Here is a 144179-nt window from a genome sequence, read left to right as displayed (position 1 = left end):
GGCAGGATTTGGGGGTTGATGGGAAGGTCCTATACCTTGATTGTGGCTGTGGTGTTGAGGGCGTATCAGCTTAATATTTGCCAATTAATCCTCAGTAAAGTTTTTTTAAATGTCCGGAATTCAGACAAGTAGGCCCAGCTGGGCTTAACAGCCTGCTTCAAGCTGTCAGAATCCTCTTTGCCTTCCCACAAGGAAGGTGACCGGACCCAGTGTGAGATGTGCATGATATCTAAGGCCAGGTAGGCAGCAAGACTGGGCGGCCCTGAGACACAGTGGGGCTGGAGAGCCCATCCCAAACTCTCAGAGTCCCAATTGTTACAGCAGCAGGTGACTCCTTTTCTCCAGGTCCTTGGGCACCTCGAACTGGGTGAGATTTCCTCATGTACTCCTTTCCAACTCAGCTGCGGCAGGTCACTCTCACCTTGGCCAGAGTCAGGTGTGGCACCAGTGACGTCACACCCCTCTGACCTCCCACAGGGCAGTGTCGGAGCACAGCCTTCCCTGGGCCGCACTCCCTGTAGTCCTTGCTTGGGTGACTTTCTTTAGTTTATCTCCAGTGAGCCCTGAGTAAACAGAGGCGAGCCGTCTGTGGAAACAAGAATTCCAACTCCCCAACCTGGCAATTGCTGCTGGAGCACACCCCCAACAGATGCTCTAGGGGGCGCCACTCCAGTTGCAGTGTCTGAACTTGGCTGGGGAAGCGTGGCCCTCAGCAGGTGTTATTCAAAAATAATAATCCAGGGGCTGTGGCTGTGGCTCAGTGGTACAGCGCTGGCCTGGCAAGTGTGAGGCACAGGGTTCCAGCCTCAGCACCACATAAAAATAAAACAAAGGTATTGTGTCCACCTACAACTAAAATTATATAAAAAAATAATAATCCACGTTCATGGGATGGTGACTAGGTATCTGGCACTAGTGAGCACTATTTACATGGTCTTCACATACCTACTCTTATGGCTAGAATATTATTTTCCTTATGTCACAGATGAGGATTGAGGTTTAGAAAATGCAAGTCACCTGTCCAGCGTCACATCCCTGGAGCACTAGCGAGTTAGGATGCAGTGATCAAGGCAGGGGCCAGAGCTCAGACCCTGGGCTGTGGCTGAAGCTCAGTGTGAAGTCTGGGTTCCATTCCCAGCACCACCTGCCGCTGAAACAAATGTCTTATTCTGACCAGCAAATACACATGAGCTTGGTAAACAAACACCAGGAAGACTATGAGAAGTGTGTTTTGATAAGCTTCCTCGTCCTGTAAGCTGTATTTGCCTTTGTGCTTTCCACCTGCGGAAACAGTACAATTTAGGGCTTTAGGAGGAAAAAGTAAATTCTCAGGAGAGCAACAGAGTTGCTTCCCTTGTTTGCTCTTCAATGAGAGGACTCTATGGGACTGAGAGGTGCGGGGCTAAGTCAAGGGCTGGCTGCCAGTTCTTCCAGTGCCTGAAGCTCTGCATCAGGAACGGAGAGGCTGCGAGGTGGGCGTCTTCCCTAAGGATTGAAACGCAGCCCTTTCCACCTTGGATGGCTCTGAGGACTTAAGGAAGGCCATGAGGAGGGCAGCCTTGACTTGCAAGTGGAAGAAGGGGAAGGGAAGGCAGGGAATTTGTTAAAGTAAGGGTTCTCATCGCTGCTCTCCCAGGGCAGCTGCATGCATGTGTGTGTGTGTGTGTGTGTGTGTGTGTGTGAGAGAGAGAGAGAGAGAGAGAGAGAGAGAGAGAAGGAGGAAAAGAAAGAGAAAGAGGAGCAAGAGAGGGAGGCAGAGAGAGAGAGAGAGAGAGGAGGAGGAGGAGGAAAAGACAGAAAGAGAGAGGAGGACAAGAGAGAGAGAAAGAGAGGAGGAAAAGATAGAGGAGGGAGAGGGAGAGAGACAGACAGACAGACAGACTCAGCTAGATTTGGGGAGCCAGAGGACAGCAGTTCTAGGGATCTGCTTCCATGAAAGTGGTATGAGGAGCTTCCCAGGCCCCTGGGAGAACTTCCAGAAGCCGTAAAGCCACAGGTGTGTAGGTTTGGGGGCTGGAGGGTGGGCAGGGGCGGGGAGAAGCTGGGGCTATTGGAGCCCGAGGCCACACTTGTAGTTACACAAAGCCTTCCATGGCCTGAAGGGGAGTGAGACCCCAACGCCTGAGAGGGGAAGTGTGGTCCTTTTGAACGTGCAGTAGACCAACAGAGATCTGGGTTCATCAGGGGTGAGGATCACAGGTAGCAGCTAGAGGAAGCCGTGGATCACCTCCAAAGCCAAGATGGGATTGTGCACATCCTGGCTCTCAACCAGACCACGGTAGAGACTGGCCCAGGACTTTGCGGAGCTCTGTGTGGACCCAGCAGACACTGTGAGGACCACGTGGATAAACTACACACACCCCATAACTCAGACACCATTTTGAAAAGCAGCAGACAGGAGATGAGATGGGAAAGATGAGATGGTCCCTTGAGGGACCAGCAGTCCTCTGAAGGAATTGTTTCAATGACTGGATTAGAATTAATTACAAAAACTGAGCTGTTTCTCCCTATAGTAGGACAAATTGTGTTCCCCACCCAAATCTGTATATTGAAATCATAACCCTTGGCACTTCAGAATGTGACTGTATTTAGAGATAGTCTTTCAAAGAAGTGATTAAGTTAAAATCAAATCTTTAGGGTGGGGCTTAATCCATTCTTAGAAAAAGAGGAAATTACCCTCACAGAACTAGGAAAGTACCTACACAGACACGGCCAGGTGAGGACACTGGCAGGGAGCTATCAGCAAGCCAAGGAGAGGGACCTCAGGACAAACCAAGCCTCTGCAGCACCATGAGAAATAAACGCGTGTAGTTTAAGTCACTCATTCTGTGCTTTTTGTTACAGGACTGGGGCCTTCTGGGAAGCTGAGGCAGTGCTAACACTCTTTTTCCAACCCCAGTTCTTTCCCCAAACACCAAAGGCTGAATGTTTTCTCTGATAATCTAATGCTGGTCCGCAGTGGTGCGGGGTAGGGAAGAATGAAGGAACTTTGGGTTGTGCCGAGGGGAGTGAGGGGAGGGGTGGAGCTGTGGGGAAGCCCCAGTACAGTGAGACGGACATTATTACCCTATAAACATGTGTGATGTCACTACTGGTGTGACTTTGCTCCAGGCACAGCCAGAGGAAAGAGAAGCTGTGCTCCATTTGTGTACAATGTGTCAAAATGCAGTCCACTGTCATGTATAACTAATTAGAACAAATTTTTTTAAAAAGAAAAAAAATGTAAATAAAAAAAAAACAATACTGCTTCTGTTTTAAATTTCTAGTTGCTTATTGCTAGTATATAAAAATGCAATTGATGGATGAAAAAAAAAAATCCCAAGTCTTGTGAACAAAGTCAGAGTCAGAAGGATTTCAGACATGTCACTCAGAGTAACAGGAAGGAGTTTATTGAAGGAATGGGGGGAAGGGAAACAGGACACATTGGAGGGACAGAGTGGGACCTCTCAGAAAGGAGAGGGACAGTGCGCCTCTCCTGCATTCCAGTTTTATTGGGGACCCCAGAGAAGTCTCCCAGAGTTCCACCCAGGTCCACCTCTTGACTATTGACTGACAGCCGGATGACATCACTTGCAATCCCCGCCGCCATGACAACTGTAGGTTACTATGGCCCATGCTGACTGGTTCTAATTGGATTCTTAACCATAAATTCCTACAGGAATTTATGACTAGGAGGAGTTATCCTTATTTCTCTCAATTTCAGGATCTGGTCTGTGAAACAGGTTATAAATTTCTCCCCCTTGAGGGTAACTTGGATTCCTCTTATCAATATTATTTGGGGCCTGCATTTCTTTTGCAGGTAACAGGTATTTTGCTGAGGAATGTGACATATTCCTGAGGCCAGGCAGGGCCAAGAAAGCCTGTGGGGGTCAATGGGCACCGTGGGCCTATTTTACAGAATTGTTCCCTTGACCTCTTTTCTCTCCACTCCCATCTGTCTGTCCCCCACCACTTTGTTGTAGAAGCCAGTGCAGAGTAGATACTCCTCCACCCATTCCTGAAATTGAACCCAAGGGCAGGGCTGGAGGAAAAGCAAATCACTTAATAGAAAAATAAAGAAGCTATATACTTCCTTGTACTTGTTCAAATCATTAGAAAGCAATTTTTTTAAAAAACTTTAAAAACAGAACAATTTACCTACGAATAATGGACTCTCACTTGTTATTGGAGAAGAAGAAAAGAAATTTACTTAACTAAACCTCCATAAATTAAAAAGTAAAATCACTCAAACTGTACTCAACATTTTTTCTATCTTTTCTTTTTCTTTCTTTTTTTTTTTTTTTTTTTGGTATTGGGGATTTGACACAAGAGTGCTTTACCACTGAGCTATATCCTTGGCCCTTTTGATTTTTTATTTTGAGACAGGACCTTGCTAAGTTGCTGAGGCTGCTCTCCAGTTTGCAATCCTCCTGCCTTAGCCTCCCTAGGCATGTGTTACTGCTCCCAGCTGTACTTAATGTTTCAAATCAAATGATTTTTTTTTTTAGATGTGCACCACCTAATCTTTTTAGAAACTAAATTAGCACAGTTTATTGCAAATTAGGAAGTATACCATATTTTAATTCAGAGTCAGTCTTGGAGAATTCTAACTTTCTCCTATCTCCCATGAGGTAAAAAGGGAAGGTCATATTTTTCTACTAAAAAATGTCACCTGAAATTAGAAATATTTCCCTTTAATTGAGTTTTATATTTGAACGTTTGTTGTTCCTTTGTTCTCTGGTCCACAGTTCTATTTTATATGTTAAAATTAAAAACAGAGATGCAGAACTTCCTCATGAATATTTCTGAAGAGGGACATTATTTCAAGGGAAGTGGGGCAAATGCAGCCGGTCCTGGTTCGGGCTGCCCTTTGTCTTTGTTCGGGCCCAGGCTTTTCCCCTCCATTGTAAGTAGGACAGTCGGGGCCTTAGCCCGTCGCCTCATTCAGGCTGAATGGTAGGGAACAAAACCCTGCCTCTGACTGGGGACACGGAGCCTGGACACTGTGTGCTACCGACTGTGTGCAGTGCCATTTGGCATCCGTGGGCATTTTTGCCGAGTCTTGAAGAGTTGTAGCTGATTAAACACAATTTACTAATGCTCATGACTTCCTTTTGGAATCAATTAACTCCTCACAGGCCCATTCCGACAAGCTTCAGGATCAAGGCCAAGTCATCCTGACGTCGAAAAGAAGAGTTTGGAAGCCTTGGCTCCCCCCCCCCCACACACACACACACACAGAGCCACCTGCCCCCTCCCACCACAGACCTAATGGCAGGGATGCAGGGCCTTGGCTTTGACAGACTGAGGACTTTCCGTCACAGTCACTCCTCCTTTTCCCTGACTGTGGCTGACTGTCTTAGAGCAGGGATCTGTGGATGTGGCACAGGGATCCCTGGAGACAGGCAAACACAGAAAAGGCAGGAGAAGCATTTTCCCAGAGCACATCACATCAATGAAGATGGCGTGAGGGTGTCTGAAGGATCCACAGGCGGTGGAGCTTTGTAAATTCGGAAGGAAAGCAGGTCATCTGCGGCCCAGATAGGCAGCTATGTTCCTCTTCTGTTAAAATCCATTGCTCTTCCAAAAAGATTCCCTGCTAAGTGCTTAAGAATTCCAAATGTAAACCCATGATAAAAATTGCTGTGTCGCTTTTTGGAAAGCTTCCTTTTTATATTTCCAAAATTAATGTCATCTTCTCCTTGACCTCCTCCTCCTCCTCCTTCTTCAGTAAAATGCTCCCTATGGACATAGTCAAAATTCAAGAGGTCTTAACAAATGCTGACAAATGGTATTTTTTGGTAAAGTTCAGAAATACTTCCCTTAAAGCATAAAGAAAAGTACAGATATAGTCTTTAAAAATCCCATGCTCATCCTCTGTTCTCTCCTAAAGAGTTACTATTAGCAGTTTCTTGTGTGTATTTCCAGAATCTTCTATATATAAGTGCATGCTGACATGTTATTTTGATCCTGGTAAAAACCAAACCGGATCTTCCAGCGGGCAAAAGACCACGCTGTTGTCTGCTGGGTGAGAGGGGAGGTCGTCCTGGGTCTCCTAGGGGACCCTGAGGCTCCCTCCCAGTCTGTTCCATCCACGTAGAATTCCCTATGGAAGGATTGTCCTGCTTTTTATCCATCTGTCAGAACACCTACGCTGTCTCTGCTTAGGTTAACACAATAAAATAAAATCTCATTCAGCGTATTTCCTACTCTAAGTTGCGGGGCCCTAAAGAGTTGATGATTTTTCCAGCAGCATCTCTATGGAGTTCATCTTTGGTCTACAAATTGACAGTCACTTGGTGTTTTTGACGGTCTGGGCTGATGTAAGGAAATACCATAGCCTGGATGACTTGAACGACAGATTTATTTTCTCATGGCCCTGGGGTCTGGCAAGTCCAAAATGAAGGGTTAGTTTCTGGTGAATCCCCTCCTTCTGGCTCAGGGGTGCCACCTTTTTATTGGCTTTGGCTCATGAGGACAGGGAGAGAGCTTTCTGGTGTCTCTTCTTAATAAGGACACTGTTCTATCAGCTTGAGACCAACCTTTACGATCTCACTTAACTTTAATTACTTCTTAAAGGGTCTGTCTCCAAATATAATAAAATTGAGGGTTGGGGGCTTCAACAGGAATTTATGTGTGAGTGAGGGGAGGGGGGCACAATTCAGTCCATAACAGAAAACAATATTGATAACTATTTTAATAAAATAATAATAATGGCTACTCTTTATTCAAGTGCTTCCTGTGTTAGGTAATGCACAGCATGCTTTATGTGTATTATTTGTGGTTATCAAAATAACTCCGAGAGGTGGACATTATTCCCCTCAGGGTAATAGTCAGAAAACTCAATAAGAGGTACAGGTGAGCGTTGACAGTCAGAAAGATCCCTGGCTATAAAACAACCAGGGAGGACGCTTGTTTCAGGGCATGTCGAGGATGAGTTCCAAATAATCCCCTGGCCCAGGCAAAGAAGGGGCGGTTTGGAAAGTTAAGTGAGCTGCATGGGCTCACTCAGCTGGCTAGGGATGGAGGAGGGACCGGAAGCCATGTCTCTCTGACTTGGCATCTTTTTGCCACCTTGCCAGGGGCTATCGGCTGGGGTCTCCATATCTCTCTGCCTCAATGAGCCTCAGTTACAGAGTGTGTCCTGAAGGAGGCTGGCTCTGTATCAAGATCAGTTTGGCTGGGGAACCTCTGAGCTGACCCAGACCCAGCTGGCAGGAAATCTTTGCTGTGCACACTGGCTCGCGTCTGACACTCTTCCAGGGCTTCTGTATCTGGGTCTTGGCATTTGGGTCTCTGGGGTCCTTTGTCTTCTTGCATAAATTTGACTTCCACTGTCCATCTAGATCAGGGTGTGTGCTGATGCCTGCTCACTGTAGAGACTGCACCTCTTCCTTTGTTCCCTTATGGGATCCTCCTTGGGGCTCAGACTGCAGCCTGATTTTCCATTACAATGTACCCAAACACCATGTCCAAGGCTTCCCAAGTGCTCCCTTCCCAGGTCCCAGCCTTTCTCTAGCTGCTTATCCCTCAGCTGCTGAAGCTTTCCTTCATAGGCCTTTGTTCTTCTGCCCAGGAAACTCTAAGCCCTTCCTTCCTTCCTTCCTTCCTTCCTTCCTTCCTTCCTTCCTTCCTTCCTTCCTTCCTTCCTTCCTTCCTTTTCTTTCCTTTTTTCTTTATTTTTTGGCTCTCATATTCCTCCTTTACTTCTTTTTCTCTTCCCTCTGATGTAGAGCTGTGTTAGGTCACACCCAAAGAAGCAACTTTCACTTCACAGTTAGGGCTTCGGCTCACCCCGTCTCCTGTGCTGTGGGGAGTGGGGTGTGTCTGTGGGCCATCGGTGCACTTCTCCCTCCATCAGCCCAGTGATACCTACAAAACAACCCTCAATTAGGCTGAGTTTGAGGCAGCTTCATTAGAGATTAAAAGGATCTCATCCCAAACTCCACCACACTTTCCTTCAATGTCACCTTGTCCAGGGGGAAAGGAAATACTGTGTTATCAGTAAAACCACTATCCCTTTCAGACTTTACCTGGATGCATCCTCCATTGCTTCAACAAAGGTCCATTGTACACAGTACTCTTTGGTCCAATATCCTGCGGCGCACATTATTACTGGAACAAATATTTGTAGTGCAAGCAGAACTTTGTTCTGAGTGTAAACCCAAAGTATGCTTAGAGCTCCGACAAATGAAAACACATTTTTTTAGCTTCTCTTTGTTTGAAACACACTATATTGTGTGTGTGTGTGAGTGTGTGTACACATAAGTGTGTTTTCTGGGTTATGTACGCTGGGTAAGCTTCAGGCATTTCTTGACAAGTGCTTGTAATGGGAATTTGCAGAAATGCTTGTAATGAGAGTTTGCCTCTAGACAATGACTCTAGAGAGCCTTCCCCTTCTTGAGACATATCCTTCCATGCCTCCGAAGGTCTCAGTATAAAGGCAAGGTCCTGGCTACTTTTCTTTTGCAACATAAATGAAATGACAGTGAAGACATGAGTCCCACCTTATTGGAAAACTGCCTATGTGTTTCTTGAGACCATAGACAATCTTAAAACAGGAAGGCATGATGCTCACCAGCTAATACATCCACAGAGAGGCATGCTTTACATTCTCATGCCTGAAAGTTGCTCTGGGGAAGGACTCATTTCCCACCTTTACCCCACAGTAGTTGACTCTCCAAGATCAAGGCACATCTTGAAGTCAGTATAGACCCTGAACTGGAAGCCTGAGGAATGGCTTCAGGTCGCCCAAGAGCTGACATTCATTCTTTTATTCACCTAACAAATATTTACAGAGTGCCACATCTGCACTAGTACTGTGCAGGGAGCGTGTCCAGGAGTAGAGGAATAGTTGGGCCCTGGCCTTAGGAGGTGTTCCTGGGCTCCTGGGCGGCGGTGTGGCCCTGGGCATGGACAGGCAGTGGTGCGCATCAGCTGAGCTAGAAGAACAATGAAATCCAGTCGCCCGGCCCCAAAGAGCTTCCCCTGGTGGATCCAGAAGAATCTAGCTTTTAAAAATCTGTTGTTCAAGTGTTGAAGACCTGGACCATTTTCTGGTCAGAGAAAATTTTTTTCTACACAATGAAGATTAAAACCAGGAGCCCCTATCCCTGACATTAAAGGGAAGACTGCCTAGGGTTCATGGTTTAGAGATTATTTTTAAGAAGGTTTAATCTTGTTAGGATGGATTTTTGTGACTGTTGCCAGGTCTGGGAATCCTTGGCAAATAAACGCAGATGACATTTGCTCAAAGTAATGCTACCTCAGATAAATGTAAAGGGTCACCATCGTTCCCCCCAAACTCCTCTTCCCCGCAATGATCTTTCCTGCAGCTCATCTTCTTTGGCTCTGGGAGGCATAGACTCCCCATTCTGAAGAGGGTACCATCTGCCTCTGCACAGAATTGTTCTAATGTTGCTTTTGAAAGGAATTATTTGGAAGTTCTAAAAGTTCTTGTCCCTCCCACCTTTAGCCCTAGTCATTCATTGATCAATTCTCGGCCTCATACTTTATCACTGCCATTTATTTGCTTTAAAGTAATTATAATTCTTAAAGACAGAGGGTTTAACCTCAGCAAGAGGATGATTAATGACTTACTTTATAACTACAGTGGCTAAAACAAGTAAGCTTCCTTTTTTTCTGAAGTGGCACATAGAAACATACAAAATTCCTCCTTTTCTTTTTCGGTATCCTGATTTTCTGGACAATGTTTAAAGAGTAGAGTGGATTAGTATTTTTCTGGGTCCCACAAACGTCTTAGCCTATTCATCACAGACAACATTTAAATGCCTGTTGGTTGGTCTAAGCAATGACGCGGTAGTGTTGACAGATGACTCTGTGTGGCCTCCAACCTCTATCTGCACCTCCTGGTCATGGGGAGCTTTGAGATAAACAGCAACACTGAAGGTGTAGGTGAGCCCCAGGTGCAGTTCACAGGACCAGAGACGCCCTTACGTTGACAGGTTAGCTCCTTTCAGAACCCAATGACTACTCGATGAGCAAATACTTGGTAGGTAGCCCCTTGGTTCCATAGTGGGAATATTTTACAGCTGGGGTCCAGTCCAAATCCCAATCCTAGGAGCCTACCTGTGAGATGGGATTTGGGTGTTGGGCTGGGTGGACCCATGGCCTAATGACAACTACTGAAATTCATTTTAGGTTCAAGAACTTACAAAAAGCTTTCATGTTCAGGTGTAGCCAATATCTTAAAGGGACCCATTTTACCAAGTTCCATAAATGACAACTGTCCATAGAGCTTTGAGTCTAGTTCTCTCTTGAAATTGTTGGCAAATTGCTGTCAATAGAAAAATTATTTTCTGCCACATACTTCAAGATTTTCCATTTTCAAATTCAGATAATCTTACCGCCATGTCTTAAAGTGTGTAAGAACAAATTCATTAAAATGTTACTTTGTTTTATCATCCAATATTGCAAGTCCTATCACTATTTGGAAATCATATCACTATATGAATGATTCAATTCTTAACAGAAGGACATTTCTTGTAGGTCTCATAGGTTGTTACTTGCATACAATTTTGTGATTAGTTTTTTGAAGGCTTTCACTGTATTAACCAAGAGCCCTTAGTTCTCGTAAATATTTTCTTCTTAAGCTGTAAAAATTTCTTTTAGAGTCTCCTTTTCTAGAACCCTGGGAAGTTAATATTAGAATAAGTGCCTTAACCAAGATGAAATAATAGAAGTTACAGTTATTTTAAAAGTTATCTTTGAATTAACTCTATTTTCTTTTACCTAATAGGACAATGAGGTATTTCCAAAACAATGTTAATTGTTTGGAATACAAGTACTAAGGTTGTAATATACAGTAGGAAAATTAAGAAGCCTTGTTGCATTTTGAAAATATTAAAAAAAAATACTCCCAAGGAAATCACTCAAAAAAAGTTTTTTGTTTGCTCTTATTTTGAGAATTGGCTACCTGCCAGTTGTCTTAGTTGTATATTAGAACGCAAGTGAATTGATTTATTGAAACCACTCTTTAGAAATAGTGATAAGAAATCAAACATGCAGTATGCCAAGTGTAGCTATGTAATTTATTTCGTGCATGACTGGCCATTTTAAGGGAGAGAAATAGGAAGATAACTTTTGTATAAGTCCAGACCTATCAGAAACCCTGACTTCTTTTCCTAGCCTGTCTCTGTCTTACTGGATGTCTGTATCAGGTCTAAATCTATCAGTCGACCTCTCCTACCAACACACTTCTGCCCAGCTATGCCCATGTCCAGAGTTTCCATTCAGACCATGCTGACGCTGATCTGACGTGCCATTGCCAACCTGAAAGCAAGCTTTTCTCAGCAGTCTTAAAGTTTGCAGCAGTAGTCACACTTGCAATCATTACCAAGGATGGAAAAGGAGTCAATCCTGCACACACTCCTGGAAACATTTTTCTAAAGCATGGCTCAGAACTGCAAATTACTCCTAGAGATCATGTTGGAAGTTGTAAATATCTGCTGGTTGTGGCTACTGAGCTGTGGCCCAAGAGGAATGAGTTGCTTTGACATTTGAAGTTAGTGTTTGTGAAGACAGAGAATCCAACACAACATCCAGGAGACACGAATCTCCAGGACATAGAAAAAGGGCGCTGTGTTAACTGAGGTGGCTGCCCCTTGCTGGCATGTCCAGAGCAACGCCATGCCTCCCACCAGCTATTACACAGCTATCTGTCTCCATGGTGAAACTGGATTAAATTGGTTGAAAATCAGATTGTATTAATATTTTGAAATCTGTGAATTACAATTTTCTTTTGAGGGTGACAGGAAGCAGAATTTCTGCTTCTTCATCTCAGATGATTCTGCTCCTTGCCCTCATTTTCCTGGACATTCAGCTCCAGCCCTGTTTTGTATCTGATTTAGAGACAGGGTCTCACTGAGTTGCTTAGTGCCTTGCTTTTGCTGAGGCTGGCTTTGAACCTGTGATCCTCTTCCTCAGCCTCCTGAGCCACTGGGATTATAGGCATGCACCACCGCACCTGGCTGAGAATCCTGTTTTCTTTTGCCTTTTCCAGAAGACATGTTGCCAAACTTGTGGATTTTGCTAATCTGTTGTTAAAAAAAAAAAAAAAGCAAGACATCTCCATGAGTGTGAGTTTCATTGCGTGTTCCTTATTATGGTTGAGATTGATATCAATATTTACCGAAGACTCTTATGAGTTCCTTCTATGAACTGCATCATCATGGCTTTGTCAGATTGGTGGTTAGAGTCTGTCAACTATGATAATTTGATTTTCCATAGTATTTGACTTTTGCATCTTTTATATTTTCCATTGTTGCACTAACAAAATAAAGGTACAATACAGTAAAGGTACAATGAAGTTATCTTTTTTTAAGCATAAATAATTATCTCCATAACACACATTTCAAAAGGAATGTAATTTGTTGATTCCTAATTGAATAAGGACTTATCTTGCATTAGTGATGACTCCTTTGGTTTGCAACATAACTGTCCTTATCATGAAAGTGCAATTCACATGAAATGAAAACAAAACACCTATTTATAACCAGTTGAACTATTTCATTATATGTTAGATGCCTGCCACCAGTTTCATTTGGAATTTCTAAAAAAAAAAAAGAAAAGGCTATTGAATATCCTGGAAAAAAAAAAATAAGGCTAACAAAACCCCTGCTCCACTAGATATTCTCTCTCTTTCATTAGACTTTTTATCAAGTGAGTTTGTTCTTTTGAAACTAAGATTTCTACATGGGTTCTGATTGATTTAAGCTTACTGTACTGTAATTTTGAGACTTGTTCACAAGCCAAAGTGTGTGTGCCTCCCTTAGCAGCAAGCTGTGAGAGAGGTAAACACTTTTCCTCTCAAAGAACACTATTAAGCATTGAGATGGAATTTGCATATCTGCCTCAGATAATCTGGGGTGTCAAAGCAGGACAGCACAAACTCTCCTTGAGTGGGTCAGCCCACATCTCCTGAGAGAAACAATGATGAAGATAGGGCTGGCAGCCAGACCCTTAGAGCTCTGACTCAGACACTCCCTGTGCAAACCAGAAGCAAACCTACCCTGACTGACAGGCTCTCCTGATGCTTCCTGGGGCCTGGCAGGAGACAGGGGCACTCTGGAGAACAGGCATCAGGGCTTGGACCAGTGGTCAATTGCTATGGGGTCGGGAGTGAGAGGGCAGAAGAGCTCTTTCTTTAGAGTGTCAGAGTGTTGGCTAGCAAAAAAAAAAAAAAAAAAAATCTAAGACAGTTCCCCAGCATCCCTAGCAGGAAGGAACGTAAACTATTGGTGGGACTCTCTAGCATAAGCTAAATTTTCTGAGAGGCCCCATCTTTACTGTTAGTCAACAACAATGACACCAACAATAATACAGTAGATTCTAGTTATTCATGACAGTTATGTGCACGAGGTTGTCATAAACACTGACTTAGGAAATACTGAACTGTTGCTTTGAGGGGTAAAACATGGCTAGGTTCCTGCAGGCCTCTGGGCACACATTTTCCACTGATCAATACATAACCTTGTTTTGTGTGTGAACTCACAGCCAACAGCACTGCAAGTCACATCTGAATAAAGTATATCTAACACATGATTTTCTCTGCATGGACATCACCTCCTGCTTGTGCTCAGGAACAGTAATGGCACTTCTGTGCTATACTGGGATGGGGGTGGGGGGCATTTTGAACAGTGAAATCACCCATAAAAGCAAAAAGATGCAAACCAAACAAAAACAAAAAACTGCCCTCAGAAGAGAAGCTTGTCTCCAGTATAAGAGTTGAGAGAAGCCAGCTCATTTATCCTCAGTCAGGAATGTGCACCACAGGGAAGGAGGTGTGCTTGAATTTCTTTACTGCTATGTGCAGATCCAGGAAAGCCCAAGAAAGCACGGGGAATATGTAATGATTTAGGGACTGCAATACGTTTTTGCTAGCAGACAAAATTGCAGGTATAAAATATGCAAATGATGAGGAGCTACTGAATTGTAATTGAGAAGAAGAAAGTTTCTCCACACCTTTGAGCATCCTGCACTGGTAGCAGAAGCAGGGGAGCAGGTATGGTGCCCATAGAGAAGAGCCACTAGGAATGTCCCTTGGCGGCCACCATGATATGAATTTGGTGTGGCCTCTGGACATGTTATTGAATTTCATCAGTTTCCTCATTAGTAATACTGACATAATAATTCCTGATCCACCCACTTCAAGGGGCTATTTTGAAGTTAAAATGTAGAAAACCTGAGAGACTAAATAAATTAGAGAATTAAGTTTTTTTTTTTTTTTTTAATCAAAGAATCAATGGTCATTTCTATATGGGTATATGATAGAAGTAATTTTTATTTTCTCCTTTGTATCTCTGAATTTTGTTTGCAATGATCTCTATTTAATATATATATATATATATATATATATATATATATATATATATATATATAAATGTTTACAGTCAGAAAAAAAATTTTAAAGGCAAAATTCATGTGCCATCTCTTTGGGGAAAAAAAAAAAAAAAAAACTAAAATGTTAAAGATTCAAGGTATCACTTTCCTGAGATAGATCCACACAAGCAGAGGGTTAGGTTAGTAAACTGAAGTGAAATTCCAACCTGCTCTGTCATGTGTGGAAAGACAAGTCCCACCTGGTTTGCTTAGTTAATCTTGTTGTCAGAGCCTTGGGCTGGGGACTTTATCCACTGAGAAGCCGCTCTGCTCTGAGCAGCCTCTGTCTGCCTGCAGCTGCCAGCACCGCCCTAACTTCATTTGTACTGGAAGAAAAACAAAGGGGAGGAGGACCGTCCCTCCCCCTTCCTAACAGCAGCCAGTGGTAACAGAGCATTAAGTCGGGCGGCCGGAGGGTGGGATCTAGGCTGTGTATGCTGCAGCTTTTCACAGGGCGGAGCCCCCAGTGTTCTGCCTTGGTTCAGTAATGCAGTTTATACACTGAAGCTCACGTGGGTTTCTTGGTTCCAGGAACTAAACTGACCCAGTGTTTAGAAGGGCATGTCCCCTGGGCCCCTTTGAACAAAACGCAGGTTTATCTGATTCGAAAGGGCACTGCCTTCCATAAACAGTCTTCACTAGCCCTCAAATTTCTCCTTCATTTCAATTGGACATGCGATTCCTTTTCATTTTCTAATCTAAACTGTCCTGTGGTGTGACTCAGGGCAGCTCAACAGCTGTGATGTTTTATGGTAGAGATGGTTGGTTCTCCACGCTGGGTAATGTGATCCTAAAATAGATCAGAGTGAAGCCTAAAGCCCTTCAAGCTCTTCTCCCTGGCTCACATAAAACATAAACCTGGTTCATGTGTTTTAATAGTGTTAAACAATTAGGTCCCTTGCAAAAGTCAACAAAAAGCATCACTTGTGTAATGATTTTACATCATTTTTAGATATTTCAGAGAAAAAGCCTTGTAGAGTTAATAAGGAATGACCTGCATGGTTATTATTTAATAAGAAGAAATACAAAGTAATTAATGCTTACTGGCGTTAATGTGTTTTAACATTAATTCTGTTTACCCAACTAATTTATTGTGTAAATTGGATTTCAAACATTAGCTAAATATGTTCTACCCAGATTTTCACTGAAAAGACTGCAGCTTCACAGTGATGTATCAAAAGCAAGCAATATAGCAAATTTCAGGATTTTCCATTCAGTATGGCTCTGAACTTAAAACTGATCATGAAAATAAAGTCTATTTTGCTGGGCACAGTGGTGCATGCACATAATCCCTGCAACAGGCGAGGATGAGGCAGGAGGATCACAAGTTCCAGGCCAGTCCCAGCAATTTAGCAAGACCCTGTCTCAAAATAAAAAATAAAAAGGCCTGGGGATGTAGCTCAGTGGCAAAGCACCCCTGGGCTCAACCAAAATAAAATAAATAAACTCCATTAAAAAGGAGATGATAGGCAGATCTTGGGGAATTTCAGTCCAGATAGAATTTTTTAACTCCTGACATATTAGAGTAAGTTAGACAAGACATGCTCTTAGAACTATACAAATGGTTAAGATTTTGGTTGAGCTCTTTGTAATTTTGTATCATGGCTTAACTATGAGAATATTACTTTACATAATTCTCTTTTGGAAAAAAAAACACATTTTGTGCTCTATTAGAGAATCACTAAAAGTATTTACATGAGTTGGTCATGATTCAAAAGTTGGACATTTAGTGATGACATTTTTTAATAATACTCTTGGAAGGAAACTGAGTCAGGAACATGGCCAAATTGATGATGATCCCTGGCAGGAACCAGTCCATTTTGACCTCTACATGAAGTCATAAGCAAAGCCCTACTTGAAACTAGGTAGTACAATCAGGGTACATTTTAAGCGCCTAAGAAGAACCTTGAAGTTGGTTGGACTCTCAGCTTCTGGGATTCCATGGATAAGGGAGAAAAAAGGAGAGATAAATAAATGAAATAAACCACGGGCCATGGAACAAAGACTTGGTTTTGTGGAACGTTCAAATAAATATACAGGCAAAGCGTCTTTGCTGACATGTATGAACCATGCTTTTCCTTGAACACATTAGACATAAACAGACGTCAAAGAAGAAAAAAAGGAAGTAGAATCTTGGGTTGGCCCCGCTCAGAGGGAGCACCCTCCCGGCCAAATCACCTCACTGTCTCTTTCCATTTTCCAGTTACAGACCCTACAGGGAGCCCAGGTTATGGCCCAGCTGAGGTTCTGTCCTCCAGGCCTCACTCCTCTTGCAGGAAAACACTAAAGGACCAGGAATGTCGGGAACACCTCTGTAACTGGGAGAAGAGAAGTTATTCTTCCTGTGGCTCAACCCAAAGCACCTGAAATACATTTATTTTTTCTTTTTTGGTGGCAGGGATTGAACCCAGGAGTGCTTAACCCCTGAGCCACATCCCCAGCCCTTTTTATTATTTATTTTGAGACAGAGTCTCACTAAATTATTTAGGGACTCGCTAAGTTGCTGAGGCTGGCCTTGAACTTGCAATCCTCCTGCATCAGCCTCCTGGGTTGTTGGGATTATAGGTTTGAGCCACCACACCTGGCCCCACGTTTTTTTTTTTTTTTTTCATAAACCTCAGGCTGCCTCTTCGTTTCCCCCTCTTACTCCTAAGTGTCTATCATTAGTTACAAAGATCCTGTGCCCAATTAAAAATGAAATGGGCAGGTGTAGTGTGTATACTTGTAATCCCAGCCATTTGGGAAACTGAGGCAGTAGGATGGTAAGTTCAAGTCCAGCCTCAGCGATTTAGTGAGACCCTGTCTCAAAGTAAAAAATAAAAAGTGCTATGGTACATATCAAAATGGAATATTACTCAGCCACAAATAAGAATGAAATATGTCATTTGCTGGTAAATGGATGAAACTGGAGACTATCATTCTAAGTGAAATAAGCCAATCCCCCAAAGGTAAAAGCTGAATGTTCTTTCTGATAAGTGGATCTGACTCACAATGCAGCAGGCTGTGTGTGAGTGGGAGGGTGGGGTTTCACCAGGTTGGACAGAGTGAAGTTGGGGGAAGGAAGAGGGCATGGGAATGGGAAAGGCAGTAGAAGGAACTGGACCTAACTTCCCTGTGCTCATGTGGGAACATGCAACCAATGTAACTCCACACCGTGTACAACCACAAAAATGGGGAGTTACACTCCATGTGTGTATGATATGTCAAAATACATTCTACTGTCATGTATAGCTTAAAAGAACAAAAAAAAAAAAAAAGAAAGAAAGAAATTTAATTGAGTATAAAAAAAATAAAAAGTAAAAAGTGTCGGGACTATAGCTCAATGTGACGGTGACCCAGGGCTCAATCCCTAGTACAAAACAAAACAACCAAAACCAAAACAAAATCAGAAATTGACCTGAAGAAATAAACACACTAGGATACACCCAGACAATCAAGTATTATTTAATTCCAAAAAGAAAGGAGCTGTCCAGTCGTGGAGGAAACTTCAATGCATGCTACTAAGTGGAAGAAGAGAAGCTGAAGAGGTTATATATGCACATGATTTCACATACGTGACGTTCTGTAGAAAGCAAAACTATGCAGACGGTGCAAAGCTCAGAGCTTCCAGGGTCTAGAGGAAGGGAGAGATGAATCTGCAGAGCACAGAGGGTTTTCAGGGTTCTGAGATTCTATAGTCGTGGATACATCTGTCTAACTCACCAGGAGTGAACTCTAATGTAAACCATGGACTTTGGGTGACAGTGAATTAAAGTAAATGTACTTCTATGGTGAGGGTTTTAGACAGTGGAGGGGGATGTGGAGGAGGGTGTCAGTGGGCACATGGAGAATCTGTACCTGCCTTTCAATTTTACTATGGACCTAAAACTACTCTGAAAAGTAAAATCTTTTTTAAAAGGAATAAGAAGAGAAATTTAAAAAATGAAATAAACTTGAGGATATAATATAAGGAAAAGTTAGAGACAGCACCTGTAAAATCCATACTAAAGAAGAATAAATTAGCTTTTAAAATCTATCCTAATAAACCTGCAGTATTATCAAAACTAAAGTTTTTAGGGTATGTAAATATCAATATAATAAATTACTGCAAGACTTGAATGTCCCAAATATTAATTTGCAGAAGAACATATGCCTATAAGAATGAAAGAAAAATTTAGGAGTCTTGGATTTTTGTCTCTAATTTGTTGTATGACATTGGGCATATGCCACGATACTTTCATTGCAGCTTGTCAGTCCATAATAAGGATAATAAAATTCCCCACGGAAGTGACTTCAAAGAGTGTTCTCATGATTAATGAGTTGATGATGCTAACATATCCGAGATGAAAGGCAGTGTTTAAAAACAGAATATCATTGTTCTCATAATTACCGTTATTACTCATACACAAGGGAAAGACTCGAGGGCTGGCCACATGTCATGTACCAGTCTGTTTTGCATTGCTATAAGGAAACAACTGAGGCAGCCTAACTTTATAAAGAAAAGAGGTTTCATTTAGCTCACAGTTTTGGAAGCTGAAAGTCTGAAGAACCTGGTAGAGGCTCTGGCAAGGGTTTCCTATGGTTATGTCACTTCATGGTAGATGGCAATGGTGGAAGGAAGAGATCACATCAAGAAATTAGGAAACTGAAGAGAAACTGAGGAGCTACAGACCATTCTGAAGACATGTCCTCAATGGACATACAGGCCAGTACTCCCTGGGACCAAGCTTCCAATGCATGGGCTTTGGGGGACAAATATCTTTCAAATCATAGTAGTTGGTCATAGCTAAAGACCACCCCCCCCCAAAATGAGCACATTTATGAATTGTGATTTCACTGGTGTTTTAGTGAGATATACATCCAAACTTGAGTCATTGGTACACTGAAATGTTTTCAGAAACTCATTTTCTCATGGGAGATACAGAATGTTCCAGAAGCCAATATAGTACTGTGACTGATTGAAGACTCTGACTATGCTAACTTTTGATCATTAATCTCATAGTGCTGAGCTCCCATTCATTGCTATGGAGAATGCAAAGATTCAATTGAGTGGATCTCAATTTCTATGTCTGTAAATTCCAGGTGCCGGATCAGATGATCTCTGAGCTTTTTATGAACTCTGAGGGTTTACAATTGTATCACTTCAGAATCCTTGAAAGCCAATTTGCAGTTGATGAAAAACAGAAGAAATCCAGAGGCAACGACCATCATCAGTTGGAGAAGGTTGGTTACAGAACTGTCAAGGATGGTGGACAGGTTTAAGGCAAGGACTCCCATCAGGGGTTGGCTGTGGTTCTTGTTCTGGTACTGTATGCCGGCAGGTGTCCTCATCTAAACTGGACCTCAAACAGAGCTCACTGACCTGGAGCGGATTCCACTGAAGTGGCTGTGCACAGGGAATGCTCCATCCTCCTCAGATACGACCAAGCTCTGGGAGGATCTCCGCAGCACCAAGTCACTCACTCTGGTCCCATGTGACATTCATTAAGCACCCACTGTGCCTGGCATAGTGCCTACCAGCTGTACATGTTCTTGCCCAAGAGATGGTGCTTTTGTTTTTGAAAGAAAAGTTTGGATTTATTAATTCAGATGATTGTCCTCAGCGTTAGTAGCTGCAGTGGGGGAAGCAGTGGTGGAAATTTTTTTTCTAGGTTGACCCAAACCCAACCTTCCCCTCCCGTGATTTTTGGAATTTCATATTGTGTTCTCTGATAGCAGAAGGGGTGCCCCATCTCCCTGAACCTTCAGATCCCCTCTTCCCTGCCTCCCGCTAGCCACTACTCGGGACACAAGCTCGGCTGCACTGGCTGGTGGCTCCCACCAGGGATTTGTGACTCTCTAGTAATGAGGCAGAGATGAATTGGCAGCCAGGGGAGGTGGGCAGCAGCGCTGTTCTTTCCAGATTGTTGTGTTCGACTTCATGGCCCCCTGGAGCTGCCCAGGTTTCTGGACTGTTTTCAAGTCTGATTCTCAGCTATGAGCCCCTGCTCTCCTCCAATAAATTCCCTATTCACATTAAAAGGAAGAAAGAAAAAAAATATCCTGTTGGGTCTTCTACCATCTTCTACCATCTCTTTAACATCATTTTTTCTCCCTTTAAAGTTTTAAAAAATTTTGACTTATTGAAAACTTTCTAATTGACCCACAATATTTGTACATATTTACAGGGTATAGTATGGTAATTCAGTAAATGTATATAAAGTATAGTAATTAGGTAATTAGCTTTTCCATCTTCTCAAATATGTATCATTTCTATGTATTGGGAGCATCAATATTGGTTCCTTATTACAAATCTTCACCCATGAAATATGTCCACCCCCAATGGGTGACATGTGAGTATGATTGTGAGTATGAATGTTACATGTGAGTATGATTGTTACTTTTGCAATATCATTAATTTCCTTAGGTTTTTAAAACGATTTTGTGATCCTATAGGAGAGTATTTTATTCTCAGGGGATGCATGTTAAAGTATTCAGGTTAAATGTCACCAAACCTGACACTGAGTTTCAAGTCATTTAGCTAAAGCCCCACACTGTACCCCTGTGTCTGTATATTTAGGTGTGTGTATGTATGCGCATAGGGGCACATATGCCTCTGTGTATCCAGACCTCCACCCACCTCTCTGGCAAGCTGCCATGGCGTTAGTTAACATTGATGACTGCAGGTGGAGCATATATGAATATTCACTGCACTGTTCTTTCACTATTTCTATAAATTTCAAAATAAAAAGTTGTTGGTGGTGGGGGGATAAAATACAGTGTATCATGAAATGAGAAAAGTGTTTTTTGAGAAAATGCTGTATAACCTAAGTTTCCCCAGATCTCAGCAACTAGAGAATGGCAGCATGTTGCCTGTTATATCCCACAACACCTAGCCTGGAATTGGTGTTTACTGAGTAAATAAATGAGTGGACATTTCAAACATCTCTTTAGCCCATTTGGTCCCACTCAACACCAACTCTCTGCAAAGTCCCCCCCCCCCACACACACCCCCAGCTATTCTGAATGGCTTTAACATGGACTCATACCAGAGTCTGGGCCTCAGACCACAGGTTTGATCATGGGCAAATTCCCAAGCTCTCCCAATGGTGCAGCTACTCCTCACACATCTTTCTATTCCGTTACACTGTGTATACAGCTCCTTGAATCCATTGTTTCTCATGGGCTGCTGCCTTGGGACTGCTCCCAACATGGAGTTTTATTTTCCTCTGGTTAATAATCCATTGTGCTGACCCTGAGAGATGTCTATGAGTAGTTCTTCAACTTTTCTGGTTCTTCGAGGATTGTCATGTATTGTCTATATTAATTTATTGTTGATATGGGTCAGTCTTAAATTTTGCCTCAGTTCTTAAAGTCCAAATTATGGCATCAAGTGTAAATTTCCTGACCCCATCCTTTAATTTATCTCTGAGGTCGAATAATAACCTTTCATCCGTTAAATCACTCCCTTTTCCAAAGTGGGGAAGTAGTTTTTCCATTATCAGTCCTCTTCATTTGTCAAAGCAATTTAAGTTTTTTGCTGAGAAAAAGTAAAAGGGAGAGGTATCAAATATGCGGAATTATACTCCTCTTGTAAAATTACTTGTATTATTAATGACTAAGCTGGGTCATTACTAATTCCTTATAATATCTCCCCAGTTTTTACTAGGTAATTATATTGCCAAGTGAAGTAGTAAATTTCAAATTTAATACATTGGCTTTATCTATATAATTGGGCTTCATGATCCATATCATATCAGGGCAGGTACTTTACCACACTTGCCTTCTGTCCTCTAGTAGCAAGACACACAGACAAATGTCAATTAAAAAGGGTCAAAAGCCTCTCCCCAAGTGATTTTCTTTCCTTGGAATGGGGCTTGTTTCCTTAATCTCTATTTCTGCAAAATCTCTTTGCTTATTAGGTTAGTTGTACCAATCACAATCCCTCCCCTATTCAAGTGCAAATGTGAAAAAAAGCCTTGTAGGTTGGTTATTGAAGAAAAGACTGAGCCTCTACTCAAATGCTGACTTAGAATCAGACAAAAACTATATATTAATATGTATCACGAGACGTTTCCCTTCAATGGATCAATGAGAGTAATTGTCAATTGAGTGCTTCCCACAGCTCGGTGCAGAACTTGCTCCATCACAAAGCCAGTCAAAAGCGGGTTTCAATAGGCCTAATGTCAAGAGATAGGAGGAAACAAGGAGCCTGGAGAGACGTCAAGGAAGCTCTGCAGAGCCAACATGGGAGTCGTTACAGGGTGCACTTAGGAGCACTTGACGTCATTTGTTCTGGCATTTTAGACAAAGTGGGTCCTGCTTTTTTCTGCAGCCTTATGTAATACTTTTTCAGGTTGAATGAGGTTCTTAACCTCATTCCCTTCTAGCTAAGGTTGTGACTCATTTTATCTATGTAAGTACCTTGCTCCCCACCCCCATCAGTGGAGAAAAGGGGAGGAAGGGAGACCAAGGGTCCTCAGGAGGAGCTTGAAGAACAAGATGAAAGGATGGCGAAGAAACACAGGCTTCTTTCTGCACACTTTATTTTCTGGAACCCAATCTCCCTCTGCTGGGAATATGTCTCCAACCTATCTTAGCATAAAAGTCACCTCCTCCAGGCAGCCTGCGTGGATCATTTCATCTAAATTTATTCTTAACTTGCTGTTCTTATCCTTTCAACAGCCACGTGGCTTATTTCTGACTGGACCTTAATTGTGGTCATAAAGACATTGTCTTTGTTTTGCTCACAAGTGGTACAGCCAAGAAATCACACAATTTCTGGTGCAGGGCTGTGTGTGTGTGTGTGTGTGTGTGAGAGAGAGAGAGAGAAAAACATTGGCTGGATCAATAAAGCACATCTCTTCCCTGTCATCTAAACAGAAGTTCTAATTGGGTCTGTGGGACTTGAGTCTTAGTTGTTGAGGAAATGGAAGCTGCCTTTTCGCTAGCAAAATCCTTCCCTTTTTAAATCTTGCCTCTACTTTGGTTGTCTTTTTACTCATTCTCAAGTTTGGCTCAAAAAGCTCTAAGTATGACTTCAGTATTTTGCTAAAGGATTTGTATCATTTTATTATCTCTCTAGATATCTTCCTTAGCCAATATTATTATTTTCTGTAAGAAATATTAAGAACTCAGTTATAAAGCCCCTTGGATAATTGGTTATAACTTTTGTAAATTGGATCTGAAATATCATTGATGTTAAGTAAGCTCAGTTATATTACTGTCGCCTCAGGAAGTCATCTCTATGAATTCAAATTTGTGACTTAATCCTATTAAGAAAAATGGCATTTTGACTACTACCAGTAATCAGAAAAAAATATCTTAAATTATAACAGAAAAGCCCAAATAGCATTCAAAATAGAATTTGTAACCTGGGTCAACTAATGTGATCACGAAAGACAACCAACATTTTTACAAAATATTTAAAATGGAGAGAAAATAATAGCTGTTTGAAGTAACTTTACCTGAGTTATTAAATGTAATTATTTAATAAGTATCTTTAAAATTTAATAAATTACTCCTTCTAGGAAATATTACCAATATAACAACATAAAGAATAACAGATTTATAAGATCAATTGGAGAACTGATTAAAACTATCAAATAAACTACATTCTGAATTAATAATTACACTGACATATAAATAATTTACATTGTTTCTTTATTAATACATTACATTAATGATCTTTGATTTGTCCTTTTGACATAGTTTTTCCTCATTGTGATTAAACCATGTTTTTTTAAAAATTCATATATCATCTTATACTGCAGGGATAAATTTCTGGAAGTTTTACTCAAGGAGAATTCCTAAGTAAGTATATAAGAGAAGTTAAATAAGTTAATCAAAAGAAGTAAAATGTGAGCTGTTTTTATTTTTAAAGCTTATTTTACCTGAAAAAATTTCAAAATTCTGATCTTTAAAGTATTGAAATATTAAGGAGAAATATTAAGATTTAAGTAATAAAATAAAGAAAGAATATTTCAGGCCTTTTTCAGAATTAAAAAGAAACAGATTTAAGATACATTAAATTGGACCATGTATATGTAGTTAAAGGTTATCTGTGTCCCACTGTAGTTTGGCCAAGAATATAGAAGGGACAGGGTATTGAAGTGCACATACCCATTTAGACATTTGTAGGTCTAGCATAATGGCAGTTGTAGAATACCCAGCATCTACTGAGATCCTGAGATGATGTTATTTTAAATAATATGACTTGCTCTATCATGTTCATCATTTAAATAAGGTCATACCTCCCTAGAATATCAAGTTAATCCCTGGAGCCCTACTTACTTAGATGTACAGGAGATCTGCTTCCTCTCTTAAATGCCTCTCCCAAGAACACCAAGGGGTCACACCCATTTAGAAGCAGGCCAGAGAATCTGATTCGCCTCCCTGACGGATCTCACATTTTCTTAGGCTGCTGCCTTTGTGAATGCCCCTGGTTTTCGCCCTGCTCAGCCACAGTTCCCCAAAGTACAGCTCCTTGTCAGAGTGTCTTACACTCCTCTAGAATCAGCTCTCAATAATCTAGACCCCAATACTGGGCCTGGGAGGATCTATCTGCCCTTTTTCCCCTTGGCTAGATTCCTTGTGCAGATCATTTCAGTTCCATAAAGAGAATCAAAACCCCCAAAGAATAGGAAATGTGAGTCTCTACGTTTTCCCAGAAGCTCTCAGTCCCTTGGACAAAGTTGCCCACAGTATCCCCAAAACCCACCACTCCAGCATACCCCTGATTATGGGGAAGAGCATGCTTTGGTAAACCCAAAACAAAACAATACAACAACCAAAAATAAAAATAAAAAAGAAGAAGCACTTCTTTCCTAAGCCAAGGAAACATGCTTCACGTTTATTTACTGCGGCCATCTGGGCTGAGATGTGTCCAACATTATTTAAGTGACAATCTCTCTAGGTGAATTTAAATTCAGCACTAAGTGGTAAAATAATATTAAAAGTACAATAGAACTCAAACCCCTTTTATTTCCCAATCCTTTCTTGCATTAACCTTATTTCCTTCCAGTGGTGTGGGTAAATTATCCATATTTCTGGATGAAGAGACTTTTAAAAATTATTTTTATTTATTGATACATCATAATTATACACAATAGTGGGATTCATTATGCCATCATATGAACTCATATGCATATAACAATTTGCTCAATCTCATTCCCCAGTTCCTTCCCTCCTCCCTCCCCCATTTTCTGGTTCTACTCTATTGATTTCCCTTCTATTACTGCTTTTGTTATTTTAACTAGTGAAAAAAAATATATATTTTTTCCATGTACAAATATATCACAATGAATATACATATATATATATATATATATATATATATATATATATATATATACCAGTAATTTTCTAAGGGCTATTTATTAAGTAATGAACCATTGAAATTCAAAAATTTCTGTAAGATTTTACAGAAAACCACTCAATGTAGAATCTCAGTCTTTGGTTAACTAAATCTATTCCAAACAAAATCTAAAAAATGTTTTAGAAGTTCATTTTCAAGGTCATAACCTCACATTTATGGTTTTCTCAGACACTGACTTTATTTGGATTTCCAAATAAAGTGTGTGTGTGTGTGTGTGTGTATATATATATATATATATACATATATATATATATTCATATATATATATATTCATATATATATACATATATATATATTCATATAATATATATATATATATTCATTGTGATATATTTGTACATAGATATAGCATAACTTGGTAGATTCCATTCCCCAGTACTTCTCCCATGCCTTCCCCTCCTACCTCCCTTTTGATTTTGACCTTTTCATTCTTTTCCTCTACTCATGAGATGCCCGTTTTCCCCCCACCGCCTCTCTAGCTTCTGCATGTGAGAGAAAACATCCAGCCTTTCACTTTCTCAGCCTGGCTTATTTCACTTAGCATGATGTTCTCCAGCTCCATCCATCTACATGCAAATGACATAATTTTATTCTGGGTGAAGAAACATTTTAACACCTCTCCATTGCACATTGACAAAGAATGTAGCTACCCACAGTGCATAATAGCTAATGGCTCTTAATTTTCTATTTCTTATAATTTAATATCCTGTACAATTTTGAAATTCTTATTTAACTTCAAAGACCTTTTTCTTGGAAGAAAATTATGAATCCGATCTCTGTTATCTAACTAAAATGCATAAGGAAATAATATGAATTTGTTGCAGATGGGTCACAATTGATTATGTCCTCATAATCAAACTTGGCAAACCTTAGCAGTCTTACCGTGATCAGATACAGACTTAATATCTGAATCAAGTAAAAATCAAACAAACCAAAGAACCTCTTTAGTTTTCTTTCCACCAACTTTTGAATACAATGTTTTTAGATTTTGCATCTTCATGGTAGGGTTTTTAGATATATTGTCTTGGAAAAATGTATCTGGTTTTTATTCTTCTCTTAATATTCATGTTTATATTCTTTAATCTTCAGAGCTGGAAGTTATTTTCTTCTGTATTTTTTAACTTAAAATCTCATTTATGAGAACAAAGACTTTATGGTTACTTATGAAGTCTCCTTTTGGATTCCAAGAATTATACACTGTTGTTTGAAATGTACATGTTTTTTATTTCTTAGTCAAGTCTAATGTCTTTAGATTTTGATGTAATATAAATATCACATGAGTTGTTCTGAATATTTTATATACAGTTTCCAGTGATTTTCTAAGGGCTATTTATTAAGTAATAAACCACTGAAATTCAAAATTTCTGCAAGACTTTACAGAAAACAGCTCAATGTAGAATCTCCGTCATTGGTTAACTAAATCTATTCCAAACAAAGTCTTTAAAAATGTTTCAGAAGTTCATATTCAAGGTCATAACCTCACATCTATGGTTTTCTCAGACACTGATTTCATTTGGATTTTATTTCCAAGTCAGCAAATTGGCAACAATCCATCAGGCACAAAGGAAAGAAGATTAATTGTATTAATTAAGACTTTTTGCAAGTGACAGAAAAATACCCCTAATTTAGACAATGAAGGGGATTTGCTGGCTTACATAAATACTCAAGATATATAGCCTTCAGACGAAGTTGAAGCTCACAATTCAACCAATCTCACTAAGAATGGATATCATCTTCTAGTTCTTCTGGCTTCTCACCACCTTCCAACTCTCTCCAGCAGCTCCAAGTGATAAAATGGCGGCAGCATTCTGAGACCTCATACTTGTGGCATAACTAGCTTCTTCACAAGCCTTGGGATCAATCATCTCTTTGACCACATTGTGTAACTTGCCCATCCCTGAACTATCTCAGTGATTGAGGAAAGGGAACATGTGAATTATCTTAAGTCAACCACCTCCACCCCCTTTTCAGAAATGTGGTTGTTTCCTTGGGCTGGGATGAAATCCCTGCTGTACCCTGATAGCAGGAGATGGAATAATGGATGTAAGCAGGGCCCACTGCCTCCTTACTTGGAGACTTGGGGGTGTAGAAAATGGCCCATTTAATTTCAGATCTGCCACCTTCAGAGTAGCCTGTTGTCTCTACTCATTTCCACAGAGCAAGCCAATATTTTTACTCCTTTGTTGATGTGATTCATTTGGCTATCATTTATATTATTTCATTTATTGATTTCTTCATCCCACACATATATTTATGTGCCTGATATTATGGTTTTCTTCCCATCTTTTAGGACTGAGTGAGTGTGGTAAGCCCAGGAAGAACCAATATGCCCAGAGGTGATGGGAGCAGACAGGGAAATCTTTGAGCAATTTTTCTTGCTAATGGGCAGGACTGCCAAGACTTTTTTTTTTTTTTTTTAAATATAGACATATAACTAATTCCACCCACTCTTACCTGGAAATGCCTGATGATTATCAAGGTCATTAATTAGTCATTCAAAGATAATCCTTGAGAAGCTGTTATTTTCCAATCGGCTATTTTTAATGGTACTTTAAAATTCTTTTCATAGATAACAAAGGTAATCTCTGCCATGTATTGAATGCCTCTTAGGCATTAAGTTATTCATTTGACTTACATTATGTTATTAATTCCTTACAACAAATCTCCAAGGTAGAAATTATAATTTTACCAGTGATAAAATGAATGCATATAAAAGCCAAGGAAATTTCTCCAGGTCGAATGTAACAAATCCAGGCTATAAACATTAATCTGTCCAATGCCATAGTCAGTGCACATTTCCTGGGCTTCTCTCCCCCTTAGGTACACAGCACCTTGTTGCTAATTTTCAAGTTTTATTATCATTATTAGGTAATACTTAAACTCGCCTATTTTATCACTGTTTATTCAATTCAATCTAGTAAATAATTCTGAAACTAATATGTAGATTTGAAATGGGTCTAAAAGGCCATGTAAACAGAATTGCATTTTACTGGGAAACTAGTGGAGAACTTAGGTTTTCTATCTCTCAACCTGGTATTCTTTTCTGGATCCTGCAGAAGAAGTAGACATAGACCCTTTCTGAACTTATGGGCTAGCTGGGTCTTACTGCTAGCATTCTAGCTGTTCAGGTCTTAAAGGAGACAACATTACTCTTGGTTATCCAGGCAAATTGTGCCAAGGTAGTGGAATGTCCTCAAACCTGCAGGGGGAACTCAGTGTGCACCATAACTGCCATTCCTTTCCTTTTCACAGCTGTTGGGAGAAATCTTCTTCACCTTGTCCCATTTGGTCCACACGTCTGCCTTAGAATTATCTGATTGGTGGATGGTGAGGATCCCACACCTAATGGTTCCTGCTCATTTGGGTACAATTTATCTATTTAAAAGCTGCAAGGTTGCAACTATCAGAGAGGCATTCTCTTTCCTCTCAGCCAGAGCAAAGAAGTGACCTGGGTAAGCACATCTGCTTAGGTCCCCTGTCCCACAGTCCAGACTGCAATGTGGGCTCACAATGTTAGCCATCCTAGCCCTGCAGGTCACAGGTGGATACACGTGTTCTCCAAGCTGCTGCCACTTTTACCTCCATCTGTCAATTTCCTGTGTCTTGTAGTTCAATTGCATCAGAATTCTGCAGTAGAAGAAAGAGGTATTATTTATTCCTCTTTAAAATACCCCAATATAAAGCATCTACTTTATTTAAAATCCAGCAAATGTTATGGTTTATTACTAAGCCAAAGGAATTAAAAATAGAACTTCTCTTTTAATATTTTAATTTTTATCAAGAACATTCACCAAGATGCACCTTTTAGAAACGTGTGACTGCTTTTCCCAGGATCTCTGGTAGTTTATGGCCATGACAGAAACTTCTGTGGCTGATATCACACCTCTCCACCCCCTCTGATTTTCAGCTATCTCTGAGATGAGCTCAAACCCACCTCAAGCAGATGCCTGTGTTGTTCCATTTTCATGCCGAGATCACTCCCACAGGCTGCAGGAGGCTGCTTATCCAACCTTCAACCACAGCTTGGAACTGAGGGGAGCTCACGTCTACAGGGACAGCCCTTTGGCAGTGAGGGAGAGGAGCCAGTGGGAAGTGCTCCAGGCACCTGTCCTTAGGGCGGAAGGTCCTGGGAGACATTCTAGACATTTCTCAAGAGAACTCAGTGAACCAAACCCTTTGCCCACACAAGTGATGAATAATACACCTTTCTATTATTTTTTTCCTCCTTTTCTGTCTCTTTCTTCTCTCTTAGGTCCATCTCCAGGGACCTCCTCCCAATTAAACTACCTGCACTCAAATTCTGGCTCTGCTTTTGAAGAGATTCAAACTAAACCTTATAAATAAGCACATCTGTTCAGGTGCCCTGTCCCAAAGTCCCACAGTTGAGACTGCAACTGGGAATCTGTCTGCATGGTTCATCCTCCCATCCTAACTTTTCCCAGGACACAAGACCCATATCAGTCCTCATCTCTCACCCACAGCAGGTTACCTGTCATCACTCTGGTCAGGTGTACTGTTGCTACTTAAGGGTAAAAAAGCAAGACTGAATCTCCACGGGAACCATGTCCCTTAAATTCTGACCCTTTCTCCCAACCTTGGATTTGTCCAGCTTTATTCTAAATTTATCTTGTTTGCTACAATCAAGTGACTAGTTCAAGTGCCAAACAACCCTCTTCAACAGAGTGAGAAAATGTCAAGGTCTTAGTGGAGCTAAATAATAGGTACAGTTTCAAGTTCCTCTGTCGGCTTATCCCAATTTTAAATCATTAAACTTAATATTTTCTGACACTTATTGCTATCTTTTCCCTATTTTAGACAATAAACTTTTTCTCATGCACCCCAACTCTTTTTTGTTTTGTTTTGTTTTGCCTTTCCTGTTCATTTGATGGTTTGGGTTGTTGCTCTGATGTACCCTTTGGGAATCTTTAGGACACCCTGAAATTCTGGGTGAAATAATCATTTTGCAAACCCCTTCCTATTCAGGCTTTCTTGTACTGTCACCTTAGCCACTGTCTGGAATTCTGCTCCATTTTTGCCCTCTTAGTTGGCTCTTTCTTTGGAAGTCTTCACATCTGGGATCCTATTCCAGGTTGTGTTCCCTGAAAGTCTCCTGAGATTATCATTCAGTGTGTTTTTAAGGAGTACTCTTGAGATCTAAATGTGGGGTGGGGTGAGAGAACAGAAGCACAACTGCACAGAGGAGGAAGATGGACTGTTGTCAGGTACAACAGGGAATCATCCCAGAAGAGCCCCAAAGCTGGATGGGTCCTCAGAGTTGTCCTGCTGGAGCAAAAACTCAGCCTTGATGAACTCCTCGAAGACCACTGTTGGCTGGTATGGGAGACAGGGTGACCTTGGCATAGCAGCTTGACTCAGTCTAGGAATTCCTAAAGAGGGCTGACATCTGAGAGCTGAGGGCTGCCATCATTCTCAGCAACTGAGGACATAAATCCTTGACCCCTGAAGGAGGGGGCAGACTCTGGGAAGACTGTCATCCACGGATCCCTTAACCCTTCCAGTCCTTAGTCTTCCACTCTTCATCCTCTAAGTCCTTGCCTTCAGCTCTGTCTAGAGATCGTCACAGTAAAAATCAAAGACCTAGCAGCATCTTAAAAAGCAAACAGAAAAAAATAATAGAAAGCATTAAAAGATAGTCCTATTTTCTTACAAAAAAATTGAGGCATTAAATCATTTTTTGGTAAGTGAATGTCTATGTTTGAAAATATATTTCTGAAGCCTAAATCCTTCTTTTCCAGATACACTATAAACTTTGTGAATTTATGGGAAGTGGAAACTTTAAAAAAAAATAAACCTTGAAGCAATTCAAAAATAAAGAGGACCTTCCTTTTGAACCAATGCTAAAAGTTAAGCAGGCCCACAGGCATTGTGAGCAAAACTTCTTAAGATTTCTTCAGAATTTGGAAAGATTGGAATAACAGATGTCTTAGAGTATGTGGCAGGATTTTAAAGTAGCTGAGGGAATACTGAGCAGGCTTCCAGTTGGAAACTTATAAATTCTTCTTTCTGAACTTAAAGTACATTCTGAGGTCTTTCTGGCTGTTTTTATGAAGTTTTGAGAAGATGGGAGTGCAAGCCCACTTGAAAGTACAAACAACTCAATGTTAAGTCACTGTTACAGGCTGAGTGTCTTCCCCCACCTCATTCCTCCTCCAAAAAGAAGACATAATAGAGGCCTAACCTTCTGTACCTCAAAATGTGACCTTATTTGAAGATAAGGTCTTTATGAAGTTAATCAAGTTCAAAAGAGGTTATTGACGCGAGTCCTAATCCAATACTACTGCAGTCCTTTAAAAGGGGAAATTCGGACACAGAGACAGGTATAGAGGGGAAATGATGTGAGGACCTGGGGAGAACCCCAGCTACAAAGTCAAGAAACACCCCAGACTAGAGTGAGGAGAGAGAACACGAAACATCTTCCCCTCTGTTCTTCTAAAGGAATCAACACTGCTGTCACCTTGGTTTTGCATTTGTGACTTCCAGGCGGAGACCATCAGTTTCTGTTGTTTGAGCCACCTGGTTGGTGGCACTTTGTTATGGACACCCCTTCCCCTAAATGAACATAACCATTCTGACAGCCCCTTCTCTGCTCAGCCTCACACAACATCCTCCACGAAGATGGCTCAGAAGTTGAATGGACTTGATCACGGTTCCTTCACTTTCTTGGGTTACTAAATTTCTTTTGCATGTTTTCTCATGTATAGGAATGTTAATGGAACCAATTAAAGAGACCTTTCAAATATGAAAGGAGGTGAGGTAGATAAGATGCTTCCTCTCTGTGTGCTATACATCCAAGAGTGTCCTCATACAAAGCTGAGTGACCGTCCTCCTAATGAATGCTTATCGATTAGTGGTAGATCCTTGTAATTTTTACACCTCTTAGAGACTTGAGCTCAGATCACTTCTGTCCACTAGTGCCCGTTATTGGTGTCATTTCTTCTTATCAACTCTCAGTGATGGAGGTCATTAAGTCTCTTGAAACCAAACAATTAATTATCTTTGTGTATTGAGAAAGTCGTAAACCAGAAAGACAACCTTGGAGCAAGTAATCAGACTTTCTTGTCATTGTGAGTTTTTGCAAGCCCTTCTTGACACGCCATTGAGGACATTGTATATTAATTAGCAAAGTGGGAAAGCCCCAATGAATCACCCAGCCAGGGAACAGCTTCCAGCCTCTTCTGAGTAAGAAATATATACAGGGATTTATTGTTTTAAATCAATTTTTTCAACTAGTTAATCAACCTTGGCTTGTGGCACAGAGACTTTGAAATAACACCAATACATTACAGAGTGAAAATACAGAGATACTTTGAACTATTGGTTTGATTTGATTACCTAAATTATCTTTTGCACTGATAGAGATAATATAAAGCCAACTAAACTATCATGAGATACCTCTTTACACCTACTTAGATAGCTATAATTTAAAAATTGGAAAACTTTTAGTGAGGATTTTAGTGAGTATTAGTGAGGATTTGAAGAAACTGGAACACTGTACATTGCTAGTGAAAACAAAAGCAATACATTGATATGAATTATAGTTTTGTGGTTTCTCAAAAAAAAAAACCTTTACATAAAATTCCACATGACCTGGCAATTTTATTCCTTGATCTAATATATACCCCAAATAATTGAAAGCAGAGACTAAAGCAGATACCTGTTGTTAATCAGGTATCCATGGCTGTGAACAAAATATCTGAGATAAACAACTTAAAAAGAGGAAGAGTTTAGCTTGTTCATGGTTTCGGAAGTTTTGGTCCATGGTTTTTTTGGCCCATCACTTTGGGTCATGGAGCACATGGTGAAGCTAAGCTCTTCAACTCACGGTGTCCAGGGAACTCAGAGAGAGAGAGAGAGAGAGAGATGAAGGGACCCAGATCCCAAAATACCCTTCAGGGTGCTTTAGTCAGCTTTTTCACTGCTGAGACGAGAGGGCCCAACCAGAACAACTATAGAAGAGGAAAAGTTTGTTTGGGGGCTCGAAGTTTTAGAGGTCTCAATCCACAGACAAGAGGTTCCATTCCTTGGGTCTCGAGGTGAGGCAGAACATCATGGCGGAAGAGTGTAGCGGAGGGAGGCTACACATGAAGATCAGAAGTTGAAAGAGAGACTCCACTTGCCAGATACAAATATATACTCCAAAGTCATGCCCTCAAAGTCCCACCTCCTCCAGGTACAAACCACCTGCCTTCAGTTACTACTCAATAAATCCCATCAGGTGATTAATTCACTGACTGGGTTAAGTCTCTCATAACCCAATCATTTCTTCTCTAAACTTTCTTACATTGTCTCACATGTAAGCTTTTGGGGGATGTATCACATCCAAACCATAACACAGGGGAAAGCCACCAGGGACCTAACTTCTTTCCCCTAGACCCCACCTCTGAGTTTCCTCCACCTCCTAATAGCATCATTAACTGGAGGCCAAACCTTCAACACATGAGCTTTCTTGGGGTAGTCAAGATCCAAACCATAGCCCTTTTCATTGCAGCAGCATTCACACTAACCAAACATAAAAACAACCTAAGTGCCCATCAATAGATGAATGGATAAGCTAAATGTAATCTATCCACACAATGGAATATTATTCATCCATAGAAAGGAATGAAATACTGACACATACAACTACATTTGTGGACCTTAAAAATGATAAGTGAAATAGTCCAGATACAGAAAGGACAAACGAGCAGGCTTTCATCATTATGAATCATCCAGAATAGGTGAATTCAAAGAGACAAAGTGTACCTTAGATGTTACAGTGGCCCGGGGTGAGGGTGAATGGGAATTACTTCCCCAATGGGTATAGAGTCTCTTTTGTGGTGGTAGAAAAATTTTGCACAATATTGCATATAAATAATGCCAATGAACTGTCTACTTAAAAATGTAAATCTCATATATATATTTTATTATTAAATAAAAAAATAAGTCAATTAGATAATCATTCTATTCTTTTCATGCAAAACCAGAAGCTCTACCATGTTGATGATCTCATTTCATCTTCACATAGTGTTGTAAGAATTATTGCCTCTATTTGACAGGGAAAACTGAGGCTCCGAGGAGGGCTCATGGCCAAGTGGCCATTGACTGACAGAGTTGGGTTTGCATTCAAGTTCATCTCTCCCTTGGGCTATGGGGTCCATACATGATTTTCTCTGTCTGTGGTCTATCAGGATAATCAAACATGTGGTGTGTGTGTATGTGTGGGTGTGGGTGTGTGTATCCACCCACTGGTCTTTACTTTCTTAGTAAGGTCCGGGGGGCGGGGGGGGGGGGAGCGGTGGCTGGGAGATCTGGACTTCATACAGAGTATTTCCTGGTTCAGAAGGAAACGGAGTTTTCTCAAGAAGTCCAGTTGATTCTTTATCAAGACAAGGTTTGCCCTGGAATGTGTCATGCATCTTATGGCCTCAGTTGTGTGGAAGGCAGCCAAGCATGCAGAGAGAGTGAAAAGCATCTGCTAACAACACATAGGATGGCAGAAAAACTACCCACATGGGCCGTACTGTAGGGGCTGCAGTCTTTCTGAAGCCTTTTCTTATCCCCAGGCCCTGTCTGTAACTTTAGGAGACAGAAGCCCGAGCAGGGAGGGGAATGAGACTGTTTTTCAAAACAAAACTACAAATAATTATAAAGAAGAGCCTCTGCCATGCTTGGTGAGGTGGACACCTTCATGGCCCCCTTTCAAGTCCACTCCTTCATTTTCATCTTCCTTCTGACTGCTTTTTATTCACTGGACTCAAATACTGGTGACACCCAGGGAGCTGTCTGTCCCACTTGTCATACAACCTCCTGAGACTGCGACCATTCACAGATGGGCTTCAGCAACTCATTCCCTGTTGACATCTACATCTCTAGCCCTGAACCTGACCTTTATATTCATTACATATCTCCAACTGGATGCCACCCCAACCACATCCACCCTCGTCTTCTGAAACCTCAGTTTGAATGGCAGCATCAACCAACCAGTCACCAGGGAACTATCCGAGCCTCCGCCACTTTCTCATCTGTTCTCTTTTCCTTCACTCCCCTTACTTTTCCTGTCCTGCCAATCCTCCTGTATGTTGCTAATCCAGTTTTTTCTCTTCCACTCTTAACTGTGCTTTGTTTAATTCTTCCTTTCAAAACCTGCCTGATCTGCTTCAATAGACCACATCGGTCACCAGTCCTGTGCAATCTGTTTTTCAAGGAGTGATTAAACCAACCAACAAACAAACAAAAAACCCACATTGGGTCGTATTTTTCTTTGTTTCAGATTTAAAAGCATTCAGTAGTGAATGTTTGTTTATAAGCTTAGTTCCCAACATCCAGTCTTGATTGACTGACAAGTTCATTCCTGTTCTTTCCTACACGTTCTCTAGCCGCTTTCTACACATCACCTGAGCTGCAGTTATTCTGGCCTACTAGTAATCTCAAAAATGTGCCATTGCCCATCTTGCCTATGTGCCTATATTGTTGTCTGCACCTAGAATGTCCACCCACTCCTTTGTTTTCCACCTGTCTGCCCAACTCCTACATGTCCTTAGCAACTTTGCCCAAATATCATCTTCTCTTAGAAGCATGTTTTGACCACCCAGAACTGATTTGGAGGCTTCTTCTTTGTAGCCCACCCCCCTTTTTAAAAATTAATTAATTAATTTTAATTAGGCATATATGACAGCAGAATGCATTTTGATTCATTGTACATAATTGCAGCACAACTTTGAATTTCTCTGGTTGTACACGATGTAGCATCACACCATATGTGCAGTCATACATGTACCTAGGATAATGATGTCCATCTCATTCCACCATCTTTCCTGCCCCGATGCACCCTCCCTCCCCTCCCTTCCCTTTGCCAAATCAAAGTTCCTCCATTTTTCCCATAGCTCCCCCATCCACACTATGGATCAGCATCCACTTTTTAGAGAGAAACTTTGGCTTTTGGTTTTTTGAGATTGGCTTACTCCATTTAACATGATATTCTCCATTTCCATCCATTTACCTGCAAATGCCATAATTTTATTCTCTTTTAATGCTGAGTAATATTTCATTGTGCATATATACCACAGTTTAGCCCCTTTTACCATCCTGTAGGAGCTCAACCCTATCCCTTATTGCACTGTCTTAATATTAATTTTATTACATAATACTCTCACTAGGCTAATTATTATAGGTGAGAACCAAGTCAAATGCCATGTTTGGTAAATAGAAGTGGATAAAAGATGTTGATTGAATGATATCTGCCTAGAAAAGTATTCCTTTTCAGTCTAAATCATAAAGGGTTAATAGACAACCCCTTCTAACAATGACATTAAGGCTCTGAGCTCCTGAGACTCCAAGACTGCACTAACTAATTATCATTTTTGACTCCATATGGAAGAAGACTTGACAATGAAACCCATGTAAAAGAGGTAGGAGCTGAGAGGCAGGAGAACGCATCCCTGTTACCCAACTTCCTATGATGCTAAGACTATTTTGTCTTTTCTTTTTTCAGTTCTTTTTAGTTATACCTGACAGTAGAACATATTTTGAGATATTAAACACATATGGAGTTTAACTTCCCATTCCCGTGGTTGTACATGATGTGTAGTTAACACAGGTCTTGTATTCATATATGAACATAGGAAAGTAATGTCCGATTCAGTCTATACTGCCTTTCCTATTCCTATTCCCCCTCCCCCCCTTCTTTTCTCTTCATTTCCCTTTGGCATATTTTGTCTTGATTTTCCAGTTACCTAATAAAATAAATTCTGTTTCACTTCTATTTGAGTCTTTATCACTTGCAAATGAATACAGTAAATGCAGAAATCAGAGTAGCCGACAAATCTAGAATGGAAATCTAAATACAGAGGTCTTATGGTCATATGATGACCATGTGTTTTCGTCTTTCAAAGAATTTCACCCAATGACTCTCCTGGGGCTATGGTCACTGACACTGGGAGCCTACAGCATAGGAAAGAGTTCCTTGGAGTCATGGGTGAGTCTCAAACTCCCATGAATATGGCCCACTTCATGGAACATTCCTACCGCCCATTCCAGCTGCATTTTTCAAAATTTATTTTATATTTGTTTTTAATTACAAAAGCAAAACATGAATATATTCTTCATGTAGAAATTGAAATATTATAGAGAAAGCAGGAAAATGTCCAGACTTTTCCTTGACCCTTCCTTTTCAGAGGTCACCTTGTACTTAGCTAATATTCCTTAAAACTTTGTAACTCTAGGATGGGGATAGAGCTCAGTGATAGACCATTTACCTAGTATGTGAGAGGTCCTGGATTCAATCTTCAGTACTGAAAAACAAACAAACAACAACAACAAATAAACTTTATAACTCTTTATAGGTACCCAAGTTTGTTTCAAATGGTTATCTAGGGGATGGTGACTGTGATCATGAAGTTTCTGCCTATATCTACACTAAGAGTGGAGTTGCATTTAAAGTCCCAGTAAACACCTCCCCTTTAACTCTACCATCCAAATCAGAGATAGCTCCTACCCATCTTTTAAACCTGTTCTAGGTATTTAGGAATCCTCTTTAAGAGGGCTTCCTGGGAAAGGAAATGAGATAAACCAGATTTTTTTTGTGTGTGTGTTTTCCCCCTATTCATTTAAAACATTACATAAGTAATACAAGAATATGGAGTTTAACGCAATAGATTTTTAAAATACAGAAATACATGGAACAAAAGGTGAAAAATCTGCTCTCGTTTCACAATCTCACCATTTGTTCCTCTTCTCGTGCATTGTGTATTTTTCTAGTTCTTCTTCTATGCATTTCAATTTTTCATATGTAATGGAGTAATGTGCTTTAGTAACTTTTCCATGTCAGTGTTATAAGATTAAAGATTAAGTTATGAAAAACTGAGAGTATGCCTTTAGGTAATGAGATACAGGATGTGCAAGTTTTGAAGGGTGGAGAAGCGCCAAGAAAGTGTCCTCCACAAGTTCGAATAGGGAGAGCTGGGCTGGGTGGGGTATTGAAGAGTTGTATGGGTGTAGCTGAGCTTTTAATTTTTCTAGTCCGGCTCCTTGAATCCCCAGGTTAGACTCATTTTTTTTTTCTATTCCTAATTGCTATTTAAATTTGATGTTTTTAAAAATTACCATGTTTAATTGTTTAATGTTTATTAAGGTAGATATCGTTTTTCCTTCCCATGTGCTAATTTTATACCTTGAGATAGATGGCTGTTGAGGAATGATCCTTGCTTTGAGTTCTCCTGTTTATGTGGCCGAAATTTCCTCTTTCTTATCCTTTTCTCCCCCATCTTTTTTTTTCTTCCTGTTCCTCCACTTTCTTTCTTCTAGTAGGTAATATTTGGAGAAAGGAGCAGAAAAATTATTTTTCCCTCAATTTCATTTAATGCAGGCTCAATCTTATGATTACTTACCTAACACACCATTTTACCCTGAGACTTAGAGAGTGTTGAATACACTCCCAAAATAGTGAAACGTGTTGGCTTTGGTGTAATACAAGATATGGCTTCAGGATGACAATAGTACCTTGTTCTCTGGAAATCAAGGTAGTGCCACAGAAAAAAATCATAAGCTCCAGGTAATCAGGCAGGCCTGGGTAAATGTGCAGGTTCTACTACCCACTAATTTCAGGATCTTAAGAAGGTACCTAAACAGGGAAATGCTTTATGGGGTAGTTATCAGATTTTATTTTTAAAAAATATACATATATAACATTGATACCATAGATAAGTGCTATTTTTTTCATCTGAACACTTTGATTTTTGATTTTAAGAATAGTTGACAGTCAATGGAAATTTCATACTTTCGCCAACTCAAGCAAGACAGAAAGGGAGAGAGTGATTCAATGAGAAGCTCTGTCTAAAAGAAAACACTGTTTTATGCATCTCTTTTGCTTTATTCCCTTGGAAACCTGAGCTTATCTGACCTAGAGCTGGAAGAAAAAGACGCCCTAGAAATGTGATTCCACTCACACAGATGAGAAGATAGAATGCATGCCAAGCATGTTCAAAAGCTAACAGAGTAGCTAACGCCGTTTGCTTAGTGAAGATATAACAATAATTTTGCAAAGTAGCAAACTACTTTCTTAAGCCTCCTAAATTTCATTTTTAAAATCCTCTTTTCATTTTCCTGTTTCTATATCTGGAAGCTTGGTCTGTGAATGATCCAAAACTAGCTGAAACAAATACACATATATAAGAATGTATTGACTCTTTTTACTGGAAAAACAGGAGTGGATGCCATTCTGAAGTACTACTGGATTTGGAGATCATTACCCCCATGTCTTCCTGGGCTCTCTATGTGTGTGTTAGCCAGTGGCTTCTGAGAGATCATCTATATGGATCCAGTAAACTTCAGGCTTACATGGTTCCAAACCTATCTATTTTCTTAAGATGAGATATCAAGTGCCAGGGAGGGACTCTGATTGGTTCTCCCTGGGTCATGTGACCATTATTTGAGCAAATATTGGTGGCCAGGGGGGAAGAGACATTCCGACTGAAAGGTTGCATCCAGTACTGAATTCTGTGGTCATTGTGAACAGATTTGGTGACCTGCAGTTCTTCCAGAAACACACAGGATGGGGAGGGGACATTCCACAAAGGGAAGAGATGACTTTGAATAAAGACAGGAAGGAAGATTTGCCGGACAGAGAACACAACAGATGTAAATGCTAGAGATGATCTTCTACAAATGATCTTCTAGCTTTAACAGAGTGCATAAAATAAATTAGAGTTTTGAAATTTTATCTGTCAGGTTCTTCATTCCCTGTGAGAGTGTATTTGTCTCATCATTATTTCTGGAAAACATATCCTAAAGTATTGAGGGAAATGATTATTTTTCAGAGCTGCTTCAATAGTGGTAACAGGAAACGATATACTGGGGTGTCTCATCAAAACTAACAAATTCTCACTCATTGTCCATTCGATGGTTTTCTTCTTTCTGTACTTGCTAAAAGTAGCTGATGGAAAAGTGGATAGATGAGAATTTGTGATTTTATAGTTAAAACCAGTATGTGGTGAATTACTGTTTTCTTTAGATAATACCACTAGTGTAAAATGAGTCTGGGAGGCAGATTCTAACCTCATGGTTATCACTGGCTTCACTCAGTTGAGTGGGGTGAGGTGATGGGTGGGAGGTGGAGAATGTTATCCTTGAGAAGGATTAGGCTACTTGCGGAGAAACCTGTTTTCTTTTTCTTTTTTTTTTTTAAGATGACATACTTTTTTCTTCTTCTTCTTCTTTTCCAACTTAGCTCAAATTCTCAGAATTTGGTAGAAGCCCCTGCTTTCTGGATGAAACAATCAGGATAAACTTTAGGTCTGGCTTTTTATTGCTCTCCCCGCTAGCCTCTCCTCCTTCTCTGGGAAGCTCCCTCATGCTTCTTTCTATTCAGTGTGACAAGGTACTAGAAATCAGAGATCCTCTATTTGTTTTGGGACAGTTGTTCTCTTCTCTCTGGGGCTGCTTTCTGTGTAAGCAGCAAGCACTTCTACATTAGGTGGTAGAGGGATCCCACAGTAAGGCTAAACTTTAATGTGCACACAAATCACCTTGTTAAAAATCTGCAGATTCCCATTCATCAGATCTAGGCAGGTGCCTGGGAGTCTCTGTTTCTAACAAATTCCCCTTTGGGGTCACTGCTGCTGTTCCATAGAACATTTTAAGTAACAACGCAGTAAAATCATAGGTAGGTGTTCCCACATTTTATTTAAAGCTGTTTTGTACCTCAATGAGGTAAGTTAAATCCTGTTTACCCTTTTAGTTAGTGCTTTGAATTCTTGTCATTTGTGCAGGTTTGAGCACTATGCTCTTAATGCATGATGATATAAAGACTACTTGAGTGTTGTGGATTAAAGACCACAGAGAAGATATATAAAACAGATTCAATATAAACAAACAAAATGTTTTTCTATTTGTGCATAGATCCTAGAGATGTTCACAAGATCATTAGAGTATAACTCTAATAGGTTAGAGTTTATTTAGTATAAATGGGAATAAAATTACCAGCCATAGTCCTGTAACAATGTTTACAAGTGGTTTACTTTTTAAAAAATTTGATATTATGCTATAGTCTTACTTCATTAAAAATTTCTAGACTAAAAACTGTCTTTATAATGATAAGAAAAATGCAAATTTTGAAGTTTTTCAATAATCAAGGTCTGAAGGAAAAAAAAAACTAAAAGGAAAAACTGAAATGACTTCTCTGTTTTGTCTTTGCTGTGCTGGTTAAATGCCTTAAATATTCTTCTCTTCAAATGTATTAATTCAACAAATGCTTAGCAAATGTAGTAGAAGACAAGAAATAATTAAAATTAGAGCAGAAATCAATGAAATTGAAACAAAAAAACCATTGAAAAAACTAAAAGTTGGTTCTTTGAAAAAATAAATAAGATCGACAGGCCCTTAGCCATGCTAACGAAGAGAAGAAGAGAGAGAACTCAAATTGCTAACATACGGAATGAAAAAGGCAATATCACAACAGACACTACAGAAATACAGAAGATAATTAGAAAGTATTTTGAAACCCTATATTCCAATAAAATAGAAGATAATGAAGATATCGATAAATTTCTTAAGTCATACGATCTGCCCAGATTGAGTCAGGAAGACACACACAATTTAAACAGACCAATAACAAAGGAAGAAATAGAAGAAGCCATCAAAAGACTACCATCCAAAAAAAGCCCTGGACCGGATGGGTATACAGCAGAGTTCTACAAAACCTTCAAAGAAGAATTAATACCAATACTTTTCAAGCTATTTCAAGAAATAGAAAAAGAAGGAGTTCTTCCAAATTCATTCTATGAGGCCAACATCACCCTGATCCCAAAACCAGACAAAGACACTTCAAAGAAAGAAAACTACAGACCAATATCTCTAATGAACTTGGATGCAAAAATTCTCAATAAAATCCTGGCGAATCGAATACAAAAGCATATCAAAAAAATTGTGCATCATGATCAAGTAGGATTCATCCCTGGGATGCAAGGCTGGTTCAATATATGGAAATCAATAAATGTAATCCACCACATCAATAGACTTAAAGACAAGAACCATATGATCATCTCGATAGATGCAGAAAAAGCATTCGACAAAGTACAGCATCCCTTTATGTTCAAAACACTAGAAAAACTAGGGATAACAGGAACTTACCTCAACATGGTAAAAGCTATATATGCTAAACCTCAGGCTAGCATCATCCTAAATGGAGAAAAACTGAAGGCATTCCCTCTAAAATCTGGAACAAGACAGGGATGCCCTCTATCACCACTTCTATTCAATTTAGTTCTTGAAATACTAGCCAGAGCAATTAGACAGACAAAAGAAATTAAAGGCATAAAAATAGGAAAAGAAGAACTTAAATTATTGCTATTTGCGGATGACATGATAATATATTTAACGGACCCAAAAGGGTCTACAAAGAAACTGCTAGAGTTAATAAATGAATTCAGCAAAGTGGCAGGATATAAAATCAACACGCATAAATCAAAGGCATTCCTGTATATCAGCAACAAAACTTCTGAAATGGAAATGAGGAAAACCACTCTATTCACAATATCCTCAAAGAAAATAAGATACTTGGGAATCAACCTAACAAAAGAGGTGAAAGATTTATACAATGAAAACTACAGAACCCTAAAGAGAGAGATAGAAGAAGATCTTAGAAGATGGAAAAATGTACCCTGTTCATGGATAGGCAGAACTAACATCATCAAAATGGCAATATTACCCAAAGTTCTCTACAGGTTTAATGCGATGCCAATCAAAATCCCAAAGGCATTTCTTGTAGAAATAGATAAAGCAATCATGAAATTCATATGGAAAAACAAAAGACCCAGAATAGCAAAAGCAATTCTAAGCAGGAAATGTGAATCTGGAGGTATAGCGATACCAGACTTCAAACTATACTACAAAGCAATAGTAACAAAAACAGCATGGTACTGGTACCAAAACAGGCAGGTGGACTAATGGTACAGAATAGAGGACACAGAAACCAATCCACAAAAGTACAACTTTCTTATATTTGATAAAGGGGCTAAAAGCATGCAATGGAGGAAGGATAGCATCTTCAACAAATGGTGCTAGGAAAATTGGAAATCCATATGAAACAAAATGAAACTGAATCCCCTTTCTCTCGCCATGCACAAAAGTTAACTCAAAATGGATCAAGGAGCTAGATATCAAATCAGAGACACTGCGTCTGATAGAAGAAAAAGTTGGCTACGATCTACATACTGTGGGGTCGGGCTCCAAATTCCTTAATAGGACGCCCATAGCCCAAGAGTTAATAACAAGAATAAACAAATGGGACTTACTTAAACTAAAAAGTTTTTTCTCAGCAAGAGAAACAAAAAGAGAGGTAAATAGAGAGCCTACATCCTGGGAACAAATTTTTACCCCTCACACTTCAGATAGAGCCCTAATATCCAGAGTATACAAAGAACTCAAAAAATTAAACAATAAGATAACAAATAACCCAATCAACAAATGGGCCAAGGACCTGAACAGACACTTCACAGAGGAGGACATACAATCAATCAACAAGTACATGAAAAAATGCTCACCATCTCTAGCAGTCAGAGAAATGCAAATCAAAACCACCCTAAGATACCATCTCACTCCAGTAAGATTGGCAGCCATTATGAAGTCAAACAACAATAAGTGTTGGCGAGGATGTGGGGAAAAGGGTACACTTGTACACTGCTGGTGGGACTGCAAATTGGTAAGGCCAATTTGGAAAGCAGTATGGAGATTTCTGGGAAAACTTGGAATGGATCCACCATTTGACCCAGCTATCGCCCTTCTCGGACTATTCCCTGAGGATCTTAAAAGAGCGTACTACAGTGATACTGCCACATCAATGATCATAGCGGCACAATTCACAATAGCTAGACTGTGGAACCAACCTAGATGCCCTTCAATAGATGAATGGATAAAAAAAATGTGGCATCTATACACAATGGAGTATTACACAGCACTAAAAAATGACAAAATCATAAAATTTGCAGGGAAATGGATGGCATTAGAACAGATTATGCTAAGCGAAGCTAGCCAATCCTTGAAAAACAAATGCCAAATGTCTTCTTTGATATAAAGAGAGCAACTAAGAACAGAACAGGGAGGAAGAGCATGAGGAAAAGATTAACACTAAACAGAGACAAGTGGGGGGAGAGAAAGGGAGAGAGAAGGGAAAGCATATGGAAATGGTAGGAGACCCTCAATGTTACACAAAATTACATATAAGAGGTTGTGAGGGGGAAGGGGGGGAAACAAGGGAAAGAATTGAACAACAGCAGATGAGGTAGAGAGGGAAGATGGGAGGGGAGGGGAGGGGGGATAGTAGGGGATAGGAAAGGTAACAGAATACAACAGTCACTAATATGCCATTATGTAAAAATGTGAGTGTGTAACTGATGTGATTCTGCAATTTGTATTTGGGGTAAAAATGGGAGTTCATAACCCAATTGAGTCAAATGTATGAAAGATGATATATCATGAGCTTTGTAATGTTTTGAACAACCAATAAAAAAAAAACGAAAAAAAAAATGCTTTTTGCAGGCTTGTTACAGGTCAGGCACTGTGCTAGGCACTGACATACAGCAGTGAGTGATGTGATTAATCATTTTCATGTACCTTACAGTCTAGAGCTATGCTAAGCAATGCAGTAGCCACTAGCCAATGTGGCTACTGAGCACTTGAAAGGTGACTATGTTACAAGTACAACATAAACACCAGGTTCAAAAGAATATCTCCCCAAAGTATCTCAGTAATGATTTTTTAAATATTGATTTATAAGTTGAAATAACTATTTTAAATGTGTTGGGTGATGACAAATATATTACTGGATTTAATTTCATTTGTTCCCTCTTTTCTTTTTTAATGTGGCTATCAGAATATTTTAGATGACATATTTGATTCCTATTATATTTCCAACGAATGGTGCTGGTCTAGAGCAGTTGATCAGTGAAGCTGACTTTTCTGTATCTAGGATTAATCTGAAAACCTTGTTAAAATGTAGATCTGGCCCAAGTGGGCCTGAAGTAGGCCTGGGATCCTGCATTTTTTTACAAGCTCCCAGCTGATGCTAACACTGCTGTCCCTTAGAGCATACTTTGAGTACCAAAGACTAGAAGACTTATGACAGGGTCAATTAAATGTGGATTGAAATAAATGATTAAGAAAAATATATAGGAATAAATTTTATTGCAAAAAGAGTGATAAACAAATGTCATAGAAGAAGCAAATAAAAACAGTTTGATGTACGGCAGATTTCCATGAGCTGCCAATACCAACATTGGTATACATACTTTTAAACACAGGCATGAATGTACAGTACTCATAGTTGAATTCAACCCACGTTCTGACTTGGAGCGGACAGTATACGTACCAGCACACTGGGGAGACCCTGAGGACAGAGACATGAAGCTCCTGCAGCTCATCACAGAATTGAGAAAGAAATACAAGTGGCAAAATCCAGCACAAGAAGCTCTGAGCTCATGGTGGTGCCATCTGATGTATTGCTCCCTTTAACTTCTCCGCTAATTATTGCACTCTGAGTTCCCCGTGGAATTCCTCACCTCCTCAACCATATTCCCTCAGTGTTTTGGGGGTGTGGACTGATGGATTCCATCCAAAGATTGAAAGTGAAGTGCATGAGTCAGGCCTGGATGGACAGCATGATGTTCTGGACACAGACTGAACAAGGAGAGACATACAACCCCATAAGAGAAATTTAGTCTTCTGAAAGAGAATCTGGATTTCTAATGGGATAAGAGTCTGGAGGGGCCTCTTGCCCTCTTGCTGCAAAGGAACCTCAGGATGGAGCAAACACCTGTACCAAGGCACTTAAGGCACTGATCAATACCAACAATGTTCTCATAACTTTTGAGCCCCTTATCAAGCTGGCCCTGAAGGTAGATATACTCCTGGGCCCTTTAATTTTGTAAGCCAACAAATTCCATTTGCTTCAGCAAATTTAATTTGTATTTCTACTCCTTATAAACTAAAGAAGCCTAACTGATAAATAGCACAAAACACAGAGTATGGGACAAGTCATTTTGCATAGGAGTTTCATAGTTGCACTTGACATTTAAGTTCAGAGCCTTAAATGACAATGCAAGATCTAAAGGACCTTTTGATGATAGGAACTTTTCCTTGTGACATGTCTGGATTCTGAAAATTGGGCAGCAGTTCTAAAAATGCCAGGTCTAGTCCACACTATATAAGAATGTGCTCCTAGTTTCTAAGAGAAGCCCTTTAAAGTCAGAGGAATATATTTTTTTCTGCTATAAAAATCAGGCAGTTCTTCATTAGGGCTTAAATGTCACATATGAGTTGTCTTTCCTAACCTCTCTATCTAAAATTGTCTCAATGCCTCCCTTTCCTCATTTTTAAATGCCTGAAGAGCATTGTAATTATATTTATTTTTCATTATCTTATTTACCATTTTACTTATTTATTATTATGATCTTAGAATATAAACTTAAGGGTCAGAAAGTTTTCAGTCTCTATAGGTGCTGTATCTGTATGGTCCAGCCCAGTACTTGCCATCTGGAGGTACTTACATATTTGTTGAATTAATGTTCAAGTAGCTAAGAGTATTGAATCCAGGCTTGGTTTCCAAATATTTTGTAATGATACAGAGAAATTCTATTGGATCCATAGAAAAGAAATAAGAAGGATGAAGGGTTGCGGAGCAAGTTCATCAAACAACTCTGAAAGGGAGAAATTCTGGAAAAGAGAATCCTCAGAGATTACTTTATTTCACAACTAAATTAAGTTAGTCAGCTTTTCTTCACTGTTAACAAAATACCCGACAAAAACAGCTTAGAGGATGAAATATTTATTTTGGCTCATGGTTTCAGAGGATTCGGTCCTTGTCAACTTAGCACAAGGCAGCCAGGAAGGTGTGTGTATGTCGTGGTGGTGGGGGGATAGAACACAAGATCAAGAACACAAGCACTGGGGGCGGGGAGATAAACCCTTGTGAGCATGCCCCCAGTGACCTATTTCCTCCAACTAGGTCCCTCCTCCGAGTGGTTCATCTAGCTATCAGTGAATTAATCCATCAAATGGACACATGGCTTAATCCACTAATGAGGTCAGAGCCCTTGTGATCCAATCATTGCCTAAATCTTGATGGGACCATACTTTGAACACACGAGCCTTGGGCACATTCCAGATCCAAACCATCACATATATAAATGCTCTTTATTTAAGAAAGAAAGACAGAAAGAAAGAAAGAAAGAAAGAAAGAAAGAAAGAAAGAAAGAAAGAAAGAAAGAAAGGTAGGTTGGTTCTCTGTCGTCACAAACTTCTAAATCAAAGGAAGAAACAAACGAATACTTTTATAGGTCCTTAGTAAATACTTGTCTATCATCAGGCTAAGGGAAGTATTTCAGTGCTCAAATGCTGTTTCTTCCTTCAGCCACCCCATCTTTATCAGGAAAACAGAGAATTTTGGTTGCTTATTTAATAAATATTCTGTTCTTCATGGTGAGGGGCAGAAACTTGATTTTCTTTAAGATGGCAATATCTGCTTCTAAGAAATTCTGTGCTCCAGCTTCCATAGCACATGACGACATTCTGGTCAATGAGATGTGAGGCGTAGTACTGTGTGTGTGGAGAAAAAGTCCTTAAAGGAATTACTGGAAATCGCCTCCTTTTTCCAGTCTCCTCTTCTTCCTTCTGATCCCGGAATGCAGATATAATGGCTGATAATTCAGTAGTTATTTTATGACTTTGGAAGTCACACACTGAGAGTGATAAAACAGAAGGAGACATCTTGGGTTCCTGATGATTTCAGGGAGTTGCCATAATGATCCTGGGGTACCAAATTTGAGACTCTTCCTGTGAAATAAAAACCCTTGTATCTTTTCAGTCACTAGTATTTTATATTCTTAGTTACATGTAGCCAAACTTAATTGTGCTACATCTAGGATTCCTCTTTTTATAAAAATATTTTTTTAGTTGTAGATGGACAAAATACTTTTATTTATTTATTTATTTTATGTGGTGCTGAGGATCGACCCCAGATGCCTCACACTTGCCAGGCAAGTGCTCTACCACTGAGCTGCAACCCCAGCCCCAGGGTTCATCTTTTGTAGTCAGATATATCAAGTCCATATTACAGAAGATTTTTTTAAATAATAGGAAAAACCACAAGTACTTTGGAGAATTTAATATAACTTCCTGAATTCAGGGCTCTTTATGTATATAAGAGGGAAAGAGACTCAAAGGAATTGATAAATTACAGAGAAGATTTAGTAAAGATAACATAAAAGATTGTATATGCAGAGGCTCATATATTTGTTTATAGACCTGAAGTAACTTTTTAGACATTTAAGAATGTGTAGCTAATAAATGTTGGCTGCTTTAACGGAGAATTATCATTAATCAAAATGAACCAGGAATAAAAAAGTGTGTATTGTTTCTTTAAACAGCTAGTTAATTTTAGGCTATTTTAATGGAATTCTGGCATATAAGGGATTGAAATAGAGGCTTTCAATATATTTCACAATTTCCAGGTCCTGTTAAAATTTAGGGATTGTTTTGTTTTCTGAATGAAGAAGAGGGGAAAAAGAGCAATAAAAATGAGTAAAGGGGTAGAAATTAGGTCATTTGGGAAAGGGCGTTAAAACATAGTTTTATGTGCAAAGAAAAAGTAAGAGAGGACTCAAAAGTATTTCACATACTTCAAGAGTCAGCTGGGGCTATAGCTCAGTGGTAAGAGCACTTGTCTAGCGTGTGTGGGGTACTGGGTTCCATCCTCAGCACCACATAAAGACTAACAAATAAGGGCTGGGGATGTGGCTCAAGCGGTAGCGCGCTTGCCTGGCATGCGTGTGGCCCGGGTTCGATCCTCAGCACCACATACAAACAAAGATGTTGTGTCCGCCAATTACTAAAAAGTAAATAAGTAAATATTAAAATTCTCTCTCTCTCTCCCTCTCTCTTTAAAAAAAAGACTAACAAATAAAATGGAGGCATCCTGTCTATTAGAACTACAAAAAAAGAAAAAAAGAAGAAGAAGAGTTATTGAAAGGAAGGAACTACTTCTTCCTTTCCTTTTTTTTTTTTGTTACCAGGAATTGAACCTAGCTGCTTAGCCACTGAGCCACATCCCCAGCCTTTTTTTAAAAAAAATTATTTGTTTTAATTAGTTATACCTGATGGCAGAATGCATTTTGATTCATTTGATTCATTGTACACAAAGGAAGCACAGCTTTTCATTTCTCTGGTTGTATACCATGCGGAGTAGCACTATTCGTGCAATCATACATGTGCTTATGTAATGACGCCCGTCTCATTCCATTATCTTTTTTTCCCCCATGCCTCCTCCCTTCTCTACCCTCCCCTTTGCCAAAAGTTCCTCCATTATTCCCATGCCCCTCCCCACACCATTATGGATCAGCATTCACCAATCAGAGAAAGCATTCAGACTTTGTTTCTTTGGGATTGACTTTATTCGCTTAGCATGATATTCTCCAGCTCCATCCATTTACCGGCAAAGGCCATAATTTCATTCTTCTTTAAAGCTGAGTAATACTTCATTGTGTATATGTACCACAGTTTTTTTTTTTTTTTATCCATTCATCTATTGAAGGGCATCTAGGTTGTTTCCACAGTTTAGCTATTGTGAATTGAGCTGCTATAAACATTGATGTGGATGTGTCACTGTAGTATGCTTTTAAGTCCTTTGGGTATAAACTGAGGAATGGGATAGCTGGGTCAAATGGTGGTGCCATTCCAGGTTTTCTGCGAAGTCTCCATACTGCTTTCCAGAGTGGTTGCATTACTTTGCAGTCCCACCAGCAATGTATAAGTATACATTTTCCCCCACATCCTTGTCCACACTTATTACTGCCTTTTTTATATTTTATTTAGAACAAGGTCTCACTCAGTTGTTTAGGGCCTTACTAAACTGCTGAGGCTGGCTTTGAACTTGAAATCTTCCTGCCTCAGCCTCCTGAGCTGCTGGGATTACAGGCATACCCCACTGCACCTGATTGGAAAGGAACTTGTTATTAATAGTGTTTGTGGTATTTGTGAAATTCTACCTTGGGATTTTCCCATCATCAGTGTCTAAAGAAGGCATTTGTCTTTACTGGGGCAGATATACAACTTGGGTACGAGTTTGCTGAGCAAACCAGGGCTCACAGAGTGTCTACTTTGTACAATAGAATCCTGCATAATATTGTGTTGGGTTTATGGCAGAGGTGCAACAACAGGCATGTGACTATGAAATCCATTAGTCCAACATATTGCATAACTGATAAATACCGCCTGATGGGACACTTAAAATGACTCATAAAAGTCCAGCTAAGGAACCATCTTGGGGATGATGCTCTGTTGGGGTGCAGCCTTGTCCTTTAAAACATGGCTTATACTTAGAGGTCAAATGATACTGTGTCCTAGTAGCTAGACTGCTCTCCTGCAGTCCTAGTAGATATTCTTAAAAGCTTCTATGAAATTGGATTTATCAGGATTATTTAATCTTCCAGCTATTGGTTTGGGGGACTGGGATAAATGAGTTTTGAAAAACTTCAGTTCCCCATTAAACAACTTGTAACTTGTAAGAGGAAGCCACCCTTCCCTTCTGGCTTGGGATGGTTATAGAACAATAGTGCTTGGAGCCGTTGCAGTTATCTTAGGAAAGGTAAAGAGACTGAAGGAGCTGGGATCTAAAAGACAATGTGGAGCCTTTGAAGCAACCCTGGCACTGCCTGCTGAACATTTTGTTAAGTTGGGTAACAGATGGTTTTATTTTTTAAGCCACTATTAGACATGGGTGATTTCAGGTGAAAATACAGGCCACATTTATTCCTTCCCTTGGCTTCCTCTGCTGATAGTACTGACCTTCCATTAGAGACACCAAAAAATGCGGCCATTTCCCAGCCTCCCTTGCAGCTAGGACATGGCTGTGTGATCTCTGGTATTTGCAGAAAGGTCTGCTGTGAAAGAGTTTAACAAAAAATGGAGTTGGGTGAACATACCTCTATTCTTTGGCTAGATGCAGCTGTGTCTTTATGTGACACTTGAAACTGTGGCTGACCCAGAGGACTATGAGGGGTTGATTTACAGATGAAGCTGATAGACTGAGTGAAAGATGGAAAAAGCTAGTTCATTGATGACAGAGTCCCTGGACTGATTTTGGACTTGCCCTAACTCTTGAGTTTTCTTTCTGTAAACTAATAAATGTCATTTTAAAGTTTTTTTTTTTGGGGGGGAGGGGTAGACTATTTTGTTTCTTGAAGCCAGAAGCTTCTTATCTCACAGAATATCATCTGCCACCGTAAACCCTCTTCCAACAAACTCACTGGAAGTGAAAGACCAAAATAATTTCTGTTGAAAATTTAAAGATTAGCTGGCCCTGGTATTATATTAAAAAGGGAAATTCAGGGTTTTTTTTTTTTCCCACACAGTATTTTATAATGTAAAAACAGATCATTAGGTATTCTGGCAAATTACAAAGACATCTTCCCTCAATGTCCCTGTTGTTGGGAGAATAAACAAAACGTTAAAAGGGACTGCCTTGTTCCTATAGATGTTTCATTCAGTTGGTCATTAGTTTCTAAATTAAACTTTTATAAGAAGAAGGAAAATGTGGCAAATTCTGTAACTCTCAAAAGCTCTCCATAAAAATATACTGAGAACCTTCCCAGAAAAAAAAGCAACCGTATATGTGGGTTCTTTTAATGGAAAAAATAAAAACAACCTAGAGAGTAGTGATATTACATTTCTGTTTATTCTGTTAAACAGAAGACAATAATTTAGCATTTTTTTAAAATTTATTTTTCGTTGTAGATGGACACAATACTTTTATTTTACTTATTCAAAGCCAGTACCTCACATGAGTCAGACAAGCACTCTATCCCCAAGAATTTAGCATTTGAATTCCAAGTAATATTTTCTTTTAATATAATTCTATGCTTATAATATATAATGTATATGGAAAGAGATAATCAAGAAACAGTGCTGAAATTTTACTCATCTGCTTTGTGGTCATTGATGGGAAAAAAAGGTCTACTGTTATTTTTTATCCAGTAGAAGTTAGAAGGTTTTTCCAGAGGCTTCTCATGGCTCTGGAACTGCCCCTTCTAAGATATGCAACCCTCTGCACAGCAGAAATTTTGAGTTCCACTTATTGTCTTTGTCTCTATGGATATTATTTCCACAGATTAAGGAGAAATCGGACTGCCATATTTTCTAGTAGGAAAACAGGTTGCCTGAGTCAGGTGTTCTTCCCTTGAGGTAGCTGAACTGGCTCTGGGCCCAAGGTGAGGGAGCTCTCTGCCTGGTGCATCATTGCTCCACCTTGTGCAAGTTCTGGCAGCTTCCCTTATGAGATTCTCTTGGGAAGTGAGCCCCTGCTTAAAAAATTAGGTGAAAGGCTGGCTCAGGAACGCAACCTTTCACCTAATTTTTAAAAAAAGTTCACAGACTGGCTAAATAATAAGTCTGTTAAGGATGAGGAAAAAAAAACACCCACTTCTACTGTTACTAGTTTAATGAAAGTTTTCTTTCTTATATAGTACACTGTAGTTTTCGTTCTACTCATTAGTGTTTGGTGTGTGTGTGTGTGTGTGTGTGTGTGTATGTGTGTTTTGTTTTGCTTTCTTCTGGGGCGGTGGCAGTCTACCTGCCCTGGAGTACCCTTTTTTTTTTCCTTTTTGTAGCGTTTCAAACTAGAAGCAATGGCAAACTCTGAAAATATAGAAACTACACTTTTAGATTCCCAGTAATTTGGAGTAAACTTTAACCTTCGAAAGCAGATAGCAAACTTGCATAGTGAGTGAATTTAGGAAAAAACGGGTTATATACTGGGTTAAATGAAGTCTACAAAAGAGAAATAATAATCGGCATGTTTGGAGATTTAGAGTCTCCTCCCGCTCCAGGCATTTCCAAAAGTAGTTTTATTTTGCAAGATTTAACAGAAATTTGTGTACAGGGTAACTAACCTAGTTCAACGAAGAAAAAAAAAGAATATGCATAATTATTTCATGATCTAAATTCCGATTTACACATGATAGCAATAAAAGCGCGTTTGTAGTTCTTTATGGGGGGGGGGAGGGTGGTCTTTTCTCCTGAGGGACAGCCCTCGCGCAGACCCTCGGAGACCAGCTACTTCTCCCACATCGCGTCCGCCCGTCCCGCTCACGTCCCCGCACGGCGGCGGCCAGGTCTCTCAGAACCGACCCCTTCCCCGCCCCACGCCGGCTGCGGCCAGGTCTGGACGCCGGCGGCGGCTCCGCAGAATGACCCATAGTAACCCCGCCCCGCCCCGGGCAGCCAGCGCCGCGCTCCCCGGCCGGCCTGCGATAGGCCCAGTCCCGCACGCGCCACCGCCCGCGGGCCAATGGGCGGCGGCCTCTCTGCATATGCAACGAGCGCCAGCCCGGGGTGCGCGTCCCGGGGTTCGGCTCAACAGACGCTGCTCAGCCGGCGCCGGGGAGCGACGTCGCTGTTGTCGCCGCGGCTGGGGCTGGGACGAGGAGGCGGCGGACGGGACGCAGACGGTCGTTTCCTCGCAGTGCGGCCGCGCCGGCCGCGCCGGGGTCCCCTGGAGGCGGCGCGGGGCGTGAATGCTCCGGGGCTCAGCCAGGCCTGCGTGGGCCCGAGGCCGGAGGAACCGCGGCCCCGGCGTCTCGGTGAGTGCGGCGCCCGTTGTGGGAGCGGGGGCCGGTTGGCGGCGCGGCCTCCGCGTGCGGTCGGGTGGGCCCGAGGGGCTCCCGGGTGCGGGGGACGCAACAGGCCTGGGCCCGGGTCTCCGCGCCACCGCGGAGTTGGCTCTGCGGCTGTGCGCGCAGGCGGTCGTTGGTGCTGGGGACAAGCAGCGGTCAGGCCGGGAGGCGTCCGTGCCAGGGTCTGGGGAGCGGGCAGCGGGGGCCTCTGCCGGAGAACCCACGTGAGCGGGGAGCCGCATCCCCGGAGGAAGGATGCACAGGTCCCTCCCGGCGCTGCGGGGACGGGGGCGGGGTCGCCCACTCTAATAAGCTGGTGCAGTGTCCGTGGGAGGCAACCCATCCCAGCGGTTTCGGAAAACCCAGGCTGGAGGGACGGGAGTGTTCTTTGCTGCAGGGAGTGGGAAGAATTTGAGCGTGTGAGGAGGGTCGACCTTGGCTGTTTGTTGTGGACACCCTTCCTAGGTGGTAGGACTGGAATTGAGACCGAGGTTTGGGGTTGCTCCTTGTCGGTGTAGTTTTCCTGAGTGCATTTTCGTTACATACTAGTATGTCATGGGATGCGTAAGTAACACTGAGAGATAGCCTATCGCCAACAGTCCTAGGGGGGTAGGTTTTATTAGGTCCGTTTCACAGATGAAGAACCCGAGGCACAAATTGAACTGGTTTGCCCAGACTATCTAGTTCTAGATGTGCTCCAAGCTATTGTTGATAGGGCCCCTCCAAAACAGAAAGAGTAGAACAACGTCTTGAAAATTATATGGGAGCTAAAGAGGGAATAGGCTTTGTGCAAGCGATTATAGCTGAATAAAATGACAGCTGACATTTATTGAATGCCATGTACTGTTCTAAGAGCTTTATGCACAGTATCTTTACACTGTTAACAACCTTCTAGGGTGGTTTCCCATTTTACGGCGGGAGAAACTGCAGCGTGGACACATTAACTTGCCCCAGATCTGAGCTAGTAAGAGGAGAAGCTGGGGTTCAGATGGTCTTGTCTAAATCCAGAGCCCTTACATCCACCACTATAATGTGCTGCCTCTCCTTGGTGGCTGGCCGAATAGTTTCCTGGGTGGATTTTTTGGTCTGGGTGGCCAGGAGAGCTGTAGTTTGGTGACACCATTTCTTGTGATCATTGGAACCTATTTTGTGGTCCCAACTTGGCTCCAAGAGTTAAGGGGTGCGCTCCAGAGAGTGTGTTAGAAAGTTATCACAGGGCTGGGGATATAGCTCAGTTGGTAGAGTGCTTTCCTTGCAAGCGCAAAGCCCTGGGTTCAATCCCTGGCATCACAAAAAGAAAGAAAAAAAGAAAAAGTTTCCACAGGAAAGAGGTGTTGAGACATGGGAGTCCACAGCACAGACTTTATTCTTGTGTTTTCTGGCATTCTGGCATCTTCCTATGCAGTTCTCATAGGTTGGTAAGAGTAAGGTCACTATGGTCACTATAGTATTCATTTCCCCTTTAGGCGTTTTCTGATTTCTGCCAAAAGGGTTGATTCTGTGGGATGACAGTGTTATTAGGGGATAGGACAAGAATGGCCTATTGAACTTAAGGGTCAAGATGACAAGTCATATGGTATTTTGGGGGCTCAGTTATTGGGGTAGTAAGTTATTTGGACTGAGTAACTTCAAGTTCAAATGTTCTGTGAGTCTAAAAATGTCTCCTTGAAAGGAGAAATGAAGGACAGACCAATTATGAGGGGAAAATCAGCCTCTCTTTTCTTTGCAGGGGGCCGGTGTTGAGGGGGATCGGATATTCAGGCTTCAAGGTCTATTTCATTGTGTTTCCCTGCTGTCTGGTTCCAGTTAAATGACTTAATTCTTTTGGGGGAGTTGGTGTGGGTGTGGGTGGGCACTAGGGATTGAACCCAGGTGTGCTTAATCACTTATCCACACATCCCCAGCCTTCTTTATTTTTAGACAGGGTCTCACTAAGTTGCTTAGGGCCTCACTGAGTTGCTGAGGCTGACCTTGAACTTGTGATCCTCCTGCCTCAGCCTCCTGAGTTCCTGGGATTACAAGTGGGTGCCACCATGTCTGGCACTAATTCATTTTTTCATTCAATTAATTAGTTTACTAGAACTTTCTAACTTCTGTTTCATGTCAGGAACCTTGCTAGGTGCTTGGGGATACAGCAGTAAACAGGATTAATGTGACCTGTGCCCTTAGGCAAAAAACAGACTCCAAGCAAATGATTGTACAGATAAATGAATAATTACAAGTTATGGTACATGTAGTGAAGGAAAGGTATTGAGGGAATGAAGATTATAATCAAGATTGTGATTTAGATAGAAATCTAGGTAACTTTTTTGAACTGATATGGTGAGATTTTACTAGATGACAGTCTTGTATTCTGAGATTGTAGTTGAACATACGTAACACAAGAGTTTGAGAACTTTGGAGCAGTGCTTATTCATTTCAGCATCTATTATCTATAATGCTATTCCAGCTCACCTTTCAAGAGAAGTAAAGGGAGATAGGAAACTTTTTCAAAAGTTGTTCGATCCTCAGCACCACATAAATAGATAACTTAAATCTTTAATATTCGTGAAATGCTTACATTTTTTTTTCCTTGAGGAACAGTTGGAAAGCAAAAATCTTTTGTGTGCGATTTGGATTTGAAGATGGGATTTAGATTTTTTCCCCCAGGAAGCTGGGCCAAAGATGATAGGCTTTTCTAATTTTGGATAAGCAGTATCATAATTATCAAAAGTATCTATTGTAGTTTATCCTTTATAGAGTGACTTAACTTTAAATTCTCAGCTCTCAGGAGGCAAATGATGGCATGGATTGGGGAATAGATAAACTATTAAATACATAAATAGTTCAGTTGAACATGTATGAAGCCCATGTAGATAATTCATTACAATGCTTTTACTAAAATCAAGCTGCATGCAAAGTACTTAACTTGGTTGTACCGTGTGGAATAAATACAAAAATGACAGTCCCTTGCCTTCAAGATTTCAATTTAATTAATACCTTTAATACTAATACTCAAATTTAACCTTCCTGCTTTCCAATGTACTACTGGATGTTGGTTCATTGGAGCCTTTAAAAGAGCCCTGATAACAGAAATATTGAGAAAGTGGAGATTTTATGGTAAAATTGTCACAACATGGTGATAAACAGTGTATAAGATGTGAGTTATTGAATGATTACTAGATGTTGAATTCACCAACTGTAGGTCACTATGTGTGCTGGCCAGTGATGGGGCTAGAACTAGGTTTTGGATATGGGGAGAGCATGACTGTAGTTTTGGAAATGACCACTTGGAGCTGCCCTCTATTGAGGTACTGGTTTAGGGTGCAGAAGTAAGGTTTTTGAGCACTAGTGGTAGCTAGTGAGATTGCCTATAGAGAGGCCAAAGGAGGAGGCCTAGGCTGGTGCTGGGTAGAGAAGGCTGAGTTTGTAAAGGAGAACGGTGGCCAGGAAAGTGAGAGGACAGCCAGGAGCAGATGTTCCTGCATGGGAAGATATTTATTTCTGTGGAATGCTCCTGTGAGAGCAGAATTGAGAACCATCATTGGTTTAGCACCATGGAAGTCATTGGTGACCTACACAGGAAATGCTGATCTGGTGGCAGGAGATGAGGGAAATGGAGACAGCAAGTGTATAGGAAATTTGTTTAAATGTTGATGGGAATGCTTGCTTGACAGGGAGAGGTTGAATATAGCGGAGAAAGGGTCACTCATTCCTGTATAGTTCCTAAGAGGATGGGAGGGCATGAAATTCAGAGCACTAGCCAGACCTGTGACTTAGCTGGGAAAAGGGGCGAGGGGCATGTCTTCTATAATAATGGAAAACAAACCTGTACTTCATCACAGAGTTCTAAACACGTTCCTTTAATTTGCCAAGAACTATTTTATTCCTAAAAATCAAGCCAATTTTTGCTGATTCATGACCTAGTCTTTGAGAAATCCACACCACAGAAACATTGTGTGAAATTGGTTTAGTAAGTGGTTTAGTCTTGACTTCATTTACCTTATTAAGTTACATACTTTAATCTGACTTTTGATTATAGTTTATGCCTTTTATGAAGGAGAAATGTTAAATTCTGTGATTTCTTTCCTATGTGCTTATTTTTGTTAAGAAAAAGTCTTCAGATTTGTTCTGTTTTCTGAGATTTTAAGTGCTACCTTTTTAATTAAAGTTTTAGCATCTCTTATTACTGAACTATGTTCTCTTATATACTGTTTAAAACATAAGGAATTCTGTTTTAAATTATGTTTTAATTATTAAAACATAAGGAATAACAAACAGAATTTTTCCATTTTGAAGGAAACAGTGGACTCATTTGATCCGCCATTTATTTAGAATTGAAGCTACTCAAGTAACTAGCCTGTTTTAGATATGTCACTTCCAAATATAGGTATCTACTTATTTGTGAAGGCGTTTGTTGTCATGGTATGCAGGGACATTGATTCATTTATTGTCTGTTTATTTAATGTGTACCCTGCAAGGTACCAGGAACTTGGAAATGATGAACAGTTAGTTTCTGCTCTCAGAGAGCTCATGACAGGAAAGAAGTGCGTGAACAAACATCGAAGCGTGGTGTGATGGAAGAAGGCATATGAGTAGATCCGTTACAGTATGATTAATTAGTGCAGCAGTGGAAGAAAAACATGCAGAGTGGGCACAGAGCAGTGGGGCTGAGCCAGGTTTTCCAAGATGAAATGAGTTTTGCCAGGTGAACAAGGGAGCCAGGAAATAGAATGCTTTACCTTGAATTTGGAGCAGGTGGTTGTGTGTGTATGCATACACAGATATATTCACATCGAAGAATGATTGAATAATATTGCTAAGAAAATTTAAAAAAATTTCTTACTGTTTTAACATTGCTTGCTCAAGAGGTGCAAAGCTGCTCAGTTTTCCCTGCCCTATCATGGTCAACTCTTTATTCTATCCTCTATTTCATGTAAAAAGTATTGGTCTTAATTATATTCTTCTGATACAAAACCTGGTTTTTCTTTTTTAAATGGGTGGAATAAAGATAATAGCTAACACATTTACAATATACTGTGGCCAGGTACTTTTTAAATTTTCTTTTCTCTTATGAGATAGACTCTTTTATCATTCTTATTTTACATTTGAGGAAACTGAGGTAACAGAGGATCAAAAGTGACTTGCCTCAATTGGTGGGTTTTATCCCCTGCAGTTTCATTCCAAAGCCCATGTTCTTAATCGAGGTTCTCTACCTCTTCTCGAGGGCCACCCTTTTTCTTGAAGTTCATTCACATTAACTTCTAAAGGCATGATTATATCTGGAAAGGAAATGTGAAGACATTTAAGGGCAATGTTATATCTATTTTAAGTTGCACAATTATTGTTCCCAATAAAGCCCTATTTTTTTTTTAACAGTAGGGAAAACATAAGGAATAACAAACAGAATTTTACTAGAAATTTCTTCTTGTACTTGAACATACATACTTTCAGATACATTCTCTTTTAACGTTCCTTCAAAGCAATCATTATCATTGCCCGTCCCTCCCTCCCTTCCTTCCTTCCTTCCTTCCTTCCTTCCTTTCCGGGGCCTTGTGCATTGCATGACAAGTACTCTACCACTGAATTACATCCTCAACCCTATCATCGCCCTGTTAGCTTTCTTTCTTGGATCAGAAATATAATGGAATTTGGGATGCCATATCTGCCAATTTCATTTTTTTAGAGGTACTTTATGTTTGAAAAATACTTCACAACATTTAATCCAGTTAAAGAAACTGACTCCCATCCCCTGAATCTTCCAGCTAGCCACTACTCTGAATTTGATGTTTATTATTTTTATGTATTTTCCCACAGTTTTACTACACATTAGTATCCTCAAAGCGTATTATATTGTTTTGTACATTTTTAAACTTTGTGTTGATGGTGCTTTATGTATTCTTGGGAGCATATGGTTTTCTCCCACTCAGTGTCACTTATCAGTGTGGTTTCACCAGTTGAATTTCTGAGTGTGGGTACATGTTGATTTACTTCATTCATTTTTACTGGAACATGGTATATTACATTTAGGGCAATGCCACATTTATTTCCCCTTTACTTTGTTGGTAGACTTTTAGGTTATTTCCATTATTTTGTTATTACAATATTAATTACAATAAGTCTTCTTGAACAAGAGTATTTTTCTAAACCCATTTTTGACATCTTGGTTACCTTGCACTCTTTTTTCTTTGTTCTTTATATTTTAATCTTAGCCCTCCTCAAATCCTTATATTTCTTGACTTAAGATGCCTTTGTCTATTGTACTTAAAATATAAACTATAATGGACACTTTGCCTGTAAGGCTCTTTTTAGTATACTTTATTTTAATTAATCTAGTTTTACTTTGTTTCTTTTTTGTTCTTAGTATTTTGCAGATATGTAAATATTATTTTACTTCTAATTTCATAAACGACAGCTTCTTTTGGGCTATGTTTCTTTGTTCAGTCCTGAACTTTAGTGCTTGTTTCCTTTAAGAATTTTCCTCTAAAATATAGTGCCTTCTTCCATTACAATTTGGTGGGTGGGAACATGGACTTGGAGTTAAGTTGCTTGGATGTGAATCCTGGCTTTATTAAATAGATATGTGAACTTGGGTAACTCATTTAATTTCTCTATGCTGCAATTTCTTGATCTATCAAATAGAGTTAATAGAATCTACCTATAGGTCACAATATTTTAAATGAGATTGGTGTCTGTAATATAGTTAGTATTCAATAATATGAACTATTTTTATTCGTTTCATTTTTAGAGGATGCATTATTTTCAAGTTTACTCTTTATTATTGCCTTCTCTTTTGAAACAGCATTATCATCTTCACATATATAAGTATACCTCAAGGAGATGTCTCATTATAACTCTTGTTAGTGGAGATTGGGAAGAGATGTTGATGAAATTGAGAGAGATTAGCTAGGTTTTCTTATATTTTCACATCAATCTTTTAGGATTCATTTTGTGCTTAAATTCTTTTGGATATATATATACACACACACACATATATATACATATACATACACATACACACACAGGATATTGAAAGTATGTCAATATCATGTACTTCTCATTCAGATAACTGATAAGAGTCTACTTTTATTAGTTATAAATACCTTGAAATATGAATCTGATAATAATTCAGGTGACATTTCTAAGTATATTATTCTTTATCAACTGTGTTGCTGTGTTGAGAAGGAAGCATTGAAATGTGTGTGTGTGAAACTTGATATGTAAGTTTGAGTTTAACCTTTCTCAGCCTTCCATTTCAGTTTCTGTAACAGAAATATTATAATTCTGATTGTACCGGGTCATGAGGATTGAGGGAGGTAGTAGATAGTAGTTCAGGGTACACAACTGACTACTTGTGAGTTGCTTCTTTCATCTCTCTGCCTCCCTCTTTCGTTTCTAACTTCTCTTTTAACTTCCCTTGTTCCTGTTTTCTCTGTTCTGTTTTATTCCTTCTCCTTCCCTTCACTGTGCTTTTGAGTAAACAGTAACAAGGCATTCTTAATCCAGCAAGTTAGTGAATCTGTTATATAAATACAAGTATACATCATTAAAAGGGGACTAGGAATATTAATTCCTAAGGTCAAGAGTTTTCAGGCTATATGGAGGTAACTGGTTAGATGTGGTAATGGTTAAACAAGCAGTATGAAGGACAGAGAGGTCATGTTTGTCTAGAATAGCCGTGGAAGGATCAGCTAAGCACAAAGTTAGGTTAGATTTGTACATAGACTTGGGTTTGAGAAAGATGCTCACAGTGGGTGTTCAGGGGAAGTAGAGATGGGAAGAGGAGCATTGATAAGCAACTGATGCCTAGGAGGACTGAGGATAAATCACATCCCATGGGGAAACAAGGAACAGAGATGCAAGGAACAAAAACAATTAAGACCTTGCATAAACTCATTAATTTATTGATTCAACTCAGAAAGTAATTGTTGAATGAATTAAAGGTTATTGGAATAGGAACGGAGATGAGCAGCTAGCAAATGAACAGAACAGGAAGAACATGGGACCTGGTCCCAGTGGTTTGTTATTCTGCTGTTAGGATTGTCAGTGTGGCATTATTCAAGATGTTTAGTCTAAATAGACCTCAGTTTCCTTTTCTGTAATCCTTTCTTACTTTTAAAAAATATATGCTATTCCACCATTGTTCTTTTTCTTTTCATTTCCCTCTGCCCTCTCTTACTTGGCTCAGGATTTGTGTGTTACTACGCCTTAATTCTTTTAAGTGTTACCTATTAGCATTGTTCTTATTTTTTTTGTTTTGTTTACTACATGTAATTCATTGGGGTATTTGCCTGGTCTCTTCCTGTTTAGACATCTCAATAAATAAGATTCTCAGCATCCATAGAGAAGTTCAGGATGGAGTTAGGGCCTTTGGAGGTTTGGCACAAGAGATTGTCTAATCAATTATATGTTAAGAAATTAGTAGAATTTGGTTGTACACAGAAGGTGCTAGTGTACACTAGAGATAGAGTGATAAATAAGAAAAATACTGCCCTTCTTTGGCACGTAGAGTGAGAACATGAACATTAAGTAGTTCCATAAGCAGCTTTTTAATTATAAATGCAATAGGTACTGTGAAGGTAGAATTGAGGGTGCTGATAGTAAAGAATCAACCTAGGCCATGTTTGGACACTTCTCGGAGGAAGTGGCATTGAACAAATCTGGTGAAGGGGATGTGCTATGGAGGTAGGGATGAGTGGGCAACTTGTGAGACAGAGGCTTGAAGCATTGGGGAGTGATGTGGAGACTTGGCATTGGGAAGAATCCACAAGAAGGCCAGAGGACAGGAGTTTTCGTGTCAGTTGTTTGAGATGAAATTGGGCACAAGGTAAATAGGAACACAGAATGTGTAAGACAGGAGTGAAAACAAAGCTCTCTGTTAAAGGCCTTTTATTGAGAGTAGAGTGTGTAGGTATATTCAGGAACTTGGAGGCTCTGTGGTGCCAACTAAGAGTAGCTATACCAAGTCAGTGTGTTGTTTTGGTTCTCATTTACTACAGAAAGTTTAATTTTTATTATTATATAGTAATAACTTTTTTCTTCTTGTGGTTTGAATTGTATGATTTGTAATGTTAGAATTTACCAAAATAATCTTTAGCACTATTAAACATCTATAAACTTGCAACAATATATCTAATTGTAATTTATTGCTTTGGTTTTGGTATTACTCACATAGTAAGTTGTTAGTAAAATTTTCCAGCTGGATTATGTAATACTTTATAATATTTTGTAGTGTTGTATGTTTTGAGCACATATTTTAAATAAATGTTTATTTGCCAGATTCTGTTCATTTCTTGTGTAAAACAGGATTTTAGTACTGTTTCTATATAAATTTGTAGAAATTATAATGCATTTATATATATGCTTAAAGTTTTTCTTCATCACAAAATGACTACATGAAAAAGATTAGAAAACATAAAAACATAAAGGAGAAGATAAAAATCACCAGTAATTTTACTTTCCAGATATAGCCACTGCTGAAATTTTGGTGCTTTAGTCTTGATGTATATTTGTGTGTGTTAATAACAAAAGTGGAGTTGTATTTAATTTTTAATTAACTTTCTTCATTTATCAGGAGCAATTTCCATGTTATTAAATATTCTTTGAAAATATTTTTCATGGCTACATAATAATATAGTGTTATATATGTATCATGACGTATTTGACCATTTCCCAGTTATTGGATATTTGCTTAATTCCTTTATTTCCCTTATTATAAATAACCATAATGGAAATCTTCAGGAAACTTTTTTCCTCACTAAAGATTCCCAGAAGTGAAATTGTTGGGTCAAAATGTATGAAAAAATTTAAGGCTCTTAATAAAAATTATAAAACTGCTTTCCACAGTTGCTGTACTTATTTTTGTGCCCTCTAGTGGCTAGTAAGAGTGTTTTCACATAGTACCTGTATGTATTGAAAATGAGGAGAAATATTTTTTCATATTAAGAATATTTTGTGAAATTAAAAACTTTTTTCTTAGCAGCCCAAATATTTATTTTGGTTGAACCAGTCTTAATGTAGGTCTGATTTAAATAATTGCCCTACTTAAATTTTTTTTTTTTTAAATTCATTAGCTCTGTGCATCCTTCCCTGCTAAGAATTTGGAGAACAGAAAATTTCAAGATTTAAAATTCTATTTAAAGATATAAAAGTAAAAATTTGCCGCAGTCTGGCTGGGCACAAAATCACGAGCCACTCAAGTAGGAACAAACTTTATTTTTGAAACTGCTGCCAATGCCCCGTACGCTCCTGGGAAGATTGCCGACTGACCCAGGCAGCGTTCTCCCGGACCCCCACGGGAAGTCCCTCCTCCGGAATTCCCTCCTACTGCACTTCCCCAACCAATGGGAACTCTCCAGGAGTCCCATAGCAGGCCGAGGTGGACAGCAGGAGTCCAATATCCATATGAATGCAGATCTTAACATAATCATATCATCTCAATGGCTTGCTGGCATCACCTTTCAACCAAAAATGCCATGTATCATATTACTTGGCTGTGGCTCTTAGCATCTCCCCCCTTCTGTTTAATTAAGCAACAAGCAATGTGGCTAGGGACCGTGCCTGTTAGGTTGTCCAGTTCAACATATGGTTCTTACCCGTCATCGGATGAACTGACCTCTAGGCGTCAGCCTCCTGTCTTTGGTTGATACCACTGCAATTCGATCATACCCGTCACTGACTACCGGTCCAGCATATAGCCATACTTGTGGATAGGCCTATGCACTAGTGGGGGGGGGGGGTGAGGTTCTTTGCCTCACCTCTGTTGGCCCCCAAATTTGGCCTTGGTGCCGGTGGGTGGGGTGAGGTTCTTTGCCTCACCTCTGTTGGCCCCCAAAATTAGACCATCACTAGTAGAAGGGAGGAGGATACAGAAATGCCACGACACCAAGCCAATTGACGCTCCTTAGGAAAAATTGCATCACTGATGACACATCAGCAAAGATACGCCAGCACTACCATAATTCACTGCATCAACAGATAGATCACAATGCATACAAGTAATACATAGTCCAGGCAAGTTCTGCAAGCAGTTCAAAGCAGAGGAATCTATCAATATGTCCATTTCCTCCCAAAGTAAATCGACTCCTTGATTGAGCATTACTTGTTGAGTTATTATTCATTGATGCATCAGTTTATACAGTTTGTTGTGATAACTATCGAAGAAGCTGTAGTTTGGTTTCATCTTTGTCTTCACTGGCACTGGGATGAAGATAGGAATTCTGACAATGATGCTAAAAAAAATTATGTAACATTCCAACAGGTATTAAGAAAACAATTTTCTGAACAATTTACATTATCCTGAATAGAATTATTAAATATAATGAAAAGGAAAGGTGAAAGTAAACAAACAGGTCTGTTAACCTGCTTATTTGTATACATATTAAGACAATCCTCAACAGCTGTTTACCCAATTTAAATTAAACCATTAAAATCAAGTGAATAATAAAAAAAAAAATTTGGATCCATTTGTTCATGAGCGCTCCTCATATATGATATATGGACATACGTACATACAGACATACAACACAAAACAGAAGTGTGCACACATAACATACAACACATAAGACAATAGTAAAGGCCTTGTAGCTTTACATAGGTGAAATCTCCATTGCAATGTTTAAAAACTCCACAGTCAAAAAATAAAACTGATCAGAAAAACATTAACCTAGGTCTGTATAAGCTCAAAAATAAAATAGAACTTTATGATGTGGGAAAAAGCGATAATAAAATAGATATTGAAAAAAGCATCCTGGTTAATCACTGTCGCAGATGTAAGAATAGCCAAGCTGGAGCTCTGGATATCAGCTGTTATGGATTTGAGTCAAATCATCATCTTTTTTGGTCTGTAGAAATTGTTTTGGTTAGTCTCTCTGGAATCCAAATCGGCTGCTGTTCTCCCTGTGGAAACACAAACAGAGCCCCGACTCCAGACAATCACTGGGTCAGGACCTTTCCATTTTCCTGTTAGAATATCCTTCCAAAGTACCTTAGGCTTATGTACATTTTTTGGATACAAATGTCTTTCCGCAGCACTAAGCCCTGATGAATCCAAATTTAAAAAGTTTAGAGTAAAAAGGGTTATTTTAAGTTTATCTTTGGGGGATATATACCCCTTTCCAATTCCCTCCTTTTGTTTTAATAAGTACATTTTAATAGTTTGATGAGCTCTTTTGACTATGCCTTGTCCCTATGGATTGTATGGAATTCCTGTTATGTGAGTAATGCCAAATGATGAGCAAAATTGTTTAAAAGAGGTAGAAGTATAACCAGGACCATTATCTGTTTTTAACTGTTTTGAAACGCCCACAGTGGCAAAATTTTGTAAGCAATGAGCTATAACATCTTTAGTTTTTTCTCCGGCATGAAGGGAGCCCATCAAAAATCCGGAAGAAGTATCAACTGTAACATGCAAATATTTTAATTTTCCAAATTCTGGCAAGTGTGTGACGTCCATCTGCCAAATATGGTTAGGTATCAATCCTCTAGGATTGACTCCAAGATTAACTTGTGGTAAAAATGTCACACAATTTTGACATTGTTTTATTATATGTCTGGCTTGTTCTTTAGTTATTTTAAAACGCTTTTGTAAAGTATTAGCATTGACATGGAACCTTTTATGAAAATTTATAGCTTCTTCTATTGTGGAGAAAATATGTATGTCATGTGTAGATTTATCTGCTAATTCATTGCCCAAACTAAGGGCTCCAGGCAATCCTGTATGTGCCCTGATATGTCCTATAAAGAATGGATCTTTTCTGTCCTAGATTAGACTTTGTATAGTGGAAAACAAAGAGAAAACAGTAGAGGAAGGGGAAATCCTACCAGCATCTTCAAGGGATACTATAGCATTAACCACATACTGACTATCAGAAAATAAATTAAATACAGTATCTTTAAACATCACAAAAGCTTGTAATACTGCATTAAGCTCTACCTTTTGAGCTGATTGTTTGGGTACTAAAAATGTAAAAGTTTGATAAGGGGTAACTACTGCTGCTGTACCATTATTTGACCCATCAGTGAATATATTTGGAGCATTCATGATAGGGGTTTTTTTTGTAATTTTTGGAAAAACTGCAGGATGCGAAGACCAAAAAGACAACAAAGGATTAGATGGTAAGTGATTATCAAATGAAACATTAGATTTACACATGATTATTGCCCAAGTATTTAACTCATTAGCTAACTCATCAATTTGATCCATAGTATATGGAGTAATAATTTTATTGGGAGAAATCCCAAACACTCCCTTTGCTGCTTTTATTCCTTTGAGTATTAATTGTCCTACAGCTTCAGGATACCTAGTAAGAATAGCGTTAGGAGAATAAGATAAATGTATCCACAATAATGGACCTTCTTGCCAAAGTACTCCTGTAGGAATATTTTTTGTTGGTAGTACAATAAATAATAAAGGCAAACTTATATCAATTCTATCTAAATGCATATTTTCCATATATATTTCAATGATTTTTAATGCCTTTCTTGCTTCAGGCGTTAACATGCGGGGCGAATTTGTATCTGATGGACCTTTTAGGATATCAAATAAAGGTCCTAACTCTCCTGTTGGTATGCCTAGATAAGGCCTTATCCAATTTATGTCTCCCAATAACTTTTGAAAGTCGTTAAGTGATTTGAGTTGATCTACTCGTATTTGAATTTTTGGTGGACGGACCATGGTAGAGGATAATAGAACTCCTAAATAATTAATTGGAAGATTTAATTGTACTTTATCTATTGCTATCTCTAGATTATAATTTTTTAATAAATTTGTAAGTGTGGCATAACATTCTAGCAATGTGTTTTTATCTTTATGTGCCAATAATACATCATCCATATAGTGAAATGTTTGTAGTTTAGGATTTTGATTTCTAAGTGGCTGGATTGCTTTGTTAACATAAATTTGACACATAGTTGGACTATTAGCCATCCCTTGAGGGAGTACTTTCCATTCATATCTCTGATCAGGACCTTCATGATTTAGTGCAGGGATAGTAAATGCAAAACGTGGACAATCCTCAGGATGAATTGGAATTGAAAAAAAACAATCTTTAATATCTATAGCTAAAACATACCAGGTTTTTGGCAAAGCAGAAAATTGGGGAATCCCTGATTGAGCAGGTCCCATAATAACCATCTCATTATTAATGGCTCTTAAATCTTGCAATAATCTCCATTTACCAGATTTCTTTTTAATGACAAAAATGGGAGTATTATGGGGAGATACGGAAGGTTGTATATGTCCCTCCGCTAATTGTTGTTTGACCAGGTCATGGGCTACTTGTATCTTTTCTTTAGTCAGGGGCCACTGAGGAACCCACACTGGTCTTTCTGATTTCCAAGTAATTTTGATTGTCTCAGTGGCCCTTTCTGAAAACCCAATCCATGTCTATTTATTCCTTGATCTATTTGAATTGGTGCTGCTATACCTTGTTCTTGTTCTCTTAATCTTTTTTCTTTCCTAAAGCCTTGTCTAGCCCTAGTAGTGGGCGTGTTAGGATTGATGTTATTTGTTAATGTCAAACCTAATTGATCTAGGACATCTCGTCCTCATAAATTTATAGGAAGATGATCCAATACATATGGCTGTATAGTTCATTCACATCCTTCAGGATCCTTCCAATCTAATACCATTGCACTTCTATGGGGATTAGTTGCCACTCCTAGGCCTCGAAGTGTTTGAGTGGCTTGTTGTAATGGCCAATGTTTTGGCCATTCTTGACGAGATATGATGCTAAGGTCAGCTCCTGTGTCCAGTAGCCCATTAAATTCATGTTCTTGAATATTTAGTTTTAGCATTGGGCAAGAATCTAAATTTAAAGACAGCATAGCCCAATCCACACCTGTGGAGCCTAATCCCCTGGAACCTCTTTCTACAGTACAACTGGAAAATTTATCATGCAGGCTGGGTATTATTAATAACTGTACTATTCTATCTCCTTGTGAAATTACTGATATACCTCTTGGAGAACTAGCTATAATTTTTATTTCACCTTCATAATTGGGATCAATTACCCCAGGACTTATCATAAGTCCTTTTAGTGTAGAAGAACTGCGTCCCAATAATAAGCCTACTGTTCCTTGGGGAAGAGGTCCTTTTACTCCTGTGGGAATTATTTGAACTCCCATCTCTGGAGTTAGTACTGCTCTGGCGGAGGCGCAGATGTCCAACCCTGTGCTCCCTCTAGTTTGTCTGATGAAGGATTTAATGGATAATGTGTCCTGGGCACTACCCTGATGGTGTTGCTGGGTTCCTCCATTGCTCCGTATATTTGTGGTTGTGGGCCCCAGAGCATTGGGCCCCCCAGTCCGTTTTTTGGCAATGGAGCCTGATGCCTTTCTCCACAATATCGTGGGTAAACACTTGGTCCTTGTCCGTTTTTTGATAACGGAATACCCTCTATGGTGGTTTGAGAACGGCATTCATTAGCCCAATGTCTCCCTCTACGGCATCGTGGGCAAATACCCAGTATTTTATTCCTTTGATACCTAGCTTTGTTAAATCCTCCTCCTATGGGGCAACTCCTTTTAAAATGTCCTGTTTGTTCACAATTGTAGCATGTTTTTGGCCTAGCATCTAAAGCCTGTTGTACTGCTGCCAAGACTTGCCCTTGTTCATTAATGTCTCTACATAATTTAATATATGTGTTTAAATCTTCATGTCTCCATGGTCTAATGACCTCTCTGCAGCAACAATTTGCTTGGTCATAAGCCAGTTGTTTTATAAATGGCATTGCTTGTTCTGTATCCCCCAAAATTCTGGAAGCTGTTTGAATAAGCCTATCTACAAATTCAGCGTAAGGTTCATTAGTTCCTTGTATTACCTTAGATAATTGTCCTTGTAAATCTCCATGCCCCTGTAAAGTTTTCCATGCCCTAACCACATCTGTAGCAATTTGTGCGTATACGCCAGGATCATATTCAATTTGTTGCCGTTGACCCTCATAAGGTCCTTTTCCTAACAACATATCTAGATTTCTTTGAGGGTAACCGGCTGCTGCATTTCGTCTAGCTGTCTCCATGCAAAATTCCTCATTGGCAACCTTCCATAACAAATATTGTCCTCCATTTAGCACAGATCGACACATGTTAGCCCAATCTGCTGGCGTCATGTCCAAGTTGGTAATGGATTCGACCATGCTCACAGTGAAGGGTGCTTGCAGACCATAGGTTGTTCCAGCCTCCTTTAATTGCTTCACTGTTTTGAAATCTAAAGCACGGTGAATTCGTTGCCCTCCTGCCTGCTCAAGTACAGGGCATGCTAATCTTTGGGGTCCTGCCTCAGGATTCCGTCCATCAACCACGGGAGTTGAGGGCCACTCAGCTGTAGATGGAGCTGTTGGTTGAATTACGCCCTCTGGTGATAGAACGGAGTTAGTAGCAGCCTCCTGTTGTAGCTCCCCCCCATGGTTGTTTGTCCTTCAAGCTTTCTTCCTTTAAATTTTCCTCTGTCTGACTAGCTCGAGAGACCTTCTCTTTTGCTTGACCTAACATGTTTTCTACCATAGTCTGGACCTCTAACAATTTACTTAACAGTCTTTCGGTTTGTTTTTTACTAATTTCTAATCTACTATAAAGGTAACGCAACCCAATAAGATAACATAAAACAAAACCGAAATAGAATGAAACAAAAACGGAACAAAAAATCATTGTATCAATTTTCTCTTTCTCAGGGCCGAACATCTTCAAACCTTGAGCTAACCGTTTTTCCCAGTTTGCCTGAGAAAGTTCTAAGGATAGGCAGCTTGAAACAAAAACAAAATAAATCAAAACAAGAATACATTGTTTTTTGAAATGGTCACCCATTCTCTCGCCTTCCCCAAGGGGCGAGCAATTTTACTCACCTCCAAGCTTCAGGCGTCCCCCGCACGGGCCACCAATTGCCGCAGTCTGGCTGGGCACAAAATCACAAGCCACTCAAGCAGGAACAAACTTTATTTTTGAAACTGCCGCCAATGCCCCGTACGCTCCCGGGAAATATGCCGACCAACACACGCGGTGTTCTCCCGGACCCCAACAGGAATTCCCTCCTCCGGAATTCCCTCCTGTTCATTTTGCCTCATAAAAGTTTCTACAGTTGGTACTGTTTATCCTCTGCTGCCTTAAATTCTGCACCTCTTCATTCTGTGTGTGCTTGAAATCCCTTCTGGTTTATTTTCTATGTAGACCCGAGCAGTCAATCTAAAAAAACCCATTTGTTCAAATGCCTTACTTAAAAACCTAGCTCATTCTGTCTTCAGCATTTTCTAACCCCTCCCAGGTTTTCTGTGTTCCAGCCATTTCGGGCTGCTTGTGGTTCCTCATTGTGTTCATTCGTGCTTCTGTTTGTTGGGCTGGCATGATGGAGGAATCAGCATAGAGGAGTGATTCAGCTCATCTCTTGGTCCAAGGAGGACTTCATGGAGGTTTAAACTGAATCTTGAAGGATGAGTTTACTTTGGCAGTCCTCTTAGCTTCTTTTGTTTCTCTCCAGTTCCATATCCCAATTTCAATTTCAAGGTGAAGACACACACAAGGTGAAGCCAAGAATGTGCCCACACATTCATATTTTTGATATAAGCGTCACTCTAGATAACTGTGGATGTCCATATTTGCCGTGATGCTGGGGTGGATGTGGAAGCCAGCTGCTTTGCAACTTATAATCAGTTTTACTCACTGATCTAAAACGCCACAATTGTTAGTTAAAAAATTGCATGAATATGTTTGGTTTTCAAATTCTGTACCAGAATAATAGTGTTTGTTTTGATATCTAGTAGGACAAATATGCATTAAGTATTCTTTTTTTCTCAAATTTTAATAGATAATCTTAATTTTTCTTCCATATATTAATATATTAGTATTAATATATTAAGATATATTAAGAAACCATACAAAACAAAAAGTTAGAAAAATCTCACTAGGATTTTGATTGGGATTACATTTGGATAACAGGTTAATTTTGGCAGAAATATATTTTTCCTTTCCACTCAGAAATAAGCCTGTCTTTATGTTAAGGATATTTAGTGCCTATCACAGTAGCATTTTTCATGTGTACGTGTGTGTGTCTTGTGTGTCTGTGTGTGTGTAACCTTTCCAAGGTCTCGTGCATGCTGGGGAAGCAGACTGTCACTGAGCTACATCCCCTGTCCTGGTATGGGTGTTTTATAACATGAAATGTTTTAAGGTTGTTTTTGTTGTTGTGATGAAGATCTTGTTTCTTTTCATTTGCTAACTGGCTGTTAATACTATATAGAGAAAAACACAACTATTATTATTATGTCCAGATGCCTTAGTGAATTCTGCCTCTGGTGGGATAGTATTCAGATGATTGTTTTGGATTTTGCCTGACAGCCACTTATCCATGCTGAGTGATGTTGTTTGTTTTTCCTTTTCTAGCATTTATACTTCTCTCTCTCTTTTTTTTTAACTTGTCATTGTATTGGCTAGACCACAGTACTGTCTAAAAGAATGTAGTGAAAGCCAAGTATATATATAAGCCATATATATATAATTTTAAGTTTCTAGTTGATACATGATAGTGAAAGGAAACAGGTAAATTTAATTTTATTTAATGCAGTAAATCCATAATATTTCAGTTTAACTAGTACAAAACTTACTAATGATCAATTTTATATTCTTTTTTAAAAACTTAGTCTTTGGAACCTCTGTGTATTTTACACTTTGAGTATACTTCAGTTTGGACAAGCCTCATCCCAAGTGCTCAGTAGTGCTGTGGTTAGTTGTTAATTCATTGGTTAACACGTATTAGAGTCTTCTTAATAATATACAGTAGTTATGTTCATAGTGGGCTTCCTTGTCTTAGTTTTACTTTAATGGAAATAGCTTTTGTTCATTTCTGATAAATACTCTTTTTTTTGGATAGTTTTCTTTTGTTAAGAAGTATCTTTTAAACTCAAAAAACTTAACATCAAAATATCCAAATAACCCAATCAGTAAATTGGCTAAGGATCTGAACATACACTTCACAGAAGAAGAAATACAATCAACAACAAATATATGAATAAACGTTCAATATCTCTGCAGTCAGAATGGCAATCATCAAGAATACAAGCAACAATAAATGTTGGAGAGGATGTGAGGAAAAGGGTTCACTCATACATTGCTGGTGGGGCGGCAAACTGATGCAACCACTCTGGAAAGCAGTGTGAAGATTCCTCAGAAAATTTGGAATGGCACCACCATTTGACCCAGTTATCCCACTCCTGAATTTCTACCCAAAGGACTTAAAATCAGCATACTATAGTGGTATAGTTACATCAGTGTTTATAGCAGCTCAATTCACAATAGCTAAACTATGGAACCAACCTAGATGTCCTTCAGCAGATGAGTGAATTAAAATACACACACACACACACACACACACACACACAATGGAATATTACTCAACCTTAGAGAAGAATAAAATTATGTCATTTGCCAGTAAATGGGAAGAGCTGGAGACTATCGTGCTAAGCGAAATAAGACAATTCCAAAGAACCAAAGGCCGAATGTTTTCTCTGATGTGTGGATGCTAATTCACAATAAGATCAGGGTAGGGAAGAACAGGTACTTTAGATTAGACAAAGGGGAGTGAAGGAGGGGAGGGGGTTTGGGGGTGGATAGGACAGTTTTGAATGAATGAGACATTATTATCCTATGTGCATATATGATTACATGACTGGTGTAATTCTACATCATGTACAACCAGAAGAATGAGAAGTTTATGTATGATATGTCAAAATGCATTCTATGTCATGTATAACTAATTAGAACAAATTTAAAAAAATTGAAAAAGTATCTATTAAAGTTAATGATTTATATTACTTCTCTTAAATACTTCTAAAAAACATACACTGACATGATCACAGGGGATGTATGGGTGTTTTATAACATGAAATGTTTTAAGGTTGTTTTGTTGTTGTGACTAAGATCTTGTTTCTTTTTATTTGCTAACTGGCTGTTAACACTATATAGGGAAAAACATAAAAAGTTTTCTGATACTTATGTTGACTTTTTAATTTCAGCTGCTATTATTAACTTCTAAGAGCTTTTTCTTATTTTTATCCTTTCTTTTATTTTTTAATTTTATTCCTTCTTTTCCCTCCCATTTAGCCTGTTAATATAGAGAATGATAATTGTGGAGTCCTAGTTGTGAAGCAACTTTATACTTGTAAAGAAACCATGTTTGAATGTGATGTATCTTTTTTGGGGGAGGGCACTGGGGATTGAATTCAGGGGCACTTGACCTCTGAGCCAAATTCTCAGCTCTATTTTATATTTTATTTAGAGACAGGGTCTCACTGAGTTGCTTAGCAGAGGGTGGCTTTGAAATGGAGATCCACCTGCAGTGGTGTAGTATTCTTTTAACTCTGCTAGACTAGATCTGCTGGTGTTTGGAGATTTTTTCCCTAGAGTGGTTGTCCTGTGTGGTTATGTTTAGTTTTGGAATTAGCATCATATGTATGCTTGTAAAATAGATAATAAAACTTGAGATCAATTCTTGCTTAAAAACTGTCTGAGAACTTTTAACAAAGGTATATATATATTCACATGGTTGAGGGACTTTGGGTCCCTACATGTCTGGAGAATTTCTTTATTCTACTTGTAATTGATGGGCAGTTTATTTGGGAGTGGAATTCGAGGTTAAAATTAATATCCCTCAAACCTTTTAAGGCAAATTGTTCATAGCCACCTGGCTTCAGGGTACTCAGCTGTTTGCTGCAGTGTGATTCTCATTCTTTTATGGAAAGCTCCACAATGTATCCTGATTTGTTGGAAGCACCCTCAAATTATACTTTCTAATAACACCTGCTTTTACTCTGAGAAGTATCCTTGTTGTTGATCACTTACCAGCACACCTTATTTGTTAGATGATCTGCTTTTTGTGTCTTTTTGGAAGCCTCTAGGGTATTCTTACACCTTGTGCTCTGAGAATTCAGCAGGCTGTATCAAGAGGTCAAGTTTTTCCATCATTCATCTGCTCTCCTCTTTAAGTTTGAAGACTACTGTCTGTCAGCTCCGAAGTATTTTATTGTAGACTGCTTCAGTGATTTCTGCCTCCTCTTTCTCCTCCTCATTATCTTCCTCCTCCTCCTCCTCCTCCTCCTCTCCTCTCCTCTCCTACTTTTCCTTTCTAGAACTCCTTGTAGTGGCACTTGGATCTCTTAGATACATTTGACACCTTATTTTTAAATAGAAGTCAAATTCTTTGGTTAGTCTTCTCTCTTTGCTTTTTTCTTCCTTTCTGGGAAATATTCTTAATCTCATTTTCTGATACTTATGTTGACTTTTTAATTTCAGCTGCTATTATTAATTTCCAAGAGCTTTTCTTATTTTTATTCCTTCTACGTAGCATCCCAGTCTTGTTTTGTAGACATATATGAGAGTCTCTTTCCCATTGAATATCAATTACATATACATATTTAAAATTTCCCCCACTTTCTACATTATATATTTCCATTGAGGTTCCTCTTCCCCTCTGTTTCTCTTTCTTTTAAAGCAGTGGTTTTTCTCATCTATCTGGTGATCCAGAAGTTTTATCTTCTGTCTAGATTTTTAGTTTTAATGGCTACTCTGTTTCTTTTCCCACCAATCGTCAATTCTGCCACCAGATTTAACATTGTGAAACATAGATCTGATTTTGTCATTCTATGCATGAAAATGATACCTCTTCAGAAACCTGGTTGATGTCTCAGCCACTTTGCATGACATTCATTTGCAGTGGCAGCCCTGTGTTTGCTTCCTAGGGCTGCTGCAACACATCACCACAGTGCTGGTGACTTAAAAGAGCAGAAATTTATCCTCTTATAGTGATGTAGGCCAGAAGTCTGAATCAGTATTATGGGCCAAATCAAGGTGCCAGCAGAGGTTCTGACCCTCTGAAGCTCTGTGCAGGAATCTGTCCCTTATATTTTCCAGCTTCTGTTGGCAGTTGGCATTCAGTCTAGTCTCTTAGGCCAGAGTTGTCAAATCTTTCTGTTTCACATCATCTGTGTATGTGTGTGTCTCATATCCCTCTGTTGCTCTCTTACAAGGGTACTTGTGATTGTTTTAGGGTTCACTGGATAATCCAGGATCATGTTCCTGTCACATAATCCTTAATTTAATCCCATCTGCAATGATCCTTTAAATAAGGTAACATTCGCAGGTTCCAGATATTACAGCCTGGTACCTCTGAGGTTGTTTGTTTAGCTTTCTGTCAGTACTTTTGAGTTTTCTTTAATTTCTCTCTCTCTCTCTCTTTAATTTTTTTTATTATTTACTGATGGACCTTTATTTATTTATTTGTTTATATGTGGTGCTGAGACTCGAACCCAGTGCCTCACATGCTAGGCAAGTGCTCTACCACTGAGCCACAACCCCAGTCCCTCTAGTTTCTCTTTTGTTTGTATGCCTCTGTGCTTTTGCAAATGTCATTATTTATTGTTCTGTTTTTAGACAAAAATGTATGTATTCAGTTTATAATGACTTCTTTGACTTTCTTCCTCCTAGACAGAGGACTGCATTTGCCTGTCAGATTTTGTACTATAGTCTTTGTACTTCTTCTAACAGTATTTGTTACCTTAAAGCATTTTGCCTTGTCAGGCTTTACAAAAAGTCTAGGAACTTTTTGAAGACTAATTAAACACTAGGGACTGTCCATTGGACCCTTTAATTAACACAACAAAGTAGGCCAAAGTAAGTATACACACCTGCCATACTTTCTCCAGGGCAAATTACTTACTTAAGAGGCATTTGCTAGGTCATAGGAATTTACATTTTCAGCCTTTGCTAGATGCTGCCAAATTGCCCTCCAAACCAGCTACACTTCCCCCTAAGTACTAAGCTCTATTCTGTTCCCTATATCCTTTTCAATTCCTGTATTTTTTTTCATTAAAAGAAAATTAATGGGGAGAATGATAATGTTTTACTTTACATTTCCGTGATAGTGAGGTTGACCATTGTTTTTTCAGTATGTGAAATTCTGTTAATGTAGTCTGCTTTCTTTTATCTACAGAAATTGTACAAGTATGGATATGAATGATGTTGCCGTTCTCACTTATATATGGGGAAACTGGCAGAAGATATTAGCAAGGACATTTATAAGATGTTTTCCTCCCAGATGGATATTTGAACATGTCTAGCGTTATAGCTAATAGGAAACAGAGCAGGGATTTTGAACTCAGTTATATCTGGCTTTAAGGCCTATTTCTTCTTTCCTCTCTATATTAGGCTGCCTTACAGAACATGAGAAAATTAATATTGCAGTGGTATGCTGAAGTTTGATCCAAAAGATTTAACTTTTAGCTCTACTTTCTAGCTCTGTGACTTCGGGTTGGTGTTAAAATATTTTTAAAAATGACCATCAATGACAGTCAATTTGCTTTATAGTTGATTGAGAAAAAACATTGGGATAATGTAAAAATGTATTTTATGAACAGTATGCTGCTATGAATAATTTTAGTAATTATTATTATTTTTAAAAATTTTGTTTTGTTTTTGGTGATTCTGGAGATTGAGTCCAGCGCCTTGTGCATGCAAGGCAAGCACTCTACCAGCTGAGTTATATATCCACAGCGCCCCCCCCCCCCCCAGTAATTATTATTCTTTATTATCGTCATTTTAATGAGTAAATAAATTTGATCTTTTCTTGTTTTTTTTTTTTTTTTTAATTTTGGAAGTCCTTTGTTTTTAACGGACTTTATTTTTTTTTAAAGCAGGTTTAGGGTCACAACCAAATCTCTGTACCTTCTTCTCAGTTTTAAGAGAAATTTGCTGCAGGACACATACAGCTGCCTTCATTATCACCATCCCACACCAGTGGTACATTTGTTACAGTTGAACATGCATTTGCACATTACCTTCACTGGATGTCTGTTATTTACATCAACATTCACTATTGGTGTTGTATATTCTCTGAGTTTTGACAAATGTATGATGATATGTGTCTGCCATTACATACCATTCAGAGTATTTTCACCTCTCTAAAATCCTTTGTGCTCTACATGTTCATCTCTCCTTACCTCCAAGCTTCTGGTGTCTACTGATCCTTTTTACTGTCACCATATGTTTGCCTTTTCCTTAATGTTATATAGTTGACATTATATAGGAGGTAGTCCTTAGATTGTTTTCTTTCAATTAGTAATATATATTTACATTTCTTCCCTTTTCGTGGATCGCTATATAGGTTTCCTTTCTTTTTAGCATTGAATCATATTCCATTGTTTGAATGTACCACAATTTATTTATCCATCCATCTAATGAAGGCTTTGTTGGTTGCTTCCAAGTTTGTGATTATGAATAAAGCTGTTATAAACATTCATGTGCAGTTTTATTTTTTGGTACTGGGGACTTAAGCCAGGGGTGCTTTGGTAACCAAGCTACATTACCATACCTTTTTATTTTTTATTTTGAGACAGGGAGGGTCTTGCTGAGTTGCGCCGAGGTTGGCCTGAAGCTTGTGTGATCCTCTGTAGCTGGGATAACAGGTGTGTGTAATTATACTTGGCTCATGTGCATGTTTTTTTTGTGAACGTGTTTTCACCTCTTTTTGGTAAATAGCAAGAAGTATGATTGCTACATCATATGTTAAGAGTATATTAGTTTTGTAAGACACTTCTCTCTCTCTTCCATAGTGGTTATACTATTTTTCATTCTCATGTGCAATGAATGAGAATTCCTGTTGCTCCTCGTTTAAATTTTTTTTTTTTAATTGTAGATGGACACAATATCTTTATTTTAGTTTTCTATGGTGCTGAGGATTGAACCTTGGACCTCATGTGTGTGGGGCAAGTGCTCTACTACTGAGCTACAACCCCAGCCCTTGCTCCTCATTTTTGCTGGCATTAGGTATTGTCAGTATATTGGATTTTGGCTATGCTAGTAGATATGCAGTAAATATACTACACTTTTGTTGTTGTTGTTTGAGAAAGATTACATGATAAAATATTATTTGCTATTATGATAGAAGGTATTTCTAGAAAAACTCTCCAAAAATTTTCCTATGAGTTTTAGAAGTAAAATATCTTTGGGGAAAGGTTCATATTTTTAACTAAACTGTGATTAGTTAAAATGCTTATTGTCTTCATGTGTTTGTTTTGACAGGTAGTGACCCAAAGGCCCTTATCTTGAAGGCACTAGTACCTCCTACCATTGTCAACTGGTAAAATATTTAATTTTTTATTATGAAATATTGCTTTAAGCATAAAATATATTAAGTTAAAATAAGTTATGGCTAAATTGATGAAAACGCTTTCCATTTTGTGTTGTAGAATTAGGAACATTATGAGACAGTAGTTTCATACTTATTTTAACTCCATACAAACCCATTGAGCATTAAAGCATGTTGTTTAGCACCGTTGTGTACCTTCCTTTCCTCAGTTTGGATTTCATTAAGTGTTTGTACAAAAGATATGAACTAAGTAACCTCTTTATTTTATTAAGTTTATCGCTAATTATACTAATGTTAACCATTTCAACCTCTGATAGTCACTTTAAATTTGTACTAGTGTTATTATAAATTTCTAACTGGACATTTTAACAGAAATGGTAGTTTCAAGGTTAGAAAACAGCAATGGGCTTTTTGTTAACCTTTAGAAGGTTCTACATGATAATTACAGTAGTCTTGGGCATGCCAAAATATTTCAAAGTTTTCGTTATTATGGTTTCTGAAATAGATTCGTGAGATTGGGGGCAATAGTTTAAGGATCAAGTGACCTGAAAGTTTTTAGCATTCTGTGATATGAAAATAAAATTAGATAGTTTCCCTTGTTCTTTTGCTAGGGCCTACCCCTTAACAGTATGGAGTGTGTCCTTTCAGACCTTTTGTGTGCATAACTAATTTTACCATCTTTTGACGAAGCTGGGTGTTGGATAAAAGAATATACTTTGCCCGTTGATGTCCTTCACTTTAGACATTCTTTGCTGTGTCTCTTTGAGGGATATATGTTGCAAAACTATTAGTGCTTTGAAGTTACTAAGCGAACATATTGGAACAATACAGTAGTCCTCAACCCCCTCAACAAATTTCTTTTAGTGGTCAGTAGGTTACCAAACTTTGATCCTAGCTAAGAATACATAATTAGAGTTTAGATTTACAATCAAATTGAAATTACCAAGGTAACTTATGACATTAAAAAATAGGTAGTAAATAGTAAGGCATTTATAGAAATGATTATAATTAGTATTGCCTAGCTTGTGGTGGATGGAGAAGTGGGTTTGGGAGATTTAGTACATTTATATGTGCTCAATGTAGGACACTTAGGACACTTGAGGGTCTTCCTGTAAAAGTAGGATGACATAACTGGGGGTAGGGAATGGTACATGGGGAAACAGTGGTATCATATGGTGACAAGAGTAACTTTGTCCCTATCATAATTTTGCCTAGGTTTGACCAGGTAACCAAAAGTGGAAAGGAAGCTCAGAGTCATATTTCATAAGTTATTTATGTGATGAATTAAAGGGGATGTCATGAACTACTTGGGGAACTCAGTGTCTTGAATTCTGGAACTAGAACTCAAACCTTTCACAATTAGGAACTGCCTATGTTCGGAAGTCCCATGAATTAAGAAATGATGTCAGCACTGAAACTGATTTATATCTGTACATGTCCTATGTGAGATTGTCAGATTTAAAACTCCTTAAACACCCTAGGAAAGCAGATTTTTAAATACAGAATTTTATATTCATTTCATGTTTTTAATAGTCTATCTAAAAATGACTTTAGAATTTCAAAGATATCATTAAGAAATAGAATTGTATATGAATAAATTTATAGACCTTCATCACAGCTATTGTAAAATGTGTTAAGTCTATGTATGGATTCTCAGCAAGTTTATTACTCTCAGTTTTTTCCCTTGATGCTCAGTTCTGTTGATAATAAAAATCATCCTGTCATGATTATAGTAATAATTCATATTTAAATATTTTGTACAGTAGACGTTTTTAATGACCTTCAGCTTTTAATAACTTATTTTGCTATTCAATGTTCTGTGTTCACTTGGCATCAGAAAGTGTTACCTATGTGTATAGCCCTGCATTAGAGAAATTGTTCAGAAACTTTTTATTTGTATGTGAAAGTGATGAGAAGTTAAAGGAATGGGTATGACAGCAAGTAGGGTTTAACTGGAAAAGGTTTCTTAGAATTGGGCCAAACATTCCACATAGGAATTTAACTGGGATTGCTTTCTCTTGTATCTTTTTTAAAAATGTAATCTGGATTTTGAATACTTAAAACTTCAGAGGCCAGAAAATGGTACACCAGAGAATGGAAAAGAGGAGAGAGAAGACAATTATTTATCTTAGTAGCTTTTGTTTTGAAACATGTTGTTTAGGAAAAGCTTTATTAGTGTTAAAACAATAGAAAATTTATGAGAAAAGAAAGCACAGTTAAGAATTAAAAAGGGAAAACATATGGGCTGGGGCTATAGCTCAGTTGGTAGAGTGCTCTCCTGGCATGTGCAAGGGCCCTGGGTTCAATCCCCAGCACCACCACCATAAAAAGGGGAAAAACATAAATGTTAGAGTCTGTAAACAAGTCAGGATGGCGCCTGGCATTTTGCCAGAGGGAGTGGTTTGAGAAGTAACGCCAGCGAGCCATTAAGTGTGGAGATTTCTTATTGGTTGACTGCTGTATCTAGTTTATGCTAATTAAGATAAGCTGTGTGGAATGTATAAATACCTCTGTTGTCCTACAATAAACGGCTCCTACTCCTGCTGTATCAATCTACACAAGTTGCTCATCACCCCCCGGTTATTTTGCTGCAGCCGGACTGCGGCAGATGGTGGCCCGTTACGGGGAGCCCCGGGACACTTGGGGGTAAGTGACGAAAAAAAAAGCTGCCTGTCCCTAGATAGGACGGGAGCAAATCTGCTCGTCCCTAGGCAGATAGGGCGAGAGGAAAAATGGCCATTTTGAGAAAATGGAGAAGATTGATACAGTATGTTTGTGTCTTGTTTTGTCTTGAAATGTTGTATTGTCTTTGTGATGAAAATATGGAAGGGGTGTTAAGTAAATTGATAAGGGAAAGAGGCACCTCAGTGAAACCAAAAATAGTTAGGGCATGTGTTGATGAAAGCCCAGGAACTCTAGTCAGAAAGAAAAAGAAAGTTCAGAAGAAGAAGGATTATCAGGAAAAAAGTTGCAGCAAAATAACCGGGCGGTGACGAGCAACTTGTGTAGATTGATACAGCAGGAGTGGGAGCCGTTTATTGTAGGACAACAGAGGTATTTATACATTCCACACAGCTTATCTTAATTAGCATAAACTAGATACAGCAGTCAACCAATAAGAAATCTCCACACTTAATGGCTCGCTGGCGTTACTTTTCAAACCACTCCCTCTGGCAAAATGCCAGGCGCCATCCTGACTTGTTTATAGACTGTAACATTTGCCAGGAGCCATCCTGACTTGTTTACAGACTCTAACATAAAAGTAGATAACATTGTATGAATAAAGTAATAAGACTTAGGATGGGTTGGGGTTGTGACCCTAGGTTTGATCTTAGTACCATCTAAAAATAAATAAGGGTAATAAAGGTATTGTGTCCAACTACAACTAAAAAATAATAAAAAAAAAGTAATAAGACTTAGGAAAAGCTTTATTAGAGGTAAAACAATTGAAGATTTATGAGAAGATAGAGCACTGTTAAGCATTAAAAAGGAAAAAACAAAATAGTAAGACTTGACCAAAGGAAATAGTTGCATGTTTGAACTTTTTTCTTAACTATTTAACCTTTAAGTAGTACGTATAAAAGTGAAATTATGTTAGTCGTGATGCAGGTAATTCATTCCATAGTTAAGCTATATTTCTCCAACATTTTTATAAATTCCAGTTATGCTATATGTTATTTGCCTTTTATTCAGTTTGTTTTTTAGCTGATTTGCCCAAAATAAAGGTAAAATGGCTTTTTGGGCAGGAGGGGAATGAAGGAAAAGATAAGGAAACATTTAAGAAATCTTAGCTAACCAAATTAAAAGGAGTAGGATTCTGATAGACATAGATTATCAACCAGCCAGATTGATGTCATGTAATTTTAATAGTTTATGTTCTCCGTAAGTATGTCTACAGCTTATTCTCAATAACCATTTTACTAAGGATGATTGGAATAAATAAAGAATAGTACCAACAGGGTGAATAGTCCTATTCTATATTTTCTTAATATAGTTAAGGTATTCATTTTTTTCTAGCTGGCATATACAAAATCGTGCTACTGAATAGGGCACTAGAGTCTAGTTTCTCTACTCCACCATTTGGATAATGCAATGATTGCTTGATGTCCGGGTTTTTAGCTCCCCCCCCCCCCCCCCCCCACCACACACACACACATTCCCTCCTGACCTGTGGGAGAGATTGGGAGAGCATGCCCGGACCAGGAAAGGAAAAGGCCAACTGACCGCCCACACCCAGCACTCCCCGGCTGGAGGACAATCAGACATGTCAGGGAGACCAGTCAAAGCAGGATCTCGTTTATTGAGAAAACACACACAGCTAATATATTATACAGGATAAATCAGGATAAAGGTCAGCAGGGTGGGGAGAGTTCACGTGTACACCCATCCTACAGGCAGTAATGGGTGACAGGAGCTGTCCACAAGATTGGAAGGGTTCTGAGCCTATCCTAGAGGTCCTCAGATTTTTCGTCACAACCCAGGCAACGCCTTCTGGCTGATTGCTAGGTGCTATCTCAGCCACTTGTGGCCCCAGGACCGGGATGTGGGTAGCAAGTTAGGTTTCCTCTTTTCTGATGCAACATGCCCCACATGTTACATCATGCCCTACAGCTTTACATGTCTTGTCATCCCTCCCCACTCCCCTTCAATGTGTCAAATTTGAACAAAATTCTAATATAAAAAGTTATACTTCTGAATGGAGAAACCTTCATGTCACTTCTTTTTAGATATAATAGGTGAATACGGCTTGGGAAAGTAAGTAGAAAGGAAAACAGGAGTAGGCTTTCCTGTAGGTGAGCAAGTTGAAGCAAAATGATTCAGAACCCAGAACTGATTGGAGGATAAGTGTTTGGGTGCTGGGACTGGAGGTGGTTAGCAGCACACTTCATGGCAACTGAGATGGCTGAGTGGACTATAGAGCACTTTTGAAGTACAGAGTCACTTCTGCTGTATCTTGTTAGGGAAGTTTGTTAAGGAACATCTCTTTTAAATATATGATGGTTGTGTGAGTTGAATTGGTTAAACAGTTTTGAGTGTTATCCAAAAGTATTCTTTACCTTTGGGACTAGAGTGGGATCCAGAAAGTGGAATTCAGTAGTTCTGTGTTATAAAATCCAAATGTTTAAATTTTAGCACAAAGTACCCAAAACAGGAAAATATTCTTAGCATGTGATGACATCTTAAACAAAAATGAATTTTGTAATCAACTCACTGAAGCTCATGGAGCGAGATCCCCAAAACTGACTAGCTAGCCAGAGATGCCAAGTGGAATACTACCAATTTCAATATAAGATGTGTTAAGTATCATTCTTACTTTTGCTTGTTATTATTTTATGTTTTATAAGGGACTTAATGGATAGACATGATTTAATCCTCTTCCAACCAACCTTAAAACCTTAAATGTAGTAGCCTAGGTACACTTTTTAAGTTGAATTGACTTCAGTGTTTATTTAATCCAGACAAAAGAATAGTGGTATATACATGGTTGTATGATCAACAGCATTTAAAGTACTATCAACACTTTTGTTAAGTTTTGTACTCTCTCTATTAGAGGACTTTCACCTACTTGTTACTAATAGGAGTTTTGAGGGGCATTGTCATCGTGCTGGTTTTATAGTTGGTCCTAAAGCATGAGGGTGTGAAGGGACTTGCCCCATGTCACATAATTATTAAATTAAAAGCTGGCATCAAACCCAGAGCGTATTGCCATAGTTCTAAAAGGAATGAGTCCATTTTAAACATTGTATGTAATCAAACTAGAGTTGCAAGTAATAGCACTGCCAGTGAATCCTATAGAGTATGTAAATACAACAGGTACTGTCTGCTTTGAAACTCTGAATGACACCAACTGAACTTTGTATCTGTACCTTCTATATTGATAACTAGTTTTTAAAATCCCTTTGCATCTACTGCATTTCACATCTTATTCATACTTTAGTTTTGTGTATTGGGTAAGTTATGATGACCAGCATATCCTGGCTTGCCTTCGACTTCCTTGGTTTTTAGTATTGAAAGTTCTGTGTTTTGGGAAACCCTGCTGCTCTGGCAAATCAGGGTAGTTGCTCATCTTAATTAATTTTAACATATGGTGGATTGGAAATTGGCGTAGAGTTGCCGTATAAAATACAAGACAAGTTAAATGTTAGTTCACATTTGATAAACATGGCAACCATAAGTAGGAATGAAGGGACATTCCTGTGTGTAAAAAGTTCACTTAACTGCTTTTGTTTGTGGACCTTGGGCTTCACACATTTATTTGCTTGAGGGAACACCCTCTGGTAGGTTCCTTTTCTAGGATACTCGGCTCTTGGGCTTTTAGCTGTGTGGACAGAGAAGTCAGGATGAATGTATAAAATTAGATTTTACCCAGTTCAGTAAAACTGGTGCGTCTTCAGTGGTACGTGGGGGTTGTAGTTTGAAACAAACAGTTCTCCTTTACTTGACTGTAAACTTAACCCAGGCCTGAGCCCATCCGTTCTTTGTTGGATCACTCCTTCAAACCAGCAGTTCTTGTGGCTTGGCATATTATCTTTAGACTGCATGTTAGAAAAGCATTTGTTGTTGTTAAGATAGTCCATTCATGTGATTCAAAAATGAAAAGGAATTAAAATCTTTCTTCTTTCTTGTACCTATTCACTAACTCATCATGGAGATAATCTGGTTTGATTGGAGAAGGTAAGAAGTCTTGAAAAGGATCTTAGACTTTTTTTTTTTTTTTTTTTAATGGGCAATGTGAAAATAAATCCAATGGAACTCTTTCCCAACCCTCTCACCCTCACCTTCCAAAAAGGGAAATATTTAGGTCACTTATATCTTCATTATTTGGTGGCTATCAATAATTGATTTTGGGGAGCTTTAGACATCAGTAGAATATATTATTAAAATTGATCTGTGATAGTTGAATCTTAAATCCCATCACTATTAATGGCAAGCAAATTAAGATTTATTGTCCTGATCAAGGTACTGGTGGCAGAGCTAAGATGTGTGTGATATTTTTGCATGTATGTATCCATGCATGTGTTCTGTCTGGTTGGGTTTTTCTTTCTTGTGGTGGTGCTGGGTACACCAGAGTGCTATGGTTTTGATCTTAAATGTTTCCTCAAAGGCCCATGTGCTAAAGTTTGTTCCCTGCTCATGGCTCTTTTGGGAGGTGAGACCTACAGGGAGATTTGAAGTCAGTGGGGGCCTTCCTTCAAAGGGAATTTTGAGACCCTAGACTTCTTCCTCCTTCCATCTGACTTTGAAGTGAGTGGACCTTCTTCTCTGCCATATGCTCCCACCATTTTGGACTGTGCCACCACAGGCCCAGAGCAATGGGGCTAGTCAGTTATAGACCTAACCTTCAAAACAGTGATCCAAAAGAAACTTTTCCTCTTCATAAACTGATTTATCTCAGGTGTTTCTAATAGTAATGGAAAACAGGCCAATATAGGGTATACAGTCAGTGAATGTTTTAAATCCATTCTCCTAAATCAAATATATGTTTTTACCATGCTTTTAGACTTTAGGGATAGATAAGTGAATATTTTCATTAGAACTATGGTGCTACTCTAAAGAAACTTTCCAGATAGCAAATAAGAGTTGTTGGTTGCATTTATAGGGACCCAGAAGACCCTTTTGCTATAGAATGAATTTAATGACTTTTATTTCTATCCTGTGGATACTGCAAATGTCTTCAATTCTGAGGGTGACTCCTCTTTCTTTGCTCAGTTCACCAACTTTGTAGAGAATAATTTCACAGATCTACCAAGTTTGGATTGAGGTATTGTGCTGCATCTTTCAAGCTTACAATGATCTTGAAATGTCTCCCTTTAGCTGCAAACAGATCTTAGTAAGTAGAACCATTTGATATACATATAAATGTGATCCCTAGTCACCATTTTTCTGTTACTAAAACATGCCATCTCTGTTTTCAGATAAGAAATTACAGCAAATTTTTTTCTTTTAAAAAATGAGCAGGTGGTGGGACTGTGATACTATTAATACCCTTTAGTAACCGTTTAGCATAAAACTTTACTTAACATCATTTTTATACACTCTGAAAATGTATCATTTGAGAGCAATTTTGTGGGTGGGCGTTAATCTTCCTTATTTTATGTATAGTTGTTTCCATAATCCAAAGATTTGTCCTCACTTTTCTGTCAATGACACAAAATCCTTCTGCTCCTTCATTTTTTCGAAGGCTTTTGTATTCTTCATTCCTTCCAAGACTCTTGTATCTCAAATAATAGAGGTCACACAGAGAAAGATCTTCCTTACTATTTGATTATTAAGATTTTAGACAATTACTAATTAAAGTGATACAAGATGTAAACTCTTGACATAATGCAGCTGATCATTTACATAGGACATTTTAAAAACACATTTGAAGTGTTTGAACCTAGCTATCTATTATCACACAGTTTCACATTTTAAGAATTGGTGTTTGCTCATCTATCATTTTATAAATAATAATAGGTCATTTTCTTTTAATGCTGTTAAACTTGACTCTTGTTATTTTAATGAGCAAGTCTGAGAATAGTAAAGAAGGGAGTTATTATATTTTTCGTGATGCAAGATTAATATACTTTGACCCGCATTTATATATTTAGAGATAGTTGCTTTAAAAATCTTGACTTGTTTATTTTTTCCACTATGGTCAGTCATATAACCTAGTGTACCTGTGTATGCATTTTTCTTTTCTTGCCCTTTCACTAAAATGAGCAAGATATAGACTCCTTCTGGGCCAATGCATGTATACTCTTCCTTCAGTATCATCAGGGAATTTGTTCTGAGACCTCTGTACATACCAAAATATGAGGATGCTTAAATTTCTTACAGAAGGGGCTATTTGTATATTACCTGTGCACATCCTCCTATATATTTTAAATAGTCTGTAAATTACTTAGAATACCTAATATAATGCGATGCTATGTAGATAGTTGTTTTAACTTTACTGACTGGAGAATAATGACAAAAAAATAATTTTTTCAGTTTAGACACAATTAAAAGTTGTTTCAATATATTCAACCATGGTTGTTTGAATCTGTGGATGAAGAACCCATTAATATACAGGGATGATTGTACCTATAAATCTCTATAAGTGGCTGCATCACAGTCCATTTAGTTTCTCAGTCATTCTTTGATAAGTAGATCTTTGGATTGTTTTCCTCTTTTAGTTGTTTATTTTTTGTTTTTTTTGGTCACTGAAACAATACTTCCATATCTTCCAAGCTTTGCCTTTAGACTGGGCCACTTACTACCCCTTCTTGATGTAGTCATCTATACCTCCTTCTTCCTTCTAAAGCCTTAAATAGCTGAATACCAGAATAATAGGCTTCCTGTTACTCTAGAGATGAATGATTTCAGTGTCTTTCCAATACTCTGGTCTTCACTTCCTTGACAGCCTGCCTTTAAGTGATTTTGTATTCCATTTTGCATTTGTTACCCCCTTCTTCCTGATCATAACCTGGATCTCCACAGGAACCCAACTCTCGTTCTCTGTAATCGGAATTGAAAGGATTGGTCTCAAGACTGTCACCTCTTATGGTTCTAATGTGACCCAGGATCTAAGTTTATTGATTCTGTCTTTTGATAAACTCTTTGTCTCCTCAGGCTGATGAGTGTGCTTGCTTGCCTTCCTTAACTTAATTCCCTGATGAATCATTATAATCACATCATTAGAAACAATCTCAGTTCCCTTTGTCCTCTCTCTCCTTTCCATTTGTTCCTGGGGCCTCTGTGGGCCAAACTGCCCAGTGTGGGCTGCCACACTCTTTTCTGGAGTTAAGGTTCGGTAGGTGGGGTACCTGGAAGATTCCCAAGGCTGGGTCAGTGAAGCTGCTGGGTGCAGCTGCCCTGCTGTTTCATGGGACCCTGTGTGGGTGGATTCTCCAGATAGAGCTATGCATCAGGATCCTGGTTGGGGTTGGCAGGGTGGGGGATGTACTGTGCCCTTTATCCAGGGCAATGCAGTGGTGTAGTAACTAGGAGGCTTGTAAAGATTGCAGGCTTTTCCAACAGCAAATGCCTTAGGTATTTGTGGTGTGTGGGGGAATTCCCCACTTGGTCAAGTTCTTGGTTCAGGGTTGATCTCCACAGACAGGATGGTAGCTGCTTTGTGCTTAACTTCCTTCTTTATGAGGCTGTCTTGTGTTTCTGTGCTTTACAACATCTCTGTCACATCCACATTGCACTCAGGTGCTCTGCTTCAGACATTCCAGTGGAGTAGTTCCTGGTTTTTCCTTGTTTTGGTACTTTGCTCTGGAGGGAAGTGTGCCAGACATCTCTGGTTAGCCTTCTTGCTCATGTTCCCTTCCTCACTTTGCACTTGCTTACAAAGTAAAGAAAGCACATTGTCATGTGAGTATTAGCCATCTGCATTTTCTTTCTCTACAGCCCAGTTTTCCTCTTGTTGCTTTTTAAATTTATGGACACTTTTCATATTTTGTCATTGTTACTTTTCCCCCCCAGTCTTGTTTTCCTTTTGATTTTTAAATTGTTTCAACTTACAAAACTGTTAAATCTTTAAAGTTTATGGAGGAGAAGAATTGGTGAGAAAAATTTGAAAAATATGGGTCTTTAAAATTGTAGTTCCCAAGCATTATTATACATAAAACTCACGTGGTTTCTATTTGAAGATACGCACGCCACTAGAGTTTGCATTTTATAGCTGTTGGGGTGGTAAGGAAGAGGCATATTTGAGTAAACCTTATTTCAAATAACCTCTAAGGTAATTCTGATAGTGTGATTGGTTAGTACATGGACCATGTTTGAGAGACACTGTTGTAAATCTATATTCAGAGTAGTAAAATATTAGCAAAGCAGTAGAAAAATAGATCAGAGAGACAGAATAGCAGTTATAAATATCCAAGGGTAAATGAGAAGTTTTTAGTGAAAGTGGTATTTTGGTTAACTGGGAGAAGTTTAGGAGGTTCTTGAGAAAAAAAAACCTTCTTTATAGGAAAGTAAAGTCTGTTTAAAAATCTGGATGAAGGGCTGGGGCTGTGGCTCAGTGGTAGAGCCCTTACCTCATGTGTGAGGCACTGGGTTTGATTCTCAGCATCACATATAAATAAATAAAGAATGACCCATCAACAACTAAAAAAATTTTTTTAAAAATCTGGATGAAAAATTATGTAAATACTAGAAAAAATATGAGTCTATTAGCTTAATCTTTGGATAGATAAAACCAGTTAGACTGGCAACCTAGAAAGAAAAGATTGACAGATCTGTTTACTTTTCAGAGTTAATACAAATGTAGAAATATGAAAAATTGCCCTTGACTAGATTTCTAAGTTCTTTACATTTTTCTGTAGCCAATAAATAGGGTGCAATTTGCCAAAGATTTATAATTCTACCTAATTTTTCGAAAATAAAAATTCCACCTCCGTCTTACTTCACCTGGGTAGCTGGGATTACAGATGTGTACTGGGCCTGGTTTACATATTGCTTCCTGAACACATGCTGCTTCTGGTACTTGTTCAAGCCCCTTTTTTCCTATCCCTGTCCTCACTTAATTTTCATGATTTTAATAAATTGTTATTTGTGCTTTTTACTGCATTCTTCCTGAAGTGCTATTTATGCTCAGTGATTAATACTTACAAAAAGTTTTATATTTTAATGTATGATTTATTTTATATTATGCCTATGATCCATTATTGTTAATTTTTTTATATGGTATAAGGAAGGAGGTCCAACTTTATTCTCTTATGTTGATATTTATTTGTTTTAGTGTCATTTGTTGAAAAGACTGTTCTTTCTCTAAATACTGTCACCCTTTTGAAATCCAGTTGTCCATAATATAAGTGTTTATTTCTGGACTTGAAGATCTGTTCCACTGATCAGTATGTCTGTCCTTTTCCTAATACCCTCATTGTGATGATTACAGTTGCTTTGTGATAAGTTTTGGAATGAAAATATATAGGTCCTTCAAGTTCATTCTTTTTTAATTGTTTTAGCTATATTAGATAATTTGAGATTCCATATGAATTGTATAGGATCAATTTACCAGTTTCTGAAAAAAAAGCTGAAATTTTAATGAGTCTATATATTGATTTGAGGCATATTGCCATTTATTATTATTATTTTTATTATTTATTTTTGTATGCGGTGCTGGTGATCGACCCCAGAGCCTCACACATGCTAGGCAAGTACTCTGCCACTGAGCTACAGCTCCAGCCCCAAGGCATATTGCCATTTTAACATTAAATCTTCTAGTCTGTGAACAGGGGATATTTTTCTATTTATTTAGGTCTTCTTTAATATCCTTGAACAATGTTTTGTGGTTTTCAGGGTACAAATTTTATAGTTCTTGATATAGTTAAGAGTATTATTATCTAAGTATTATTTAAAAGTATTATTATATAAGTATTATTATTTAAGTATTATTTCTGATATTATAAATTGTTACTTTAATTTCATTTTCTTATTTGTCATTGCTAGTATATAAACATAAATTGATTTTTCTATATTTATCTGATAGTAGAATATAAAAATCAAAATGGAAGCTGGGTGCTGTGGTGCACACGAATAATCCCAGTTACTCTGGAGGCTAAGGCAGAAGAATTGCAAGTTTTAGGTCAGCTTTGGCAACTTGGTGAGACCCTGTCTCAAAATAAAAGATATGAAGGGCTAGGGATATAGTTTAGTGGCAGAATGCCCAGGGTTCAATCCCCAATACCACTCCCCCGCCACCGCCCAGGCCCCACTACACACAGAGGAAGATTGTAGAAACTACAATAGGAGAGCAGAAATCCTTTTCTGAGCCAGAGATTTCTGAAAAGAGGTAGATGACCACACAGATATCATGTTAGAAATTGATTCCACCAGAGGGAGCTATTTTCCCAAACCTAATATCTTGCAAGAATGGAGAAATAACAGAGTTCAGTTTTGCCTCCTGATCTGGCATTTTCAGTGGACTTAAACATTTTTACCACCACTAATTTGCATCAGTTTCCAACTTATCTCAGTCCTGCTTACCTCCCCCAAAGAATGATGCCAAGCTGCATGGATCCACTTATTGTTAAAAAAGACCAAGTTCACTTTCTTTGGTGGATGCTTGTTCTGAGCCTGTGTTTCTTGACTGGCAAATTTGTTTTGTACCAAGTAAAACTATCTTTGCTTTTATTTTAGCATTGTTTATCAGTTCTTAGCTTATGCATCCTTAAAGGTAAAAGGATGTCTCTTATCTCTTGTCAGAACATTTCTGACACCAAATGTATGGATTTTCTACATCAAACACTTCTCCAGTTCTCTGGATACCAATTGGGTACATTTTACTTTAGTTCTGACAACTACCCAGAGTTAGCACATGTTTCATAGGTTAAGGACTCATTCTGACAAGATTGGTCCTTGTCCTTCAGACACTAATTACAAGTAGTGGGTCCCCAGGTCACCCACACTGCTGTCTGATGTGGCTACAAAAATTGGGAGCTAGCCTTCTTGTCAAGTTTGATAATTTGCTGTAATATACTCAAGGAAACACTTTATTTCCAATTGCCAGTTTATTATAAAGAATATAATAAAGGATACAGATGAAGCCACATGACCAAGTACATAGGTTGAAGTCTCGAAGGGTCTCTGGAGTGCAGGGCTTTAGTACATGTGGAACTGCGGTGTGCCACTCTATAGCACATTGTTTAGGATTTTTACAGATTCTGTTACATAATTGATGAAATCATTGGACATTGGTATTAGCTCAATCTCCAGCCCGTCATTATTCCCCATAGGTAAGAGATAGGGTTGAAAACTCCAGTTCTAGTCATGTAGCTACTAGCAACTAGCCCCTTGTGGTAACTAGCCCCCATCCTCCAACAGTCACTTCATTAATAAAATTTGAGGTAAAGTGCGTGTTATGGAATAATAAAACACCCTTATCCCTCCCTCATCACTCAGAAACTCCAAGGATTTTAGGACTTCTGTGCCAGGAACCAGGAATAAAGACCAAATATGCACTATCTATATCATTCTTTCATAATAACACAATCTTATATCCCTACAATCTTGCTGAATCCTACATTTGAATTGCTTTTTAGTGGATTTCTTATGATTTTATGAATAGTTTTTAAGTTAAATCATGATATTTTAAGTTCAAAATGCAAACTTGCAAAGTTAAATTTCAGAAAACAGAAAGATAAACGAGATTGATAAGTCCTTAGCTAAACTAACCAAAAGAAAAAGAAGACCCAAATTAATGAAATTAGAAATGAAAGAGGAGGGGCTGGGGTTATGGCTCAGTGGTGGAGTGCTAGCCTCGAATGTGCAAGGCCCTGAGTTTGATCCTCAGCACCATATATAAATAAATAAAATAAAGTTATGTGTCCAACTACAACTATAAAATAAATATTAAAAAAATAAATGAAAGAGGAGAAATCACCACAGACATCAGAGAAATCCAGAGGATGATTAGGGACTATTTTGGAAACCTACACTCCACTAGAAGAATTGGATACATTTCTAGACGCATGACCTGCCACAGTTGAATCAAGAGGACAGAGAAAGCCTAAACAGCCCAATGACTTGCAGTGAGGTAGAAGCAATAATAAAAGCCTTCCAACAAAGAAAAGTCCAGGACCGATGAATTCTCAGGTGAATTCTACCAGACATTTAAAGAAGAACTAATGCCAGTGCTCCTCAAATAATTCCATTAAATAAAAAGGGATAGGACACTTCCAGATTCATTTTATGAGGCCAGTATCACCCTAATACCCAATTCAGATAAGGATACATCAAGGAAAGAAAACTAAAGACCAGTATGCCTAATGAAAAATCCTTAATAAATAAAAAATCCTTAATAAAATACTAGCAAATTATATTCAATAACATACTAAGAAGATTGTACATCATAACCAAGTAGGTTTTATTCCAAGGTTGCATTGATGGCTTAATATATGCAAGTCAATAAATGTAATTCACCACATAAATAGAATCATGGACAAAAATCACTTAGTCATCTCAGTAGCCTTTGACAAAATTCAGCACCCATTCGTGAAAATGCACTGAAGAAATTAGGCATCAAAGGAACTTAACATCATAAAGGCTGTATACAACAAAGTCAGGTCATAGTGAATGGGGGAAAACGGAAAGCATTTGTTTTAAAATCTGGAACAAGAAAAGGATGTCCACTCTCACCACTCTTATTCAATATAGTACTAGAAATTCTAGCCAGAGTAATTAGGCAAAACAAGGAAATAAAGGGATAAATAGAAAAGGAAGAATTTAAATTACCGCGTTTGCAGATGATATGGTTCTATATTTAGAAGGTCAAAAAAAGTTCTACTAGGAGATTGCTATAGCTAACAAATTAAGCAAAATAGCTTAATATACATACAAACCTACAAAAATCAATAGTTTTTGTATATACCAACAGTCTGCTGAGAAAGAAATCAGAAAAATAATCCCACTCACAATAACCTCAAAAAATCCAAACAGAAATCAAGCAAACCTGGAAATAAATCTAACCAAGGAGGTGAAAGTCCTTTATGATGAAAACCAAAATGCTGAAGAAAAAAATTGAAGATATAATAAGATAGAAAGACCTCCCATGTTTGTAGATGGGAAGAATTAATATAATTAAAGTGACCATATTACAAAAGCAATATACCGATTCAGTGCAGTCCTCATCACAATGCCAATGACATTCTTCACAGAACTGGAAAAAACAGTCCTAAATTAATTTGGAAGAATAAAAGACCCTGAATAGCCAAAGCAGTTCTAAGCCAAAAAAGCAATGCTCAAAGCATCATAATACCTGACTTCAAATTATATACTATGGAGCTATAGTAACATAAAATAGACACATAGACCAAGCTACACAACAGAAGGCAGAGACAAACCCACACACATAGTCATCTGATCCTTGACAGAGGTGCCCAAAACATACATTGGAGAAAAGACAACCTTTTAAATAAATGACGTTGGAAACATACAATGATGAGACTAGATCCTTATCTCTTACCTTGCACAAAAATCAACTAAAAAAAATGGATCAAAAACCTAGGAATTAGAGAGAAACTATGCAATTCCTAAAGAAAATGTAGGGTTAGCACTCCCAATATATAGGCACAGGCAACATCTAAAGCTCAGGAAATAATGCCCAGAATTAATAAGTAGGATGACATCAAATTGAAAAGCTTCTATACAACAAAGGAAGCAGCTAAGAATGGGAGAAAATATTTGTCAGCTACTCTTCTGACAGGATTGATATCTAGGGCATATAAAGAACTCAAAAAACAAAACAAAATCCCAAACACACAACCTAAGTAATAAATGGGCAAATGAACTAAACTGATTTGTATTTCTTTCTCAAAGAAGAAATACAAGTGATCAACAAACATAGACAAAAAGTTCAACATCTTTAACAATTAGGGAACTTCAAATCAAAATTACACTGAGATTTCATCTTATTCCAATTAGAATGGCTGCCATTAAGAATATAAAAAATATAAATGTTGGAAATGATGTGGAGAAAAAGGAACATTTGTTGGTAGGATAAAATTAGTACATCTACTAAGGAAATGAGTATGTAGGTTCCTCAAAAGACTAGGAATGGAACTACATATGATCCAACTGTACCAGTCCTCAGTATTTATCCTGAAGAATTAAAGTCATCATACTACAGTGATACATATGTTCCCATGTTTATAGTAGCACAATTCTCAACAGCCAAACTATGTAACCAGACTAGGTGCTCATCAATGGATGAATGGATAAAGAAAATGTGGTGTGTAATATAAAATGGAATTTTATTCAGCCACAAAGAAGAATGAAATTAGGCCATTTGCAGGAAAATGGATGGAGCTTGAGAATGTTATTTTAAGTGCAATAAGTCAGAACGTCAAAGGTCATATGTTTTATTCTCATGTGGAAGCTAGAGAGGATAGAGGACAAGAAAGGTGGTGGTGGTGGAATCTCATGAAAGTCAAAGGGAGATCAATAGAGTAGAAGAAAGGGACTAGGGGAAGGGTGGAAGGGAAGGAACGGGGAAATACTGGGGAATAATATTGGCCAAATTTTTGTGTATGTATGAATATGTAACAACAAATCCCCCCATTAGGTATAATTATGATGCACCAATAAAAATACAGAAAATAAATTTCAGAGTACTTAGTTAAATAATATCATTCTCCTGGTTATTAGTGTACATTTTTTTTTTTTTTTTTTTGTTACTCTGATGTCCTCAAAATAGCAAGACCATTTGTTTTATGTGCCATTTTCCTGAATGGAGACCTTCATTGTCTCTCCATGACCTTTATGGCAATGATCCATATTCTTTGGACTGGTCTTCAAAATATTATACAATATGTTGTCTAAGAAAACAGCCTGGGAGGGTGAACAGAACCTGGGCCCCATTTGGAGTCCTGGCTTCTCCCAGGTTGTGCATGAGCAAATTTGGAGGTGTTTCTTATCTTGTAAGAGAATTGGATTTTTAATTTTTAAAGCATAGTTTTCTTTATTTCCTTGAACGTATTCATGCTTTAATCTCTTTTAAATTAAGTCTGACATCTGGGTCTTCTCAGGGACAACTTCTGCCTGCTTGCTTCCATTTTATATGTGTCATATTTGCTATTTGTTTGCATGCCTCATAATTTTGTGTTGTAAACTGGACATTTTAGATGGTATTGTATAACAACTCTGATTAGTGATCTCCCTTTTCTTCCAGGACTTCTTGCTATTGTGGTGTTTGTTTGCTTAGTGACTTGGTTAAACTAGTTCACTGAGCTTTTTCTTTCTTGCATAGTATACTGATACTGCTCCTCTGAGGGCACATTCTTGGGCCCGCACACAGTCTTCCCTTTTCAAGTGGTGACAGCAGTTTTAGCAGAGTTCACTTTAACTCTTTCTCTGCTTTCCTTGTTAAGTTTGTAAGTATTCTGTCTCTGTTGGTATCACAACCAGCAGTTATTCTTTACTAATTAATTGTTGGGTAATTAAAAAAAAAATCATTTTGGACAGAGCTCTGGGCCATAAATAGCTCCTTAAAATACATGCCTTTTCATAGGGGTTGTACCAGAGGCCGGTTTTTCAGGAACCTTAGAGGGTTCTTCCTGGTTTTCTGTTAAAAATTTGATTGGCTTATTCTTTTACTTAAATGCTTTCATGTTGCCATCAACCTCGTGTTAATTGCTCACCACTAAAGTCTTTGTAATTTTTGACAGTGCCATCAGACATGAACTACTCCATTTTCTGTTCCACATAAAGTCAATCTTAGAAATTACTAAGGAGTTTTCTGTTCTTGCTGCCTGTGTCTCTGGCCTGTGCAGAACCTTTATGCCATTGATATGGAGGCTGGGGCAGTGGCTTGGTTTTTCTTCTCTGCTTATGAGTGGTATGCTAGGCCATGGATTTAGGTACTGATGTCAGTTTGGAGTTTCTCTACCTGCCTGGAACCTCTGCCTTAAAAGCGAACTAAAATCATTTCGGAAAGCAGTATAGGGATCCTTCAAAAGATTAGGAACAGAACCACCATATTACCCAGCTATTCCACTCCGTGGTATTTATCCTAAAGAACTAAAATCAGCACACTGTTGTAATACATGCATGCCATTGTTTGTAGCAACACAGTCAACAATAGCCAAATTATGGAACCAGCCTAGGTGTGCATCAGTAGATGAATGGATAAAGAAAATATGGTATATATACACAATGGAGTTTGCTCATCCATAAAGAACAATGAAATTTTTATTTACTGTTAAATGGTTAGAACTGGAGTGCATCATGCTAAGTGAAATAAGCCAGACTCAGAGAGTCAAATATAATTTCTTCATGTGTGGAAGTTAGAAAGTAAGGAACAAAATGGATCTTGTGAAAATAGAAGGGAGATCAGTAGAGTAGAAGAAGGGAACCAAGAAGGAGGGAGGGGGAAGGAGGAGGGGAAGAACTGGGGAATGAAGTTGATCAAACTAAGCTAGGTGCATGTATGAATATACCACAATGCATTTCAATTTTATATATAACTGCATCCATTAAAAATAAATAGAATAGAGGAAGGGGATCAGAGGGAGGGAAGATGGGAGGAAATGGGGTAGTACTAAGGACTGAAATGGACAGAACTATGTTATGTGTATTGATTCATATGTTAAAATGAACCCTACTGATTATATATATATATATATCTCCATGATGCACTTAAAAAATAATAATCTGTACTCACCGTTCTTGTCCTGCTGCACCTGGGATAGAACTCTTGTCTTATAAGTGGAGATTGGGTTAAAGAAGGGATTCCTCAGATCTCTTGACTACACTTTGCTGGAATAGAATTTTTGTAACGTGGAGCTGAGGTGAACTCATAGTCCAGAATTTGGATCAAGGCAGACAACCAGTTAGTAGTTTGCTTCAGTTTTTTTCAAGAATGACATTATTCCCCATGTACCACACAATGGTATTTCCTCTGCCTAGGGCACTCTTCATCTCCACATAGGCACATGGAACACTCTTTTCCTTCTGAGTCTCTGTTTAGAGCCAGGGAAGCTTTCCCTAAGTTTCCATACAAATTACCTTTACAACATTGTCGCCATCATTTTTTCTTTCACTTACTTGGGTTTATTTTTTCCTAATAGCATTTAATACCATTGGGCATGTGTACATACACATGTATGCATTTGCTTGTCTACCTCTCCCAGTAAAAGTGTGGGTCTCTTAAGAGCAGGGACTTTGTCTGTTTTGTTCACCATTGTATTACCCATATTTAGAATAGTGTCTTGAGAGCCTGTTTGGAGGTTCTATCAGGGAAGCACAGCTCCTCCTGTACCCTTGATTGAAGAACAGCCCTCCTTCATTGGGGAAGTTTGTCCTCTTCATCCTCTTTGAGCGTGCAGCTTCAGGAGGGACACAGGTGCAGCAGTGAGGAGGGAAGGGATACCCACCTAATCAGCCAGATGAGCCAAATCAACCTGGTGATCAGTAGGGTGACAGATGTTGCAGCTAGAGCAGCTCACATCCTAGAACAGTATCTAACACAGTAAAGTTTCAATAAATTTGATGAATGAAGAGTATAAAATGACCACAGTTTATCTCCTTGTTGCTTCATTTTACTGCCTCAGTTGGCAGATATTTAGAAGTACTGTGAAAAATGAATTTTACATGTTTGCCAACTCCAGTACTTGCTAGAGTGAGAATGGTGTTCACAGGGTAAGAGTGCAGGGATTATTTAGTAATGGCTTCTGCTTGAGTCATGAAAGAGAAGAATGTGGCATTTATGCACAATATTTACCATCTTTAATGTAGTGGGATGCTAAAGGACAGGAAATGAGTAAATTTTTGGTCCCCCACTCCTTTCTGGCTTGCTCCCTACTTAACTACTGGGAAGGGTTAGGTTGGAAAGGCCACCAGTTTACAGTGTGATGTGGAAACTTCTCTAATTTCATTGTTACTGAATTTGGTACAAATGAGACTATTAGAAGCTTCAGGATATTGGTAGGGGACAGAATATTAATTCCTGCCTGATTGGGAAAGTTTGTTTGCTTGACTAATATGAAGAACTGTTCGTTAAAGTTATTTTAAAATAATTTCAAACTAATGTATTTTCCTTCCTTCTAGATTCTTGTTGAAACCTGTTAATTCTACTTCTTGAACACTTATGAATAACCACGTGTCTTCAAAATCATCTACCATGAAGCTAAAACAGACTATCAATCCCATTCTTTTGTATTTCATACATTTTATAATATTACTTTATACTATTATAACATATATTCCATTTTATTTTTTATCTGAGTCAAGACAAGAGAAATCAAACCAAATTAAAGCAAAACCTGTAAATTCAAACCCTGAGTCTGCATACAGAGCTATTAATAGTTTAGATGGTTTGGTTTCAGTATTGTACCCTGGATGTGATACACTAGATAAAATTTTTATGTATGCAAAAAACAAATTTAAGGACAAAAGACTCTTGGGAACACGTGAAATATTAAACGAGGAAGATGAAATACAACCAAATGGAAAACTTTTTAAAAAGGTAAGGTAATATTTCATTGCTTTTGACTTCCCTCTGAATACAGTGTACTTTAGAAGTGGTGGCAAGGGACAAGTGACAAGTATAGCCTTCTCCTGCTGGAATTTGCTGATGTTGGAGGAGAAAGGGGACTAGACTATGTTTTCATCTCTCTGAACCTCACAAGCCTAATTTATTCTGCAATTTTCAGAAAGATATTTAGAATGCCCCCTGCTCTGGGGCTTTTTTAAATCTGATTATCTCACAGGGCTTAGAATAGAATGTCATGTAGTTTTGGCTATGAAACTGTATTCCCTGGTTTCCAGAAGCACCTGGGTACTTGAGATGCCTCCATGTTTTGGGTGTGGACCTTCTGTTTCTGATTTTCATGTGGGTTGCTGTGGGTACATAATGCCTTAATACTTTGATTATGGCAATTGCATGGTTTAAAAAATATCTTTTTATAACTACAGAGGAACCTGCCATTATTGATTTGAAACAGAACAAGCTGTCCCCAGAGTTAGAGAAACATAGTTATTAAGAGCTTGGAATCCTGCCTGTAATCCCAGTGACCAGGAAGCCAAAGCAAGAGGATTGCAAGTTCCAAGCTGGCCTTGGAAACTCAAGACCCTCTCACAAAATTAAAAACAAAAACAAAACCCCCAAAACGGGCTGGGGATGTAGCATAGTGGTGCCCCTGGGTTCAATTCCCAGGGGGCGGGGGGAAAGCCTGGACTCCAGATTCAGACTGTAGATTTGAATTTTATCTTTGCCTCTTACTGGTCTGTGACTTTGGAAAAGTCAAATTTGCCTCAGTTCTTTTATCTTTAATATGGAGATAATGATCATCACATTTGTTGTTATTTTTTGTGAGCCAAGCTGTTTTGAGATCTTTACATTCATCAACTTTCTAGAGTTTAAATGACCCTAAGAATTAATATTAATGTCTCTTCAGATTATAGCATTGAGGCAGAGATGGGTTAGGTAATTTGACCCTGCTGTATGCATAGATTCCACAAAGCAGGAAGTTTTTGTACTAAAATAAAAAAGGTTAGAAAGCGAGACATACTGTTTTTAATCAGCAGTCTTTTCTGTCTGTAGTACAATATTATGAGGCTCTATTCAGTATAGGAAGTTTTTAAGTTTCCTTATGTCAAGAAGATTCACCTATTGTTAGTATTTGCCTCAAACTCTTCAAAAGGTTGTATATAGACTGACTAAAAAAATGGAATATTTTTCTTGTCTGAAATCAAGTTCATTGGGAAATTGAATTAATTTTTAGGTTTTGTGTGTAATAAATGAAGCAGATATTTTCTTTTGGTCTTCCTGGAGAAGAAAGTGTGCTTGGCCACCAGTTAGCTAAGCCTTGCATTTCTCTTGGCCCTGTGTTGCCTTGTGGCACACAGGAGAGGAGGTGGGTATCTCAGCTGCATGTTAAACATTCTGGGCTTCCCTGGCCCATGGTTTCTCGTTAAACCCATTGTATTGTGGTTGTAACAGCCTTTGTCATGACAGGGTATTAAGTATCCTGACTTCTGTCCATCGTGCCTGCTACCCTGCCACCCTGCCACCGATCAAAACAAAGATAGCTCAGCAGGAGGGTTAGAAGATATACTTTTGATGAAATATTTTCATTAAAATGATTACCATACTTGAAGGCTTTGGGAGACAACACTTTTAGGGCTTGTTTAAGCTGGGATGTATCTGATATGGTAAAGCAAAGCTATAAATATTGTATACCATACCCTTACAAACCTTATTTCAAAATAATGATTTTATTTTATTTATTTATTTTTTTGCGATGGTAGGAATCCAACCCAGGGTCTCATGCATGCGAGGCTAGCACTCTACCACTGAGCTATATTCCCATTTGTGAATTTCATAGCTTTGTTTTGCACCAACTGAGAAACAAAGGCACAGAGCAAATTCTGCTATGATTTTGAGGCTTGGTGAGCCTTTTCATGACTATTTGCCCATTCTTCCAAGCTCTATGTTTTATAAAACTGTATAGCAAGATAAACATCTTGGCAGGTGTGTGTGTGTGTGTGTGTGTGTGTGTATCACCTGATTCTCACTGTCCCAGTAGCAATAATGTTTTGTTGAAATGAAGAACTGTGGAAGATTGGATTTCAGAGCAACTTTAAAAATGCATGTGAACCTGAATAGAAAAGAGTTGCAAAAAATGAACATATCAGAAATGGAAAAGACCACACGTCTGGTTCAGATATTTTTTGAGCTAAATATCTGAAATACTTTTAATTTTTTTCTTGTGTATTTGTTACATATTAGAGGATTATATAATCATAGTGCTCACAGAAGACTTTACTGACATTCCTTATAAATTGATCCAAAAAGATAATAGAAACACTTATTTCTGTCCTTGTAAATTGACCTCACTTTCTTTTCCTCAGTGCCTTCCTTTGTGTTGCCTCTTCCTCCAGTCATTTTTTTTACCCTTTAATGTGTATGTATGTGATATTTACTTCCCGATTTGTAAGAACTTTAACATCATAATTCATGTAAAAAGTAATGGGTATCTTGGCCAGGATCTGTGGTTTGGTATTATATCTGTTTCTTCTTGGTTTTCCCTTTGAAACTTGTTCTTTTTCTTGCCATTTTATTTATGAAAGGCACATTGGGTATACCAAGTTGCTCAAGCAAGATCTTTTATTTAGAGTGCATAGAAGCTAAATGAAGCTAGATGGACTTTCTTGATAAGTTGTAGATGGACAGAATACTGCCTCACCCATGCCAGGCAAGTGCTTTATCACTGAGCCACAACCCTAACCCCCGGAAAAAGTACAATTTTTGAATAGTTCTTTCCCAAATAGTGAAAGGAAGAAAAGACCTAGTACTTAATAAAAAGGTTTGACTCAGCTGTCTGAAAGCTTGATCCTCACTAGACTGTCTCATCCTTCTGAGTCCTGAATGGTTACATATTTGTGTGCTTTTATCTTATAGTATGTTCTCTATGTTGTCACCATTGTATTTTTATAGTTTTCTTTTAAAGTAAGTGACTATGGTCAGAGCATCTAAGACTATAGGTTCCTGAACAAAACTAAATTACTGAGTTGATGTATTCCAGGAAGTTATAGTCAGAATGATAACATTGATGTTATAAATGTATGTTATACCTTTCATAAAATAGGAATATAGACAAGTGTGAGAGAGGAAAGTGATCTTTGGAGTCATCTTAATCCCCTCCCTAAGTTTTGATGACATAATTGCTCAAAGATTCCCTGACAAGTCATTCAGATAACCATGCTGTGAGGAAAGTTGAACATGTTTACATCATGTATTGGGGCACAGGTAAGAATATTTAAGAAGTGACAGGCAGAGAATGTATGTGATTGTTGATCACAACAGAACTATGGTAGTTAAATGTTCAGATGGGCATGGCTTTTTTTTTTTTTTAATCAGTCTTAAAAAGTGAGGCAGCCAGCCAGAGGGGAGACAGATAGACTTCCTTGGGCTCAAAATGAAGTTGTACTTAATTATACCATCCATTCCATATTTATCAAATAATTGTTGAGGGCCTCTAACAATAGTGAACAGGTTATGGTGGTTACTCTTCTCTGGATCTTAACATTTGCATGGGAGGAAAAGAGACAATAAGATAACAGAAATGTGATCTTTTGTGAAAAAAATAAAGAGGATTGGTGATCAAGGAAAACCATCCCATCTTAGTATGTTATGATTCAGCTGAGGCCTGAATAACAAGAAAGAACCAACTTTTCAAAGATATGGGTAAAGAAAGTTCTTTGTAGTGGGATAGAGTAGAGTAGTGTCTCAGAGGCACTACTCAGTTGAATGAGGTCTGTCTTTGGGGTGTAGAATTTAAGAAAGCATTTAGATTCTAAGTGCCCTACATACCTGTCTTGCCCTAGCCTAGCTAGTCTGAAGAATAGAGAAGACAAAGTGAATTAATAGGAAGTAGTCAGGGAAGAGGATTTGAGAGGAATACAGAGAGGCATGTCACTTCTAGATCCCCTACTGCTTGTTAGGCCAGGGTAAGGTGTTTGGTTTCTTCTCTAGTGCTGCTGGAAGGGGAAACCTGCAGAATGTTAAACAGGGGAGTGACCTCATTTAAGTGGATTGAAGGGAAAAAGAATGAGGGCAGTTTGACCAATTGGTAGGAGTTCAGGGGAAAGATGGACCAGGATGACAGGGATGGAGGTGGAAAGAAATGACTAGATTCTGAGCATACTTTGTAGATTGAGTTGGTAGAACTTCTAGGTGGATTTAGAAATGAGTTGTGAAGATAAATGTCATGGAGAGTGTCTCCTAATTTTTGTGTTGAGCAGTTGAGGGGATGGTACAATACTGACAGGAATGACCAAGAGAAAAAACGGGGAGGACAATGAATGAGAATTTTTTTTTTTTCTTTTTCAAAACTTGCTGAGTTTTGTAGGACTGTTAGATAGCCTACTTGAATGTAAAAAAAATGGGTATCCAAGTTAAGGGTCTGGACTAGAAATGAAAATTCTTAAGACTTTGAAGTAAGCTCTTCAGAATCTGGCTTTTGACAGGAATACTCAGCCATGTGGACTACAGAGTCTAAGTACAGATCAATGTAGGTTATTAAATTTAATGATAGGAAGCTTAGGGAATTTCTGTTTAATTGCTCAGTGAAATATGAGACAGGGTGACCAGATGGATGTATGAAAGGGAGGAAGTAAACAGAAGGTTTCAAAGATATTTCAGAGGGTGAGAAAATGAATATACTAGGGTAGAATAAATAATATGATTGTGAGCTGCAGAGATCTGTGTGCTATATTTAATAAGGTGATTTTTTTTCCCTGCAGCAGTATTTAACAACAAAGGCAGAATAACTTAATGAGTTTAGTCTAGGATTGGGCTAACCATAGGGACAACAGTACAGAGTTAGGATTAGAAAATTTTCAGAGCAAGTCAGATAAAATTAAGGAGTGAATATTGTTATCTTAATGAAATCTTTATGAGAAATATAATTACTAGAAGACTCAGTGGTTTAAAGAATTCATTTTATATTTAAATCTGCAAAGATTTTTTTTTTAGTTTTCGGCAGACACATCTTTGTGTGTATGTGGTGCTGAGGATCGAACCCAGGCCACACGCATGCCAGGCGAGCGCGCTACCCCTTGAGCCACATCCCCACCCCAAAATCTGCAAAGATTTTAACTTATGTTTTCTATATATAAGGAAACCCTTGAATTAAATTTGATTTGATTTCTTTGCCACATGGTGAAATCACATGAGTTTACATATTTTAATTATATATCTAATACCTTTTCAGAACACACATATTCTTTGAAATTTAGAAAGCTTGTCATTTAGGTTCTGGACTCTTTTGAAAAGTCACTCAGTCTTATATTTCGGATTATACAATTCTTAATAATTATAATGCAGTTTTTGCGCATTTTGGCCCAATTCTCAACTGTCTTCTCACACCTGCAGAGCTCCTTTTGAAGTCATTGGAGCTCCCTGTGCTGAGCATTTCATAGGGGTGCAAAGCAGGGTGAGAGTTTGGGACCATTACAGTTAAGTAAGTACCATCTTAGGTACAATTACTTTATTCATCAAAATAAAAATTTTATTTTTTAAAACTATCTTTAAATAGGACACTAGAGGGCAGCATTTGTCCTTTTTGTCTTCATCCCATCTTGTCTGGAAATTTCTGACTATTTTTTGCATTTTAAAAAATGAATATAGTCAGATGTTTTTGAAGGTGTTTAGATGCACATTACTAAAGCTGTGTTTGGGAGCTAGCATGCTTCTGCAGAGTGGGCTTTTTATTCAGTCTTTACTTGTGAAGGGGAATTTATGGTCTTGTCTAAAGAAAATTCCTAAAGACAAAAATATGTTAACTAGCTTTAAAGGACATTATTTCTAACTCAAACTTCATTATTACCTGCACTCATGCTATAAACACGGATGAAAGGCTGGAATCAAGACTTATTTATTCTGTATATAGCAATTCAAATTGAACAGCCATAAATATTTCTATTACTTTGGGGGAGCAGGACCAATTTCTATTTAAGGGTCATGTTGTATCATTTAGTATTGAAATAAAGATGTTCCTAAGGGAAAGAAAGTCAAATTTTGGCATTAGTAGTACTTAGTACCAGGCCGGACATTAAATTAACAGCTAAATCATTTAAGTAAAGGAAATCTGCAAGTGAATTATTAGTAGATGGCCAAGAAATTGACCTATAAAATTCCATCAAACTGGATATTTTTGAAAACAAAAAGTACTCCCCTATTTTAAAAAAAATTCTGTCACAGTTAAAGATTTAGAATAGGATTTGAGTTGTTCTAGAAGATATCACAAAATAGCTGATTTTTAAAATAGATTTTCACTTGAAACTCAATTTCTAGCTTTTTATTGGGCAAAATGTTTTATGCAGATGTAATATGCTAGTTATTAAATTTGAAACATTCTGACTTCTGTCTGTAAATAATATTTTGTTTATATTAAAAGCTATTTGTATCTTTTTTTGATGTTTATTAGGTTATTCTGGGAAATTATAATTGGCTGTCCTATGAAGATGTCTTTGTCCGAGCCTTTAATTTTGGAAATGGCTTACAGATGTTGGGTCAGAAAGCAAAGACCAATATCGCCATCTTCTGTGAGACCAGGGCCGAGTGGATGATTGCTGCACAGGCGTGTTTTATGTATAATTTTCAGCGTAAGTAAGCTTTCTTATTTTCTGAAAGAGTGAACTTTTGTAATTTGGGAGAGGTGATTTTTTTTAAAATTAAAAGGTTAACATTCTTGTATCCAATCAGTGGAGAACTCTTTGTTAGGATTTGGATATTTTGGTCTCTTGGAAAAGGAATCAGTTGTGGAGTAAATTGTACCTGTCAAATGTAGTAAGGGGACTTGATTCTTTGCGGGGGTGGGTGTATGGTGCTGGGAATTGCATCCATGTCTTACATGTGCCAACCAAATGCTCTTACATCTGAGACACATTCCCAGCCCTACTTGGACCTATTAATAGGAGACTTTCTGGGTCTAGGGAACTACATCTGTACCTAGGGCTTATTGCTCTGCTGCCCTCTCTGAGGAGCCCCTGTTGAAGTTACTGGCATCTCATTAATGCCACTTCGGTCAGTAGCAACAGTTGACCTCTAAAACATGTCCATGCTGAAACTGGTGGACTTCAGGGTGCTTAATGGAATGATTGGTAATTTTAATATTGTTGTTATTTGGACAGCAACTATGATGGGTCAATCTGTGAGATGGTCCTGGAAGCTTAGTTCAGAAATCTTTCATCTTTCAGATGAAACAGAACAAAAACTTTTCACCAGATTTCTTGCTGTAAAATCTTCCAATTTTTCTTTAAATAAGCATTGTCTTTTTGTTTTCACAGGTTTGGATTTGCATTGTTTATTTTAAGAAGCTTTAAAAGAATTATTTTCGAAGTCATTTTATGTCTCACGTTTTTCAGTTAGGCAGAAAGTAAAAAAAAAATCCATGTTATTGTAATATCTGTAGGTGAAACAAAACAAAAATAAAAATTTGATTAATACTTCAAAATAATTTTAGGAAACATAACACCATTTCTCATGGACTTATTTATTTAATAATCTAGTGTTCAGAAAGCTCCTTTGTGACTCACATCCATTTCCAGGGATGCTGTTTGCATTTGGTAGTTCATGAGGTGTTTTGAATATCTGACTTGTGTTTCTTTTCCTTGTAGTTGTTACATTATATGCTACCCTAGGAGGTCCAGCCATTGTTCATGGATTAAATGAAACAGAGGTGACCAATATTATCACTAGTAAAGAGCTCTTACAAACAAAGTTGAAGGTGAGGATTGTAGTTAATTTACTTCAAAATTTTTACTATGATGAACCTTATTATTGATAACTTAGTTCTTTTTTGATCTTTTTAACATTTTTAATATTTTTGCAAGCTTTTAAAATATCAGATTTTATTCCTTTCCTTTGAAATAGAAAACTTAGATTTCATATATATTCAGATAGACTCGAGTTACAAATTGCTAATAGGCCTATATCTAAATTGAAGAGGCTACAACTTTTTCTTGTATAATACTCCTTTATTTTCTAGTGTATTTTAAATAAATTTGTTATTTTGAAGGGCTATATTTAAAATCAGTAATTCACTGAGTTTAAATCACTGAGTAATGATGATTTCTAGGAGAAATCTGCCCAAAAGGGAGATTCTTAATAAAATAGGAAAAGGCTATCTTTAGTTTCTAGATAGCTTCCTCTAAAAAGAGCAACATCTGGGATATTCTTTTAAAATAAATTTACAAGAGAAATCCCCCTCCTCCTCCTACACCCTCTCCTTATAGCTCCTTCCTGCACCCTTCTCCTTTCTGGCTTTGCCTCTGCAAACTTTACCTTGTATTTACCTGCCCATTTTGTTAGGCAGTAACTTTGTTGATTAGGATTTGACCCAAGAACAGGGTACACACTGTAAATCTAGTACAATGCAGTAGTGAGTTAGACCAGTATTTATTGATCTAAAAACAGATCTTTAGCTAGTGCACGTCTCCCTCTTGCTTTTTTTGAGGCAAGAAATTAATAAGTCACTGAATATAGTAAACTTCTTTTATTGGATCCTGAACTGTTTGAATAGGAATGTGGTGAATGTGTTTTTCCAGGATATAGTTTCTTTGATCCCACGCCTGCGGCACATCATCACTGTTGATGGGAAGCCACCGACCTGGTCCGAGTTCCCCAAGGGTGTCATCGTGCACACCATGGCTGCAGTGCAGGCTCTTGGAGCAAAGGGCAGCATGGGTATGTCACATTTCCCTCATTCCTTATGTGCAGTCTCCAATCACCATGTTCTCCAGAATTACTCCAAAGATTTGATTCTCAGGTTAGATCAAAAATCACATTTGTCTAGGCATAGTTGGGGAAGGTGGGCTCTTCTAGAAATACTTTTCATCTTGCCTTTGAAAAGAAAAGTTTAAGGAAAGCACCAACATCAACATTAATTTATTGGTATTCTGAAAATAGTACTTAATTGAAATGAATTTTAAAACTTTTTCCCTTACATCATTCATTTTTCTTGTTTCCTTTTTCTGATAGTTTTGGAGAGTTTATAGTTAATTTTATAAAGTGATGCCATGATGCCGTTTGCCCATGTGAATCACTGTTATTAACAGATGGCTAATCCTAGAACTCCTCCTTTTACTTCCTGCTCCAACTGTAACCTTCTAGAGGGGTCAGATATTTTCCTCCAATGATAAGCCCAATTAGGAATGGTAAATCTAGAAGTTAGGATTGTCAAATAAGCATTAAAAAAATTAGAGAATTTACAATTGTTTTGAGATGTTGCAAAGTCTCCTGGGATATTTGGACTATTTCCTCTGAAGTTCAGAGACAAGGACCATCATCAGAGTTAGCAAATGTCATCTTAGAAAGGGCAGTGTTTTGATATGGTGGCAGATAATTATGCTGTGAGCCGAAGGAGTGAATGCCAGATGCAGAAGTAGTGACTGGAGAGACAGGTGGTCATTCTCTTGGGAACCTGTTGAAAAGAGTTTTTTTTTCCCTTGAAGTCTGTATGTTAGGAAGTTCTTGAGTGTAACCAAGTGAATTTCACCTCTGTGAAACAGAGAACATTTTTTAGCAAATATCCAGATACCCTATTCTGTTTCTTAGTTGAATTACTAGAATAGCCTTTTGTCTCCTTAATTCCTTTCTATCTTTTCTAAATTTAGGTAGCCACACGGCAGTATAGTTCTCTTTGTCACAGTTGATGATAGCTATGTTTAAAACATGTTGATTTCTGTTTGAGAAAGAAATCCAAAGTCCTTAGCCTGGCCCTCTGAGGCCTGTGGAGTCCTGGATGTTCCTTCACCATAATTTCTGCCATTCTTCCTCTTGCTCATTCCATTCCATACATATTCCTACCTGAGAGCCTTTGTACTTGCTTATTTACCTCTACTTGGATTTTTGTCTTCCCAATTCCAGGTTTTCATGGCTCTCTTCCTCACTTTATTCAGGTATTCCCTAAAATAACTCTACAGAGAGGCTTTCTCTGACCTATCCATCTAAATAGCATCTACTGTCATTTTTTCACCTTGTCTTTATTTTCTTTATGGACCTAACCTGTCTGTCCCAATAGAATTTATGTCCTTTATATGTTGGCCACTGTATGAGTAATTGTGTTAACAAATAAATGATTATGAAAAAACTTGATGTGGCTGAATTTCTTAAAAGTATGCATTTTTTCTTTTCCTTCAATACAGAAAACAGATCTTATTGCAAACCATTGCCCTCAGATATTGCAGTAATCATGTATACCAGTGGATCCACAGGACTTCCAAAGGGAGTCATGATTTCACACAGTAACATCATTGCTGGTATAACTGGGATGGCGAAAAGGATTCCCAAACTGGGGTATGTCATAGTGAAATAGCACTGAGTAGTTCAGTATTCATACCTGTTGTTATAATGTTTGTGTCATTTTAGTATATCATTAAAGTATTTCTTCAGTCTATTCATAGTAGGCATTTCCTTAAGTTTATTAAAACCAGTTACAAAACAGTTACATGTATGAGGCTTGAAATGTAATTTGTAGGTTTTTTAAAGTGCATATTTTATCTGATTTTATAATTGTAAATCCCCTAGTTTAAATTATTTTAATCAGTTGGTATGGTTTCCCTACATACGTAGTCATTTTTATATCTAAATACAATTTAGGTGAGCCTTACAAGCATAGTGATTTTTATATCTAAATACAATTTAGGTGAACAGATAATCTAACCCGGAAATATTTATTAAGTTTCTGTATTTACAGTCTCTGATTTATGTTTTTAAGACTGACTCCAGTGGCATACGGTAGGGTATAATGAAGTGGGAAGAGACTGATGGAGGAAACTGGATGGAAGTTTGAGGGACTGTAAAGGAAACATCCTAGATGATATCAGTATTGTAATGAGTGATCTGGTGCCGTGGATGGATATTTTTGATGCCATTATGTATAGAAATCACACACATACACATGGAGTTACTGTGGGATTGAACTTGGGGATGGAGAGAAATTTTTCTTTTTTATATATATTTATATATACTTCAGGAAAAAATTAAGAGCAACAGTTTTCTTTATAATTTTTGCCTCAGTTGCCCTTCAGATTTTAGTTGTGGGGGCAGTTCTTGAAAAATATACACATAGGTATGTACATATTTTCTTACATGTTAAGATATTATTATTCTTAATTATATCTAGCTCCCAGAATAGGCATGTTTTCTGTAAAATTCCTGGAAGACACTTGTGAAATCTATTTGAGTTCTTTGGGTTGGCAAACCACTAAAGACCATCTCCTCCTTGGATTTCTTCTGTTCTCCTGTCTCCTCTTTCTATGTTTTAGTACTTTGTGTCTGTAGCACTCAGTGTGTGCCTTCAAGTAGGACTGGAAACAGCCACTGCCCAGGGTACCCACCATCTCAGTTTTAGGTTGGGCTGTAGTGCTTTTTTCTTAATATTCTATGTCTGTTTGTCTGTCTCAGTGTTTCTTTTTCTTCCTCTAACAACAGGGAGCCCAAACTGATACTTTATGGCCCTTCCATGTGCCTTCTGTGGCAGGGAGAATGCACCTGAACTTTGCTTTTTATATCTCTCTTTTCTTTTAGAGAGGAAGATGTATACATTGGATATTTGCCCCTGGCCCATGTTTTAGAATTAAGTGCTGAGCTTGTTTGTCTTTCTCACGGCTGCCGCATTGGCTACTCTTCACCACAGACTTTAGCAGATCAGGTAAATCTGTCTATAACTTGAAATACTTATCTAGAATAATTAATTTTTAGCAATTTTTTCCTGTCAGTATGACACTATATTAGAAGAATGACAATCATTTAAAAATAAGCTCTTTTTAATTGCTCTTTAGAATATAAGTACATTAAAAGGATAAATTTACAATAGGCTTTTTTAATCTAAGAATTCCATTGAGTTTTTAAAATAAGGATCACTTTTTCTTTCTGTTTCATAGTCTTCAAAAATAAAAAAAGGAAGCAAAGGGGATACATCCATGTTGAAACCAACACTGATGGCAGCTGTCCCGGTAAGAATTGATGATTATTTAATATTGAGTACTAAAGAACTATCAGCAACCCCACTTGACAAGGCAGCTTATGTAGGATTTATTCCATATCGAATATCAATATTGCCTTAAGTGTTATGATAGATTTACTTACTCTTGCTTTATCTTTTTATTTACTAAATACTCAATTTAGTTTCAGCTTCTACCTGATACAGTCAGTTAATTTACTTAAATAGCTTCCAAAAAAAAAAAAAACAAACAAACTTTATTTTTTATTTATTTTTATGTGGTGCTGAGGATTGAACCCAGGGCTTTGAACGTGCTAGGCAAGCGCTCTACTCCCAGCCCCTTAAATAGCTTCTTGTTAAAATCATTTTTCTGATACCTATTTGCTGATTAGTAGAAACCTTAAGTAAAGTGCAGTAGGAGATAGGAGGAAGGAACAAGGCCACTTTTTTTTTTCTTTTTAAATATTTTTATTGGAGATAGACACGGTACCTTTATTGTTATTTATTTTTATGTGGTACTGAGGATCAAACCCAGTGCCTCACACGTCAGGCAAGTGCTCTACCACTGAGGTAGGCCACATTTACCTACACATATTCCCTCCTGAGTCCTCAGAAAGTCTGACCAAGTTACCAAAAAGAGTGACAGAGAAGCTATTCTAACTTTGAATTACCTGAGAAGTTCCATGAATCCAATTATAATATGAGAGTGGAATGGGTCTGGGAATAAGATAATAGATAAGGGACAGCAACGATTTTCTGTCTGTTCCTCATGTGGGCTTCATGTAGTTTTCTCATTTTGCTTTGAAGTGTTGGGTACTTGAATGCTCAGAACAATATTATTACATAGTTCTTCCAAAATCAAATGTAAATGGTTAGTAGTTTTGGAATTTGTGTGAGTATAATTACAATTTCCTAAGTAGTAACCTACTTTAAATTCTTAGTTCACTTAGAAGTTAATGTAACTTAAAATTGTAAAGGAAAAATTATTTTTTTATTAAAGCAAATTGCATTTCAGACAAGGGAAATTTCATGGGTGCAGCATTAAAAAGAAAACCAAAAACCAAAGAACAAAACAAAAAATGCTATCTATGATCCTTTTGTGAATGAAATAGGTGGTACGTCTATATATTTATGTGATAATTTTAGGAGATTTTAAAAAATATTTCAAATAGTTGTTCATTTATTTTATAAATTTAGTTTTTAGTTAAGAATAAGTAAGATAAACAAGCAAAGCAATATAAACAATTACTAATGGTATATTCCTGCCTTAAAGCATTTGTTTTTCTTATTCATTTGTGTATCTATTTCTGCTATTAAATACTATTTGCAGAAATCTCACTTTTAAGCTAACTGTGACTCTATTTAAAATTCTTGTCTTGATAGAATACATCTTTGAAAATGTCTTAATATTGATAGAAATAGCAATTGGTGGTTATGTAAATACATGAGGCAGCTGATATGATATCATTATTAACTCATACATGTAGGAAATCATGGATCGGATCTACAAAAATGTCATGAATAAAGTAAATGAAATGAGTAGTTTTCAACGGAATCTGTTTATTCTGGCCTATAATTACAAAATGGAACAGATTTCCAAAGGGCATAGTACTCCACTATGTGACAGGTAAGTAAAGGCCCATCTACTCTCTATCCCTCTCACCCACTTTCTATCTTCCCTTCCTATTCCCTTTGGTAAGTGAAGGGTTGTTAATATGATAATTGTGAGAAATAAATTTATTTTTAAAAGTCAAAGGACTATTTAAAAATTTACCTTCATAAGAATTTGAAATTTTTCACTTATAATTTTGTTATATTTAATATTATGCTTAAATTTTATCACATTTTTGTTTTAAAATTTAATTCAATATGAATATAAAGTGATAACTAAATATAATTAATATTTCATGTTTAAAGTTTTAAATGACAGGTTTTACCCCTGCCTATATTCAGTAGATTTATGATTTTCTTATCAAATAGTTTAGAAATTAGAATATGAAGCTATTACATTCAAATTATTTTTTATGGGAATATAAATACAGTTTTAAGATGCTTCACATTATTTAAAATTTTATGTTTTTTCCCTGCCTTACTTTAATTACCTATTTTTAGTGAGATAAAATAATTGCTATGGGAAGTCTGTTCATCTATCTTTTCTTTTTCAAATGAATTGTCACTTGGTCTTAATCTTTTTCAAAGTGTCTGCCATCCCCACCCCATGCATTTCTGGGGATGGAACCTAGGGTGCTGCTCATGCAAGGCAAACACTCTACTCTGAGCTACATCCCTGTCTCCCTCTTCTCCATTTTTTGACTGAGGTGTAGTAAACCATCTCTAACGTGCATTTTCAGAAACATATCAAAAAATGTTTGCATTTTTTATTCATACCAAATACTTTGCCAGATTTTAAATAAGCAATAACCACTTTAAAACTTCAATTATCCTGAACTTTTTTAAAAAAATTAGATTGCTGTATCATAGAATTATAAAATTCTAATTAAGTTAAAGCAAAAAATTAATTTGCCTTTAATAAATTTTATAAAGATGTGAGATTGTTTAGTATTAATATATAGTAAACAATGATAGATATTTTCACACATACGTATAAAATGATATAAGTTGCTCTGGCCATAAGGGATTTCCATTACTTTATAAAATTAAATCTGGCAATTTTGAGTTCAAATGTTACTTGAAAATTTCTTAAAAGGAAGCCATACTTTTTTACCTGGTTGATGATATACTAAAAATAAGATTTAATAGTGAGTCATGATATCTTCTGAATTTGGATAGGTAACTTAATTTTAAAATCTCATATAACAAAATTGAGAGGTTAATCTAAATATTTGAAAAAATTCCATTCAGCTTTAAAATCCTTTGATTCTCCGATTAATTTTTTTTAGATTTGTTTTCCGCAAAGTTCGAGGCTTGCTAGGTGGAAATATTCGCCTTTTATTGTGTGGCGGTGCTCCGCTTTCTCCAACCACACAGCGATTCATGAATATCTGTTTTTGCTGTCCTGTTGGTCAGGGATATGGACTCACTGAATCAACTGGGGCTGGAACAATTACAGAAGGTCAGTGTTGTCCATGAAATGTCCTCTGAGTGCCATTGGAGGCTGGGGCACAGCTTTAGGCCTTTTTTAATTTTTTATAATATATGAAAGAAGAAAGAAAGTAAGGTTTTTGTGTAGCAGAATAATGGTAAATTCCAGATACTGTGATTATTACTATTGGTTTATTAGGATGTATTATGTGGATCAGTAGTCAATAATTCATTTAGAAGAATTTTTAATATTAAACTATGGGATGTATAATATTAAAAATGATCAACATTCTGGAAAAGAAGCTTTAGTAACAAATGTTGCTTGTATTGTATACATTAGTTTTCTTATAGCAGTTATTAAATTTCTTCTTTCTAGAAGAAATTTAATTTAAATTTTAATTTTAATTTCTTCTAGAAGAAATTTAATTTTCTGTTAAATTTCTTCTTTTTTCCTAGTTGTTTGGGTAAGTGTAGTAAGACTCAGATTCCAGAAATGTTTATGGGAGCCTTCCTAAGTATGTAGAGAAATTATATTCAGGTCTAGATAATATAATGCCAGAGTTTATCATGGTGTCATGGTTGAGGAGGGGCTCTTCTACTACCTCTTCAGTGGTTCCTGGCGAATCTCATTTCAGAGAATTCTACTCCTAGAAGAAACTACTGTGCATTTTCTAGATAGTGATAGAGGCTAAACCTCTTAACTGAGCAGTTTTTCCCCCCTCTTTATCACGAGAGCTTCTATTACACCTTTCTTATGTCTGGTCTACTTTGCATTGATTTTTTTATATTTCTGTGTCTTTGTTGTGTTCTCTATATTTTACATATTTTTGTAACTTACAAATATCATTTGTACGAAATAAACAGTCCTAAATACATTCATATGGTTTCTTCTGTGGATCCTTAATTTCTGATTTTAAGATTTAAGCTTAATGTGTTATTAATCAGTATCAGTATATGTTATAAATAACAGTCTTTGATTTCTGATATTTGATGATTTTCATGGAGAAAATTTGTTGTAGTAATTCATAATAGTGTCTAGTAATTTGGGGTTTGCAAAACACTCTACGGGTCAAATAGTACCCCTGTGTTGGCCTCACAGCTGGCAGTTTGCAGCTTTGCTGTTCAGGATGCTTTAGGGCTGTCTAAGCTTTTCATTTTTCGTAATGTAGAAAAATCAACTCATTAACTACTGTTCTGAAATAACTTTTTCCCCTTTGCATCTTAGTGTGGGACTACAATACTGGCAGAGTGGGAGCACCATTAGTTTGCTGTGAAATCAAATTAAAGAACTGGGAAGAAGGTAATAACCCATTTTAACCAGAGCATTAATTTTTATAAGATTAAATTGTGAAATTAGAAGCATACTTCATTTTCTTATTTTAGAATATAAAATTACCTACAGGTACTCTTTTTTGTTATTTATAATAGTTACATTTATCCAGAAATGTCAGATACATTTATTTTGCTTGTTTCTATAGAATTATAAATGTTTTTAATTTTGCTTATTATCACATAAATACAAGTAAGATTATGGCAAAAACTTGAAATGTACTAAATGCATAATGTTAATAAATTAGGAGTGATCATAACATTATTTTATAGAAGCAGAATCATAAAATTAATCCTTTGAGGAGTTTTACGTGTTTTTTTTTTTTTTTTTTCTTTTCCCTGAGGACTTCAACTTAGAATTTGTCAGAAGGAAATTTTCTTATAATCCACATAAGTTTGTTTGTTGCTTTTGCTCTTGAAAATACAAATCACTTTTTAAAAATTTATTTGATCATATTAAAGTGTAAAAATTGCCTATGATTTATTGGGATGTACCTTTCTTATATTCAAAGTAAAGATAAATCAGTTCTAAGGCTCCAATTATTTTTAGCAGAATTAATGATAATGTTCAATAAAATTAAGCTTTGAGTCAGTCTGAAGTTTCTGTAAGAATAAATCTTCTACATCTATAGTAATTTAGTTTTATACATGGATTTGTTCTATTATTTAATTCATGACAGTACTTTTATTGCTTTATTAGCATGACATTTAAGACTATAGAAACATTTACCTGTGTAGTATTTGTAATTTATGTAGTAGATTAATTACATTCTTTTCCCCCTTGTAATAGAGCTTAAAAGCATAAATGCTTAGGGTTAAGCAACTGAAATATTGCCCCTGGTTTTTATATTGATACACCTCATTCAATCTCTATGTTTGCCTTGTTTACTTTAGAAAACTCTGGATTATTCCTATTAGGAAACTGATAGTGTTAAATGTTCATGTGATACATATAGGATAAAAATGGTGAATTAACTCTTAAATTATTCTGTTAGGTGGATACTTTAATACTGATAAACCACACCCCAGGGGCGAAATTCTTATTGGTGGCCAAAATGTGACAATGGGTTACTACAAAAATGAAGCAAAAACAAAAGCTGATTTCTTTGAAGATGAAAATGGGCAGAGGTGGCTCTGTACTGGAGATATTGGAGAGTTTGACCCTGATGGTTGTTTGAAGATTATTGGTGAGCCATCAGATTTTTTTTTGAAAGTGAATGTTCACTTGGGCTTATGCTAGAGGGCTGTGTTTAGAGAAGCTGCCGTCAGTGCAGGGGTATATCTTTGTGTAATGTTGGTGTGGTCTGCTATGCCATCTCTGGAATATAAAAACATTTTTAGTAGGAACTGAGGATTTATGAGGTTTTACTTTGAGGTCTCAAAAGCTGCAGCATTGGTGTTTTTAGTTACTCTTAGGTGACTTTACCATTCTGTCCTGCTTCTGTAGGGAATGCTCCTTTTTGTGACTTACTTGACATCTATAGATTATTGGTCAGGGGTTTCCTGTCTGAACCTAGTCTTACCTTGCCCAGTTAAATGAAGGAAATCCTGACAGCTCCAGTGCTATGGCCCATATGGTGTGAAAAATACCTTCCTCGGCTTTTCTTAGGACTTTTTGTGTTCATGACTATGCTGGTCATGCTAACTAGAAGCCTTGAAGGAGGTGAGACTCTCCCTTTAACCAGCTCTCCATACCTGTTTCATAGCCCAGAGTTAGCTTATGAGATGTGCTTCAGAAGTACACTCCTCCTTTCACTGTCCTTCTTGCTATGTTCATAGGTCAGGCTGTTCTGCCACTCTGTTCCTCTCTGTTGTTTGCTTGTGTCCCCACCCTTCTTCGTGCTTCTCACTGATACTCTATGGTTACTAACCATAGACCTTGCCCGATCACTTTCTTGCTTAAAATCATTCAGTGGCTGCTCCAAGTTCAGTTCAGGGTGCCTCTGCCAAATGACCATTGTTCACCTCCTACCTCTTTCTTTTCCTGTCTTCTCCCCTATCCTGCAATAATACAAGCTGACCAGGTTCTGGCCTTTGCCAGTGCTGTTCCACTTGGCTACTTCTCACTCTTCCCTTCAGACTCAGCTCAGACTCCACTTACAGAAATAACCCTGAATCTACAGGTTGGAGAGACTTGACACTTAGCACTACCTGTTGTATTGGCATACTATGTTTCTGTGTTATGCCTTTCTTCAGACAGAATGAGAGCTTACTGATGGCATTTCATTTCTTTTTCCTGGTATTGATGAATACCAGGAACATACCTATTCAGCAGAATACACCTGAAGCCCTCATGATGGGGTTCCTTAAATAGAAGTTAATTATTTTTCTTTAAAAGAATATTTAATTCTATAAAAGTTGGAGCCCAATTTTATTATGTTTTTAATTTTAGTATAGCTGGTAATGTTTAATTTAGCAAAGTTAAATAATTTGATAGCATATTATTCAGGGAGTGGCAGGTATTTACATGTATTAATATTCTCATTGTTTTTCCCTCCCTTTTGCACAGATCGTAAAAAGGATCTTGTAAAACTGCAGGCAGGAGAATATGTTTCTCTTGGGAAAGTGGAGGCAGCTTTGAAGAATCTCCCACTGATAGATAACATTTGTGCATATGCAAACAGGTAAGAAAGTAGACTTTGTACTATTTATACTGAAAACACTGGGTGTGCCATAAGCATTTTCAACCTGTATGGGCTTCTTTGTAAAATTATTCTAAAAACTCTTTCCCCTCCTCTGTGATTTCTGGGAACAGTCTCCTTCTTACAGCTGTAGCTGATCCTATGTGGTAGAGCATAAAATAAAATAAAACCTTTCTTATGGGTGCTTAGATATTGTTAATTATCTGTCTCTTTGCCTAGGGAAGTTTCACAGAACCAGCCTGAGGAAAGAGGAGTAAAGAAATGTCAGCAAGTGGTCCTCTGGCTAGTACTTAGTGCCCTGCTTTCAGCTCGAGCTTGCTTAGGCCCTGGCTTGTCAGTGGAGCCAGGAATGACCCACCTACAGCTGTGCATCATGGTCCAGATGATAGCAGAGAGCTGGAAAGGGGATTTAAAGTTAAAATCTCAGATCTACATTCTTGGGAAATGTGTTAGAATTTCAGATTAGAACTCTTGATTGCATTTTTCATAACAGTATTGCACAGCATAATTATTCTCCGGTGATATAATGATCAGATATTTTGTGGGTATAACTGTTGACATAATTGGAAAAAGAAAATCGGGTATCAGAAAAACCAATTTAGAAATGGACTTTGGTGTTATAGCCCAAGTTAGGGATGAATTTCAGGTTGAATACCCCTTATTTGAAATGTTTGGGACAGGAAGTGTTTCTGTTTTCACAGTGTTTGCAAAGGATATTTGCAAAGACTTGACTGACTGAGCAAGCTGTACTTTGATTTATAAATGCTTCTGCCATTTAATTAGCCAGTTAGTATTTTCTTTAGTGAAACTACAGATCTGGATTTTACTTATAAATATCATAAAATTTTACCTTTAATTATCACAACTGTTCTCCTCTTCTTGATGCTGTTACTATTCTTCCAGTTACTATTTTATAAAGTCTTCAAAAAAAATCTCTGCCTTTGAGCATACTCAGAGTTCAGAGTTCCTCAGTGAATACAGATGTTCATACTAAGAGAAAATGAATGTAATGATGTTATTTTGATTTGCCACCAAATTTTTTTAGATACAGTTCCTAATATATGTCAGATTTTATGTTTGTTTTACCTGTTGCTATGAAATACTGATTTTTTAAGATAAATTATTTATTTGCAATTTTCTTTTCAAAAAGGTATATCCAGCACTATTCACATTAGTTATGTATATTTGAAATTTATCATGCAATGTCAGATTGAACTTTTAAATAGTAAACTCTCCCCTAGAATATATTATAAATCAGACAGTAAAACTGGCTCTTGCTTGAAAAAAGTATGTCATACCAAATATGGCACATGCATTTTTTTGTTTTGTTTTGATACTAGGGATTGAACCCAGGGGTGCTTTCCCACTGTGCTACTCTCCTACCCATTTTTATTTTTTATCTTGAGACAATTTTACTAAGTAGCTGAGACTGGCCTCCAACTTGTGGTCCTCTTGCCCCAGCCTCCTGAGTTGCTTAGGGTTACAGATGTACTGGCACATGCATTTTAATAAAAAAAAAACAAAAGATTTAGTTATAAAATATCAAGGTATCAGTAACTTCACTTAACTCATGATACTATCTTGTTTCTCGGTTGTTGTCCTTTATGTATTTCAGCTACCATTCTTACGTCATTGGATTTGTTGTGCCAAATCAAAAGGAACTAACAGAACTAGCTCGAAAGAAAGGACTTAAAGGGACTTGGGAAGAGCTGTGTAACAGTAGTGAAATGGAAAATGAGGTCCTGAAAGTGCTTTCAGAAGCTGCTATTTCAGGTGAGTGTTTTGTTAAACTAACTCTTAAGAACTGCTTTTCTTATCGGTTTAACCTGTCATATTATAGGAGTTTGGGTACATCATTTCCTGCTCAGAAACCATTTCTACTATTACTAGATAGAAGAATATATACTTACCAGTTTCCATTTCAGCTCTCCTACAGTACACACAAATCATCCACTCCTACCAACCTGATGTACATGTCTCTTTAATATTGTGATCATTGTAGCCTTTGTTCTCTCGGATGGCCCTTTCTCCACTTAGCTATTCTTCAAGGCTCTCCTGAGCTTCTTAAGCATGCCAGCTCACAGTGAAAGGTCTAAAACTCCTTTTGGAATTGTATACATTGTTAATGTATTGGCAGTTTACTATATTGATATGTCCTATACTGTCTCTCTCTCTCTCCTTTTTTTTTTTGGTCCAAGACTAAATTGTTGATTTGGTAAAAACAGCAGTATCTTTTGAGTTAAGCATTAAATGTAACACAAACATGCATTTTTAGTTTACCTGAATATGTTATGTAAGATCATGAGAAATGTAAATTTGCATTGAGACAAAAGGAGTAGTTATTGTGGCCCTTTATTTCAAGAGTATATCAAGATTGAAAGTAATTTTTAGGTAGCAGAAAACTTTGAACCAATGCTAAATTGATTTAATTAATTAATGGATGTTCATTAAAAACCTATATTATCTCCCAATAAAGTGAAATATCCAAACATTAATAACTAAGCATAATATACTTTTTTGCTTATTTTTATATAATAACGTTTTTGAAATATAATTAGTCTGCCGTACAGCTCACCCAATTAATATGTGTAATAAGATATTTTTTAGTTTATTCATTAAGTTGTAGAACCATTACCACAATCAATTTCACAACATTGTTATTACCCCACAGAGACCCCATACCCGTTAGCAGTCATTCTCCCTTATAGTATGTATCAATGATACTTAATTCCCTTTTATTGATATAAATATATAGATATATAACATATTACATAAATGTTATATGTCATATAAATATTTGTTATATTTGTATTATAAGTGGATATATGCCGCATTTTGTTTAATACATTCATCAATTGATGGACATTTCTTTTGTTTCCACTCTGGGCTGATGTGAGAAATGCTGCTATGAACATGCAGGTTCAAGCTTTTGTATGAACATGTGTCTGTTTTTCTTGGATAGATTCCTATGAGTGGAATTGATTTGACATATGTTAACTTTATATTTAAACTGTTTTGAATAATAGAAGAGTCAAAACTATTTTCTAAAATATTTTTTTCCAGTATTTTGCAATATGTTGGTACTATTTTACCTTCCCAAATGGGCTTATCAGGGTTTCAATTTTTGTACATTCTCATCAACACTTGCTATCATTTGTTCTTTTAATGCTAGCTATCCTAAGTGTTATCTTCTTATGGTTTGGCATTTCTCTGATGGCTAATGTCAAGTATCTTTTAATGTGATTATTGATGTATATCTTCTTTGGAAGGTGTTTATTCAGATCTTGTCTCCCTTTTTTAATGGTACTATTTGTCTTTTTAGTACTGATTTGGTATGGATCTTTTACATATTCTAAATGCAAGTTGATGATCAGGTATATGATTTGCAAAAATATTTGTCCGCCTTCTGTGTTCTTATGTTCTTGATGGTGTTCTTTGAAACACAAAGTTTTTAATTTGTAGTTGTACAGTTTATCTCTTCTTGCTTTTGCTTTTGGTTTCACATGTAAGAAATTATTGCCTAATCGAAGTCACAAAAACATTCCCCTTTTTTCTTCTAAGAGTTTTGTAGTTTAAGCTCTCATCCATTTTGAATAGGATTTTGTATATGATAGAAAGAAGGGATTGATCTTTATTCCTAAACAGAAAACCATTTATCTATATATAATATCTATCTATATCTACATCTATTAAGTGATGTATTGCCAATAATAGGCTTATGTGATTGTGGGGACTTCCTAAGCAAAGCCTGAAATGTGTAGAGCAGACTTTGAGAAAGGGTAGGCTGGACTTTCAGGCATTAGCTGAAGCTGTTTTTGAAAGGCAGAATTTCTTCTTGTTTGTAGAAGTCTCATTTCCACTCTTAAGGCCCATCAAACTGATTGAATAAGGCCCAGTAAGATTGTTTATACTATAAGAAATATCCTCACACCAATCCCTAGATTAGTGTTTAATTGAATAACCAGGCACTTTAGTGTAGGCAGTTGAAACATACAAGTGAACATCACAAAGCATTCAGAGGTATCTACTTAAATCACAGTTTCCAAATAAAGGCAATAACAAAGTTTAGAATTTTGTCTAATAGGATACAATTATCCTGCTTACAACCAAAAACACTAATCCTTTCCCAGAGGAGGATGCAAATTCCTGGGATGATGTTTTAGTCATGTCCTTTGGTAGCCTGTAACTTATGTGCTGTGACTTTATTCAAGCATGTTATAGATAAGGGAATAAAAATATTCATAACTGAAAAAGAAATAGCTGTTGAAGAGTCCTCATTTGTCCAGCCTGCCCTGCAGTCTTGCTGTGTGTGATTTTTTTTTTTTTTTTAAAGCACTGGTTCAGGTGGTTTCAGTACCTACTGAAGAAGATAATTTTAAGTTGGTTCCTAGAGGAGAATGCTGACTGGTTTGAAATTAAAAAAATAATAATAATAATCCAGCAATTACTTTACAGTCTCCCCATATCTCAGTAGTATCAGACTCTGTCCATTCTGTCTTAATGATATGTGCCTTCCTGATTTTGCTCATGTGTTTGTATTTCCTCTTGGAAACATCTCCTGAAATACTTTTAATCTTTGAAGAGTCAAAACTTGTGTTCTGTCTCCATGTTTACTTTTACAACTAGAGTTAATAGATGTTTTTTTACTTGTAAGGCATCTTGTGCCCTTAATTTAGCACATTTATTTTTTTCAAATTTGTAGTGAAAATCATAATATTGAATTTCCATTTTAACCCTTTTTTAAAATTTTATTTTTTTATTTGTTCTAATTACTTATACATGACAGTAGACTGCATTTTGACACATTGTACACAAATGGAGCCCATTTTCTCCTTCCTCTGGCTGAACATGGTGTAGATCACCCCAGTAGTGTAATTATACATGTATATAGGGTGTTAATGTCTGTCTCATTCCACCGCCCTTCTTATCCCCACACCTCCTGCTGCCCTCCCTACAATCCAAAGTTCCTTCATTCTTCCCCACCCAACCACTCCACATTATGGATTAGCATCTGCTTATCAGAGAAAATGTTAGCCTTTGGTTTTTTGGGCCATCTTAACCAGTTTTAAGTGTAGAATTCTGTAATGCTAAATATATTTATATTATTGTGCAACAGATCTCTAGAACTTTCTTGCAGAACTGGTACGTTGTACACACTAAGCATTGATTCTCCTTTTATCCTTCCCCTGTCCTTGGCAACACCTTCCTATTTTCTGTTTTTATAATTTTGGCTACTTGACTTTCATGAATGGAATCGTAGACTATTTGTTCTTTGGCTTCTGGCTTATTTTGCTTGGCAGGATGTCTTCAAGATTTATCCGTGTAATGGCATGGAGCAGGATTTCCCTCCTTTGTAAGGCTTATCATGTTCCATTGTGTGTATATACTACATTTTTCCTTATCCATTCATTCATCTCTCAGTGGATATTTGGGTTACTTCCACCTCTTGGCTTATTGTGAATAATAGAGTGATGAAAATGGGTATTCAAATATCTCCTTGAATTTTTTTGGAACTATATCTAGAAATGGGATTGTTGATCATATGGTAGCTTTATTAATTTTTTTGAAGCATCTGATTATGACTACTAATTTACATTCCTGACAATGTGTATAAGATTTCCCTTTCTTCACATCCTCACTAACACTTGCCATTCTAATAGGGAGGACAGGGTATTGTGATTTTGAATTGCATTTTAGTATTTAGGTTCTTTTTTTTTGTAGTTCTTTGAATTGTAAAGTCAGGTGGTTGATTTGAGATTCTTTTTTAAATTTCCATATAATTATATATTTTTCCAACTGCTGTTGATTTCTAATTTCATTTCATTGTGGTTGGACAAGATGTTTTATATAATTTCAGTCATCTTAAATCTGTTAAGACTTGTTTTGTGGCCTAACCTGTGGTTGTCTTAAAGAGTGTTTCATGTATAATTGAGAAAAATATACATTTCTTACATCTTCCTTTGAGAACTGACCTTTTTATCATTATATAATGCCCTTTGGTCTTGTGTTATCTTAGTGTTATCTCTTGTGTTATCTGATGTAAGTATGGCCATCCCTTTGCTTTTCAGGTCCTATTTCCATCATGTATCTTTCTCTATCCTTTCATTTTATAGCCCAGGTTTGTGTTTGCAGTTAAAGTAAGTTTCTTATTGACAGCTTTTGAGTGTGTGTGTGTGTGTGTGTGTGTGTGTGAGAGAGAGAGAGAGAGAGAGATCCATTTGGTGATTTCATGTCTTCAATTGGACATTTAATCTATTTAGATTAAGGGTAATTACTGATCTGAACAGACTTAACTGTTGCTATTTTTGTTATCTGTGTTCTGTATGTCTTATAACATTTACCTTTTCTGTCTTCTTCTGTTGTTTTCTTTTCCAGTGCAGTTACTTAAAATGTCTTGAACTATGTTGATATTAACTTACCTCCAATCTCATAAAACTCTACTTTATATTCCTGCTTCTCCCTTGATGTTGTTACTTAAATACTACTCACTTTTTTTTTTTTTTTTGGCGCTAGGGATATAACCTAGGAGAGCTTTACCACTGAACTAAATCCTCAGCCCTTTTTTAAAATTTTGAGAGTGTCTCGCTAAGTTGCTGAGGCTGGCCCCTAACTTGGGATCCTCCTGTCTCAGCCTCCTGAATTGCCAGGGTATGCACCATGGGGTTCATATCACCTCTTTTTAAAATTGTGTTTGTGTATTTGCTAGTTAGCTTTTTGTCGCTGTGAGAAAATACCTGAGAAAAACAACTTTAAAGAGGGAAAGATTTATTTTGGCTTTTAGTTTTAGTCCATTGTTAGCCAGCTCCTTTTCCTTTGGGTTTGTGATGAAGCAGAACATCATGCAGAAGGGTGTGGTGAAGGAAAATTGCTCATCTCATGCCAACTGGGAAACGCAGAGGGAAGGGAGACAAGGGTTTGGAGACAGGATGGAGTTCCCCAAGACAGATACTCAAGCATCCACTCCCTTGGGCTCGGGTCCCACCTCCTGCATTCTCCACAAAAAAGATTCATGGGCTAAATGGTTGGGCATTTTGGTGGGTACCCCACTGGGGAAGTTATACTATTTGTTAAGAATTTTAATTATACAGCCTTAATGTCTTTTTTTTCCCCTTCATCATCTCAGCGAGTCTGGAAAAATTTGAAATTCCAGTAAAAATTCGTTTGAGCCCTGAACCATGGACCCCTGAAACGGGTTTGGTGACAGATGCCTTCAAGTTGAAACGCAAAGAGCTTAAAACACATTACCAGGCGGACATTGAACGAATGTATGGAAGAAAGTAATTATTCCCTTTTGGCGTCAGTTTGCTACAGTGAGCTCAGATCAAATAGGAAAATACTTGAAATGCCTGTCTCAAATTGTGAGGCAAACTCCATTCCTCATATTAAGCCTAAACTGTTCTTTCTCATGACATCACCATTTTTTAACTGACAAGATTAGTAAAATGTTAAGACAGCAAACTTGTGTCTGTCTCTTCTTTCTTTCTCCCTCCTCCAGTTTACCACCTACAATTGTACTTGTCAGTAGGAGAATTTTTCTGAATCAGATTGGGGAAGAAGTGATTTTAAAAACCTCAAGTTTTTAAACATGATTTATATGTTCTGTATAATGTTCAGTTTGTAACTTTTTAAAGTTTGGATGTATAGAAGGATAAATAGGAAATAATAAGAATTGGTTATGGGGGGCTTTTTTACTTATTGTATTTAAAAATACAAGGGTATCATTGTGAAATTATGTAAATTTCAAATGCTATGAATCAAATCATTGTTGAACAAAAGATTTGTTGCTGTGTAATTATTGTCTTGTATGCATTTGAGAGAAATAAATATACCCATACTTATGTTTTAAGAAATTGAGAACTTGTGAATATATGCCTGACAGTGTCTTCTTTATATATTTTTTATTAGGAATAAATGTAGTTCGGTTGGTATTGCATGACACAGATAGCAGAGAAGGGATGGATTTAACAGTACAGGGGACAGAACAGCCAGTGCCACACCAGTTGGTGATTGGTCCCAGTAGGTCACTCTCAAGATGTTCGCTGTTTTCTGTTTAGCTATTGAAATTAGGAAAATATCCAAAATTAAATCGGAGCAATTCTGAAAGATAGGGTAGAATTTTAAGAACAAAGTATAAAAAGTTATTCTTTATTTAATCATATGTACATTTACTTGTCTGTATGAACACATCAGTTGTGGAAATTATTCTACTCCAAACTCTTCCACTTTTAATACTTAATTTTAAAATTAGAATTTTTAGAGTAGTTTGCACTGGTGTGTGTGTGTGTGTGTGTGTGTGAGAGAGAGAGAGAGAGGGAGAGAGGGGAGAGAAAGACATATATTCAGGGGTGGTAGCTTATATTAAAAAGCACCTTTTCTTTCTATACTAGAAAATGAAGTAATTTAGAATGCTGCTTCTAGTAGCATTCTCACGAAGAGAAATTTTGGATACAAGAGAATTTAGCTTTATAATGAGGAGATTTAATATTTGATTTGTAGATTTTCATGTCAGTGTAGAAGCCGTGATTAAAACATTGCTTATATGGTATGTAGTAAGTCTTTCATATATATTGCTTGTCTTATTCTAGATATAAATAATATTGCATCATTTAAGATATGCTCAAATTAGGATTTAAAAAGTCATAGGCACTGCATTTTTCATGTCAGACCAACTATTTTCTTGATTCTGTTACTTTAGGCAATAAAAGGCAAAAAAGGAAAGAAAGAAAAAAAACATATGAACATAAATCTGTTCATCCAGTAGTGGGAATGTTGAGAGCAGCTAAGACCTGGTGGTTTTGGGTTACATAAAAAACAATGTATCTGAAGACAATGCAATACAGTGTTTTGTTTTCAACTTTTCTCGTATTGTTGTGTTATTGTATTGTGTTTTGGATGCTTTTTTCTTGTCATAGTTTAAATTTTAATAATGTTTAGGGAAATGCCAAAAAAATAAAAATATGAAAAAATACATGGAACTTCTCTATCAGGATGCTGTGATCTAAACATTAGTCCAGGGTAGATAGAAGCGTTTGTTCCTGATGCTTTGTCTTTAGAATATAAATGATTGTTCAAATGATTAAAAGGTTGTATTTACTTAGAATGAAAGCTTTAATGCTTTAAAGGAACGATATTCATTGACATGAAATAATACCAGTTGAATAGGTAGCTTATCACTGATTCAGAATAAAAATTATTTCTTTTCAGAAACATCTAATGAGGCTGTTTTAATCCATATCAAGTTCCATTTGTTTTCTCATTATTAACATTTATAATTCACAGTCTTAAAAATGTCAGATAGCAGGGTCAGATGTCACAGGAGAACAGGAAATGAAGTAGAATCCCCTTTCAAACAAATTATTCTCTAACTCAAACCATCTTTAATGACTTGAAAAATCCAATTATTTCAATACTCCCTTTCACGGAGAAAAGGTTGACCAATGAGAAAAAACAAAAACCACATCCATTCAACAATTATGAGAAAGACTGGTATGACCAGTTGATGTTTGAGGAGGAGAACTTTAAGGAATTTCAAATAAACTGCTAAATTTATATGCATATATAAAAATACAGTATGAATCCTAGAAGAATGTTGCTTCAGAACTATTGTTTTCTGGAAATAAACTATATGAAGAATCTATAGACGTTTCTGTCCAAGTAAGTTTAGCAGTTTATAGCACACTAGACTGGTGGCCACCTCCCCACCCCATGCCCGTTGGCATTTTTTTTTTAACAAATTGAATTAGAAAGGTTTTTTGTTGTTGTTGTTGTTGTTGTTTAACAGACAGTAAAACTGGAAGTGGTATCTACTTTTTAAATACTACCTTGTTTTTAAGTCGTGGAGTTGATATCCATGATGTTCTCCATTCTTATAAATTTTCAGCCATGTTTAAAAATGAATGAACTGGGAATAACTTTGTTTGCTACTAACACTACTCAAGGTTTCACAGGTTTTTAAACAATTAGTCCCTATGATACAACTTTAAAACTTTTTTGGAAAAAATCTGATGTGTGGGTTCCTTTTGTAAGACAATTTATGTACACCTGTGATGTTTTAAAGGGGGATCCACTTTTAAACAGTGTACATACTGGACCACACTGAAATGTAATGCATCCTTTCTATACTTGTTATTCACTCTGAGTTCATTTCCAGTGTATTCTTAGTTACTGGTGTTTTCTGCCTAAGAAAGTGCATCATAAAGAAGCCCCATAGTTATATTGGTATGGACTATTTATGTGTAACTTGACATGAAATTTGAAGAATAAAGATGTATAAAAAAATTAAAGTTTCTGATATTAAAGCTTCAGTATTTTAAAAATGTTGAAGAAAAAGAAAAGCTCTTCCTTTAAAAGTCAAACTTGAGTTGACCTTCCTGAAATACTTGCTGAAAAAGAAGTTTGGGGAATTTTCTTTCCTGGCCTATCCACCCATCTGAGGGGACATTTTTATTTCTAGAAGTTCTGTTCTTTGTTTCCTAGGATTCTTGTGCCTTGCCCTACCCCATCTTCCTTCCCTTTTGGTATTGGGTTCATGCTGTCAGCAGGTAAAAGTCAGTGCGGGTGAAAATAGAGATTGGAAGTAAACAGTGTTAAAACTTGTGGGGTAGAGAAGTGTGCCAGCAATAAAATGCCCACCTTTTGTGACATCATTTACTCCTGTGAATGGGGAGGAAAAATTTTATGCCATGATCTCAGGAGCTAACCCCTCCCTGCCAGTCAGGGGAAACACCCTGTGTAACTTGATGGTAACATACTTTTTATAAAAAAAGTACGCCTTTTTGTGTAGTCCTGCAGCAAACCCAGTTAAAGTAATTTTTTGTAAGCATCTGGAAGTTTCAATGTGTGTTTTGTATGTTTTGTTTTTTGTATTAACAATTGTGTCACTTTTCTGTTCATTCACTTGGCTCTATTTTAAAACACTGGTTGCTTAATACTCTGTGATCAAATATACACATCAAATATGAGGTAGATTTCTGGATCTAGATTCAGTTAACTTTCCATCGAGGTGACACAATTCGAAGGGGAAAAGTTTATTTTGGCTTGTGATTTCAGAGGCCTCAGCCCACCTCACTTGAGGCGAGGCAGCGCATCGTGAGGGGAGCTTGTGGAGTGAAGTTGCTCACCTCGACTGGCCCCGGGGCCTAAGGTCCCAGTGTCCCCGCAAGGGCATGCCACCGGTGACCTAATCTCCTTCCACCAGCCCCATCTGCTAAATTAAGTTCCGCCACCACTATCAGCTGGGGCCAGTCCTTCAACACAGGAGCCTAAAGAACAGGCTATGGACCAACAGCTTGATTTAAATAATAAAATGCATAGACTGAGAAGGAAAAGAACAAGCTCTGGTTCCCTGCTGGTCAGTCAACATGCTAGGTGTAGGCTAAAAACGCCTGTCCATTTCAGACTCCCTCTGTAAACCCAGTGCCATAACGTGGTGCCTGACCCATAGTAGGCGTTCAGAACTGTTGAGTGAATTAAAATGTTAACCAAATTATAGTGACAATGCATGTATGTTCCCCTAATGTCATGCCTTTTTCTAGTTCAGACTTTTATTCAAAACATTTTTCAGCAAACCCTTCCCCATTGGTGTCCTTAATTAGTGACAATCCTTTGAATAAGGATTGCCGATGAATCCAGAAGCGACTCCTCGCATTTGGTGATACCTTTTTATGTTAGCCCTCTGTTCTTTGTGAAGAAAGGAAAGGTTCTGCGTGGCTTTTTGTTAACCAATATTAGGAGATCTCAGCTTGAAGACTTTCCTGCATAAATTTTACAGAAATAGGGGTTCTTTACAGTGTGAGAGTTTTGATGGTGGAAGGTTTTCCGTGGTTCGTGCACTCGCAGTTTTCCTCTCTGAAGAGTGCCCTCTAGTGCTGAGAGGGAGGAGCTGCAGGTTTCCCACACTGTCAGCCTTCACGGGCTTCCAGCCCTGTGAGATCTTGATGTGCAGTCAAGGGCGAGCTTCTCCACAGAGCTCTGCCCCGCCCCACTGCAACCTTTTAAAACTAGTGTTCTCAGGTGATGAAAACGGCAGGGTCAGTCTTTAGGAAGGTAATTTATCAATACTTATGGTACTGGCTGCCTGTATGATTTTTCACTTGATTAAGGCAGTGGTTCTTTTTTGTTTCAGGATCCCTTTGTTCTGAAAGAAATGATTGATGAAATTATTGTGGATCCCAGAAAACTTTTGTGCATGTGGCCTATATATGGGGATATTTTTAAGTTTCATATTTTTTTTTCTAAAGAATTTGTACTTCACCATGATACATGGAGAATTTTCAATCATTCACTTTGATTTTGCTTAGTGATGACCATAGTCTGTGTGTGTGTGTGTGTGTGTGTGTGCGTGCGCACTTGTGTGTACATATAGATACGAGAAACAAAGACAAGAGTTCAAGGTGGGGGGGCTGTACCTGTGGTTACCTTGCCTTCCACCTTCACTTGGGGGAAAACTTCATAGCTGTTAGAACACAAATGAGAAAGATTCGTTTGGTGATAGATGCAAAACCCCATATTCTTAAAATTGAAATGGAAATGTTTTCTGAATAGTTGATTCCCCGCTTGTAAACTTTTCATGAATAAGTCCAGAGTTCCAGTGCTCTTCTGAGTCACACCTCTTCACCATCCCATGTCCACAACCTGGGCCCTGTCCTCCCCAGAAGTACCCAATGTCTGCCACCTGAGAACAGGTGAATATTGAAGACTGAAGGTCTGAATGAGATCAAAAAAAGGACTGGAGGACAGGGTTCAGGCTGGGAAAAGAGGGCAGAGGTGGGAAGTTTCTCACGAATAAAACACCCCAGCAAGTGCGTCCCCAAAGCCCCTGTGTCTGGTGCTAAGAGATGGTCCTCGGGGTCCCTCAGACTCCTAACCCACCCACCATGGGCTGCCCTCTTCTTCTGAGCACTGAGTTCCTCCCAGGCTTCCCAGGCTCAGGCCCTCACTCTGTGCTGCTTTGTTTGCCTGCATCATATCCTGTTTTTCAGCTGCGGTGTGACCCCATCACCACCCACTATCCTCTCTTGCTTTGAGTGATTTTAATCATTTAAGTTTTAACTGACAGGTAATTGTACACATTTTTGGGATACAGTGTGATATTCAATGCAAGTATGTTTTTAAACCTGATTAGGGAAGAGGTACCAGAGACTCCTTCCCCCTCTCTCCTCCCTCCTTCCTTTCTTCCTCTGTCCCTTCTCTTCCCCTCCTTAACTATAAGCCATAAGTTCATGTGCCTTCTGAGTCATTTGAAGGAGTGTTTAGTTCTTGGCTTTCTTAGGAATACAGTAATAGTGAGTAAAGGAAAGCTGGATGCAGTGCTGTCAATCAAGAGGGCTTAGGAGGAATTCCTGAAGGCGGGCAGCCTCGTGCTCCTGTATCCTGCCTCCCTCCCCCACATGACAGGAAGACTGTGGCCCTGCTGCGTGGGGATAACTGATGCTGCTGTCTGTGACTGTGGCCACCCGACTGCTGACATACCCCAGCTCTGCCACTTCCCGGAGCTTTCTGTGAACAGAGCGCTGGGGATGTGCTGCAGCAGGCAGCGCTGTGTGCACAGGTAGAGAGGATGAAGGAGCAGCTCGCCACCATAAGATACCCATGAGCACTAGACCCCTATGTGCCCTTGATGTTGGAATGGACAATTAGGTCTGATCACGGGCAGGTGTACAAAGGATTTTTCTTCTTCTTCTTTTTAACAGGTGCATTATAATTATACTTACTAGTGGGATTGATTGTTACATGTTTGTACACACACACACAGTGAATTTGGTCAGCTTCATTTCCCAGGACCTCCCTTTTTGTCCCTCCTCCTAGTCCCCTTCCTCTATTCTAGGTCTCTCTTCTGTTCTCATAAGATCCCCTACTCCCTTTGCTCCGCTTTTTTCTCTCTTGCTTCCACATATACAACTCTCGTCTTTCTGAATCCAAATCATTTTGCTTAACATAATGCTCTCAAGTTCAAAAATTTTTATTGCAATACTGGTAATGAGTCTTGCTTTCTGAATTTTATGATTAGGCATATGATTAGTCCTTCTTGCCCTGCTCTCCTCCCCCCACCCCCTGCTTTAAAGATACAGAAAGATCGCTTCGATTTTATTAAGAACCTGTGTTGAGAAGCTGTGCCTCGGGTGACACTCAGTCTTCATGCTTGTGTGCTGGAATAGCGATGACTGAGAATCAGCTTGGTGCCTGTTACCACCATGAAGCCTCCTGATGCTGCTGCTTAGCTGCATGTCCTTATCATGTCAATCACCTTCCTGCTGATTGACCCTGGGGCTCACAGGGGCTCAGTTAGCATGTGATAGAGCTGGGGTGGAACCCAAAGGGGAGCTCTTAGACACTGTTGGTAGGGACGTAAATTCGTAGAGCCATTAGGAAAAAACAGTCTAGGGATGTCTAAAAAAGTCACCAGAAAACTATCATATGATTCAGCCATCAGCTCCCGGGTACAACAGAAAGGAAACGAAATCTATATGTGCAAGAGATACTCTGCACCCCCAAGTTTATTGCCAGCATCATTCACAATAGCCAAGATATGGATTCAACTAGGTGTCACATTGATGGATAGATGGATAAAGAAAATATGCTGTTTATACACAGTGGGATATTATTTAGCCATAAAAAGAAGGGCAATCCCGTCATGTGTGGCAATATGGACAGAACAGGAGGAATTGCGTTAAGTGAAATAAGCGTAGAAAGACAAATACCACACCTTCTCACTCATGTGTGGAAGCTAAAAAGTGGATCTGGTAGAGGTGGAGAGTAGTGTCCACTAGAGGATAGGAAAGGCAGGATAGGAAGCGAAGGAAGGTTGGGTAACAGGTGCCAAAGTGCAGTTAGGTAAGAGGAATGAATACCAGCCTTCTACAACTTGCTGATGACACAGTCCACAATAACTTATTACGTATTTTACAAAGAATTGGGAGAGAAGGCTTCCAAGGTTCCCAGCACAAAGAATGATAAATGTTTAAGGAGGTGGAAATGCTAATTGCCCTGATTTGATCATTGCACATTATACACATGTATTGCTGTCATGCTGTGCCCTATAAATATGTAAGACCGAAAATAATTTTCTTTTTTTAAAGTTTTTTTAAAAAGATGGAAACAATATCTTTATTTTGTCTATTTTTATGTGGTGCTGAAGATCAAACCCAGTGCCTCATGTGTGTGAGGCAAGCGCTCTACCACTGAGCTATAACCCCAGCCCTTGAAAATAATTTTCATTGGGAAAAAATCCTTTTTCCCTTGGTGATGACTCTTCCTTTTAAAGTTATGTGGCCCTTAAATGGTACCCTTCATCTAATATTTAATATTCTCTCTCTTACCCTCTCATTTACCTGTTCATCATTAGATCACGCTCCTTAACATCTAATGAGGGTAATAATTACTTATCCTATGAGTATTTGCAACCGGCTCCTTTATTAATCAGCTTTGCATCACTATAACGAAATGCCTGAGGCCTCTGGTACAGAGAAGTGACTTGTTTGGCTCACAGTTCTGGAGACTCATGTACAGGGCTGGGTGGCCCGAGGGAGTGGGTCTCTGGTGAGGGCAGCACATCATGGCAGGAGCGTCTATTTGAGTGTTCGTATCTTGAGCCAGGAAGCAAAGGGAGACTGAGAGACAGGGGTCCTACAATCCCCTTTTGGAAGCATGTCCCCAGAGACACGGGAACCTCCCACAAGGCCCCATTCTTAGAGGTCTCCAGCACTTTCCAGTACCACCCTGGGACCACGCCTCTGCACATGGACCTTGGGTGGGGTACTCAAATCACATCCACGCCATTGCAGCACCTTCCTTCAGTGTGTAAGGAGGAAGGACTCCGACTTGCTGGGCTGTTCCCAGTTGAGTTCTTGGAAGGGTGTTGATGGCGAGCAGGGATGTAAACAGGTGACAAGGACACTCTACGCTCTGCGCCATTTCTTCTAGTTGTACTGTCCAGTGTCTCAGATACGATGCTGAGCAGAGCAGGTATCGGTGCAGATGGCTCTCAACAGGGTACTCTGTCTCGGGGTGCTAGCTGCCCACCCCACTTTCCCATTCCTTCTTGGTAATAGAACCTCAAATTTACTGAGCAGAGTGTTTAGCCAAAGGATGATATTCCAGATATTACTTTACCTCGGTATGGTAATAAAACGTAAGTTTTGGTCAAGAAATAATGAATAGCCAGGTGGGGTGGCACATGCCTGTGGTCCCAGCCACTTGGGAGGCTGAGACAGGAGAATTGCAAATTCAAGGCTGGCCTCAACAATTTATCAAAGCCCTAACCAACTTAGTGAGGCCCTGTCTCAAAATTAAAAAATAAAAAGGGCTGGGGATAGATAGCTCAGTGGTAAAGTTCCCCTGGGGTTCAATATTCAGTACCAAAACCCAAAAACAAACCAAAAAAGTGAATCATTTTGTGAAACTTTATTTTTTAAGACAAATTTTATTTTATTGTATATTGATAGAGTATAGCTATGTATATTGTTGGGGTACAAAGTGATGCTGTAATATATGTGTACAAAGTGCAATGATTGTATCAAGCTACTTATTGCAAATCAAATCATGGGATACTTTAGATCCATCTCCTTCCTCTCTCTTTGCTACTGCTTAGAATTTGAATGTAATGACTGGAACCCTAGAAGTCATTTTGGGCCATGAGGTGGGTTTGTGAATGGGAATCATGCATCCAGGTGGCTACATTAGCAAGAGAAATGGAGCCTGTGTCGCTGATCATTAAGCACTGTCATATCAGTCCCAGATTAAAACAAAAACAAACAAAAAAACCAACAAAACACTTTTACCTTGTTTGAGTGGATGTTGTTGGAGTTTCCAGTCACATGCAGCCAGTTAATTTTAATGAAACCTGAGCTTCTTCATCTGTTGAGTGATAACAGTCTACCTGCTGTTCTCAGGACTAAATGAAATAGTTCATGAAAGAAGAAGCCTGTCCATGGAAGGTACAGGAGACAGCGTGCCCACGTCTGCTGTGGGACTAGATGGCATGGTGTTCAAGTGCCCTCTGCCAGTCGTCAGTGGAAGGCTTGCAGCCCGCCTGCACTCGCCCTCCTCCTTTCTGAAATCATGATGATCTTTTCTTGAAGAGTCAGCCTCTTTCTTTCAATTTGACTATTATATACATTTTATTTGTTTTTCTGTTTTTTTTCACATTGATTTTAAACGTGTGCGAGTTGTTCGTGTTAAATCAAAGCTGCCCGTCACCCCTCCAGTCCTCCATTCCATCTTTTTCTTATTCTTCCAACTCTAACTTTTCAAAGTCGACTTTCCTCACCTGCTGTCTGAGCAGTGCTGCCCTCTCCGCAGGCCCCTGGAGCCTGGCCGTGGGGGCAGCCTCCCTTCAGAGCCTCCTCCTCTGACTCCCAGCTCTGCACTTCTGCAGGTCCTGCCCTCGGGCTCCGGGATACACTTTGTCCCCACCTCTTCATCCCCAGAGCCAGAAGAGCCAATAGGATCCAGAAAGTTCCAGGAATTTATTTTGGGTAACTAAGGCAGGAACCTATGGTTTGTGCCAGGTTGGGACGGGCCCTGGCTGGAGCTTCCTGCAGGGCTTTGCCCCCCTCTGTTCTTCCCTCCCTCTCTGACACGTATTTTCCTGGGGTCTTTGAATCAATCACTTGCTCTTGAAGGCATGTTCCAGAGTCTGCATTTGGGGAGCTAATTCCAAACGCGACCTCCATTTCCCATCTCTCATTCCCTCCTCGGCCCAGGGCACTCTGGCTTTGCGCCCCATCACTCTAAGGAGGCAGCTCTTGCGTGGAGCCCCAGTGACGCCATGTAGACGAACCCAAGGTGCACAGCCCTACTGGATGCCATGGACGCTATTCTCTGGTGCCCCCTCCCTGGCTTTCCTCTTTCATTTTGTGACCTTTCTTCAGTGTTTCCAGGTAAGCTTGTCCTCCTCTCATCAGCCATTGAAATAGGAGTCCCCAGGCTCAGCCCTGCGCCCCCTGCTGTCCTCCCTGGTGAACTCCACACCCCAAGCCTCCTGGTGGCAACCAGCAGTAGCCACACCTTCTGCCTCAGCACCATCTTCTCTGAGTGCCAAGCCCTTGTCTGTTAAATCCGCACGTGGATGTTCTCAAAAGCACTTCTGAGCTAAATTTGTCAGATCTAGTCCATGAAAGCAGGCGGTCCTCTTGCCCTCGGTTCCAACGTCGTGCATGCAGACACTTGTCCATCCTGGCCAAGACCTGGGAGCCGCCCGGTAGCCAAGGGGCACCAACTGCTGGGCGTGGAGGACTGGGACTCTTTTCCCTCTGCCTCCACCTTCAGCTCCACCCCTGGAGTCCAGACTGTCTTCATCGACTACCGTCTCAAAACCAGCCTCCTTGCTGGCCTTCCTGCATGCATTTTTATATCCATTTTTTTTTCCCACATTGCTCCCAGGCTGATCTTTCCAAAATGCAAATTTAATTATGCCTTAAAAAATGATTTCATTGAAATATAATCACCCATTCAAAGCATAAAATTCATGCCTTTTAGTGTATTCAGAGTTGTGTAAACATCACCACAATCTAATTTTAAGAAAGTTTCCATCATCCCCCAAGAACCCTTGTACCCATTAGCCCCCACTTCCATTTCCCCCTCTGCAGCCCTAGGCAACCACTAATCTGCTTTCTCTATGGATGTGCCTATTCTGAACATTTCAAACAAACATAACCATATAATATGTGGTCTTTTGTGACTGGCTTCTTTGACTCGGTGGGTTTTCAAAGTGTGTGGATGCTGCAACATGTATCGTACCTCATTCTTTTTTTACTGGCTGAATGGTATTGCCTCGTAGGGTATACCACATTTTGCTTATGTATCAATCACTTGATGGGCACTTTTTTCTTATGAACGCTGCTGCTGACATGCACATTCATGTACAAGTGTCTGTAGGTGCGTTTTCATTTCTCCTGGGTGTCACAGACCTAGGAATGGGATCACTTGATCATAAGGTAAATCACACCTCTTTCGTAAGCTTTTCAATGGCATTCCACGCTCTTAGGATGAATTTGGCTCCTCTTTTCCTGGTGATCATGTTCCCTCATGGTCTGACCCCGCCTGCCTTGCCAGTCTCCTCACTGTGTTCCAGGATTTGGGCCACTGTGGCCTTGGGCTGGTCCCTGTCTTCCCACGCCTGCCTTCTTCCCTGGGTTGACTCTCTCCTTCAGGGTGTAGCGATGTCACTTCCTCCAGGAAGCCTTCTTTAAGCTCCATGATGACATCAACTTCCCCTTTCACACCACCATTGTACCATGTAGCCCTCTGTAGTACTTGTTTGTAACTTTTAACCCACTGCCTTTCTGTCTTTCTGGGCGTCAACTTGACTTGATTAAAGTCTGCCCTGAGGCCTGGCAGAGCATTATCTTGGGTGCATCTGTGAGGGTGTTGCCAGCGGAGGTGAGTCAGTGCCCTGGGTGGGGAACACCTGCCCTCAGTGTGGATGGGCACCTCTAGTCAGCCCTCAGTGTGATGGGTGCATCCAATCAGCTGGGGGTGCCCAGAGAGAATAAATACAGAAGGCAGATTGGTTTCCCTCCCTGAGGGATTGGACATACTGGTCTATCCAGCCTGGGACATCAAAATTCCAGGCTTTCTGTCCTTTGGAATCCAGGACTTACACAAGTGGCCCTCTCCTTGGGGATTCAGGCTTCTGACTTCAAATGGAAAGTCGCACCATTAACTTCCCTGGGTCTGAGATTTTCACACTTGACTTGGACTGAGCGAGTGCTACCAGCATCCAGGGTCTGCAGCCTGCAGACCACCTGTTGTGGGACTTCTCAGCTGCCATAATGGTGTGAGCCAATTGCCCCAATAAGTCTCCCCTCATATATCTCTATACATATCCTGTTGATTCCATTGGAGAACCCCCACTAATATGTCAACCATGTCTATTTTTTTTTCACACCTCCCTTTGTAGCTCCAGCATCTATTCAGTGCCCAGGACATAGTAGGTACTCAAAAATATTTTCCCATCATTGGATAGAAAATGTCATCATCTCCACATTTATGATTACATCTCAAGCCATATCCAGTTCAGCTAAGTGTTTTTGGTCTTTCTGTTATGGAAACATGAATCTATCCGATGATTACAGCTAAACTATGACATAGCTTCAAAGAATAAAAGGGCATAAGCTTCCCAAAGCCCACACCAGCAGATGAGCAGAACTTCACTGGTGGGAGGTGACTACTCAACAGTGGATGACCTCATAAGGTTTACTGGAAAAAAAGCTCATCAGGGATAAGACTATTGCTTCCCATGGTGAAGGAACCCCAGATCTGCCATTTAACTGAATTCCTCAAGGGTGAGAAGCGATGTGTATTTCTCAGGGAGAGGAGCACACAGCTTGGTTTTGAGACACCTCCACTGACTTCCTGTCTGATCCCTGCATCTGCCTCAGAGGATCTAATTTAATTAGATCAGAATGTAAGCCGCTTCTCGTCTCCTCCCTTAAACTGAAACAGGAGAATTTTTCGCCCCGAGCGCGTTTTTAAACGGAAATTGGAAGGAGATAAATGTAGCTCTCTGGGAGCAAAAGTCTAACTGTCTTCTGAACTTGGAAGGTTTTCTAAACTCCGGGACAGGACATCTCTTCCAGGTAGGTGGGTCCTGGAGCACTACTGCAGACATCTCGGAGGAGCCCCTGGGGAATGGTGGTGTGCGAGGGTGGCCTGGGCCACCGGAAGAACGTTTCCAGACTTCTGGGAGCAGCCTCCCCTCTCGAGTCTCAGGAAAAGGTGCCACGCAGGGTTAGCGGTGCGTCCTGCAGAGGCCACTGCGCCTGCGCAGGATGGTCCTGAAGCCTGCTCCGCACCACGCCGCCGGTGATGTGGCTGCGAGTGATCTGGCTGCTCCTCCGCATCCTTCTCCTCCACCTGGTCCACGCTTGCCCTTTCTCCCTCGTCTCTTGTTGGCGTCCTCAGAAGCACTCCATGAGATGGACATGTGTGCGCCCACGACAGAGGGAGGTGTGCGCCCAGGACAGAGTGGTAGAGGAAATAGAGGCAGAGGAGGGCAAGCGACCGCGTGGCTCTGGGCAACGTCCACAGAAGGGAGCCTCTCTGGATCCCGCAGAGGACCTTGGAGTCCAAGTCCCACTGCAGAAATGCCCGAGCAGGGCCAGCGAGAGGGCTGCTGTTTCCCATCTGCAGGGGCCACTGGTGAAGGGCCGTGGGGTGCAGAGCGCAGACGCTGCAGCGTGCGTCAGGGGACAAACCCACCCCGGGAGCCTGAGGGCCAGCCTCTCGAGAGTGTCCTTCGTTAGAATCAAAAGCACAGGAAACAAGATGGGGTCCGCAAAAATAGCACAGAAAGTACTCAAAGTGGGGAGCAGGGCAGTGCGGGCTTGCCTCTCCTAGGGTTTGGGTCGTGGCTAAAGGGCCACCACGGGAGCACACTGAGTGTGCTCTGCTGGAACTTGCTGGATCTCCACTGCCACTGCCACCCGCACCCGGCTCCTTGCGGCCGCAGCCACTATAGTGGCTTCAGAGCCCTCTTTTCTCTCCTCTCACCCCAACACCCCAAGTGTTGCTGGTTAAGCTTTTCCTAAAACACTATTTGCACCATTTCATACCTCCCCCACCCCAAGGCTTCTCCTTGTTTTAGTGATATACTTAAAACTCCTTGGCCTAACTTTGAGGTCTTTGAAAATCTAGCCTCAGCTTACCTTTCTGTCACAGAGGTCCCTCATCCCGGTCAGATGACCGAGGGAGGGCACCCTGGGTGTGATTCTGCCCAGCACCAGCCACCCGTGGACATAGCGATGCATCACTTCTCTCTCCCAGGCCGAGGGACAGTTGGAAGGTTCCAGTGGGCACAGGGTGACGGGGCTCAGCCCGGTGTCCGGAGATGCTCCAAGCCTGGGCAAAGGGCCTGAGGCGCTGCAGTTTCCCTATGCCACAGCTGCTTTTTTTCTGGTCTGAATATTTTCCTTGCTGGGCTACAAGCCGAAGGGCCTTGCCTCTCCCCATTGGGCAGAGTCCTGCACATCCTCCACGGCTGGTCTGAAACCCCCACATCCCGAACCGCCAGTGACCAGTCCCACCTCAGTTCTCACTATTCTGTTTTAAGTCTCTGATGATTTCTTTTCTCGAATCTCTCTTTTCCCCGCAGTTCTATTAATCTAACATTGGGTCTTCTACATCTCTTATCTTTTTTTTGTTTTTGTGAACCTATTTTTTTTATTTGATCATCTGGATTTTATTTTCTAACCCTCATTGGAATTTTGTTTGTCCTCATTTAAAAATTTCTAATGGATTTCCTTTTGTTTCTGATTTTTTTCTCTTGATAGAGTATCATATTTTTGTCTTATGGGTATAATGACTAATTAGAGGTTTTTTGTTTTATTTTGTTTTGTATTGGATGGCATCATTAATAAATTGTCGTATCCTGAAGTGACTGGTCAACCTTGTCCATTCAGGTTGAAGGGGTGTTGCATAAGCACAGAACCTATCAGCTGGGTGGCTTTGCCTCTGGGAGGTTGGGGACATTCTAGATGCCAGAATGTGATGTTTCCAGTGGAGCGTTTTTATTTGCTTTGAGGATAAATCTTTGATGATTAGACTTGGGGGCAGGACAGTGGGGAGACATCTAGCTTCCTGGTGATCTGAGGAAGTTCAGCAAGGCCCCACCCAAAGCCCACGCCTTTGGCCCCCTGCACTCGCCTCTCCTGTTTTTGGATCTCTGGGGTGGGCATGGCAGTGGGGCATTTCCCTGGAGTGCACCCCCTTCCATGCAGACTCCAAGCCGTGGCTTCCCCTGATTGGCTTCATTTCACTATGCTTCTTCCATTCTCCATCTCCTGGTCACTTGAATGTCCACTGAATGCAGCCCTGTCCTCTTTATTTTCTCTATTTTGGGGTTTATAGCCTTTAAAATTGTTTTGTAGCGATTGAATGTCAACTCAGATGAGGGAGAAATGAAACACATTTTGTGTTTGGAGCTGGAATTTTTGCTTTCTGCATAGTTGATTGAATTAACTCTTTGAATCAAGGTAGCTTTCTGTGAAATGGGACCTGGTTGGAAAAATGGCACAATTGGACTGAAATCCACCTTGGGGAAGGCAGGGGCCTGGTGCCTGTGGGGTAAGGCGCTCTGTGGTTCAGTTGGCTTTAACATTTTGGTTCCCTTGCCCTTTCTGGTTCACATTTTTATCTGCCTCACCAATGTGTTTCTCATAGATGGAGTCACACATCTGGGGAGCCATTTGCATCTCCATTTTTATGGCCTTTCGTATTTCCAGTCTTGACTCTGCCCTTGTGCAGGATTTGAAAGAGATGAGAAAATATGGGAAGTATTCTTTGGGGAGAGATTCAGATTCTAACTTTCCTTCAAAGCTGCAGTCCTTTGGGATTCCTTCCCTTTCAGAAAAGAACAACTTGGGCATTTTATGATCCCTTATCTCTGATGTTTTTTTTTTTTTTTTGGTGGTTGTTTGGTTTGCTAGGCGAAGAAGGTTATTTCCTCTTATAGTTTTCAGAGTTTTCTGAGTTGTGGGGTATCCTTCCTCCCTTCCCCACATCCATGGCACATGCTCATCCTCCTCTGACCCCCCCCCATACTTTAGTATACTTTAGATGTTTCCCCTTCAAAAGAAAACCAGATTGGTGGTTTCAGTTCATCCAAATAAAAACCATCAAGCAGAGCAGTGTGACATGCTCCCTGAGTCTCTCAGGTCACGTTTCTGGCAATGCTGTGTCCTTCCCTGTTATTCCTGTCATGTTTGGCTTTCTCGCCTGGTGCACGACACTCTCTTGGCCACGAAAAGTTCCATCTCAATTAAAAATGGAGGAAAAACAGTCATTTGTCTACATTATAGGTGGGAAAAAGTATCTGACGGCCTTGTCACTGAAGATAGAAGAAAGACATTTCCTGTCCTGCGGAGGTCTTTTGGGGCAGGTGACTGGTCCAGGATGGAATTGGCTCAGAGGGAAAACTGGGTGGTTTCTTTCTGTGTCGTTCTATTTTGGGAAAACTATCCCCAATTAGTTTACAACATATTTTCAACACTTTTATTTTGGTGGTGGGGGTGGGGAGAATTAAACTTAGCAAATTTAGACCAGTGGCATTGAAGGCATTCACAATGTTTTGTAGTCATTCTCAATATCCATTTCCAGAATGTCATCATTTCAAACTGAAGCTCCACACCCATTAAGCACTATCTCCCATCCCACTCTCTCTACAGCTCTTGGTAACCCCACTCCAGTCCTTGTCTCTGTGACCTTTCTAATCCTAGCCGTCTCACAGAGTCATTGGCTGTTTGTCCTCTGTCCTGGCTGACTTCACCTAGTGTGAATGGTTCATCCTTGCCGGAGCATGCGTCAGAATTTCACCCTGCCTTTTTCGAGATAGGAGCTTGCTGTGTTGTCCAAGCTGGCCTTGGACTTGTGATCCTCCTGCCTCAGGGTCCTGTGTAGCTGGGATTGCAGGTATGTGCCACTGCACCTGGCTCATCACCTTTTAGTCTTAATGATAATCCAGTGTATGTAGACACCAGATTTTGTTTGTTCATTCATCTGGTAATGGACATTTGGATTGCTTCATTTTTTGGCTACTGTGAAAAATCTGATGAACACCTGCACACGAATGTTATGAGCACCTGCTCGATTTCCTGTTTCCACTTCTTTGGGTACAAATCCACAGGTGGAATTGTGCGATTGTACAGTAATTCTGTTTAAAGGTCTTGAGGAGCCACCAAACTGTTTTCTACAGCAGCAGAATACTGTTTTACAGATGAGGAAATGAGGCTTGGAGAGGTTGTGCTACTTGTCCACCATCATGTGGCAGGCTCC

The 144179-nt window shown here is 38.6% G+C and overlaps 1 protein-coding gene across 3 annotated transcripts; it reads left to right on the top strand.

The window, feature by feature from the left end:
* Positions 1-54106: 54106 nt before the first annotated feature.
* Positions 54107-127543, top strand: Acsl3 (acyl-CoA synthetase long chain family member 3). 3 transcript variants are annotated; one of them, XM_071619594.1, is made up of 17 exons: positions 54107-54336; positions 78723-78791; positions 79408-79465; positions 99992-100409; positions 106876-107053; positions 108068-108177; positions 108998-109136; positions 110597-110747; positions 111981-112104; positions 112337-112408; positions 113883-114022; positions 115296-115468; positions 116663-116737; positions 117762-117953; positions 119276-119390; positions 121024-121181; positions 126532-127543. In XM_071619594.1, the coding sequence occupies exons 4-17, from the start codon at positions 100032-100034 to the stop codon at positions 126687-126689; spliced, it is 2163 nt and encodes a 720-aa protein (XP_071475695.1). In that variant the 5' UTR covers positions 54107-54336; positions 78723-78791; positions 79408-79465; positions 99992-100031; the 3' UTR covers positions 126690-127543. The 3 variants fall into 3 exon arrangements, with proteins under 3 accessions (XP_071475695.1, XP_071475696.1, XP_027797567.1); XM_071619595.1 differs by lacking the exon at positions 78723-78791; XM_027941766.3 differs by lacking the exons at positions 78723-78791; positions 79408-79465.
* The last annotated feature ends 16636 nt before the right edge of the window (positions 127544-144179 follow it).

This window comes from Marmota flaviventris, chromosome 11, assembly GCF_047511675.1.
Source record: "Marmota flaviventris isolate mMarFla1 chromosome 11, mMarFla1.hap1, whole genome shotgun sequence".
Classification (NCBI taxonomy): Eukaryota; Metazoa; Chordata; class Mammalia; order Rodentia; family Sciuridae; genus Marmota; species Marmota flaviventris.
Note: the sequence above shows the minus strand (reverse complement) of the source record. Positions and strands in the feature narration are given on the sequence as shown.

Coding starts and splice junctions, on each gene's coding strand:
- Acsl3 (XM_027941766.3), top strand. CDS start 100,032: ATGAATAACCACGTGTCTTCAAAATCATCTACCATGAAGCTAAAACAG. Junction 110,748..111,980: donor AAAAGGATTCCCAAACTGGG/GTATGTCATAGT, acceptor CTTTTCTTTTAG/AGAGGAAGATGTATACATTG. Junction 117,954..119,275: donor TGGTTGTTTGAAGATTATTG/GTGAGCCATCAG, acceptor CCTTTTGCACAG/ATCGTAAAAAGGATCTTGTA.